The following is a 144,179-nucleotide window of genomic DNA, read 5'->3' as shown; positions in this document are numbered from 1 at the left end:
TTATTTTCTTGGGACACAGCAAACCATTTTAGACTTGCAATCATGAACAGCTTCGAGGGCCAAAAGGTAATTAGTTACCTCAAGATGAGAAGGCCTTTCTCACTAGCATTTGAAAAATTAGCAAATACAGCTAATTAACTTTCATCTTGCTGTCAGTCTGTCTTACTGTCAATCTTATTGAACCTAGGCACTAATTTAGGCTCTTAAACTAAATTGTTCTTGTTGATTACTTCTGACTTTCTTCTGACTATACATGTAAGAGAAGTAAATTTGTCATGGCAGTAATTACTCTTATAATACTCTAAGTGTTCTTACTCTTAAATAAGATTCATTAACAGAGTCATTCATTTATATTCGGTAGGTATTCTTGGTAGTTCTGGGGAAATTATGGTCTCCTGAAAGGTGGCACTGCTCAAAGTCAGCAAATATGATGGAATATGTGGCAGGATGATGTGCAGGTGTGAAATTCATGTGACTTTGTGTAAGTTCCTCAAGTGAGACCCATTTCTTTGTGTGAAACACCTATAACATACTGGCACAGAGGAGTAGTAGCAAGTACCTGTATGGAGAACATTTAAGAGCAAATCTAAAAATAAGTGAAAAAACAATAAAAAATTGGACTTTACAGAATGTCACCTTTTATTTTAAGGATGATTATGTCCTATCAATCATTATCCACCTGATTAAGTGGGTGAAATTAATGGAAGATAAATATATTTCACTGTGAGAAAATTGGTGCTAAAATTATCTAAATTGATAAATGAGACTGCTCAATGCTGATAATTTCTAGACTAATAAAATATTCATAATTACATTACTGAGATCAGTGAGGTTCTTCTTCACTTCTTTACCATGTGCCACACTTGCTGTAACATACACACTGTGTAAAATCCTAGTGTGAAGTAGGGACTGCCCTCCTGTATGAGATACTGTGTGGGGAATGAAGATATCTAGTTTTCTACTGAACTTTGTCTTTTATCTGTTAAACATCCCTGGGTAAAATCCTTTAGCCCTTCAAACTATTGTTTCTCTTCCGACACTTGTCTAACCTGTTTGGCTCCTTCTTAGGGGTTTAAGCAGTTAAAAGGGCAGTGGGATGTATGAGGCATGTAGATTCACCATGCCTTACACAGCCTAAGCACAACGTACGGAGCCTTGAAACAGCAGCAACAATATGTAGTGAGTGCTATTAAGTACATTTAGTAATATATATAACAAACTGGTCAATCCAGTCCCTCAAAGAGCTCTGTTCAGTCTTGTGGAAATAGGTACACGTGAGCTCACAGGATTATGGTTCAAGTCTGTAGGGCAAATAAATCCGATTGCAAAATACAAAACAAACATGCAGTCAGAATCCTCTATCCACATTGCCTATGCACTAAGTTACTTAAAATGTTTTCAACAATTATTTGTGTTAAAGATGTCTTTTAAAACACATTGTTCTCCTTTTAGTGTTTAAGTGCTTCAGATATCCCTTGGACAAGTGCAGATAATTAATTAAAGCAAAGATTTCCCAGAGTCTCATGAAAGCACACTTGTCAGGCAATCTTTACTATTATTTTAATATTCATTGTTTTACAGATTGTTTATGTTAATCTTCTCCTGCCCTTTTTACTGTTCCAGGCAATTTTGTGGCAGAATTGAAAGTGGAGGAGGCTGAGACAGACAGCATGAGGCATGACAGCCGCTCAAGCTCTCCTAGCTTGTGTATGGTTTTATGTGCTTCTAATTATCAATGTGTGGGAGTTTTGTCAAAAAAAGCTGGGCGTGTGGTTCCTTTTGTTCTTCTGTGTCTGTTGTGGTTTATATTTTAAATGGGACACAAATGTGATTTATAGTGCATGGCATGATGCAGTTAGGGAAAATTGGTCTTTTCCAGGCAATACAAACACGAGAAGGCGAAAGAGTGCACGTGAACAGTACGTTCCTCTCAGTGGAGAAGAAACACTCCGGTAAAGCTCACAGAGAGTGTAAACAACATGTGAGAAGCCCTCTTCAAATAAGGAGAAAAAAAGTCAATGGCTTACTTCCACTGCATCTAAAAATACACATCATTGAAAGATGGAGCTGTGAGAGATCAAAGACAATAGGCTTTCAGCAGAGTCACCCTGAAGTGTGAAAAGCACCAAGATGGCATGGAAAGTACTGTATACTGACCAGAAAAGCACGTGCCGTAACACCGGGGTTACCTTCTGGGGAGCCCAGTGCTGAGTAGTGCATCTCAAAGTGATCCTGCAAGAAGATTCACACGAGGTTCCTCCCAGCTTCCTGCAAAATGTGGAAAAATTGTTTCTAGGCCCTCAATCTCTTATCAGCCTGTAAGACAGGAGGACACAGGACACAAGGTGATAGGTCTCAAAATGTCATTATTAAATTGTGTGATTTGGGAAAGGTAAAACATAAGAGGAACATGCCTTTTCCTTGTAAAAAAATCACTGCATAAACAGAGTTTCTTGTGATTTACTTCTCCCAACAGTCTGCTAATGAAGAACACTTCATATTTAATTAAATGAAATTAAAGTATGCAGAAGTATATTGGAGGTCTTGATATTTATACAATTTCTAGTTCCTGATACATATTTTCAGAATAACTGAAAAGAAATTACAAGAAATCTGATGGAACCCACTGGTTTTTGCTTCTCTAATTAAATGGTGCAGTAAGGCACAACACCTGAAGTTCAAGTTTTAGTGCAGAGGTGATCATTCCAAGCCAGGTATTGGAAAGGGCCAGCCTTACTGTACTTCTAAAAGACTTTAAATTCCCTCAAAAAAGTCCCTCAAAAAGACATAGTTCAAGCTGCTTATTTTACTACTGGTAATTATGTAATCAACAACGTATGAACCTGAAATGAAACACAGAAATGATTTGTGAGAAGAATGAATACATGGATACATAACCCAAAGGACAAAATAGGAACCAAACACTTAATTAAAAGCAGTTCTTCTGAAGATAACACTTAACAGCATATCTCTGAACTGTGCAAAGGTCAGTCAGGGGGTAGCAGGTAGTCTACAGAGGCATTTTTGTCTCTGTTTAAGTATGAAGCATGATCTTGCAAAGGGGTTAAAAAAATTCTTCAGGGTGTTTGGATTCTCCCTGGACTCCTTGTTTGGGATCTGTGGATAACTCCCAGCCCTGGGAACACTACAGCCTCATTTCCAAATTCTTTAGCTCAGACCTAAGGACAAAAGAATGAAGAAAAATGTGGTTTCAAATGAAAATGGATTCTTGAGTGTGGCAGTAAACAATAAACAAGCAATGTTACAAGTATACATTGTCTGCAATCTGCATTATATTTGCATACAGGAAAAGGCAGGGAAATACTTTTCTGGTTAGAACAGAGAGAAAAGTGAAAACCTATGTGAGGAAAAGTAGAACTTTTTCAAAGTGCATGGGCTTTGACTCTAAAAAGAGACCTGTTCTTTTAGCAACAGCAATATCTACAAAGACTTTCTAGACTTTTGCTCAGCTCCTCATTTCAAGTGTCCCCTACCTCATTACAAACACACAACAAAATGCTGTGCTATGGCAAGAAAACTAGAACCACTTCCGCCTCAGGGTATGCATGCTTTACTTTAGTGGATTATATTGCTTCATTCCTGATGTTTCATCCACTTACTCAAATTGTTCACAAAACATTTGATTTGTGTACATTAATGCAAAACACACTCAACTAGAAGTTTCATGCATTCTTACTCTCCCCACTTCAGGTATTTACTGTTTACAGCTGTGGAAATTTTTTACTTTGGCACCTTTATATTCTGAAGTGTAATCATATTTAGATTTTAAACTGACTGATTTAAATGAACAGGTCTTTATACATATGCATTTCTAGGGTAGCTTGAAGTATGAAAACTTACAGTCTTCTTTGTTTAAGGTGGTAGCCAAGGTACATGAATGTACAGCTTCTAAGCTCAAAATTTTAGAACCACTAATAGCAGAAGAAATGTGGGACAAATTTGCCTTTTCTTTTAAAAATCCATTAACTCTATTAAAATTCTTTAATCTTAATGAAAGTAGGAAGATCCTTTGAAATATGCAATGGCTTGTGCCATCTGTGTCCTTTCTTGGTCTTCTATTTATTTAAAGAATTTGATTGTCCAATCAGCACAGATAACTTCAACAGTGTATCTACTTCAGAGTTTCTAAGAATGGTAGAGTCAATTATTTTCCGGGATAATGATTTACCCCAACTCTGCAGATACTCTGTTTACTTTCTTGAACATTTAAATTGGGAATGGACATGATTTGCCTTTGCAGATATGCCACTGAATCCAAGAAATTTATCTGTAGTTACACTGGGAGTGAGCTCAACCCATGTATCTTATGCTTTTTTTCTGAATGACATTGACAGAGTATTTTAGCGTGGATCTAAGGGTGATATTCCCAGCAATCTTGTTAATTGCAGTAGAGCTTTTGTGTTGTCCTCACAGGATGCCTCCTCTCTTCCCCAATGAATTCCCTGTCGAGTAAAACTCCGAGGTATCTCATGTCACATTTTCCTGAAAGCCAGCGAAATCAAATAGAATCCTTTAAACTCCAAAGCTGTGTTTTAAACTGAAAACATGAAATTAAAAAAAAACGTGGAACAGCAAGCTTTTAAAATCACAGCTGTGCAGGGAGAGTATAGTGCAGGTGGGACAGTGCTTTCCCACAGGTGCTGTGTCTGCCTGTGGGGCAAGGGGGAAGGATGGCTTGCTACAATCTGGTTCCCTGTCCAGACACCTGCAGCCTGCCCTCTTCCCCGGGAAAGGCCCTTCTCTGCTCAGGGCTGGCTTTACACCTGCTCCTGCTCCTCCCCAGACAACCCACAGTGTGCCCACGGGAGCTTGGCCAGGGTGCCCAGCTCTAACACGGCTACTCCCTCTGGAAAATTCCAGAGGCTGGGGTCTCTGCTGTCAGAGCAGGGCCATGAGGACATTTTCTGCTTCTCTTCTCAGCTGTGTGTTGGGCTGCAGACTGCCACTGAAATCTGACCTTGTCCTCCAGAACTCCTGCATCCTGTTTCTGGCTTGTTCTATCTGCCAGGCAGCACCCTCACCTTGCATTTTGCTACATTTTGCTATTTTCCTTTGATGCCAATCTTTTAAACCACTTTTCATTTTGCTTTTTTATTGTTGTTTTCTCTTCTTTTTTTTTTTTTGGCACATACCAGGAGATTTGTTTTCCCCTCCATCGGCCATCTGGTGTCTATCCATTATCACCTTTTGGAAAAGTGCCTGATTTTCATTGGGCCAGAGTCTGTTTAGTTTGAGCTCTCTGTAGACTGAATTCCTGGAACGCGAACCAGCTTGAGACTTTTGATTGCGGGGAACTGAGGAGTTATTTTGAGACCTGTACTGCAACATGGAAGGCAATGTAATTACATAGAAATAGGAGAGATCGTGAACTTAAATCCATCTTTTAGACATTTAATCTCTGCTGGAGTGAGTATATGGTGGTTTTTAATGGGTATGTAAAATACAGATGAAAATTAATACGCAAGGGAAAGAAAATCAGCAAAGCAACAAACGGAGGATGATTGCATAACAAATAATAAAGCTAACATGCCCCTTTTTGGAAAAACTCTTGCTTTGATCCACTATTATGTTTATCTTGAAAACATATTGTTTATCTAACAGAGTATGTGGTTGGCTTCTGAGGTCACTGTCATATGGTGAAAAGTCCAGTTTGCTGTGAGTAGGAACATTAGGAAAATCTTGTAGGTCAGCCAGGATAAAGTGGAGAGTCAAACTATTGCACACTTTCCCTGGAATAAATGACTAGTTACAGGTCAGCACGTGCATGAGGATTCCTGGCAGTTAGAGAAGGTCACCATCTGTTAAAAGAAAAAACAAGTCCAAAATTAAATTAATGAGATTAATCACCTTTTCTCAGAGGAGCCCAGTTTTCCCTCAGAACATTAAGGATTAGATTTAAGATTGCTGAACACTGCACAGTAGGGAGAATCTTATATTTGAATGAAGTAAGCAACTAGCATGAAACCCAGGCTTTAAAAGTCAACGTTTAAATGAAATTTAGCATAAAAACTTATAAATATCTAATAGGCTTTGAAGTACCAGTGGAATTTAGGAATGGATTAATGTCTAGTTTATTGGTATCTAGCTGATAAACACACCAAGGCTTTTTTCAGAGTTGGTGAAGTACCGTGGCTTTTCCCAGAAAAGATGATTTTTGAACATTTTCAGAAGGATAAGAATTGTGCTCAAGTAATTGAGCACAACTCAAGCTCATGAATCTGTTAATGCTCATCCCTATGAATACTTTATTATTTTTCATTGACTGGAAGAAGAATTCAAATGTTGTTTCTCTATGACTTAGAAGTCAATAATTGGGATAGGTAGATGCCTAATATACTTAATAGATGTGGTAAGAGCCTGGCAATGTACTTCTCTAAATATACATCTACAGATCCTAGAAAAAAACATTAGTTATTTTCAGTGAGTATTGTTCCTTGTAAGATTACAAAAGTTTTTTTTACAGAGCTGATTTTTCCTTTTCTAAACCCTTATTGATTACATCTGGATTTTAGTTGGAGCTGTGGGTTTCAGAAGAAGCCATCCCCTTGGGTTCCTTTCCCAAGAAATTAGAAACAGTATATGCTTTACAGAGACTTTTTTTATATGACCTGTATAATGGAATAACCATAATCATAACATCACTGCACATTGGCCTCTTTGCTATATCTGACAAGGCAAAAACAATGAGCATATTACTTCATCTGAATAGTTTAGTTACTCTTTTGAATAACAGTTTCTGCTTGGCTAAGAGTTTTTTCTGTACGTACATAAAATTCCATGGAAATTGATTGAATGGAAGTTCTTCAAAGCCTTTGAGGATATAAACAGTCTTGACTGTCACACAGTTTTTTGATTTTTTATGTTGCTCTTATAAATACAGACCAGTTAAGTAATATTTTTGGAAAAACAAGCAAAATTGAAATAAGGTACCTGGTGAGGGCTTCACAATACGTTGGCATAATAGAAGTTCCAGATTGTGACTTTACAGTTTCTCTTGGAGTAATAAACACCTATTTTCTATTTATTTCTATTTAGGATATAAACCACAGTATACACTTGATTAATAATTAATTTTATACACAGTATACAACTGATTAATCAATCTCCTCATAATTCCCATACTGATTTGTGAATTCTACTAAAAATTTCATATTCTTAGTTCAGTATCTTCTGGATCAAGCCATTTTTCCAGCTGCTAACGTTGCTGTGTTTTTTCATAAGTGATGGAGGACGGCTTAGCGTGTGACCAGCCTCCAGTGTATACCACTGAGTCTGTCTGAAGGATACTCTGTCCATCAGTATATTGCCCAAGGAAGGACAGAAGATAGCGAGAGGAGTAAGAACCATCACCAAAGCAGCATATGGCAGAGAAGAACATTACTGCCAGCAAAGCTGTCTATGAAAATCAGCAGTTCACTGACCAGTGTCAACAGGCCTCTCTGACTATGGGCAATATCTGCATCTCAGCAAATGAAAGAAATTTGGACTGAAGACAGACAGCGATTCTGTTCAGTTCGTTGCTCAATATTGGTAATGAGATGTTAATAACTTTATTCTAGAGAACAAATATTTTATATTTTTCCTAGATTTTGGGTTGAATCTCTCATTGAACATGTAATGTTCTTTATTACTCACTTTACTCATTTATAAATCTCTGGCTAGAGCTACTGTGTCAACTGTATTTTTTGAACAGTATTAGGCTTCTTTTTTTCAGTAGGAAAACTGAAAGAATTACTGAGGAGTAATTTATTAGTCTCCCCCTTTGAAAGGTTCACTATCACTTCTAGAAATATTAATAGGACCTTTAGTTGTATCCCTATCCACACAACATCCAGCTGTGAATTCTTTGGGCTAGCTCCTATGGGTGCTAGAGTGACATACTCCATTTTACTGCTAGGGTTTCATTCTGCTGTCTGAGAGTTTCTTGAGAACAGTTGCATTTTTCTCTTAGTAGTATTTTTGCATATTTCTTATACCAGTGCCTTCCAGCATTTATCTTTTCTTTGTAACTTACAATTCCAGAAAAATAGGAAGGACTTCTGTGGGATTGAGCATTTGTTCGGGTTCAACCTTTCATTCCACATTTCTCTTGTAGTGCAAGAAATGGAGCAAAGGTCATGTCCACTTTAATTTGCCTTGCTTACTGTATGATTTTCTCAGCTATCCTGCTGTACTACAAGCAGTAAGGGCCTTAGTTATGGATATGAAACTGCAATCATTTACAAACCTACAAAATCCCTCAGAGGCCAGTTGCACTCTATTATCTCAAATTAATTCTTTCCAACTAAGAGGCTCTGTGAAAAGAAACCCTGAAGCTGTAGAAGTTCCAACAGCTGCTTTGCCTGCCCTAGTTTTAATGATCGGTATTATTCATAACCCTGTGACTCACTGCCCAGTTGTCCACAAACTCTGGTCCATGCACTCCTAATTTCTCTGTCCTGACATCTATATCCTGGTGCCCATAACACTCTGCTCCCATGAAATGAACTTACGTCAACTCAAGCACTGTCACAGAGATTTCACAGTGTCAGAAGAAAGATTTTATCCAGTAAAAGTAATTTGAGTTTGTTGAAACTCACTTTTTCTTTTACTTATGAATATAAACAGAGACCTGTTTTGAGGCACTCTAACTGCTGCTACCACTAGGAACATAATCAATATTCAAATTAATCAAAGCAACTTGGGAATGTGGTTTCTTTGTGTTGTCGTTGGTGTTTGAATCACAACACCTGAATTCCTGCAAGAAAATAGAGACGTGTTTTTAGCTGCATGCAGAGGGAACCCTAAGAATTAATAGAAAATGACACATCCTCAAATATAGTACCAATATAAAACTCTTAGTTGTGACACATGTTGCAGGAACATTTTCTTTAGGGGTCAATTGCTACAATCCCAAGAATCTGAACTGTGGAAATAGCACCCCCTGCCCCTGAATACCTTGTTCATACAAATGAATTTCATTGTTTGGTTACTACAAGAACCATGCAATGGTTTTGAGGCACACCCTGTTCTTTAGGAACTGACAGCTCCTCTGCAAGCTTTGGCAAGATTTCAGGTAATTTTATGTCTCCCCATCATTTCTGTACCGCAAGATTGAAATGTGATTAAGTTTTTTTTTTTTTTTTTTTATTTTCAGTCTCCAGTTCTTTCTCATAGTATTGGAGACACTTTTATTAGAATAAAGTTAGGCTTCACTCCAGGAAATGATAGCTATTTTGCCCACAAGAAACTTTCAGATGACATGCTTATTTAAAACAGTTATGTTTATATTCCAGAATGCTTGATTCTCTTCAACAAATGAACTTAATAAGTGGAAACATAATTTTCTCCTCCTCTTTTTATGTCTGTTTATTCAAATTCTTGAAGGTTGCAGCAGATAGCTTCTTGTCATAGATACTAAGTGAGCAAACTAGGAAGGTTGCCCTCTTAGGCTTGCTATTTGTGAATAGAGAGGAACTCGTGGGGGCTGTGATGGCAGGTGGCTTGGCCACAGTGATTATGAAATGATTTGGTTTAATGTGTTTAGCGTAAAGAATAAAAAGAAGAGTAGGGTTGCCACCCTGGGCTTCAGGAGACCTAACTTTAAGATATTCAAGAAGCCATTTAGCAGACTATCCTGAGAATTTGCTTTTGAGGGCTTACAAGTGTGTGAGTGCAGGTTTGTCTTTAAGAACCACCTTTTAGAAGCACAGGAGCAGGCAATTGCATTGCAGTGTGAGTGAAGCAAGAGGGGCAAAAGACCCTCTTGGCTCAACAGGGAAATCCTCATGGAGCTCAAGAGAAAAAGAAAACTATATGACCTGTGGAAATATGGTCAAGCTTTGCAGGAAAGTTACAGAGCTGTGGTTCTTATCTGCAGGGAAACGACACAAAAGACTGAAGTTCAATCAGAGTTGAGACCGGCTAGTGATCTGTTAGACAGCAAGAAAGGCTTTTTAAAGTATGTTAATAAAAAGACTATGTCTAAAGAAACATAGGACCAATACTTGTTGAAGATAGTTAGCTGACTGCTAGGGATGAAGAAAAAGTGAAGGCGTTCAATGCGGCTTTTGCCTCAGTCTTTAATAATATGGATGGATCTGGGGCTTACCAATACCCCTGAGTGAGTGGTCCACAAGTGCAGGAACTGAATTTCCATTTGTGGACACTGAAGCTGTCCCCCCACTGAAGGGACTGTATCAGCTGAATGTTCTCAGGTCCACGGGGCTTTGTGGGATTTGTTACAGAATACTGAGGGAACTAGTGAATATTGTGGCAGGACTCCTCTTTATTGTCTATTAAAGTCTTGGAGGTTCCTCCTGACTGTAAGCGAGCCAGTGTTATTCCAATTTACAAAAAAGGTGTGAGGGAAGAGCCAGGGTGGTTCTCTCATGGTTCTCTCAACTTCAGTGCCCCCATTGAGGCTCTCTAAATCATGGTCTGCTCTCTCACTCCTCCACTTTCCCTCTCTGTTCCAGCTGGGTAGAGTGGAGAATTTGAAGGCACAAAAGGTAAAGCTTATGGGTTAAGGTGAGAACAATTTACTGAAAACAGCAATGAGATAAAAGAATCAGTAACAGCAACAAAATTAATAACAAAACTGTACAAAAGAGAGAATGAGTCATGTGCCAAAATGTACATTGTGGAGCCCACGACCCAACTGCAGCCATGTTGCCCCGAGAAGAAAAGAGCCATTTCTTCTGGAAAGTGACTCCTTTCCTCCTGCACCTGGCAATGACGTGTTATAGAATAACCTCTGGGTCCTAGGCATGCCCCCTCCCAACTAGTGAAAAAATTAACTCTGTCCTGGCCAGAACCAAGACAGAACTACAGACCTGCTTGCTAGTCTAATTTGAGTTCCTGGAAAAATTATGTGGAAGATTATTCTAGGTACTATTAAAAAGCATGTAATAAGCAATGCAATCATCTGATGCAGTCAGCACGGTTTCACAAAGGGAAAGTCCTGCTTAATTAGTTTGCTATCTTTCTATGATAAGGTCCATCTAGTGGAGGAAGGGAAGGCAGGGGATGTAGTTTTCCCAGATTTTAGTTGGGCTTTAGATACTGTTAAGGAAACTTTCCTGCCCTGCCTCCCAGGAGCCACTCTGGCAGTCACACGTGCACCACCTGAGCTGGGACCCAAGCCCCTTTCAGTGAGCAGCTCCAGAGCTGCTAAGTGCCCTGATAACTCTGTACACACACCATATTCATACCATCAGACAAGATTTCCTCACTGACTCGACACCATGTTTTCCAAAGTAGAATCTCAGACACCTTGGTCCTTAAAATAATTTAATCTTGGTGCAATAACTAAATAACAAAATCACAGCTCATGCTGGGTGCCTCCAAAGAGATCCCGACCACAGGAAACCCTGGACTTTTATACTATCGTGAGTATAAGCTCTCAAGTGTCTGGGGTGCTTAGCCCTTGCCATGTCTCTGAGTGTTGGTCCCGTGGCTGCAAGTCCCTATGCCCTTTGTTAAGCAAAGGTCAGCAATGCGGGGCCTCTTGCCTGGAGTTTCTGTCACCCAGAGCTCAACCTGCAGCTCCACTGCAGCTGCACCCAGAGCCACCTGCACTGAATCTATTCCTCAACAATACCATCCCTCACAGCATCCTTCTGTGTAAGTTGTCCAGCTGTGGGACGAGCAGGTTCGTGGTGTGGTGGGTGAAGAACTGGCTGAGGGACTGAGCCCAAGGGTTGTAGTGAATGGGGCTACATCTGGTTGGTCACACCAGTGGTGTTCCTCAGGGCTCCATTCCAGGCCCAGTTCTGTTCTGTGGATTTATCCACCATCTGGATGCAGCAGGTGAATACACAGTTACCAAGCATGCTGATGCCAAACTCGGAGTTGTTGTTGAATCTCTGGAGGGACAAAAGGCCTTGCAGATTGGATTGAACAATCACTAATGGGATGATATTTGACAAGTCCAAATGCTGAATTCTGCACCTGGGATGGAGTAACAGCAGGCACAGGGATAAAGTGGCAGAGGAGTGGCTGGACAGCTGCAGAGGGGGATGTGGGGCTGGCTGGTGCTGGGCTCAGTGTGGGTCAGCATTGCTCGGGCAGCCCTGAGGGCAAACCCCCTCCCAGAGCACTGAGCATGGCACAGCCAGCACAGAGAGGGGATGGTCCTGCTGGGCTCAGCCCTGGGGCAGCCTCAGCGTGGGCCCTGCTGGGCTCTGCAGGTGGAGAAGGATGGGAAGGTCCTTCAGCACATCCTGAGGAGGGAAACAAAGCCGGTGGGAAGGCCGGAAAACATGTCCTCGAGAGTGGTGGTGGGATCTGGGCTTGTCTAGTTTGGAGAAAAATAGTGAGGGGTGACCTTGCTGCTCTCTGCAGCTTCCTGAGGAGGGGAAGGGCACAGGGCAGTGCTGAGCACCTCTCCCAGGTATGCAGTTACAGGATGTGAGGGAATGATTCAAAGCTGTGCTGGAGGATGTTTAGACTGGACATTATGAAACATTTCTTTACTGAGAGGGTAGTCAAACTTTGGAACAGGCTTCCTAGTGAGGTGATCAGTGCCCTCACCCTGTCAGTGTTTAAGAGGCATTTGGACAATGCCCACAATAACATAGTTCAACGTCTGTGCTAAGGAGCAGTTCAGCTTTGTGAATCAGGAGTAATTCTACTGAAACCAATGACTTTATCTTGGTTCTATTCATTTCTAAAGAAAGAAAAATAGATCTAACATACATAATGACTAGAGAAAGCATTTTAAGAAACATGTAAGATATTCTATGACTATATGATTCGTACAAGCAGATTTAAGTTAGATACAGCACCTGGTGTAAGCAAGAAAAATACCATTTCAGAACCCAGGTGCAGTCTTATAAATACTGTTTCTGCAATACCAATAGTCTGATCCTGTTTTATATCCCTCTAGCAAGAAACAAAATTTCCAGAAGTCATGGGAAGTCACAGAAAAGATAACAGAGATTGGAGATGGATCCCGGGTACAGGTGGCATGCTATTATTCTTTCCCAACCTTAAAATTGTCTTATTTTCAGTAATTCTTATCATCATAAGAGAAATTGTCTGTTATTCAAACTGTATCAAGCCTTTTCTTACAGTGGAATCTGTGCTGCCTGAAAGTAGAGGCTGGTGTGTTACAGCCTAATGGATTCAGACACAGTCACAAATTTCGTGCAAAGTTCAGGAACCACTCATTCAGTTATAATACTGATTCTGACAAAATTTCTACTGAAATTTTGCACATTACTCAAGAAGGTTTAATTCTTAGAAAAGATACCAGAGCTGCAGATCAAGATGATTTTACTTCCTTGTCCACAGGGTCTGCCAATGTCATAAACTTAAGGCATGGGAAAAAATCTAGCAGATCCAGTCCCTGAATCTGATTCAGCTCATATTTGGAGACAGTTATATATGCATGTGGTGATGCAATGCTCTGCAAAAATATATAACTAGTTGATACTGGAAAATTAATATAAGCAATAAACTTACCTGCCAGTATTCCTGCCCTGCTATGTAAATGTTTCTAGGATTATACAGGCAGCAGTTTGTTGACGTAAATAAAAACCATCTATTTGATGCATCTCCAGGTGAATTAAACTGGGTTTTAAGACCTTTGATGAGGAATTCATCTTTCAGATTGAGACACCTAGATTTAGCTGGTTTATCGGTTTATATAGGTGTCTGCATGTACACTCTACTTACACTTGTATCACAGACACTGGGGTTCTAGTGCATACCCTAGAGTTGACCCTAACAATTCAAGCCACAGTATAGCTTTATATACCTTCAAATACCTTTTTAAGAGATTCTTCAGTCCCTTTGCAGCATCAGTTCACATTCCAGACATTTTCCTAAGGCTATTTGCAGGCCATAAACCTGAATACATTGTACATACTATGGAAATGAAGGAACATATACAGAGATTTTGATTTATTAATGATCAGTTGTCCTCTTTCAGGCTTCTTTTCTCATTTTGCGCTCTTTCAAACAGGTTTTTGACAGAGTAATATTTTAACTAATATAAATTTTAAACAACTAGATTAATAATGAAAACCATAAGCATTTTGGAGTACATCTTATTTTTCATGGATATTATCCATAGTATTTTATCAGAGGTTGCATTTGCTCTTATGTAATGGAAAAGCTTTTCAGTACCACTGAAAGTAATTAGGAGCAGCAGGTTACTAAACAGCTAGAGTTTTCACAGAAACTGCTATGGTATCCCTTCTTACTTGATTTAATATAAAGTGAAATGTGCTTGACTGGAACATATATGCTTTGACTATTGTGTTGGAACCACATTGCAAAGGCAGAATTGAAACCATACGTTAATGGAATGCGGATATTGATGACAGGAAGGATGTTCTCATAAACAGAGATTGGAATCCATATATCCCTCCTCCTTCTGCTTGTTTTCATCTGCTGGTTAAGTAGATGATCCCACAACTCAGTTTGTATCAGTTCTTGGAAATAAGCCCAATAGTACAGTGGACCACAAGAAAGGTAACTGCTTAAGGACAGCAGCAGAAGCAGCAGCAGGGGTTGTAAAATATTAGCACAAACGTGAATTTTTACAAAGTCGTGTGTGAGTGCAACCCTCTACTGTCAAGGTAAAAATTTTTTTAGTGCCAAGACACATTTTTCTGCTGTGATATTTAATTGCTGACAACAAGCACACAAGAAATCATTCGGTGTCAAGCAGTTAATTTGTCTTCATATAAGTGGATTAATAGCTGTATAATATATATATGATTGGTTCAAGACAAGTTTTATCTGGATTAAGAAAATGGCTTCTGTGACATGACCTCTGAGAACATAGTTCTCACCCTGACAAAGCAAATAGATGTTTTTGCAAAATGTACTTTTCTCATGATATTCATAATTGAAACTGGCATCTATTTTGCTGCAACTGCGTTAATACAAGCAATGGGATTATTTTGCATTTAACTTCTTATTAATTAAAAAATATTTAAGAGGCCTGATAGTAAATACATTAAACATTATATAAGAATTTTCACCATTTTTGAAAACTTGCAAGAATGACTTTTCATCTCTGTGGTGCATAACAGTCAACTGGCTCTCTAGTAAAATTAAAATTGCATTAGAGTCTTGTGGAAGACTATTTTCTGGAGCTTTAGCATAAAATAATAGCTTGAATTGTCACTTTTCCGCTAAATGACAGGCAATCCATAAAATTTCCCAATGATAGTTAAAGAAACCTTACCTTCAATTTGTTGGTGCTTGGGTCCTGGCCATGGAGATAGTGACGGGGCAGTGATAGGAGCCTGTGTGCATCTCTTTGCTTACAGTATCACTTTGCTTATAGAACCTGTTAATGGTAAATCTGTTATCAGTGAATGATAGGATTGGGGTGGGGGACTGTAGAGAGAAGGCTGTGAGTCTTAGATTCAGTTGTTCCATCTCAGTAGACAACATTTGGCCTTCACAGCTCATGTATTCTTTTTATTGATTTCTCGCAAATGGGATGTAATAAAAAATAAATGTAGGATACAAGCACATCTCCAAAAAGATGATGATTAGATATTAGTTAATTTAAAAGAATGATTTTAAATATGTAAAGTACATATTTATAAAATTGTTCTGAGTAGTGTATAAGCAGCGTACCTTTCAGAATAGACTAACAAAATTCACCTGTTGGACATATTTATTTCTTTCTGCTTTTGTTTTAATGCAAACCTATCCTGCTTTTCTCCAGCCAGTTCTGTGCTCTTTCCAGGCAATTCTTAATACAGCTATTTTTTTTTTTTAAATGTCAAATCCCAGATAGGTTCAGTTGCAAAGAATACTTGAGGGGGAAAAAAAGGAAAGATGAAGTCTTCTGTGTTTAATCTTCATAGAAAAGATTCACACACAAGTCAGATGTGGCAGGTTGAGGGTAGGTAACTCTTTAGAGGGAAGCGAAAGAGTTTTTTTGCCAAGAAATGCACTAAGTCAAGAGAAATATCATTCACAATGAGCTGGATTTGGCTAGAACTTTTCCAGATTCCTCCTTTGTATCATGCCCATTTTTTCTTTCTCTCATACCTTGCCTGTTCTGCATTCAGTAAAGTGAAGAAGTTCCTAAAGGTAGAATTTTTATTCTAAAACAAGCAAGAGTAAGCAGTTATGTTGACTCACAGTCTCAATGTTGTCCAATTAGCTGGAAATATTGTCCAGAAATAGCTGTTTAATAAAATTTTTAAAAAGTAATTATATACACATCTTTCTTTATGTGAACAAACATAACTTCTCAGTGCTACCACATTAAGTGAAAACTATTCAAGTATTTTCTTCACTGAAAATAGCTGAAATTCCCCCTTGGGTACTTAGGTAGAAGGGCCCAGATGATGTGTTGTCTGTGCCCTCCCCCCATGCCCCTTCCCCCTTCAAAAAACCCCAGACAAGCAAACAACTAACTAACTAACTGTTAAAATCCCAGATACTGTAAAACCAATGCAATTCAGGAGCAGCAAGACAGCTGGTGGACAGAAAGTTGGTAGAGATTGCTGGTATGGGAGAACTTAAATCTTCTTAGTTTGCAGAGTTGTAGATACTCTTCTAATGTCTTCAGTTCATCCTCAAAGCACAAACAAGATTTCAGCTGATTTGTAAACATGAATGCAGAAGATCCAGCTGTGGGAGGAAATGACTAATAAGGAATGCATGACAACTTGACTTACTGTTGACTTCTTGGTTGACCAGTTCAAATAGCCAGAGGATGTGTTAACCAAACCAACAACCAGATTCCAGTGGGTGGAGGTCATGACAACATTTGTCTTTCCAATCCCATGCCTGCTGACACAGACACAGGGTAGATTTCTGCTGGTTTTGTAGACTCTCTGACATATGGAGCAGTCTCGACGTTTGCATTGCTCATTTTAGCTTTTAATATAGAATAAGAGCAAGGGAGAGGAAGTGACTTAAACAACCAAATATGGAATAGCTCTAAACCCATGCAGATTTTACAATTTCATTTTGATTTAGAATAGGTTGTACATTTTGGCAATTGTCTAGCAAGTTAAAAAGACAAAACTTTATTCATACTTAGTAATGCAGTCAAGATATTCCAGACAAAATGATGCAAAGCATTAAAAAAAAGTATTATGATCCTTCTCTGAGCTTTTCAATAAGACCAGATCTTTCTTACTAGAGTACCTAAGTAAGATAACCTAATTTGCAGGTTCAGAGAGGATTCAAGATCTTAAGAGCATCTGCTGTGCTCAACAAGAACATACTGGTTATAGATTTTTTTTAATTTTTTTTTAGGTCAGAAGTCATAGGAATGACTTAGAGACACTTATTTTAGTCACTTCTGTTTTAGAAGAGCTATAAAGAAAAAATGATCTGTCATTGTGACATACAAGTGTACTATTGATATAATCACTGTTTCAATCTGCTGCAAAAAAATTAACTTTGCATCTTTCCACTGTAATGGCAAGTAAGGTACACAGCTGTCCATTTCATAAGAACAGAATGTTCCATGTGAACAAATTTTCTCCTCAAAAGTTTCTATTAAATTTGGAGGTGTTGCCTCACAACTTTTTGTGAAAACTGAGGCAGAGAGTGCTATGTGTAACCTCTGGTTACCTAAAAAGTCTGAATTAGAAATTCTGTTCAGATCACAAGTAGGAAGTGCCAGATTGCAAGGAAATCTATTTTCCTACTGTTTTTATTCTTTTCAGTTTTGTTCTTTACTGAAAGCTGCTTGAGCTGGATCCCTGTAAGTCTATAGGGCCTGATGGGATTAATTCAAGAATTCCTAGAGCTGGCTGATTTTGTGTCCAAGCTCTCTCAATGATTTTGAATGGTCTTGGGAATCTGGAGAGGTCCCAACTGACTGGAATCTGGTGAACATTGTCCCAGTTTTCAAGAAAGGCAGGAAGAATGACCTTGAAACTACAGGCCTGTCAGTCTTACTTTAGTACCTTGTAAAGTTATGGAGAAGATTATTCTGGGAGGTATTGAAAAACACCAGAAAGACAACAGAGTCATTGGTCACAACCAGCACATCCTGCTTATCAAATCTGATTTATTTTTATGACAAGGAGAGGGACACCCCAACGAATAATAGAGGGCTGGCTAACCACCAATGATAAGAGGTTCAACAAGGGCTAATGCTGGATTCTGCACATGGGATGCACCAATGGTGGATGTACAGACAGACTGGGGAATGAGAGGCTGGAGAGCAGTGCTGGAGAAAGGACCCTGGGGGTCTTTGCTGTGGTGCCGTTGCTGGCTAGCATGCTGTCCCAGGCACTGGGCAATCTTCTGCCTGCCCCGAATGGGAGGGCAGGGGCTGATCACAGTGCAGGAGGGCAGGCAAAGCTCCTTCCTGGGTTCGCTTTGCCCACTGATGGCAAATGTGCACGACAGAGGTAGGAAAGAAGCGGAGGAACTTCTCGTGGGGGAGAGGGTTTACTGAAGAACACAGGAAAACCACAGAGAAGCCGAAAAAATGGGGCTGACATGGGGTTTTATACCCTTACAGAGTGGGTGCAGAAAACACGCTGTAACCAATAATACACCAGCTAGGGGGCGCTACAAAGGCGGAGAGAAGGAATTACAGCTAATGGGAGAAGGAGTAGGTGGGTGGGGAGTAACAAGGGCCAATTAACTTCTGAGGAACATAGAACTCTCTGGAAAGACAACCAAATACGAGAAATAAGGGGAGAGGAGAAGTGGCTAATGGTAAGGCACAGATCTAGATATTTTTCACAGTCTTTTGGGTGCTGCCTGTGACTTCAAGGTTTTTGGGCTGTGGAGGCGTCAAACCAATGGACCTTTTGGTCCACTTGATCTGGCTGACCCTGGGGTTGGTCATGGTTCACCACAACAGGTCCTGGTCAGTGGCAAGTTGAACATGAGCCAGCAGTGCCCTGGCAGCCAGGAGGGCCAAGCGTGTCCTGGGGGGCATCAGGCACAGCATCGCCAGCCGGGCAAGGGAGGGGATTGTCCCCTCTGCTCTGCACTGGGGCGGCCTCACCTCCAGTGCTGGGGCAGCTTTGGGTGCCACAATATAAAAAAGATACTAAACTATTATAGAACACTCAAAGGAGGGCAACAAAAATGAAGGATCTGGAAGGGATGCCACATGAGGAGGAGCTGAGGTCACTTAACCTGTTCAGCCTGGAGGAGACTGAGGGGACACCTCGTTGCAGTTACAACTTCCTTGTGAGGGGAATAGGAGGGGCAGACCCTGCTCTCTTCTTTCTGGCCAGTGACAGAACTCGAGGAAATAGTGTGAAGCTGTGTCAGGGTTGGTTTAGGTCAGATGTCAGGGAAAGGTTTTTCACGCAGAGGGTGGTTGGGCGCTGGAACAGGCCAGTGCACTAAGCCTGCCAGAGTCCAAGAAGCATTTGAACAATGCTCTAAGACACATTGTGTGACACTTGGGGCTGTCAGAGCTGCCCCTGTTTGCAGACTTAGTTGGTGTTAATTGACTTGTGGGCTACTGACAGTATAAACTTTTTAGATCTAAAATCTAGACCATATACACATAATCATAATGTCTCTTTATTGCTTTTTTCTTACAGTAGAAATGTTTCTTGCCGTAGAAATTACTGTAGAGTTCATTGATGAAATATGTTGACCTGCTGGAGGATAGGAAAGCTCTGCAGAGGGATCTGGATAGGTTGGACCAATGGGCCAATGATATGAGGTTCATCAAAACAAAATGCTGAGTCCTGTGCTTGGGTCACAACAACCCCAGGCAGTGTCACAGGCTGGGAAGGACCTGGGGGTGCTGGTGACAGCAGCTCAACATGAGCCAGGGTGTGCCCAGGTGGCCAAGAAGGCCAAGGGCATCCTGGCCTGGATCAGCAATAGTGTGGCCAGCAGGACCAGGGCAGGGATTGTCCTCCTGTACTGGGCACTGGTGAGGCCACACCTCGAATGCTGTGTCCAGCTCTGGGCCCCTCACTGCAAGAAGGACATTGAGGTGCTGGAGTGAGTCCAGAGAAGGGCGGCGGAGCTGGGGAAGGGTCTGGAGGAAGAAGTCTTAAGAGGAGGCACTTAGTATTCTTTAGCCTGTAGGAAAGAAGACTCAGGGGAGAATACATTGCTGTCTCCAACTGCCTGAACGGAGGCTGTAGTGAGATGGGGGTTGGTCTCTTCTGCCAGGCAACCAGTGACAAGACAAGAGAAAATGGCCTCAAGTTGCTCTGGGAGAGGGTTATAATAGATACTAGGAAATTTTTTTCATGGAAATCGTGGTCAAACTTTGGAATAGGCTTCCCAGAGAAGTGGTAGAGTTACCATCCCTGGAAGCATTTTAAAAAAAAAGGTTATGGCACTTTTGGACATGGTTTTTTGGTGTCACGGTGGTGCTGCTAGGTTGAATATTGGATTTGTTCTTAGAGGCCTATTCCAATCTTAACAATTCTATTATTCTATGGTTTTATGTATTATATTTTACAAATATTTAGAGTCAAATTTGGCCAATATAAGTCAACAAAACTGATTTATCAATTAAAGGTTGACTTATCCCAGTTGAAGCCTAAGGTCATTAAAATGTATATCCCGTAATTTTTTTTCTGAACTGCTAATTTTTAAAGTATCAGAGAAGTAAGCTACAAGTTGAATATTAATAGATTTTGAGATGTTATATACAGAGAGACATCACACATATATATGGTGCATATATATACATGTACCTACTCTCTGAGAGTAAGTTACAGTCATGATTATGGCACTGGATTGGGAGTCAGAACATCTCAGACCTAGGCATGTCTAAAAGATGCTCACATTCAGCACTGCTAGTTTTGAGCAGACTGTTTTCTGGTATTTGTCAGTTTAGATTATGACAGAGGGAAGCAGGTGGCTTAGGCACAGCCTTACAGCAGCATGTAAATTCAGCTTCTTGATCATGTGCCAAAACAAAAAAATGGTTTTCAAATCAAGCTGCAAAATTACTTCAGTTGTATGGACCCACTGTTCAAATGTATAAAGCTGGCAAATGGAAGCAAGAGCAACACTTTTATTGTTTGTATCTTAGATTATTCAAGGTAGTAAATGCTGGAAATTTAGGCATTTTAGAAGGTGCATAAAAAACTTACTGTTAAAACTGTGTGGTGTTTTTGGCTAAAGTAAAAATAATCCTGGGCTTATTATAAGGTGTCAGTGACATCCCTATGACAGCATAAGCAGATTGTTGTTACCAGTTGTTTTTCTTCCACCTGTTGGTTTTCCATCTGAATTTCATTTGTTCCTTCTTTGCTCTGTGTCTTATTATATTTGTTTTGTTTTTCTGTGTGTCATTTTCTGTGCGTCATTTTAAATTCACTTTCATAGCAGGATTGTCTCCCTCTCTCATTCCCCTAGGAAGAAAACAAACATGACAACCACAATGTTTGGGTGGCCTCACATTTAAATAAGGAGTCCTTCCACCCTTTCACAAAACACAAAGTACTGGACTAACTGATCTTGGTTATGCTGTTTGAAACATTCAGACTTGCCAGAAGTACTGAACACTGCCTGTCTTCAGATACAGTAATGGTTACCAACCTAATATTTTTGCATCACAGCCTTTTCCGTTCCCATCCCAGGCTCCATTGTTTTGGTGTTTAAATCTTCTGCAAATAATTTTTTTTTTTCATACTTGGTCTGGTTTTTTATTATTACTTCCAAAGTGGGAGGTAGACATAGAGTGATAGAAAAAATTACTTAATTAGACATTAAAGCTAAAGTTGTTTTCAGTACAAGAAAAATATTAATGGAAATCATGAACTTATTCTTTCACATACTATAAAGTTGGTAATTTCTGATTAGCTATTACAATAAATATTGTGTATTGATTCTTAGGAAACTGAAATAAATCTATTCCTTTAATTTAAAACTTCTATGCAAGTAGAGACCCATTAAAGTCACTTCATGACATTTGGCTTTTAATTTAGCCAGACCTGAGGGATTAAATTATTCCATGTGATGTAACAGTGAGTCATCCAACAATTTAATTTAGGCAAAAATCTGCCATGCCATTCCATAAGCAATACTACCATCCTTTGCTTCTGTAGCTTTAGTCTCAGGTAGACATTTTGTAGACCATCTGCTGTGCAGTTTTTGGTGGACCAACTGCATACCAGCCTGTAAAGTTTTTCTCCTTGCACTTTAGTATATAGTCTCTGGAGATAAAGGGTAACTGAATTTGGCAAAGAAATTTTACAAGATAAGGAAATAAGACAAAAATATGTAAAAATTTTAATGTGATGAGTTACAGTCTGTATCTACATGCATTCTGTTAAATATGTTTTCACAGTTCACTATATTTTGAAAACTAAAAGATATGCTGACTTCATATTTTTATTCAAAATAATATGCTTTAAATTTAAATGATCCTATGTAGAGTACCTCAAGAATACTGTAAACTGCCATAGGACTTGATGGAAGCTTTGGTAAAAGCTGCTAAACTCAGTATAAAATAGAATAGTATTTAATATCACTGAGTTGTTCCCTATTATTCAGTGCTATGACTGGTTAGCTTTAGGTAATGGATCACAGTATATGTGTATATATTCCCAAGCCTGGGAATGCTACATTAGAAAGAACTGAGTAGTCATTGTTAATTAGTCTTAGAAGAGAATGCAGAAATAAAAGATTTTGTTTTCTAAAAATGTGAAGGATTATTGAAGTTAAGAAAATAAACTAATTTCTTAAATTGATGTGTTTGTGCAACAGTATGGGAAATTTAAGGTGAACTAGAAAAAGAAATCCTGCAGTTTATAAAGATGGATAAATTCTAGAGCTCATTCTGAGATCTCCATTACTGAACACCTTAAAAATTGGGTCCAAAAAGCATCATTCAAGAATGATAAAGGGAAAAACTGGCTTTGGCAGTGGCATAGACTTGAAGTCTCCATCAGGACTTTCAGACTGTACCTGAAGGCATCTAAACAAAGTTGAGAGTTGTGCCCCAGGGTTTGTATCTCAAATCATAAATACTTCATGTAAATATAATTTCATACACAGATGCAAACACTGCTTATGTTTTACCATTCTCCAAATATTTTTCTCTTTTAAGCTGCTCGGTTTCAGGAAATTAATTGGAATGTTCTGTAGTGCATATTGTAATCTGGTTTTGGGTTACATTTTTTATTATTTGAACAATGTTAAATGTCAGAATCATGTCTGCCTTTTAGTATTGACCTAATTTTTAAGACCACAGACAGATTTTGTAATTCTAATAGATCAGAATGAAATTAAGGTATTATCATGCTTTATTTAAAACAATGAGCCATGACCAATAGTTATTAATTCTACAAGTAAGAGACTTTTCTATTCCTAAATTTTTTTGTTTCTATTTTTAGGCACATTAAGTGCAGCTTTAAATAATTTCCTTAGAAATTTAATATTACAATGCTTGTTTATTGCACAAAAATCAACTATGATTTCTTTTTTCCATTCCTGTGTGGACAGGTCAAATCCTGCAGAACATCCGTTCAACATATACTGAATTGAGTGGTGCTCTTTTTAGGTTTTATGGACTGAGGGATAGCCAGAAATATATGGATTCCAGTCTTGATTCATGTATGTCTCTTGTGGATCAGCTGTCACCTCTATTGGTAGATGGTATGCAGACCATGTCTAGGTAGTAGGAGGAAAAGGATACTTCATTTTTAAAGCAAAGAATAGGCTGGTAATGGGTTGTCTCGTGGTGCATGCTTTCTTTTTTTTGTGGCAAACAGTTGCCACAGTGGTCTGGTGCAGTCTTGATCCACAGCAGTTCAGGAAAGTCCTTCTCAACTGATAAGATTGGAGCTTCACTGGGGTGGCTGTGAGGCACTTGTGTCTGATAGTGTAAACACTTCTGTGCAAATGACCCCATAAAGGGGAGTAGGTGAGGAGGCAGGCAGTCCAGATTTAATTTGGTTTCAATAAAGACTGAAAGTAAGGTAAAAAGGGAGGAAATGGGGTTTTTTTGCATATAAGTAAAGAAACGTTGAATAATAAGAATAACAGTTGGCTGTATGTAATTAAACTTCCTGAAGTGAAGCAGCACTTACTTATGGTAGAAGGAGAATAAGGATAGAAGTGAGACGTTTTGTAGGGGTTATTATTATCTATCAATTAGTTCTGCTTGATCCCTAATGGAAAGAGAGCCTTTCAATAGGAGTGGCCTAAATGAAAAATGGAAAAGAAAAGAAGAATATAAGAAACAAACAAACTGAACATTCCATTCTCAAAGTGCTGAGCAAATCTGCCTTAAAATATGAGAGGGGTATTAAAGAAAATTGCCCAAAAGCCAAAGACTCTTTTCCATTCAGATCACAAGAGTTCTACAAGCAATAATGACATTTTAATATGTTTGCCCTCTTGCACAGTCAAACAAAGTGCAGAAGCTGTAGGCATGAATGCAGCCATGCAAAGGAGAATAGAACTGCTTTAAAACCTGAGTTATTGCCTACTCAGTAATAAGACATTTGATATCTTTCAGGGAATTATAATGTGGTTGTAAAAATGTTTTCCCAGCCTGACACTTAGGTATTCAATCCAGCAGCACATTTGTTTTCATAATATTCGAAAAACCCATTTGGTTCTTTTTCAAATTACAGTAGTGCAAATGAATAAACAGAAATAAAACTAAAAGGAAAGAAAAAGGAAGTTACAGCTTTCAGATGTTCTTCCACACTTCTCTTAACTCAAACATTGCATTGTTTTTTTACATGTAATTTTGGAAGACCTTCCAATCCACCCTGTAGTTGTTGTGGACTGGTACTTTTGGCTACTCAGAGAAATAAACATTTTAAAATAACTAAATGCTTAATTTTGGAAAAACTGCTCCTGCACATGTTTAGCCACAACATACTCAACCAGGAATGTCAGGCAGTTTTAAAACTGGAACATGTGGAAGCTGCACTGAGACATATAATAATAAGCCACAACAGGGGTGCAGATTAGCAGATTGCCGGTATACTTCTTGGATGTGATGTTAATCTGGAGACCAAAGTCTGAGAGACTTCAGTGTCTTCAGAAGTGGATTAATAGCCTTCATGATTTAACTCCAGCTGGCAACTAAGCCCCACACTGCCACTCACTCTCCCCCACAGGGGAATAGGGGAGAGCACTGTAAGAGTGAAAGTGAGAAAAATTGTGGGCTGGGACAGAGACAGTTTAATAGGGAAAAAAAAATCTGCATGCACAAGCGAAACAAAACAAACAATTAATGCACCACTTCCCAAAGGCAGGCAGGTATTCAGCCATCCCCTGGAAAGCAGCATCCCTCATACATAACAGCAACTTGGGACGACAAATGTCATCACTTCAAATATCCACTCCTTTGTCCTTCTTCCACCAGCTTCACATATTGAGCATGACATCTTACGGGATGGAATATCCCCATGGTCAGCTACAATCAGCTGCCTTGGATGTGTCGCTCCCATCATCTCGTGCACCCCCAGCCTCCTCACTGGTGGGGTGGCGTGAGGAGCAAAAACGGCCTTGACCCTGTGTGACTAAAAGATCCCTTTATAGTCAGCACTGCTCTCAGCACAAATACAAAACGCAGCCCTGTACTGGCTACTCTGAAGAAAATTATTCTAGACAAAATCAGAACATTAGAACATTCCTGTACATCATGATTAATTTGTCTTACATGCAGCTTGCAAGTTAACATATTTCACTGTAGAGTTTCATGTATTGTGTCTTTTCACTTTGAACAATAAAGATAAATAAAAGAATAACTGAAAATATATATAGTATGTAAGTGTATATAGGATATAGAGTGGTTTAAGTAGTTTAAGATGCAACTGCTATTATAAAAAGAAAATTTTAAAAAGCAGCAACTAATATGGAATTTTGAAGAGACCTGCTTTAGCTTTTGCTTGTGTAAATTTAACTACCTGTTAATGCTCACTCCTCTTATGGGCTTGATGTTGCATGTCAGTAAATGATAGAGATTTAAAATGGCTTAACTCAAAAATCTTATACGGGGTTTCAAATGTTCCAGTAGATTTAACTCATTGAAAGTATGTGGTTTGTTCAAATGCTGTGTACCTTTCCATGGGCAGAATAGAACTCCTCTCAGGTCTCCAGTTCTTGATAACACTATGCAAGAAGAGTAGTAACAAGATTTTAGTTTTCAGAATAGATATTTGCTTAGAAGTGACTTCCACAGGGATATCCATGTGTAATCATACCAAAGGTATTTTGTAATCTCCCTCAGTCAAAAACCCATAAATTTCATATATTATTTCTTCAAAATACTTCCCAGAGAAACTGCAGAGTAGTACCACATATCACTTGATTTTAGTGTCTTTTGTTTTGTGTTTGGTTTCTGGTTTGTTTTTTTTTTTGTGGCTACGAAGTGTCATGTGTCCAAAGAATGCCTGTTGGTATATCTGAAAGTATGTATTTCATTCTGTTGCAAAACTAAGGGTGATATTTTCCTCACCTGTTCTCGTAGTCTGAGTGCGTACCTCTGATGGTGAATGGTAGGAAGTTGTTACCTTTGGCAATCGGCTTATATCATCCTAAAATGTTACTTTGTACTCTGAATATAGAAGGATCCCTGTTGCCATTTGGATGGCTGGAGAAAAATCAGATAAACATATATTTTACAAAGCTATCTATATCCTCTGAACCAGCACGTTTAAAAATGTACTTCAGGAAGGAGTTTCCTACTTAGCACACTTTTTGTATAAATAAAATATATGGAAAACAAAGATATACTATCTCTGAAAAGGCAGTGAAAACTGCAAACGTATCTGCTGAATGAGATAGAATGATGTTAAAGGATCAAAGTCAAGTATAATTATTTACATCTTTGTGGTTTGACAGACTGTCCATTGTAATGAAATTAAGGTAAACCCACAGCATTACAGTACCATTCCTACAAAGAATGATAGCATTCTTCCAGATGTCACGAGCAAATCCTAGTCAGTCTAAGATAATTGATATGGTAAGGATCCACATTTCCATCCTGCTTTTCCAGTGGTGTGAAATTACACTAAATTGTTGCATTGCAGTGATACTCCTAAGTGTCTTAAGAAATGTATGTATGTGTTCTCAAATTGTAATTCATTTTTACAAGAATATAAACAAAATAAATAAATCATTTTAATGTGTCATCATCTACTAAACTAATATATAGAAAACAAGGATTCATCTTCTGGGCTGCTAGGCTAACTGCAAATTCTTTGTAAAATACCTGGATCAACATGTACTATTTACTTTATGAGGACAGGGAATGCCCATTGGCATAATTATATTCTTTTTTTTCTTTTTCTTTTTATATGAAGGAGACTGGAGATAAAAAAACGTGAATTTTATTCAAGCCAGACCTCTGAGTACAGCTACACAGAGAGAGGTTTCAAGCAGGCTGATACAAGGCAGAATTCCTTTCTTTTCTCCCAATTTTTTAGTGCAAGCTTGTCATACAGGAATTCTCAGTGCTTTTTCTGGATGACAAATCTAAACATTATAAAAGTTGTTTGGTTTATGTGACTAAGTCTGTGCTGTCTTCATTTTCTGTGAATTACATTTTGAAATTTAAAAGCACCTTCAGGTTTTCAGAGACAACAGCCATTTTTCCTTGAGTAAAGCTCAGAGGGAAAACATACCAGTTTCTCACAGTGCAGTGTCTTTTTCGTTTAGCTCATTTTGCAGCTTTCACTGTGCAGGAGAACTCAACAGAGATTCAGGTAGTACCTTGGAGTTAACACGGACATGCTGACACAGATCCTAAACAGCTTTAAGGCAGCAGAGATGCCACAGAAGTGAGCGGAACACTATCTCATGTCAGAGAGGGGTCTAATCAAAGGTTTCTCTGTGGTTTCCTTTAGAACTGAAACCAAATGTAAATGTTCTAAACAAATCTGAACACAAAAATAAGCCCAGAATTTTTTATTCTGCTAGTCAGAATGGATTCAGAAGGAGTGGTTAAGAGAACTGTAGACCCTTGAACATGACCTTGTGTCATGCACACTCCATATCTCCACATGTGCTTACAAATTGCCAACAGCAATTTTGTGGCTATGTGCAGTCCTGGTAGTAATAAGAAAATTAAAAAAAGAATGGCAAGAATGGCTGTTTTTCTGAAGATTTTGCAATGAGAAAATTGTCAGTATTTTAAAATCAAGCTGTCAAAACTAGAATGTTCTCAATAAAGTCAAAATATGGGTCTGGTAAGAAAAAACGTGTGACTCAAAAGTTAACAATATCGAATCCAATAATAACTCAATAACACTTCTGCCAGAGTAGCAACAAAAGTGTTTTTTTATGGAACAGAGTTATGCTGTCTGTTGCACTCAGTGAAAGTAAAGGCAGCATTTCTTAAGATATATTCACAATATTGAAAGTACAGCATTTTCAGGTTCTGTGGAATTCTTGTGGAATTAACATATTACAGATTTATTTTCCTAGTAAAATGCAATCACAAAACTAAGTAAATGTTGGTCTACCACTGATGAAAAAGTAAGTAAATACCTGTGGAGAATTTTTGTAGGGGGCAGGCATTTTAAATAAATTAAAATAAGGTATTTCACAGTTATCTCTTTTTACCATTTTCACCTTAAACTGAAATTTTCTGATCAAATATTTTCAGAATTTCTTTTAATGCTTGCAGAGACCTTTGAATCAGATCCTGAACTAGTCTTTTTCAGACAGGAGGGATTGCACAGTGCACATAGTAGTTACAATTTTCAGATGGTGCTTATTGTTCAAAGTATTTTTCTTTATGTGAATATATAAAATTACTATTGCACAAGCTGCTAAATCAGACAATTCCTGTCAGGTGGTAAGTTTTGCTCTTGTTGCTGTAAGTTAGGGATATGACTGTGCTAAGCCAGTTTAATTTCTTGTTAAAACATTTTATCAAGACATAAAAAAAATGAGATATGGTTTCTGCGTACATATTTGGTCAATATTACCTAGATGGGAATAAATCATTGGGAACTGAGTGTACCATTAAGTAGAAAATGCAAAGGTTTGACCATCAGATAATTCCTTCTTTTTTTTTTTTTTTTTTTTTTTTTTACTGTAAACCTTCAACTCAGCATTTCCAGCAATTTCATGTTAGCATGTAGTCTTAGTAGGCTGCAAGGCAAAATGTCCAGCTGGTGATATACCTGTAGACTGCCTTTTGTTTTATAGGGTTCTTTCCATTACTGATACTATCTCCAGATCTAGGCATTGTGCAATGGAGCAGAAAATCCTCTGCCTTCCTCTACTTCACATCCGGAGCCAACATAGTAAAAATATTGGGAATAAATATGACTGGAATAATTTCTCCAATGTCTCAAATGAAAACACTTTTTATAGAATTATTAATTGAAAATTATTTAAGAGTAAGCAAAGAACACAAGCAAGAAAGTATAATTGTATTAGCAAAATTAGGACATATTGATGTTGTATTCTAATGTGTAAAGTCTGTACCTCTGAAAAACATTCATAAACCCAACTACAGTAAATAAGTGCTTTGTGCCTTTTGTTCTTTGTGATACGTTTTAAGAATCCAGGGGTAACATAATTAAGTGCCACTTGCCAATATTTTCCAGCACTGTGTAAAGTTAACTGCACATATAAAACATATTGTCTCCTGCTGCTGACTTTTTATTGTCCTGTGTCTGTATTAAATGCTGGACTGGTGTGCTTAAGGATATAATTCTGTGCAGGAAACCACAATAAGGTCTGGGAGTAATTGCAACACAAGATCAACACTAAAAGATAGATTTTTTTCAAAAATCATTTGACATTTTTATCTAAAGGGTTTCTCTAAATACAGTAATTCTGATGATCAGTTCATGGGTAACGATAAATGTGAGTGAGAGCAACTGACAGTTAATGTTGCCACATACCTAAACAGTTATATAAGGCTTGATCAAGCCATGACATCACCTTGTCATCTGGCTCAATGCTCAGTTTGAAAACCATTTTGTTATAACATTTTACAGTTCTTCTAGCCATGAACAGTTTGGCTTTAAAAGCAGGAGTTTGGCTCAGTTTTCCACTGATGGAAAAGTTCTTGGGAACAATTGCCAGCCCTGGAGATCTATGCAAGACATGGTTGAACATAGTCTGTCTTCCATTATAGTTTGTTCCAATGAAGATTTTCTTTCTGGTGTATGAGGTCAGGAGAAAAAAATTGTTAAATAAAAGAGGCCGCTTCCTCTATTTTTTATTCAGCAGGCCCCTTGTCCTTGATACAAACTGAAAGGTTACCCTAGACCCCTGACTCTTGCCATTTTGCGCAGAATTCCCTTTGAAATATGTTTTTATTTTAATTTGAGAGAGAGAAGAATTGATTTATGGTTCAAATGTTTCACAGACAATTCAAACTGAGTCCACAGCAACAGAACAAGCAACATTGTAATCCATACAGCATGTGCCATCTGTAGAGGATGTAATTGCAATAGTGTTATAAGCTGTTCTCTGTCCGCCAAACATGTGGAACATTCTCTAGATGTTATATTCGACTGAAAATGTTTAATGCCATGGTGTTTTGATTTGGGATGAACATCCAGGAACAATGTTCTGATCCTAAGCATTGAACAACAGCATCAAACAGAGCATTTAAAGACAGGCTTGTAAAACACAAGAACTTATAAACCCCCATACAGACTTCCTTGGGGTCAGAATGAATGAGCTGCATTTCAGGGCTTCAGTATGAGATTAGTGAAATATGCTTAACTGCCTTTAAACAGACCAATCTCATCTTGATCTGAGGACTTAATTCATGCCACTGAGTCCAGTTTGACTGAAGAAATAACAAACAAGCAACTACTTTCTTTCTGTAGAGGGCAAAGAGTAGAAAATGTCAATTATTGCTTTTTGATGTTAAAATTGATTGCTTAAAATAATGCCTAAGCTTAGAGAACTCATAACTTTTAATGACAACACCTTATTGTTATTTGTTGCCTCAAATACGTCTGCTGTCTTCCACAACACAGTGACTGGCAGAGTTGTTTTCCTTATCTATCACTCAGAAATGTGTTCTCAGAACTCTGGTAAGCATGACCTTTTCAGGGATTCATCCACCCTTGTGGGAGAAACTTCCACTCTCTGTCACATCACAATTGCCATATATATTTTGTTGATTTGTTTTTGCTGATGTAAGATTAGCTGTCCAAATCCTCAGCTCCTGTGAGTACATCACACAGAAGGAAAGCATGCTTAGGAGGCAGCTTGAAGCTTAGATAGTGGATCACTGTAAGAGGTACAACACATAGAGAGTTGGGAATCCTGACCAAAAAGAATAAAGTGCCTATGGGATTTAAGCAATAAACAAATAAAAGTTGTCAGATTGAAAGTGTAGAAGTGCATGGTGTGTGACCTTAAAGAAAAGAAAGCTGAGTAATATATTTCTTATAAAACCCACCTTCTAACTACAAGGTGTTTCTGAAAAGCAGGTAAATAAGATTACAAACTTTGGTACAGTCGTCATATCTGCCACATACACAGTTCTGAATCTTTTCTATAGGCATTTTTATTTATATTTGTCTCTACCTGTCTTTCCAAGGTCCTCTATAGCCACTGGCAGCAGAGATTTGAGGTCAGAATTCCAGTCCAGTGCCTTACTCACAAGATTATCTTTATGCTTACACATTAGAGACATATTTTGAAAAGTTTGGTTTATGTTCAAGATTGCAAACATATTTCCTTTCTTCTACAGTAAACACTTCAAAGGGGGATAGCTTTTGGTTTGAGGTGACATGAGGATTTAGCACTCAACAGTTGCCCTTCAGAAGTGGAGGGTAAGGCTGCAATAATGTGTTTAATATGGGCTTTCCCCATTCTCCGTAGCTTCAGTTTCACTCTGTCAAAGCCAAATAAGATAGCACTTTTATATTTTTTAACCTGCTTTCATCATTTGAGGTTCCTTAATATTTCAGTGCTCATACCACTCAAAACCAGTGATGAAATATGGCTTAAAAACAAGCCTTTCTGAGGCTCTAAGTTCAGAATTAAATAATTGAAAACCCAACAAGTAATTTTGTAATTAAAGAAACAGATTTAAATCATATCAGGGCACCAGTCTTTACATCTTAGTTTCAGCATCAAGCAGGTTTCAGTAAGACACTGTTTATATTCAGCAGCCTGTTCTCAGCATGCACCATAATATCAGAGCTTATCTAAAGATAAGCTAATCTTCATACTGCTCATTTATCACCTAAACACAACCCAATGTGTTTTAGAGATCTTTCTCTCTTCCATTCTCTTCTGACCTGTGTCATGAGTATTTTAACCTTTTGTTTCACTGGAACAATGGCATGGAGAACATCCCAGACTGCATGTAGCAGAAGTGATAGCAGGCATATTTACAATGTTTTCTAAAAGATTTGTTGCAAAATTGAAGGGTGTCTTCTTTTTAGCTATAAATTTTGCAGTGTTACAGACCTTGCAGCTGAAGATTTGCTGCTTTTTTTCAATAGGTTAATGGAATCAACAATTCCATAATTGGAATAGGTGAAAGAAGAAAATGAAGAAATTTTTTTTGGATACTGATGGTCTGATTTTTCATACGTGGAATTAACACTGCAGGGTGTAGGTGTAGAAGTGCATGGTATGTGATCTTAAAGAAGAGAAAGCCAAGTAAGACATTACTTATAAAACCTACCTGCTAAATGCATAGTGACAGTTAAATAAATGATAGGTAATTAAGGCAATTTCTTGGTATTTAGTCTAGCAAGTACAGTTAAAATCCTGAATGAAGAATATTAGTTCCCTCAAAATTAAGGGGAAGAATTGAAGTGGTATTCTTGATGGTCTGCACATCAATGTGATGAGGATGTAGTCAAGGACAGAGTCCTAGGCTCTGTTCCTTAGACTCAGGACACTCTCTACATTAAAAAGCAGCTGGATGTAGGCATTAGAATCACTCAATATCTCTCAAGTTGGACATATCATCACAAGGAGAATAACAGAATGAAATTCAAACTTCTTGTCAACCTTCACATCTCTTTTCAAAGCATATTGGTTCTAGAATTGTTCAGAGTAAGCCGCTGTCATATCATTTAACAATAGTGAGTTTTAGTGATGAATATTGTTTGAACAGTATTATTTATCACTTTTGAAATCTGGCTTTTTGTTCACTAAGTCCAATGAAAGTTAATTTGCCATTTGAAAAATAATGAGCAGAAAACTTTTGGGTGGCACACAATTATGAAAATTCTTTTTATTTTTCTCCTCTGTGGAGTTCAAGATAAGTATCCTAAAATGTGACATTAATTTTCCTTAAAATATTCCAGACTCATACCATCATTTAGCTTGGAGAACACCTTTTAGATCATTTAGTCCAACCATAAACCCAACACTGCCGTATCTACCACTTAACCATGTCCCTAAGTGCCACAGCTACACATCCTTCAAACTTGTGCAGGGTGGTGACTCAACCAGTTCCCTGCACATCCCGTTCCAATCTCAAGATTGGAAACCCTTTCAGTGAAGAAATTGTCCCTAGTATCCAATTGAATAGTGAGCATTTCAGGGATGTATTCCATCAGTCCTGTCCTAAGGCAGAGAAAAAAAACCTTAAAGGCTTTCTAAAGCTAACCTCAACTAACTATCTGCTCACAATGATAAAAAATATTCCTGGGGGGTTTTTATTATATAATATTAGGAGTAACGTTCAGAAAATGGCTTGTTTCAACAGACAGGCTAACTACTTATTTAGGGATATTTAAAACAATATCTGGGATTTGTAAGATAGCTCTACATTATTATAGATGCAGTTAGCTCTCTGTTAGCTTGGCTTGGCTTGGCAAGTGTTAGAGTAACATAAACATGTTACATGTGTTATATGTTAGAGTAAGCTAACTAAATTAAACACTTGTCTATATGAGGTTTAGATGAAAATTGAGGCAATTTAGCTTGACGTACTTTCTGGATCTCAGGAAGCAGATGTGTTAACTAAATTGTTAGAGCAGGAATAGGATAGGACATAGCTACAAGTCTGTAGTGAGTAATGTTGGAGGACAGAGAGAGGAAATTCTTAGTTCATAAAAATTTTGGCTCTGAGTCTGGATTAATATTTATCTGTACTGTATAGATGCTTTCCATGCAACCCTCTGTTCCATGGTCAATCAAGTTGAGGACTTAGGGTTGTCAATGAAACTGATATAAAGTGAGGTCACTGATGGTTGAAAGTTGTCTTACCTATTGTTCACTGACTACATGAATAGGAAATGTGCAATGACTGGCTTGGAAAATGCAGGAAAGAAGTTGGAGCTACATATGCAACTGAATGTCATTTATAAAAGAGGCAAGTGACATTTCAGAAAGTTATTAAAAGCATGTATCTCATTAGATTTAAGATGTGTTTATTTCATGCTACCTTATACTGATGAGCACTTTTAGAAGAGGGGACACTTTTGCTGAAAGACACAGAAATTGGAGATAACTTGTCATAAATAATACAAATGATAAGCAATTTAGAAAACATAACTTCCAAGGCAGGTATGAAAGAATTTCATTTGTTTAGTCTGGTAAAGAGAAAAATGAAGAAGGGCTATGATAACAAGCTTCAAATGCATAAAAGGTTATTGCAAAGAGGATGGTGATCAAGTGTTTTCATCTCTGTAATAGACAGAATGTGAATTAGTTAGATTAATTGGTAGCAGGGACCATTTATATTAGATACTAAGAAAAACTTTCACTCAAAGGGCCAGATTAACACACAAGCAAGCTACTTGAAAAAGCAGCAGAATTTCCATAAGTAGGTATGTTAAACTGTTGGATGAACTTCTGTCAGAGATGGTCTAGGTATGGATTATACCTTGGAAAAAAAGGTCTGGAATAGAGTCAGGGTTATATCTCCAGCTCACTGATGAAACAATATTAGTAGTAATAAGTACTAGGCAAATAGAAAATTAACTGTCAATTTCCAGAGAGATTCAGTAATTAATTGCTTGGTTCTTTTACTGGGTACTGCCAAATTTTGCGTGTGACTCATTAGTAAGTGATTCATAAGCAACAAAACCAGCATGAATTTTCTTACTTGCTATGTTCCTGCAGCAAACTTTTGTCAATGATTAGATGAATCATTCTTAGCCATTTGCAGATTCAATATAAATGAAGATGTGAACTTATATTCAGCAAATTACACATATTGATGCTAGGTTTGTTTTTCTTAATCCTTTGGATTCTTTCAGACTATATTCAAAATTACTGAATTAAATCATGTCCCTGGTACAAAGCAAATTACAAAATTGCAATTATCTTCTGAAAGGCATGTAGGACAACTCCATGGTATATAAACCATCCAGCATTATATAATTTCTGCAACAAGATTTGTGAACCAGAGAATGAAAGTATTGTAGTAGCTAATAGGACTCAGCGGAAATTTAGACCTTATGAAGTAAATGAGATTTTCTTTAATAAGAGAACAAGTTTGACAGATAAAAGTAATGTGTAGATATACTATATTTTATAAATTTTCCATTAGGCATGATATCTTATTGCAGTTAAAAAAGATCTAAATTATGAAGTAGCAGTAAAACACGTTAAATAATATACCCATTAGCAAAAGGTAGTAATCAGAAAAAAACAACTGAAAAGACAGGAGTTCCCTATTTTAATATATTAATATTAATATTAATATTTTAATCATTGCCCTGGACATAAACACCAATTTCTTACATATCTGTACAAACTAACTTCATGAAAAGCATTCTTTGGCAAAAAGTGAACTAATGTAATGCTCCAACTTATAAGTAGGGGTAAAAAACCAGGATTTTTGATTTGCATCTTCGTGGTAAAATACTGCAGATGCTGTCACCAAAAAAAAAAAGAGAAATAAACTCTATCAGAGGAGGAGGAATGTGCCTTATGCTGAGCAACTGGAAGAATTTTTACTATTCAGAAACAGAGGGAGTGACTTGATTTTGGCCCTTCAAAGAGAGTAAAACACTAGCTATCTCTGGCTTTTAGCTACAGTGAAAAAAAAGGAAAGCTGAAACTAAGATTTGCATTAAACCAGAAAAACACAATTTCAAATAATAAAACCGACAAAACTGGACTTGCTCTCTCTTCAAATACTCCTGTAGAGATAAGATCATTTTCAAGTGGATATACTTTAGTCAAGCACAAGTTAGGCAATAGTCACTTACAAACTGGTTGAGAAAATACAGCCATGACAGAGAAATTTGTGAAGATGAAATGATATTCCACTCTAGTTTCATGCTTTTTGGATATGTGAAGAAAGATAAGAAGATAATTGTCTTGTGCAATTACTGAAAAATTCTTTAACTGAATATGTATAAAAAGCTGTTGTTCAGATACACATGATCAAAGGCACAACAGTTGTGGGAGTCTGGAAGCAGTGGTTCATTCAGTGTGAAGTGTTTCCACGGAATGATTGTACAGATGGAGTTCTCATGATCACTGCAGACAGTAAGTTAAAGTAAAGATAATTGCACAAAACCAAGTCTGGTAGCCCACTGTGCAGCCAGCTTCTTGCATTTTCTATTTCAACTCTTCTCTTTTGTCTTGACTTCATTATTTGTTTCTGATTTTTACACTTCTCTTGCTCTTATTGGTCTTTCTAGGAAGCACTGTTTAGAGCAGAGTGTGGGGCTTACCTGAACATGTCATACAAAACACTGACTGTATCAGATCTATTTTCCCTGTTTGCACCTTGTTAACTATCGGTTAAAGTTGCCATTCTTCCAAAAAGTGAAGTCTGATGTTGTGTGGCAACAGCTGCCAAAGTGAAGAACCTCTTCCCTCAGAAAGTCCCTGGATTTTCTAAGTCTGTTCAATATTAGAGATATGGTTTATAATGCATGCTAAACTGTCTGAATGTTCCCTGTAGAAGCACCTGGATTGGCACAGGCTCTGTCATGTACCCAGGTAAGCACAGATTGCTGCACAGACCCACAGCCAATGCTGTGACTTCGTACAGTACTGGCTTATGCTTTTGCAGGGAAGTCTAAGAGTGAGAGTGTGCCTTGTTCAGTTCTACCTAGGTGGCAGGAAATCTGTTGTGGATTTCATGCTCAATAGAAAAAAGACAGGAAATGGCACAAGATTTCTATGTATTGCAATAGTACTGCCAGCAGTCCTCCGTTTAATTAGGGCCATCCTCATTACATGGTGCTTGTTTAAAATGTAATCTGGCTCAAGTTAAGAAAATTCTCCATATTTACACAAAAACCAGTAATGTTACCAGGAAAATGTTTACAACGTGGACAGTGTGTGAGGGCTTGAAACAAACAAAATCACATTTAATTTAATATTTAGAAGCCAACAGCAGCTTGCTTCTAGGATTGATTTTGAAGACAGTTTCAGCTTCTTCCTAGGGCCCAGACACTGCTCAAAACTTACATTGAAACTTTGCTGTGAGGTTCTGCAAACTTAATTTAACTCATTCTTCCAAATACTACTTATTATCACTGCTGTGTTCCTCCTCTAGTCACATTTAAATTTTTCTGTTGCTTTCACGGTACGATGCCTGTCCTGGCCTAGCTGTTTTTTGCAGTGATCTCCCATTCATAAAACTCCTTATATCATCTTACTGTGCTTAGGGCATACCTTCTAAGTAAAAGATTAAGGCTCTAATTTGGCTCTACAGTGTTGTTACAATCCCTATTATTCTCATGCATTATAGCTCTGAGCTAGCAATTTTCTTAAATAAGAAGTAACTTGTGGTAAAATATTTTCAGTGAAAGTTTTGTCTGTCTATAGATTCATCCACTCTCCCCTTTCTGCAGCTCTTTGTTGACATAGATGATCCTGCCACTTCTCAACAACACTGAGCATTTATGTTGGTCATTACAGTGCACTGGCAATGTTCATGTTACACTTCTCTGGAATACATGCAGTATTTTCTTCCAAAGCACAATAGACAATTACTATGTTTTTCTCTCTAACTTTGTTTGCTGAATTAAAATAATGGAGTCTTGCCTAGATACTATATTCCAAATGGGTAAATATTAATTTACTTCTAATTCCTTCCTTGAACTTTTGAGTAAGAAAGATGTGCTGTGTGGTGAAATACCAACATGGTGACATACTTCAAGGACTATACTCTATTGCTTTTTGGCTCAGATGCCAGCTGCACTGAGTCCCCTTATTATGAGTATTAAGGACGCAGCTGCTCAAATCTTTCTTCTGTCACAGGGCTTGGCACTCAATAATTGTCTTTCTGTCTTTGCCCACCCATAAAGAAGAGGATTTTCCCTGATAGGTCTTACGTGACTTATATGGTCTTGAGATATTAGCTGTGATTTATGCTTCTGAATTTTGGTATGTCTGCAGTGGTTTTGTTCGTGTTCTTTCCTTTGGACTAAGAAAACAAAATCTCCAAATGAAAACCTGTATAATTTTTACTTTATTTTCTAATAAATTACTCCTTGAATTCTATCTCTTCAGTAAAGAGCATCAGCCTAACCTCCTTAAAATGTATCTTAGAAGTATGCATTATAATACTTTGAAGATGACACTCATTTATTTATTGTTCTCTGTCATACGCCACTATATCAAACAAGAGATAAGTAATCATACTGAATCATTAATGTGTATTATCTTTTATTTTTTGGCATCTAAACCAGTGGAGTTTTGATAACAGGAGCAGCTGTAGCTAACAATTGTATTTCTATGATGAACAGCAAACTGATAGCTGTCAAATAGTGAAATGAGAACACCTGCCTTAATGATTTTGAGGTACAAGACTGTCAGATGGAGTTGTAAGGGCTGTGGACTTTAGAGATGGGCATTATCTCTGAAGGTTGCTGATTAAGCAAACTTCCTACCTAAGTTGTAAAAGCACCAGCAGTGAATAACATCAGTGTTCCTCCAGAGCTAAAGAAATGAAAACAATATAATGAGTTTGGCAGGAAACTACCAATGGTACAAGCCTCTGTGCTTGTGTGTGTTATTTATAACTGTTAGATATAAATATTATTACATGCTATTATTACATGTTATATATATAAACATAGAATTCAAGAATATGGCAATAGAACGTGCAGCATAATACAATATTTCATGATATATCCATATCTGTTAGTGCTACAATTAACTGGAAGAATAATTTTGCCCTCTTCTCACTGTACTTTAGTTATGCAGAATCCTTGCCATGCTTGCAGTAACAGAATAGTCATGACCATTGTGTATTTTCCCTCTTTCCTAGAATAGACCTTTTCACCCTGTATAGAAGATGGTGATACAGTGTGTCAGCAGAAGAAACTGTAAGGGGCTGAGCTCTTCCCAGTAAAAATAGAGGGCTCTATAGAATGCAGGGTCAGTCTGTTATTTGATCAACTACCACACCCTGTTTAAAATTAACAGAAGAAAACAACATGAAATGAACTTTACAAATTATTAAGCTGCCATCAAATCAAAACTTACATTAAATATGAAAAATTTGTGGAAGAAATCTTCATTGTGAGTGTGGTGAGGCACTGGAACAGGTTTTCCAGAGAAGGTGTGGATGACCCATGTCTGGAAGTGTTGAAGGCCAAGCTGGACAGGGCATTAAGCAATCTGGTCTAGTTGGAGGTGTCTCTTCTCATTTCTTATGACAGGGAGGGTGGGAATTAGATGATCTTTAAGTTCCCTTCCAACTTGAACCATTTTGTTGTTCTGTGATTCTATTTACAGGTTTATTTATAGTACTGTTAGTTAAAGCTGAAATAAGTCAATTTTCTTGAACAATATCCATAAGTCAACTCCTATTAGGACATGCATTTTGAGGGGGAGTGGGTTAATGAAGGGTTTTATTCATTGTGGCATTATTCCTGCAAGAACCACTGAAAAATACAGCAATTATCTATGAAAATTATCTTTTGCTTTCTGTGCAAGTTACTGTGTTGAAAGGTGGGCACTGACCTTTTTGTGTTGTAACTGCTTGTGCCAGTATTGTCTCCTGCAATGGAAGCTTGAGTCAGATGCAGATTGCATCTCTCTACAAAGGTTAGTAAGATGGGACCAAACACCAGCTTGCTAACATTTCCCGGAAGTGTGTGCCCTGTTGAAAAAACTTGTTCTTTGTCTGCTTTTAGTCACTCTGATTTCTTTTACTTAGAAAGACTTTAACTACTAATGTTTCTTTCCTGTTGCAACACGCTTGTGTGAAGTAATTGGGCAACTGTATGGCTCTGGATAATTTTAAGAGGATCTCTACATATTACTGGCTTGAGTTTGAAAATGTTGGTAGTGACTGGAATTTATGCCTGCTGCTAATTGTCTTGTGTTCTATATAGGTTCAGTAGATGGTTAATTGGATCATACAAAATATCACTGTAAGGAACTTTGCAAGTGATCTACTCCATGCTCCTCTCTGAAGCAGAATCAGGCAAGGTAAACCATTCCTGGCAGCTCTTACATGCCTAAAACTCTGTAAGTTGTACAACTACCCTAATCAGTTTACTTCAGAGCTCTTAGTGTTAACAAGGTTTTTCCAAATACTTTGACTTAAATTTCCCTTACTTCAGTTTGATAATTTTATTCTTAGATTACCTGTGGTTAAAATTTTACTTATCAACCTACCAAAATGGCCAGCTCAATGTGCATCAAAAATCAATGCCAGTTTTGACTGGTCTCAACATATTTGAAGAAGTAATTTAATCTAATGTTTCCTCAGTAGTTTTGAGGTCCTACCTCAAAATCAGATGATGCTACAGGTACATGATGATATGGAAATGATCTCATATGATGGTCATAAGCATTGTGGTTTTTGAGAAGATCTCATTCTGTAGGATTATAGATTTCTTTCTAATATCTTATTTAAACCTATTCTCCTTCAACTTAATTCAACTTTTCACAATTCCCCCTTGTGAAATGTCCCTCTCCAGCCTTCTAGTAAGCCCACTTCAGGTACTGGAAGGCAGCAATGAGGTCTCCCTGGAGAGTCCTCTTCTCCAGGCAGAACAACCCCAGATCTCTCATCCTGTCTTAACAGTAGAGGTGTTTCATTTTTGTGATCAGTTTAGTGGCTATCCTCTGGATTTGTTTCACCAGAACCACATATTTCTTGTGTTTTGGACCCCAGAGCTGGACAGAGTACTCCAGGTGGTGTCTCATGAGAGCGGTGTAAATGGGGAGAATCACCTTCCTTGACCTGTGGTCAGGATTCTTGATAAAACTCAGGATGTGGTTGGCTTTCTGGGTTGCAAGCAGGCATTACTGTCCTGTCATGTTAAGCTTTTTGATCACAAACATGCCCAAAACTTTTTCTCCTGGGCTGGTCTTGATCCATTCTCTGCCCAGTCTGTACTTGTGCTTGGAATTGCCCTGACCCAGGTGAAGGACCTTGCACTTGGCCTTGCTGAACTCCATGAGGTTTGCGTGGTCCCATCTCTCAGGCCTGTCCAGGTCTCTGTGGATGGCACTCCTTCCCTCCCCTCTGTCAACCACCCCACACAGCTCAGTGTCATCAGCAAACTTGCTGAGGGTGTCCTCAATCCCTCTGTCCATGTCACTGACAGAGGAGCCAAAACGTGGCAGTCCCAATATGGACAACTGCTCTCCACAGCCCTTTGAGTGCAACCATCCCACAATTTTTTTTTCTGCTGAGCAGACCATCTGTCAAATCCATGTCTTGTTAGTTCAGAGACAAAAAAATTTGCTTCTAAAATGTTTTGTCTCCAACAGTGAGCACAGAATTATAGCTGGAGGGATTAGCAGAAGAATGGAGAAATTTTATGGTATTTCCTTAATGTACATTTCCAAAGTCCAGCACTAAGAAGCTCAAGTACTTCTTGTGCCAAAACCTTGTGTCTAGTATTAAACATCCTCAGTGGACAAGCTCGTATGACTGTCTGAATCTTACTGACGTCCTTCATAACAAAATAGATTAAAAGTTTGAGGAAAATCTAATACAAGCAAGTCTTAACACCAAGCATAATGCCTGTCATGTGAGTGCTGAGGACTGGTCTGCTTTTACATTCAGTCCTGTGTGTCACAGGCAGTTTTCAGCAACAGCTTGTTTACAAGATTCTACCTGAGGGTTTTAATTTGCTGTTTTTCATGTCAGTTTTCATCCTTAGTTGGTACACATAGGATGTATTGTTAGAAACCTCATGCTGTAATGCATTTCATCTGCAATGAGGAAAACTGTGTGTCAGGCCTCTGAAAAAAGTCCAAGGAAAGTGTTAAATGTTACAGAATGAGGGGGAAAGAAACAAAAGATTGCTGCAGGTCACTTAAACTTGGCCACTGCCACTTTCTGACTGTCAGTAGAATTGCCTTCACATTCTACATCTGTACATGTGATCAGATTCAAGTTTGTTGTGACTTTGATGTGGAGAATGGTTAAGACACTAGAGTACAGGGCCAATCAGAGCTTCTGTATTCCTCAATCTCAACACCCAGGCATTCATCTGCAACTTGATGGTGGCTTTCAGTGTGAATATAGGCTGAACCTTGCCGCAGGAGTTTGTAAAGCACTTTAACAATTCTGACACTGTGCCTTCCCACTGCATCTCCCAATTACCACAGAAATGTAATAATTATGGGTATCAGCAAGACTTTTCTCTCACACTGTATGGTTCACTTCATAGCATTTAAGAAGCAATCAGTTAAATAAATAAATGGATTAAATCTTATCCATCTCCGTCAGGCAAGGGATACAGTACTCATTTAACATGATAAACAGAGCCATATCTCTTCTTCCAACGCTGAAATCATACAGCTCAAGTTATATTTAAGTGAGCACAAACTGCATGCTATATCAGTAGCACTCAGTAAGTTGAATTTGCTGACCATAAGGAAGAGAAAGAGATTGATCCTTCTTTTACAAGACTGCTGATATCTCTATCCTATTTCGTCACTGAAGCAAGATTCAGTCAAAGACCACAACAGGTCATGTATTGGCTACCAATTAGTAAGAACAACGAAGACTGTAGTAGTAGTAGTAGTAGTAATAATAATGACAACAACTATAATAATAGTAATGATGTCATATCTTTTCCTCAAGAGAGCCATGGAAAAGGAAGGAAGGTGGAAAATATATTTTCATTTGCAATGTATCTTGTGTATAGTGGTTGTTAAAATTACCAAGTTATCCTCAATGCATACTTTTGAGCCTAATTTGTATGTTTACTAGTATGTGAAGTTTCAGGGGAGAAAAGGGTTATCAAAACACCATGGTGTCACAGGCTCTCTATGTCATGTTCTACATAGAACCAAAAATGAGAGTCTTCTGTTCGTGATATTAATGACAATGTACTGCAGACATCAGCGGTGTAAGTTCCCTCAGTGAACTATTTAGGAGTCTTGCTGTTACATGTAAAAAAAGGAAGAAATCATAGGAAATGACCATAACTGGACAGGAAATAAACTGCACATAGCAGTGAAAGAGTGATGCACATTTTTGAAAACACGGGCAAGTCAAACTTCGAGTATTTCTAATAAAGGAAAGTATAAAAATTTTCTGGGCATCATGTAAACAATGGAGCAGATACTAACTTTTCATTCCATTCACTGAATGACCCAGCAATGTGCACTCACAGCCCACAAAGCCAATGGAATGCTGGGCTGCATCCAAAGGAATGAGGCCAGCAGGTCAAGGGAGGGGATTCTGCTCCTCTGCTCTGCTCTGCTGCTACCCCACCTGGAGCACTGTGTCCAGCCCTGGTGTCCCCAGCATAAGAGTGACATGAACTGCTGGAGCAAGTCCAGAGGAGGCCACAAAGCTGACAACGGGACTGGAGCAGCTCCCGTAAAAAGATGGGCTGAGCAAGTTGGGGCCGTTCAGCCTGGAGATGAGAAGGTTGTGTGGAGACCTCATAGCAACCTGCCAGTATCTGAAGGGGGACTACAGGGAAGCTGGAGAGGGACTCTTTGACATGAACTACAGTGATAGGGCAAGGAACAATGGGTACAAACTGAAAGAGGGGAAATTTAGGTTAGACGTATGGAAAAAATTCTTTACTATGAATGTGGTGGATGGAACACATTGCCCAGAGAGATTGTGGATTGCCCCAGTGGTGGAAGTGTTCAAGGCCAGGCTGGATAAAGCTTTGGGCAGCCTGGTCTAGTGTCCCTGCCCATAGCAGGGGTGGTTGGGACTAGATGATCTTTACAGTCCATTCCAACCCTTAACATTCTATGATTCTATTCTGCTTTAACAAAATAGCATACAGTGGCATCACTAAAAGTCCTGCTGAGGAATTTCAGGAGTGGAAATTCTCTTCATTTGTACTGCAGTAACTCAGAAATCACTACTCCCTTATCAGTTACTTGAGGTTTAGTCATGATTTGTTTATTTTGTCTTTTGCAGGAGCATATTTTTATAAACTGCTGTAGAGGACAAAGGAGATAGAACTTTTTTTTTCTGGGATTAATAAGTGAAAATACATCAATCAGGTATGAGATGCACTGTGCTTCACTAGAAAATCCTAAACTTATTCCAAGAAAGCTCCATATAGCTAAATATGAGATTCAAAAAGTTTTGGAGGTATAACTATAAATCATAATTTACAGGTTGAAAATTAATTAATTTTTCCTATTCTATATTTTGCTAACAATGCCATGGAAACAACTTTTCTTTGCATTGTTACTTGAGGTTGCACTGAAATTGTTTCAGTCCAGGATCTTTTTCTGAAAAATACTGTTGGTATTGACACATTGACTAGCTGGAGCAGAAAGTGTTTGTTACGTGTTATACTTTTCTTTCTCCAATTTAATGGGAAATCAGGAAGATTAATTCAGTCCCACAGTCTAACTTAATGGAGTAAATAATGATACTTGGTACTTCAAAAGAAGGGTTGTTTTCACACATTAGTTTCAAGACGACTCCTTGTTACTGTTTGCGTGAATAGACACAACCAGTTTCAGGAGGGGCATGAACTACGAAGTTGTGCTCCTACTTCTAAAGCTTGCCAACTGATAGTGAATGTCATAACCTGAAATGTCTTGAATGAACTCTTACACAAAATGTAACTATTTTTCCATATCTGAAGTTTACTTTAATAAAACATGCTCTTCTTCCTAAACCCCTTCAGTCTTTCATCAAACATGCTTCCTCTGAATTCATTGCTTTATTCCACTGTATAAAACTAGATGGATTCAGATACAGGAAGAATCTGAAGCATTTGGTTGTTATTAGTGTGGAGACAGTGGCCTCACACATACAAAATATTAAAAATACTTAGAAATGTTCAAATGATATTTGTTTGGGGAGTATACAGCATGAAATCACAGCCCATAGTACAACAGATCTTTTTCTTTTTTATTTTTATTGTGCAGTACAATTTCAGGTTAATAAAACAAAGACAATACTTTTATTCTCTAATCCCCACATTTTATTATTTTTATTTAAATATAACATACTATACATTGTTGCTCAGTGATTTTGGTATCCCTTTTATTTTCTAAACCCCTCCCCCTGTTTTCCTTTTACTCAGGAGACTCTTTTGCTCAGGGTGACAGAAAACAGAGCTTATGGTTGAGGATCTGGGATACTCTAATATCTGCAGTTTGCTCCCACTACAGTGGGTGTTACAGTATACCAAACACACAGGAATCATTGATTCCTTCAAGGGTTTTTTATTTTGGTGAGTTTTCAGAAACCACTACTCATGTCACAAATGGCTCCTGGCTCACTTTGGGAAAGTGATATTTCCTGATCTTGTCATTTGAGCAGCATGGTGTTTTGAGTACTATGATAATATTTATGCATAATTCTCCCCTGACCAAGTCATCTAGGTAATTCTGTAAGAAGAGAATTTCATTTGTACCCTAAATGTTCTTTAAGTGGTCATTCAATACTGCATTCATCCAAACTCATACTGAAGGTTCAGTATGGGTGGTCCATTATGTCTTGTCAGTTTTAATTACTGATTACAAATTTAAACAGAAACTCGCTTTTATCATGGTAGTTAAGTTTTGCTGTGAGCTGCAATTACATTTAGAATCTGAAATTCTTTTTACCCTTTCTAGAAAAATGTCATTTGTGAAGAAGAAAACTGGAGATAAAGTACCATGAAATACATCAGCTATCAACTAAAAATATCTTGTCTCTCAATGAATTCCTAGTTTTTAAACAGCTGACTTTATGTAAGGACAGGAAATATAATCTGACCATTCTGTATTTTATGGGAAAGCTTTTTTTTTTTGCTTTTTTTTTAAAAAACAGCTAATATTTAAATAACAGATTAAGATTGAAGTGCTGGTTAAACATTGACTTAAATAAGTTATAGAAGATTCCAACAACACCAGCCTTTATAGAGGTTAAACATTCTCAAAAAGACACATTAAGCAAGGCTCTCCTTTGTACCAAAATACAGTCTCCAAACAATAAAAATAAAACCAACTTTTTCACAACAAGAAATATTGAAGATAAACTGCAGCATCAATATAATCTTATAGTTATCAGTTAAAGTATTTAGAACAAAATAATATTACACTACTTTTGTTTCTTACTAAAGACACTGCAAAGGCTTATTTATTTAGTGGAATACAATGTGAAGACAGTGGTACAAATTGTTTGATGTATTGTTTCCTATTTATCTGCTCTAACAAAATGAATCTCAATATGGTTACACTGGTGAGCTATCCAGAGCTCTCTAAAATTACTGAGTAAAGCAAAATATAAAACAAACCTTATGTACCTTTAATTGAACAGACTTCATATTATGCTTAACTTTATTATACTGCAGTTGCTCAAGTTAAGCCATGGGACGAGTAACACTTCATAAAAATGTGCTGGATATTATGTATTTTGAGCCTTCAGTTACTGTGATGGTTATGAAAGGCATGCTAAAGCTGAAAACCAGCACAGCTTTTCAGTTGGCTCTCATATATAATATACACGTGAGTAATAATCTCTGAAAAACGCACGAGCCTGATTTTGGATCTCCTGTCTTGCAGCCCTTAGATATTGCTCCCATTATATGCCTGTGATTCTACAAGTTGGGTACCAATGGCAAATGGGTTGAATGAGAGTATTAATTGAATAAGGAGTGCAGGACTGTGTTGCCTTCTTGCTTACCTTTCAGAGGCCAAATGTTACACTTAGGAATTACACACTAGAGTTTTATTTTACCACTTCCAATCTCAGTGATTTTAACAGGGCTGTCCACATCAGGGCTCCAGCCCAACATGTGCTGCAGAATATCACACTGATAGCAGTCTGTTAGATCCTAGCTCCAAACTGAAATCAAAGTCAGATGAATATACACAGATGCATTGGCACCCAAGTACAGATGTGGCCCCTTCTCTCAATTTCAAAATAGCAGAAAGACCCTTTGAACAAAGTATTCTTGAAGTTTGTTCTTGAGTGCTGATAAGTACAAATATTTCTCCGATATAAAGATACCCAATACCATAAATCCAAGCACTGCTTGTTTGGTCTTTTGCTTAAGTGCAAGACAGTTCAGGAAAAAAAATGGATTATACACTCTAAATTCTGCCTTTAAAGCCTTGTCTAATACCTATTCTCTGAGTACTTCTGAGGTTTTGACATTTTAATCTATCAACCTCTGTGTGAAGTACTAAGAAAAAGGGAAAATAAGAAAGAAGCAAATGAGGAAACATTTCAAATAAAAAAGATATTTAACATCCTATTAAATAAATAACTTAGAGAGAAATAAAAAGAAATGAATTTAGGACATACAAGCAAACCATACTATTCATTTTGTTAGAACAGTTACACACTACTTTGCATATCCTATCCATTTGTCCACAAGGCTTCTCCAGAAATGTCATTATTTGTGCATATGACCCAAGTGCTTCCAGTAAATGCTTGTGTGTCTAACTGTTCATTGAATCATCAGGCTTGAATGAGCAATTAAGGACTTTGATATGAGTTAGTATTCCATAAATAGCATTCCCCATGAAGATCACGCAACAGATTGTCTTATGTCCATCAAGGTCTGCTGCAGTGACTTAAAAAAAAAAAAAAATTCACACTGGCAATAAATTCCATCCCCTTTGATCCAGCTTGCATTTTGATTATAAGATACAACAACGAACTAAATAAAGGTATTTCATGTGCCAGCAATAAGTACAAAACCTTCAAAGGCTTCCCCTGCTCTCATCTCAAACATGCAGATGTCTGTGCTACTTCTCTGAGTCTACCTTTTAAGAGAATTACCAAATATTCTTGACATAACAGCCTTTGGTTCAACTGCATCAAAAAAATAGTTCGTTCATCTATGACATGACTACCATAGGAAGAAAGTGAGCTGAAGTGTTTTTCCTTCTTGTTTTCTGTCCTCTCTTTGTGGTTCCCCTCCCATTCAGGGCCACAAACATTTGCCTTCCATTGTGCTTCCAATTTAAGGATGCGTATGTGTTATATCCATTTTCTTCTATTCTTTCCTTCAATTTGCAATCGCTATTAAACTCCTTCTGTTAAAAGAAGAAAAAAACCCCACAAATTGAGAACAAACATAATATTTCAGCATACTGAAGGCAAATACTTTTTAAAAATGTTTCAAAAGTTGTAGTGTTCTCTATATGACACTCTTAGGATTCTACAGTATATTTAAATGAAAGTTTCACCGTGTCCACAGCATATAAAGCAACATCAGTTAAACTGCAATAACAAAAGATATAATTAATTATTCAATGCATAGATATAGCAGTGTGGAATATGGCAACAATACTAAATCAAATTCTCGGTCATAAACCCAAAAGTATGAGGAAGCAATCTTGGAATCATTAATCACATTTCAGTTCTAACAAATATAACTCTTAAATATCTTGAATGAGATGAGATTATTGATACCATATGTTAAACAAATATGTGTGGAATAGGTCTATTTCTTATTTAAAGTAAGACTCTTTAGACCACATGGGACATGAAAAAGGGCATTTTTTGGATAGGTGCAAATCACTGTTATACTGCTATCACAATTGATGTTAGGCGTATTCACTCAGCTGACCTGAAGAGAGGCTTAGCCTAAAAAGGAATCATATATGACCTTGTATCTTACTGACTAAACAACGTTGGAAGTAATTTTGTGTACAGTACCAGGGATTAAGGTTTTCTATTTTTAAAGGAGAACCAGTCATCAGGCTGTTAGAAGGAATAAAAAATACAAGCCTGTGGAAGCATGTAGGGGAGACTACTTTTTTCTATACTGTTAAATGTACTTTTACACAGATACACTTTTCTATACTGAAGCGAAGAATACTTCTTTTCATAAACAAGTCATTCCTACATATAAACCCATCCCATTTTAACAAACTACTCATTCAATTTAGAAGGCTTTTAAAAGTGCAGTGTTTAAAACGTAACTAAATTAAAATGCTCTTTGATTTTATGATTGGTAGTTATTTGAACAATGGTCAGTAAGGAAAACATTATTAAGGCAAGACTCTTTACAAAACCACTATTGACATTGCCTCAAAAAGCTATATATAGATAATTTACCAGTTATTTTCTGTAATATGTCACCTCTGGCGTCAGGATATTAAAAAGGCAGGTGCTTATCAATCACAGTTTTACACACCACAGTAACTTCTCGTATCTGCCAATTTGTTAAAGTAGATTAAAGAAGTTTATTTTGTTAAAGAAACCTAATAGTGAGTCTTCTTTCCCTCATTTTAACTGAAATCAGTCAAATGGAAAGGTATTTGATTAACATAGAAGTGGCTTTACTTGTTTTCCCAGATGCGGAATTGTTCTCAAATCCAACTTTTACTTCTATTCTTAGGTAATAGAGAAAAGATGATGTTGTGATGTGCTTAAGAAGTCTTACTGGCAGGGGTCTGAATGCTACACAGGACTGCTTTGCTCATTTCAAACAAATTTCAGCATAATCCTGCACCAATGTCTATTGTGCACGTGCTCAAGGGTGTTTTTACAATTTATATTGGTTCTGGTATTCATATCCATCTGCAAGCTGCCACACTGTAGTAATATGAGGCTAACTGCAAATCCTGGGATTATGGGAAAAATAATAACAGAAGCATTCTTGAAATCGCTAAAGTATTATGGAATAGGTTTTGATAAATCATTATGTTGTGATTTTATGATGTGAATATTGAAAAATTATCTCAGCTGGAATTAAAAAAAAGGTTTCCCACATTCGTATCTTCCTGTCAACACTATTTCTAATACAGTATGAATTACTGAATCCTATGGCAGCAGTTTCCATGTATGGTACATGAAAGCTGCTTTGACATCTTTTGTACATGTATAGTTTTGGGATAGACTCTCACCACACCAGCCAAGGCAACAACTTGGGTAGGAAAGCCCGTCTTGGGCTTTGGGATGGACAATCACAAATGATGCACACTGTAAACTGAGATGTGTGAATTGAAGATGGTGATTTATGTTAAAACCTTCACCTATGAACAGAAGCACACCTATGACCAATGACTGTACTGAGTAACCGTACACAGTTTTATCTCTCAGTAAGCACTGATCATCCTGTAGTTCTGACCAGTGTAAATCTAAAAATTAAAATCTACATTTACAGGAGTTTAAGAAAAATTTCTTTGTTCTGGTGTTTCCTTAATGTGATTCTTTGACACTGTCACAGAGTTTAGAAAATCAGAATTATGTTGTTGAACCAGGAGTGACTAGTCATAGTGCAGATGGGGGAGGACAGTTTACATAGTTTGTATGAACTAAACATACCCTGTAGAAGTGTTTCCTTAAAAAAGAGGGCCAAATGACTGGAAGCCGTTGAGTCTCACTTGAGATTATCATAACTTCATTGTTTTCAGCAGAAATAGGAGGCCTAGCTACATTGCTTAACAATAAACCCAGTTCCTACCTGCAACCTTTTTGTATAAAACATATGGATGGTCTGAACATTAAGCAACCTGCAGATTGGTTCATAACCTTTCCAGGAACAGGCACAATATTGCAAAATTGCAAACCCAACCAGATGTAACACCAGAACAATCTGGTGGTTGTGTAATCATGGGAATGTGTGAGGATATATTTGAGTTTAGTTTAAGGATTTATACATCATATTGCTTTCCATTAAAAATATTTGGATAGTTACTGAGTTTTCTCAGGTTGCTTTGTTTTTGTTTGGTTGATTACTTTTGTGTTTTGGTGTTTGGATTGTTTTTCCCCCTGAAAATATCCATAACCTCAAACTTACACAAATACTAATAAAGTATATATGGACAACTTTCAAATGTTACCTGAATTCTGCTCAGACAAAGCTTATCCACTGATATTTAAGGTAATGTCTCTCTCTACTGTCCATAATCTTACTCATTTATCAATATAGTCAATTTAAAACCTTCTACTCTAGGAATCTTCTTCAAGGTTTTAATCTGATGACTTGGTGTGTTTACTCCATCAGCTCAAGTTTCTGTGATTTCAGGTACACTTTATCCCCCTTCCCCCCACCCTTGAATTACTGCTCAGTGTGACTGCACTGTAGAAAAAACAGGGAAAACAAGCCTTAAACATTACATTTTGTAGGACCCTCTCTACTGAACACTCCTTAATAAGCGGTGTGACTGAGGCAGTAAGCATGCTAAATCCCAGCAGCTGTGTTGGTTTGACATGAGCTTAGCAAACAACAGGAAGCTTGTGCAGTGGGGTGATCCTGGTTTATCAGAGGATGAAATTTTGATGAACAGCTCATTTCATCTCTTAATTAGTAGCAATACACAGACAAGCAGTGTTTTCAATAGGCAAGACAGGGAACTGTGCTGACTACTGAAATCCATTTGGAATGTAAAAAGGTACTTACAGAGCCGTAGACTTTTCCTTTTTTGTTCATGGCTAAATAGTAGTTGCTCTTAACAGACTTAACTGCCACAACACCAATTTCTACAGATGTTATCTCCAATATGCCTAAAAAATAAAAATTGAGCTATTTAATCACTTTGTTACAGGATTTTCTCACTGTGGAAAAGATAATAAACCTGTAAAAATTTAATTAATTAAACTTGTAATATTTAGCACCAACTGACAAAAAATTTCAGCAAAAGTATTCTTTAAAGCACTGCAAGAATATACACAAATATTTTTTCAATTAACATGTTTCTTTTGCTAACCCTGCATTTTAAACCCCATAGATACTGAAAAAACTCCATTCTTCTTAGCACAGATTTTACTAAAATTTATCAGAAAAGACATTGAAACCACAGCATCAAATTAAATACATAGCATATGTCAATAGAATATTAGATTTCCCCCAATCTTCAAAACCTTTGGTACACAATTTATTCCTTCTAGGACATTTAGAGAAACTAAATATCTTGGTTGCACTCAGCTGATAAATTCACTTTTGTCAAGTGTGTTGACAATGTGGGAAATAATAAGACCAACAGTAATGGCCACACTATCTTTGTCTTCCAGATATCAGAAACATTTTCCTCTGTTTGTAATAAATATGATTTTTTTCCCACCTTTAAAACAGATTCTTCCTGGGACACTGGATGGTTCAAGGGACCAGTAATGGGAAATACATCTTTTCATCTCTGTTTTCTGCCCAGGAGCATACTGATTTGGGAGCAGGAGACCGCATGCCTGGCTCCAACATTTCTCCTGTTCTCCTGACATTTATGTAATAACAGTTGGATCAATAGCCCAGCTAACTCAGTGTGGTACATGAAGGGTGTACCAAAACTGCCCTCGTTATTTAGGTTGTGATAGCTTACATATACCACGGTCATGCCATTGATAGAGGAATATCAGTGAGTCCATACCTGCGAAGGTCTGTTATCTTTATATTATTCTTAAAATGTTGCTCATTTTCACAGCAAAGAAAAGCCAAAGTTGCCTTCTTGATCTTCTGAGAGAGCACTGTTATAGAGAACTGAGCAGCTCTCCCAAGTGACATCTGCTAAAATAATTGTGCTCAAAATCAGAGTTAAGTGGACTAACTTGTGGATGGCAAACTATTAGAGGGCAAGTGCTACAACGCCATGAGTGACACATTTTTTTTGTATTTTCCGTGCCAAAAAGTGATGAGAAGAATTCAGTTAATTCTTTCTACAGAACTGTATTGCAGTAGCCTGAACTGTCTGGGTCCATTTCTAACAGCAGTAACAAGACAAAAAACCAAACCAAACCAAACCACAAACAAAGAAACAAAAATAATACTGGCATAACATGTGCTATTATAATTTTTATGTTGAAAGGCACTAAACTGATATAGATTTTGCCGTACAATCCTTGAAACTAACATATTAGACTATTTCAATTAACTATTTCACTAACAGCTGAAGGAAAACACTGCTTAAATAAGAAACTTTTACATAATTAACTCATTTTAAGTTTCTTGCACTTGAATGATGGACATCACTGCTTTTCAGTGAAATATTTAAATAAAAGTTACACAAGTATTCCTAAAATTAATGAAAATATAGTCTGGTTTTTCTAGTAAAGTTTGTTTGCAATCTCACAATCCATTATATTCCTGTTGGAGCAACTGTAAGGAGGTCATGAAGAGAAATGTTACTACATTTACATTGTATCTTCCACAACTAGCTTGATTATACCTAGTTAAGCTATTTAGTTGTAGCCAAATATAGCAGAATGCTTCCAAATCAGGTTGATATTATCATCACCAATGATCCTGGAGTTATTCTCACTGAGTGTGTTCTGTGTACTTGAAAGTTGAAAAATGCGTAATTTGCATTGAAAATTTTTCATATTCTGTCCTCCACAGTACTTCTTTTGGGGCAAGTGGAAATTTTAATGGATGTTTTTCTTTCAAATGAATTTAATAATGATTTGTTAACCCATGGGTAATAGGGACCTAATTTGATATTTTGTGACTTTCTGTACTCCCCCAAGACTTCACTGGAGTTACCTGCTAGTTACAAGCACAGTTATAATCTAGATTTCTGTCTAGATTGAAAATTATTCAGCGTTATTTATAGATTTTCCCAGGAGAAGCTCTAATTTGATAGAAGTCTTTTGAAGGCAATAGGAATCTTTCATTGGTTTCAGTGATGTAGACAAATTTCAAAGGTCAGCAGGAGAACATCTACTCATCTGATATGAATCTGCAATAAGACCTAGGAACTTTCTAGAACTTTGAAACAATTGCATTTGAATAAAAATAAGTAAAATGCTTTTGATGTAAGGGCAAAAATACACATTTGATTATTCTTGAAGCACTATTAAATTCAGCAGGAATATATTAAAAAAGGAAATTGAAACATACAATATGAAGCTTAAAACTACAGGGTTTTCCCCTTTTCCCTTCCCTTTTTTTTTTTGAATTTCTAATTCTATTCCCATCGTTGTTAACTTTTCTTTGGAGCTCTTTTTTTTTCTCTAAGACTGAAACAAAAAAGGCATTTCAACATGCTTCCTTGCATGCTTCTTGTATCTGATTTTATACCGTTGCTTGAGCTTAGGTATCTCCATGCCTTAAGACTTCACTCTAAGAAGATGTGTAAATAATTTCTATGATATAATGTAAGTATTCTTGATTAAAAGCAGCACAAAAAGATTATTGTTATTGGGGTAAAAGTCTTAGGAGTTATTCGTTCTGGTTTCATGCTTCTTAGGAACTTGGAAATGAAAACAAATTAATTACAAAAAACCAAAACTCTCTAGCCTCTATTATGGTTTTAAACCAGATAGCACATTATTATTTTACAGCCATAACTCTGTAAACTCCAACAATTACAACTAATCCCCATTGACCACATCCACTGTAAAAGTATAGCTTTCAATACCCAAACCATTTCCAAATCTTTATAATTAGAAAGATTTCAAGTATCAACTTGAGATGTGCCCTGTAGCTATGCATGTGCTCTCTTTACAGGTCCTGAAGGCTTTAAACATATTCCCAATAGAACCCAAACGTATTTAACTTAAATAAACTGTATTTTAATAGTTTATAAAAGTGATCATTATACATATTACGAGGCAACAGAAACCTGTTTGTCTTCTTGCTTTGCACAGAGGGCCTGTAAAAAATACAAGTGAAAATTGCACTTACATGATTAGGAATATTAATCAAAAATATCCTATATTTTATAAAAAGGCTGATAATATGAAGCCAAAAAATTAAAAAATATCCTAGAAACTGGGTGAAATTATGTCAAGCCATTCTTAGGAAAGACAATTTGACAGAATATCAGATCTATTGTCAAGGCAGTAGTGCAATGGATGCAAACATACTCTGCAACAAGAAACACTTGATTCTGGGACCAAGTTCAACTTCTTTGCAGCGTGAGGCAGTGATCATTTTTCTGTAGTTGTGTCATTTGTTTAAGGAGTTCTTATAAACACATTTAAAACATCTCCAACACTAGTTGCAGTCCTCTCAACATAGAAGGACGGGACCACCTTGCATCCTCCTACACATTTCAGAGATTATCTCATATATGTGACAATCCACAAATAGTCCCTCCTGCCTTTGTGTTTTCTTCTGTTTGCAAAAATATTGCAGATGAAGAGTGAGTTCAGCTGGATAGAAGGTGATAATGACTGACAGCTTCTGAAAGTTTTTGGTTTCCCAAATGGTGACAAGAAGCTGCTGGGCTCATGGAGGAAGCTGCAGCTCTTGGTAGGTAACTGGACAAGACAGGGCTTGGTGCCACTGCAGGTGAGACTAAAATGACTTTTCAAAACTTTGGCTTTTGTGCCCTACTGGGAGTTTCTCTGAAGGAGTACCTTTGACTGCCACTGGCTTGAGTCAAAACAAATTGGTGTTCAGGCGTAACATTGAAGACGTGGTAGTTCAAAAAGCTGTTCTTAGAAGGTGGCTTGAAAAATGGTGTTTTGAAGCAAATAGATTTGTTGGATGTAGTCATGGAAGAGTGAAGTGCTAAGGTGTTGAGGCCACTGCCTCTGTTTCCACTCTGTTTCAACAATTACACCTGTGCAAAGCAAGTTGAAAATATCCTGAAATGACAAGTTATACTGATATTCCTATATTTTATCTGTATTTAGTGATAACAGAAAAAGGAAGATGATGGATTAATAGACAAAACACACCTAGGAAACTGAAGATGGCAAGCAAGTCTTGCCTTTGAAAGCTTTTTCAGTGAACCAAAGTAGTTCCACTAAAAGGCAATCTTACAGACTCTGTGCTTGACTTTGAAAGGAAGCCTAAGATCCAAACCTCACAACCCACAATGCCACAATTATGGGCAGAAATCTCAAATAATAACCAATGTGAACCATAACCTAAGCTTTGACTTAAAAATAAAACTTTATTGGAATTAAAACTAGTTCTGTGGTTTTTACTAATGCTTAATATTTTCGAGACTGCCATAGTTCCTACTCTAAATCAGAAGTTAATGCACTGAAAGACCACAAAGCTATCTGCTAATATGTCATATTTAGATCAACTATAGCCAAAATATTCATGTCCCATGAACTTTCTTGTCCAGTTCCCACATAGAATGCATTTGGATAAGCCTGAGATATGTCTCCAAACTTCTGAAAGATTATGGTAACAAAACCTCTGAGCCTTCTTACATCAGCATAGTATCAGCATAAGATGTAAACATCTCCACAGTACATAAAAATCACATAAAACACTAATGGTTAGAGCCCATTCGCAGATCTGCAGAGTCTGTACCAATTCCCTTTTCATCTTCTACTGCTTTTATGGCTTTAATTTCAGAGCAGAGCACAGAAAACTCCACTGATGGTTCTATGTAGACCAAGCAAATGGAAGGGTGACAGCAGTCGGGCACCTGGGATGAGAGAGAACCTCTTTAGTGATCAATAGTGAGAGCCGCTGGTTAGCAAAGGGGGAGTTTAGGTTTAGCTACAAAACTGGCAGGAATCAATTTAGCTAGTATACATCCTGACATGTAACAGAAACAATTAATTCAAGATCACAGTCAGCCTACATTTTTCCCTCTTGTCAGTGAAGACAGGCAACTTCAAAGGACAGTTCTAAACACCGCCACTCCCTCTATTAAGTTTCCAAAGCTAGATGGGTTAAACTGAAGCAAAGGAAATGCTGGAAGTGACTTTGAGGACACGTCTATGTTGTCAGTTATGACGAGTTCAGATGTTCCCTCAAGGACACTTTCATCACTAACACACAAGCATGTAATCAGATTTAGCCGAAGTGCTAGGGAATATAAACATGTTTGCTTCCTTCAGATGAATTTCGTTCATGTTGAGATGGGTGGCTACACGTAGAGCCAACTGTACCTAGTTCTGTTAATCAGAGCTCAGATTTCTTGAACTGTGTGTTTCGAGCCAAGATGGGAAGACATAAAAACAGCTGCGTGAACGTTGATGGAAAATGCTGGTGTCTGAGCATCTCAGCCTGCTTGACCCCAACACTGCAACATTTGGTAACTTTTAGATTAGACACGGAGAGTGTAGGAATACATTATCTAATCTGTTTGTGGGACAGAGGAGCTGTAAGTGACAGGTCATACTAACCAAGGAAGAGTAGTGATGCCAAGAGAAAAAATGGAAAACAAACCACCACCACAGTATAGTACATATGATTAGATGCAGGGTTGTAGTTATCTGATTAGATCTCTTGACAAAGATGGCTTAAGGAGTTTCAGCCCTCCCTTCCCCCTGATACTTTTTCCTGCCTCTGTGCTGAAGTTCACCAACCCTTCAAATGTAACTGCTTGTGGAACAGCACTATAAACAAAATCATTGGAACGATCTGGCTTGGAAATAACTCAATAGAAAACAAATCAACCTAAAACCCTAAGGACTAAACAACCCAAGTTTTTTCAGTCAGTTTTAGTAGTATATATTTTCTAGACCTCCTATCGCTCTCCTTTTGGTCTCTTTCCATTTGGCTAATTTTTTTGAAGTGAGGTGCCCAAGACTGGACCAATGTTCTAACTAAGGCCTGATGGGTACTGACTTGAGCGGAATGATTACTTCATGTGTTTATAAGGAAACTTGGATCCTAATCCAAATCCTAATCGAAACTTGGCAGTCCATGTATGTTTCCATTTTGTAGACAGGACCAGGCACTCAGGATTTCTGCCAAATCTTAAATTTCCATGTCTCTACAGAAACATGCAGGAGGATGGAAAGCTTATGAGTAGTACAGCACAGTAAATTTTCCAAGGGCTGTGTGGACCTGCCTATTTCAACCTGCGTGAAATCCCAAGTTATCTTTCACATTAATGATTATTATATTCACCTCTTGCATTTCACCACTTGTATAAGATTCGAAGTGAATAACTTTAACTGGAAGCAACTGAATAGAGGTAAGGCTATTCCATTCAACATCCGTCCTAATAGATTAGGGAGGGATAACACATAGCTGCACTGCAGAAGAAGCAGTCCAAATGCATGGCAACTGACAGAAGTATCTGTATACTCCTGGGGAAGGGAGGAGCTTCTAGCTGGGTGGAATGTAATGGCAAAGGAACTAATGGGCAGAAATTAGGTAGCAGATCCAATACACATATTTGCAAATGGGGTGCAAATGACAATTAAATGGAGCCAATCGCTATTTAAACACTGACAAGTATAAGCAGATGGGAGTGAGCCTTGGTGCTAAAGTGGTCAGAGTATGCACAAACAGATGAAAAAAACTCCTATGAGGCATTATATAGATGTCATGGGACAGGAAACTCGTTGTGCTGCAGATGTCCTCTGCAATGTGTCTACCAATAATCTTTATCCAAATGACAAATTTGTTGTCTGCTACTGAGACTGTCTGACACATACTGTGGCTGTTGTTCTAGCTAAGGCTGCTAGAAAAAGAGCTAAGTGGGACAACAGTTCTCTTTCATCAGTTTTGCTTCATTTTGGACCTCATTTGTCCTTATGATGGATCCTGACTTCCCTTTGTGAAAGAAAATAGGACTGGAAAAATATAGTCTGTGATCTCCTCATCTCAAACTCTTATCTTCTTGTGAAAAGTAGGAGACAGAAGCATAACTACTTGCATAATGGTCACAAAGCTTGGTAGTGTGCATTGCACTACCTGTGGCAGGTAGGATCCTCTCCTGAATCTCTATGGACATCATGACCTAGTGATGGGGTAAAATAGAAAAAATCACAAAATTCTACAGGCTTCTCTTTAAAATACCATGACTAAGAACAGTTTCTAGTAGTATTCTTCTACTGCCATGTTTCTCTGGGAAAAAAAGCATGTTTTAGTGTTTCCCCTGCAAATCAGAATGTTGCCAAACACACTAATCCACAACATCAATTAGTTGTTGGTTCTAATGGTTTATGTCTGTCTTTGCCTCACAGAGGAAAAAGGAATCCATGGTATTTTAAAATATGGGATCCACATGTTTATAATGAAAGATTACCCCTGGACAGCTATAATGATCATTCTTTTTCACATAATTATATTTGGTGGTAGTTACTCATCAACACTTTCAGCAGTTTTCTTCTGCAATGCCACAAATATTCCTAATGTTACTTGGTTATAATAATCAGTTTTGCAAGAAAACTTTATAAGGACTCTGGGAACAGAATGAACATCTGAGAAGTGTAGATTAGGGCAGCTGTATGGTACAGGTAATCAGTATTAAGAAAATGAATGCAAACAGTATTTCATTATATCTAAAAATTCCTTAAAATTCCTGTCTTTTTTTGTCCCTTGTAGCTTTTTTCCTCAAGAAATTTTTTTCTTAACCAGCCTGGATATGATCAAATAAAAGGCAGGCCTCTGACCTTAATACTTATATAGCTTAGGACAATGTTGTATATGATTTGATGGGTGGTTTTGAGTAGCTCATAACCTTGTGGATACTTTGCAAACAAACTATTGTCTAAACTTTTTCAGAAAAAATATTTATTGAAAGAGACAATTGTTATAACACTTGTTATTCGACAGCCTTGGAGAAAAGAAAGAGAAATTAATTGCAAGTTGTTATTATGTGAGAAGATACTAAGGCCAGCAGTTTAGCAGCTGAAAAGAACTCAGTGACCTGTGATCACCAGTTCACTGCTTTATCCATTAATTGTTTTGCTTTCTCTGACATAAGTAATTTTGTGTACTTAATTAATCCTAAAAGACAACCAATCAAAAAGACACCATTCAATAACTCTATTATTCTTAAAATGCTATGTGACCCGCTTCTCTATTTTTTAATGCTAGATTTATACTTTGTCTTACCTATTCTGTGCATTTTTTTCTTCACCAAAGGTATGCAGTAAAAGCATGTAACAAGGTCTGTACTCTAGCACACATATGTAAACTATGGCCTGCTACACTGCAAGCACCTGATATATGTCTTTCACAGTGTTTTCATCTTTAATACTTGATCGTCTCTAACCTTGTTAGACCTGGTATCTTCAGACTGCTAGTACAAACAGTTCTTTTTAAACTTTGATGAGCACTGATAAGTGCTGTCTTCTTAAGCATTCATTCAACACCTCATAAAAAAGCAGGATGACAAAATCGTCAATCTTGCGTACAAACTTAAAAGGCTGATCTGAAGAGCACAATCACTTCACACCCTTCTGCTTTCATTATCTTCAAGTCTCCTTCTATATTGTTTCCATCTTCCCTGCTGACATCCTCAGATAGCAGCTAACAAGCACGTTTTGCACACAGGATTATGTGATCTATTTGCACGTGCTTGCAACTCAAGTCTTGTAGTTTTATAAGAACTATGGTTCCCTAGCCTGGACTGCTAAAACCTTTTTGGGGTTCCTTTTCCTTGAACTGTGTGTCTTGCACAAGTACTCACAAAACTATGCTTGAGACACTTAAAACACAATCCAGAAGGTTTGATACATTATTTCCAGCTTTTCTGCTCAACATTCTGTAATTTAACAGCACAAATCATGCTCAGCCAACCAACGCCAATCAACCACTCAGATGACAGTGAGTGTGATTTCTGCTGTCATGCAGAATCCATGTCCGGAAATGTGTAGAAGGCAGGCAAAGAATGTTCCATCTTCTCTACATACTTCTGTGTCAGGTTCAGAGATACCTTTGCTTATACCACTGTCTAACGCTACAAAGAGAACTTGTCCTGAGGCCACTTGGTGGAAACCGCCTGACAAGCATATTCACACCTTCTAGGGTTGGTCTGGTGTGCTCCTGAGAGGGCTTGGTTCAATCTTCCTCCTTCCTTCCTCTAGAGACTTTACCCAGAGGTCAGACACATCTGTGGATTTCCTGTTCTGAGTGTCTGACATATTGTGAAGATTGTGTGGTAGCCCATCAGTTTGCTGTTTGTGTAGTCTGATGGCAAGGTCATGTAGATGTTGCATCTGATGCCTGGCATCAAACTGTTAAAAACCAAAGGAACTAAGACTGGCTTGTCTGTATGGTCCCTGCAGTGAATTACCTTGAAAATTTTATGGAAGTTGATCCCAGAAGAAAATAGTTCATGTCAAATAAAGCTAAGTGTGAACTAACATGTGCAGTGTAAAACAGGAGTGCTAGATCCAATAGTCATCTAGGGAAATATGTTATTTGATAGTGTAGACCTGCAGACAGCGATGGAGATAAGCAGCTGAAGAACAGAGCTGCCATACAGAGGGATTTTGCATGTGGGTACAGAAACACCTGAGAATGTCAGGTCAATGGTGAGCACACTTCTTGTACAGCCTGTGCACAGGCATTAAATGTAAAACTATCTACAATGTCTCATTGCTTGTGCATGACCAGCACCACAATTGTATTCCAGGTAGCATCAATTTTCTATACACATGTTGTGTAGCTGGTGTATAGAAGACAATAAATAAATAAGCTATGGGTTAAAAATAGGGGAAAAAAAGTAATAATTTTTCTTGGGAAAGTAATCAACAAAGTCCTGGTATTTTCTGTGCTCAGCATATTCATTAATTATTCACAGTATTGCCATGACAAACCCTGCTGATTATAATAAATTATTCAGGGTACTAAATCTGAAGGAATTTGGAATAATTGCAAAAGACTCTTCAGAACCCAAGCTGATAAGGTAATAAAATGCCAGAAAAAATTCAGTGTAGGTGAATGTTGTAAAAAGTGATGCACAGAGGAAAAATAACATTAGGTTTATAAAGATTGAATGTGTTACAGAATGGCCCATGGCCCAGCTGCTAGTTCTTGGTCTTATAATAGATACTAAAAAAATAAGGAATTTACTGGAGAGGAGTAGGGAATGTTTAGGTAATGAAAAATACAGCCACAAAGTTTAAATCCATCCATGATTGCATTTTGAGCACAAATGCTACCCTTGTCTCTTGTCTCATGAAAGATAGAACAGAACTGGAAAAGCTACAGGAAAGAGTAACATGCATGATCAGAAATAAGGATTAACTATTATTTGAAGAATAACTAAACCACTGGGCTTTACCAGGGTGGAACAGAAAAGGTTTTGGTAGGGAAAATCAACAAAGCTGGACGTAACTTTGAGAAATTGGAGAAGGAGCTATTATGCACTGAACCTTAAATGAAATTATTGGCCAGAAAGCAACAATTCAATGTTTAAAACAAAAGAAGTGATTTTTTCACACTTGTTAGGTTACAGCAGTCATTGGTAGGATGTCAGTTTACCTGAACCGAGAATCAGTCCGAGAAATTAATTCCAAAAATATGCTTCTAAGAAAAATAAATCAATACCATCATTAGTCTCTGAGTTGCATTCTGATGCACACTAGTGAAATATAGAAGGCAGTTAGCACTGCTTGCTTGCTCTTCTCCTCTTTGGGCTTCTCCTACTGCTCCTGTCAGAGACAGGAAACCAGACTGACCTTTCGTCTGAAGCAGTGGAGTCACCCTTTAATTCTTACATATACATCACCCCATACAGAGAAATGAAAGAAAGCAGAGAAGCAGCCAGCAAAGACCTGTCAAGAGCAAATTCCATTAAATCTAATCTGATTTTATAACAGCGTAACAGGTCACGTCATGAAAAGGGTTATGTAGCTGGCTTTTGACACAATCACATTACATTATCATAAATACACTAGTTTAATATAAATTTATTTTAAGTAGGATGAAAAACAGGTTAGAAAACTGTATTTAGAGAATTGTTGCCAATGATTCACTGCAAAAATGGAATGAAGTGTAGAGGAACTGCAAATACAAGATGAACAAGGTAACTATTTTGCAGAAACTGGTGTACACTGTGGCCTTGAGGGAGCAACATGAAAAGTGAATAGCTTCCTAGAAGATCTAAATGTGTTGAAAATGCAAAAGAAAATCTTTCCATATAATCCAGAATTTGCAAGCATTCATCTGAGCTCTATGCTCATTTCAAGATATGTTTAAGGAGGGCAACCAGCATAGTGATAGGCATATAAAAAAATGATTTGTAACTGAAAGTTAAATAAAGTTATCCTATTTATCTTAGGCAGAGGAGAATTGGAAAGAAAAAGTGTAACAGTAACTTTCAAATACTTAAAAATTTCTGGGAAGAGGATGGAATATTCCATGCAAGAGATACCAGAAATAATGGGGTCAAGTACACAGAAGAGTAAGAGAGGATGTTAAGAATAGTAAGATTTTAATAAGGGTGATAAAAACTCTCCTTATTTATTAAAGATGTTTTGGAGTGTGTGTAGACTTTAAGAGCAGGTGATAAAAGTGTCCAGCTGAGTTGATGATCGATATGTTGTGGGACAAGGGGATGTACCACATGATCTCTTGAGAATGCTTCCAAGCCCATAAAACTGTGTTTTCACACACAGGAAATCAATCAATTATTTCTGAAAATGTTGGACTGACTACACTGCAGAGCAGTATTTTGTGCAGGATTTGCACTTCAATGTACTTACAGTGTGCATGGTGTGCTGCTGATTTTTGGCTACAAAGAAACCAATCAGGACTCCTGTATGGTATTTGTGACTAGTGCAGTGGAATTCCAGAAGTGCAAAGAAACATTAAAAGGACCAGGCAGCAGCAGAAGACAGTTCAGATATGTGGCAGTCCCAGGCAATAATAGGAGTGTGGTCATTTGTAGTATGCTCGCAAAAAAATTCAACACCATAATGGTTTCAGATTGCATTGCCTTTAGAGATTACATATACTTTGGATACTTCCCTCTAAATTGTGAGCTTTATGTCCCTCATCCCCATGTTCTTCATTTGCTTATTTTGTGCTTATTGATCTGATCAAATGCAACACTAACTGTATTTCCTTTTTGCTTTATTAGAAACCATTCAAACACTGCAGTCAGTGCTGTTTATACATGAGACATTGATTTCTGTAAATGAGTAATAATTGAGAACTGTACTAGCACTGTTAGACTGAAATGTGAAGGGACTTGTACTTAAAAACAAAATAAAAAACATGTGTTTGAATATTGGTAAATCCTACAGAACTTGTGATTCAGTACATGAAAACTAGACTCCTGATGCCTTGATGGGCTATCTAAAAAGAGAAGCTACACAAAATTAACAGAATAAAAGTGGTTATATTTCTTGAAGGGCCTTCAAGGTACATTAGGGCAGTCAAAGTCCCAGGGGCTACACCCAAAATGGACAATGGCATCACGGGTTTTCACACTTTTATAAGTTTGGTCTATTTGCATATTGGAGGTTAATCCTCCAACTACAGCTTTAGGTAATAAAGTCACTTACCCCAAGTCTGCTCCCCCTAACCCACTTCTGTTTACACTTCTCAGGGCCTGAGACAGTCAAGGACTAAGGTGTCCTTGAATTTCAGGCCTAGAGAGGAATCATTTTGTCTGACCAAAATGGGAGAACAGTAACTAACAGTCTATATGGAGTTTAGAATTATACACTAAAGAATTACAGGATATGAAAAATATAAAAGCTAAAATCCTAAGGCATCACTCCCAGCTGTAGTTCCTACAAAAACTACAAATTTGTGGGTCTCCTTTCACAAATCAGGCTCACAGACAGCAAGTATCCTACAAGGCAAAGCACAAAGATACCATGTATGAGAATTTGATTCTTAATATCCATGTTTTTCTGCCTGCCTCTACTGAATTTTTTTTTTATTCTTTACTTTCCAGTGCCTCTTTTTATCCTCAAGCCCACACTGTAATCTCCTCCCCTTTCCTTGTAGACACTAACAAAAGAACTTGATGGAAAAAAAGTAAGTTGAAACATATGACTAAGGATCACAGTGGCTTTAATCTCTCAGTCTATTTATTTACTTTACGTATTTTGCTGTTTGAAAAATTTTGTGCCAAGACCATGCTTTGGGAGCTCCTTGCTGGTTTTAAACTAACACAATAAACAACAGTTACAACACTCCTGAATCTATTGTCATGCATCTGCTCAATCGTAATTCACTTCCATGCAACTGCAGAGCAATTGAACTGCCTGACCCCACTCAGTCACACCAGTTACATTCTCAGCTGCCTATGAAAACACAAAAGCCTTCAGAGAGAGAAGAAGATAAAAATCTGGTGGGAAAGATGAAATAAATTGTCGTATCAGAGTAAAAAAACTGTATTCCAAGTATCTTCTTTGTTACAACAACAGCGTAACATCATTTGACACTATTTGTGGTAACTTTTAATTTCCAGGTCCCATGTGTTTCGCTAACATAGTGAGCAACAGCAAATGCTCTGTAAAATCTTTAATGATGAAATTCCAGTTGACAAACCACCTTTGCAGCTCTCTGGTACGAAAGTGGAACAGTTCTGGTGCAAGGGGATCTATCATGTTGCCTGAAGTATCTCAAAGCTTCCAGCGCCAGTGCTAAAATATCAGCTGACAAGATCCAGCATCCACTGACCTCAGAAATCCATTCTAACTGATCTTACATCTTTAAATATCAATCTCTGATGTCAAAAGCAACAATTCCAGTGCTAATGGGGCACCTAAAAGGGAGATGTGTGGCCACGTTCCCACAGAGACACAAGCTACCCACAGTCAAGAAGATGGTGAATTTCCAAAGGGTGGTAAAAACTTAAGCCAGATTTACCCTTCCTGTTCAAATCCCATTTCAACAGGACATATCAGATGAATTGTAAGTGACCAGTCAGTCACCATTCTCAGCTGTTTTGCCGTTGTTTGCTCAAAAATATTTTAAATCCCATGCTCAGAAATAGGAAGATTCTAATGGGCAGCATGCTCTGTTTTATACAGCCTTATCTCTTCTTAGACGTGTAACACGTAAAGCCAGCAATCAGTACTATCACAGATTATAATGCAATATAATTTGCAGCTGATACTTCAGCAATTCCTGATTTCTGTGCTACTTCTAACAAAACATACATAGTTTTGAAAACTATACAAAATACCTTCTTGCACATCTGTAGCCTGTGGTGGATTAAAATCTACCATTTTTCTTAGCACAGAACTAAAAATTTTTAACTTCTTGGATTTCTTGCCTAGTTTCTCACAGGAGCTACATCTTCATTTATACACAAACTGAGCTATTCATTAACAAAACTGAATAAAAATTTCCAGCATAAGCTAGTTTCTCACAGGAGCTACATCTTCATTTATACACAAACTGAGCTATTCATTAACAAAACTGAATAAAAATTTCCAGCATAAGTGACAGTTATTAGGAGAAGCCAACTAATACTTAAACTTCACTTCTTCAAGAAACATGGCTTATCTCTCAGTAACAAGCAGCAATGGAAAATCACTGATGGATTTGTTATGGGACCACTCTATGATGTCTTCCCACTTTACCCTCATAAAAAGGTTTTTATCATGTACATTAAAAACAAGCCATTACCTCTGTAAGTGTTAACAGACATGTCCCTGAATGCCATTTCCACTTATTTTTCACGTATTAGCATATATATTACCACACCCGGAAAGCACGCGACCCTCATTGCAGGATCGTTAGCAATCAAAGCCAGTAAGATAAGTTTGTGGGTCTCCTTTCACAACAGTTGATCCAGAGGGCTGATTGATTGCTTTGCTTCAGTGACCTAGCAGAATAATAGCAAAGCCTGAAAAAGGCACTCTGCTACCTGAGATCTATGTCAGCGTTTCATCTGGTGACCCTACAATAATTAATAAAACCAAATTTTCCTATTTATTTCAAATTATTTGAATATCAATCTCTGAATCCCAGCTTAACAATTCCAGTGTTCTTGGACATAGCAGAGATTTCTAGATGCCTTTTCAATTCAGACAATACTCCAGGTTGAAAAAGCCTTTGAAGGTCTTCTGGTCAAAACCCCAGGGGCCAAATTCAAAATTTTCATATGTTGTTCTATTTCTTGTTTTTATTATCTATGTTATATCTGATGTGGCTGTCTTGAAAAAGAGTTAAGTGACTCCCGTGACTGACAATCATTAGAATCTATCTCTGTCAACTGTATCTTTCCAAACTGGATCTCATATGTGAACTGAAACCTCAGTTGAAGGCAATGTGTTGAAACTGGCATCAGATTTAGAATCTGGTCCTGATTCCACTGTAAATGAATTAGAAACATTAAGCTCAGAGAAGATCACTGACATTTGACAAGAAGGTGGCTAATGGGGCACTGTAAAACATATGCAGAGGACAGTGACAGCTGATTCTGATTTCTCTTCCAACATGTGGATTATGTTACACTCACCCAAGAGCTAAGCTTTCATCTCAAACAGTTGTGAAGGTGAAGGCTTCTAGGGGTCTCATTCTCTAATTATGCCTGACTTAGAATTCACTTAACTTAGACTAACACAGATAGGAAGTCAAGTTCTGTTAGCTGTTCCACCTTTCACCTTACCACACATCTGGGAAATATTCAGATCAAGATCATAACCTTGCATTTTGGCATTAGCTACCTAAAAAAACATTAAGATATCACCAACAATTTGCCTTTGACTGGGAAAATTAGAAGCATATTTGAGATGTAAACACTGTTGTGGCACTAATATTGCTGGTAATGATTAAAGGCTGCTACTTTAACTATAATGGAATAAACCAAACCTGACAGTCTTACTCCATGCCCATTTTCAATTTAAACAAGATAAGGAAATCCCAGTGGTATATCATATTCTGAATGAGGAGGAAAGCTGGGAATATTTACAGATGAGTATTTTCAATGAGGTCTACAAATGGAAAGCAGTATGTGTGAAGTACTGTAACAAATTTGTGGTTACAAAGCAGAAGTGAAGATAGTACCCAGCTCTTTCTGCTGAAAGAGGCCTCTCTACCACTTGAACTTATAATTGTAAACAGGACCTATGCACATCCTTAGGATTGTTGCAGTAGAGGGCTGCATTCATTAGGCAATTTGTTTCATATTAATTAGTCAATTTATTAGAGTATCTTGACCATAATTATCACTTTATTTCAAGAAGAGATATCAGAAATCAGAAGCTAATAATATAGGAGTTCAAGGGGAAGCATACCTGGGGCATCCTTCCACATGAAGGAATGGGGAGTCTCAAACTCCCTTTCCTCTATAGTTTCCAATTCAAACTACAGAACTGATGTCTAAAGTTGGGCCTATGTTAGACAGGATTTGCTCTTACAATCATAGTGGCTAACTCTGCTCACTTCTAGAATTATTTCTGTGCTGAGGTTTCTGCTAATTAAAAAAAAAAAAAGTTGACTGCCTAATGTAAAATACTAGACACTCAGCAGAGACTGAATTGTAGAGGCTGAAGTCAGGGAAGCTCGTTAAGAAAGAAACCACTTAAGTGAAAAATTTGGATTGGGATTTGGTACCACCTAACAAACAAAAAATGAAGTTTTTCTAAATACTGACGTATAACCCAAGATTAATGCTTATCTGGCTATTTGATTAGCCATGTATTAACGATGCTAAATGTGTATGTTTCTATTCTCTTTTATAGTGTTAAGGCAATAGGCTGCAATATATGAACTGTCAGACAAGATCCTATTGATTTTTTCATACAATAAAGAACCTTAAGATTTGCCTTATACTAGCAATTTTTTATCTATTTATTGCGTTTTTTCTTTTCTTCCAATGTTGCATGTTTAAGCTATAATTCTTGTAAAAAATTCAGAATTTCATACTGAAACAAGTGTTTCTTACTCTATCAAATTTTCACATTAATAAGCAGGAAACAGTAATTGTGTGAAATCATGAAGCTGTATATGCTGCTAAAGATCGTGAAATGAGATACAGCAGACATTAACAAAAGCATCTGTCTTGCATGTTTAGTTTCTTAAGCCATTGATGTGTTTCAAACATCAGTAGAGCCTTCTCCTCATCTTCCCCATTGCAGTGCAAGTTCAAAGAAAACATAGAATAAAAAAGCTGAATTGTAACAGAAGCTTTCTAGCATCTTTGAGCTGCCACATACAGTTTAGCAATTATAAGAAATAGTATAATATCTGAGGTAAGTTTATTAAACTTTTTTTTGTTAATTGGTCTTCATTTATTTTCCACACTATGGTAGAAAGAAACTAGAGATACTCGGGGACATCAGGAATATATGGGCTGTACACTGGCTGTAGGATTCACTGTGAAAAATCCAGTTCTATAAATTAAACATAGTAAAAAGTCCAGTCAGAAGAAAGCAGAAAACACCAAGCATACAAAAATTTTGTTCAAGATAAAAATATCTGTTTTATCTATAACCAAATTTGAATATCATTGCTTCTCATGAAAGTGATGCCATAGCACATACATGAGGGAACTACTAAATACAGGCAGCACTCTGGAAAGGGTAGAAATATATACAAAAATTTGAGGCAGGAGTTTGCCTGCTAGAGAGAAATTAAAATATCACAGTGTCAACAGAATACAGATCTTCTGTAACCCTTGGAATTCATTAGTGTTTGTGACTAGAGAAACTTGGGCAACATCACTTACCAGAACAATTAAAACAGAACTACAAAGATTATGCAACAGCTGGGGCAGTAAAGAGAATATTTTAAAAGAAAACAGGCTTTGTCATCTCAGTATCTGAGAAAGCAAACCTACCTGTGTGACAAACCCCCATGCAGGCTAGGAGCCTACACTGCTTAATTTAAATAGTTCAACTTGAATTAATGCCTTTAGGGATTACACTGTATCTGAAAAACAACTCTTCCACCAAAAAAACAAATAATATGTTTGATCTTATACACTTTATAAATATGTACGTGCTTATTTGCATAGGTTAAATGTTTTTATTACATATATTTATGTCTATTTTGTGTAACATAACACATTTTTTTCAGAGGAACTGTTTTGTATTTTGTACTTGCACTGCATTTAGCATAAAGGGATTAGCACCATGGGGCATTGGAACTGGATGATCTTTAAGGTCCCTTCCAACCCTGACCATTCAATTATTTCTAAATGCTCATTATGCCACTGTGTTAGCTCTGCAGAGGGATTCAGCCCTGTGCCTTGATTGCTGGTAGTTCTCAGGCTAGCTTGTTTAATGCTAATTTAAAAAGCTTTTTAATACTGTAGTGAAGAAATACTTTGTCTCTTCTCTAGTCTAAGGCTTGCCCTTTCTGTCTGAGTAATTCTATTCTCTGTGTGTGTGGGCCATTGGTCCCGCTGAACAATGATGTTTCTACTTCTGTTCCTATCTTATCATGTCATAAATGATAGCATTTGTAGACTGGCATCTGGCTGTAAAGGCTAAGTTGACACAAATAGTTTTACGTTACTCTTTACTTAAAAGACACCAAAAAGCAAATTAAGTTTAGCAATAAAACTGAACTGATAGAGGTAATATCTTCACCTATGCACCTGCAAGTGTCTACACTTATTGTTCACAGCATTAAATCGCATCAAGGAAAAGGGTTTTTTTCACATGTGTATTTTTGCATATGTACTAAGCATAAACATACTAAATATTGTATATGAATGTACTTTATTGTGTTGCTGATATGAATGTTGGCTACTGATGTACTGTTTATGAAGACATATATACATATGCACATATATATACACACACATATTGAGCATTTCACATTTAATTTAAATATACTCCTTAGCTCTGAAGTACATTTACCTGGATGCAAAATCCCTGGTATATTTCCCATCAGAAACTAAACTGCTACATAGATGTCAAATTGTTCATACTCTCAAGGTGGTTTGAACTTGTGTAAAATGAACTAGCCAGTAATTAATATTTTTAATACAAAAAATGATGTAGAAAAAGAACCATTAAGGGATTCTACATGCAAGCAAAATGATAAGTGACATACTGTAAATATTTCATGCAATCCAAGGGTGCAGGGTGAATTTGTTTCCCTTAAAATTTGATATATTTCAGCACAGGCATGAGACACCATTTATCTTCCCTTCTCATATTTCTACCCACAAGACAGATGACAATGTTGTTTAATGGATAGATCTTGTCTAAGCTATTTCCCATCTGGAAGTAGGCCAAACAAAAGCAATAACAGCTAGAATGAGAGAACGATATCTTTCAGAAAGTATTCCATGCTTTTCACTAATTATGGGCATCTTTTCAGCTTAGTCGTATTTAGCTAACTTTTAGCAAGCATCTATGAGGACCATGATTTGGTTTTGGTGACATCAGATAACACATATGATTACATTGACATATCCCTGAGATTGATATCTACTATTAATAATCTATTTTATGAATATTAAGCGCATTAATGTAGGTGTTTGTATCTTTCTCCACACCACAGAAATTGTCTGTCAGATGTCCCAGTGCATGATTTTTCTGTATATTGTAAATAAGCAGAAACATCATTAAGTGACATAACAGAGAACACATAATGAAAACTGAAATTGCTGGACTATATTCCGGAGTGCACTGCGGCACAGGGCTGAAGTGTATTGACACAGGATACTCACAGACAAATTGCAAATACACCACCAATGCACCATCAAAAAACACGTCTGTAGAAGGGACACCTCATTAATAAAGAGATGACAATGAAACCTTGGGCTTGCTTTGCTTAAAGGGGATGCTGAAATGTAATAATTAAGGGCAGTATCTGACAACAGGTGCACAAAATGGTTCTATTTATTGATTTTCTTCCTGTGAACCATAAACACAGCTGACAAATATAGTGGTGACAGCAGTTTTAGTAGAGGTGTGTCAGCTATAGTTAAATCTCTTTGTCCTCTGACTTCCCCACATAAGATATTTTCACTTGCCTGGAAGTCTTGTAAACCCTGGAAAACATCTACTTAAAAAAAGCCTGAGGGCCCTGAAAATACCATGAATAATTAAAATAAAAGTTTAGTGAATATTGCAGAATTATTACATAATATAGTACACAAAAACCCTTACAGTTCATCCTACAGTTTCCAAGGGAACATTATTTTGCCTAATTTTTTGCAGTAATATTTTATTTTTGCCACTAGAGTGGACATATAAATGCACAACAACTTTTAAGGTTGATCTAAATCTAGAAAGTTCATTCTTTGCTAAATCTGCTTCTACTAAAATCAATGTGGTACTCCTTTCAACCCTGGATTGCTCTATCCCTTTAGAATACTATGCCTCCTGGGTATCTACTGATTGAGCATTTGGCTTCTAGGTCCATCAAGAGATACTACTTTGATCGTAGTAGGGTGTAATAAATGCAATGTTAGCCTTTTTTGTACTGTTTTTTGGCTGACACGGTGTTAAATTTCTTCATAGTAGCTTGTATGGTGCTGTGTTTTGAGTAAGAGGTGAGAACAGTGCTGATGACACAGGGATGTTTTAGCTGCTGCTGAGCAGGGCTTACAGAGCCAAGGCCTTTTCTGCCCCTCACACCATCCCCCCAGTGAGGAAATGGGAGAGCACAGGAAATTTGAAGGTGACACAGCTGGGACAGCAGACTCTAACTGATGACAGGGATATTCCACCACATGGTGTCATGCACAACAATAAAACTGGGTTGGGGAGGGTGTTTGGCCAGGGCTGCCATTGTTCAGGGACTGGCTGGGCATCAGTTAGTTGGTTTTACCCCTCTGATTCTCTCCCCCATCCCACTGGGGGAGGGAGTGATCAAGTAGCTGTGTGGAGCTTTTGAATCATCAAAGTTGCTTAACTAATTCTATGAAGTAATTAATGGAAGTTGTTTAAGTAGTCCTATGATTCTATTATTTAGTAAGAAAGTTTAGTTGTATGACAACATACTAAGACTGAAACTAAAATCATGATATTAAATGGAGCAATGCACCTGCTAATAAAGTTAGGTGTCAAACACTTAAGTAGTAAAGAAAGTGCATGAAATACCTTAGATCAGAATTTTAGCAGAGAAAATAACTTCATTATGGTTTATTCAACTTATTCATGACAGTAAGTCATCCATTCAAATTTAAGAAGTGATTGGGATTTTGAAAAATAGTGGAATTTGTAACAGAAAAGAAATCAGTGACTAAAAATAAGAAATAAGGTGTCAGAAGATGAGTTCTACTACTTAAGAAAAAAAAAAAAGGAATTGTAACTAGAATCAGCTAGTTTAGTAACTATCTGCTTGCTCTTCTTTTGCTTAATAAATTAGTTGAAGTTAAATGCAAAGCAATTTTTGACAAATTTTCCAATAGAACGTACTTTTTATGCATCCAACATAATGTCATTTAAAGCAATTTAACTAACAAAACAATGTTAAATTGTTGGGTTTGAATTTTTTAGTCACATGCTGATTTCTTCCCAAATGTGGCTTGACAAAAGCCATATGTAAATGATTATCTTGCAAATAACTAACTTATCATCCACCATTTTCTAACAAAACCAGAAATGAAAAATTATGAATCTGAGTAGCTGTTCATGAAGTCATATAACTATGCATATACAAATCTGCAGATACTTTGTGGTTAGCAAAAAGAGTGTTAAATAGTACCAAACACTAAGAACCAACAAAATTACTAAAACCAACAAAAGAAAAATGATTTTTTTTTAGATTACACGTTCCTGTTGGATGCTTTAAATCATAGTTGTAGAAGGAACTAGTGGTAGTAAACCTGAGTTAAGTTACTTGTGTGAAGCAGCCACATCATACAGTAATTTTATAAACTGATAAAAAGTAACTCCTGCGTACGTTTTTGTTGAAAGTGTATTTCAATCCCCTGTAGGTACGGTTAAAAAATAAAAATTCCAGCAAAAATTTTAAAGGGTCAGTTTTTATCCATTTTCTTCTGTATCATTGCTTTCTCTTAGTGTAAACAGTCATCTTGTCCCATTCAATATCTGTGGGGTTACTCCTTTTTATCTTCTTGCTTGGACACATTAACAGAGAAGTCTTAAATCTTCTTTCACCTTTCTTTTGCTTGGTTAAACAGGTAAATTCTTTTCAGACTTCCTGCTAAAACTGTGCCTCTCCATTACAGAGCTATTCACAGCTTCATGTCTGCCTCAGTTACCTTTTTTTTTTTTTTTTTTTTTTTTTTGGCTAAAATTATGCATTTCATTTCAGATGAGCTCTTAAGAGTGGCAGAATGGAACCACAACTGCTCTACCTCTGCAGGAACTCTGTAATGTAGAACACTACAAGTCTGTGTTTATATTTTTCATGGCTGCATTCTTATTCATTCTCTGATGTAGATGTATGCTGAAATCCTGTTTTCAGATTAACCAGTAGTTGTCTATAACAAATATTCTTGTTCCTAGCCCATAATGGTATGCAGAGTACATTTAAAGAGGACAGCTAAGAATTAAAATGTGGTTTAGCTTGCAAAAAAAAGCTGAAAAGACGAGATGGTCATATCCCTGCTTCTTAGAATACCCCAGAAGATTCCCATTCTGTGTTTCCAAGATTTAATGAACCATAAAAATTATTGTATGCTTGGGATAGATGACAAAGCATCAAATTTCTTGCTTTGCCTTAGAGACAAGCATACATCCTCCTGAAAAATGATCTTAGATAGCAATTTCGACATGACTTTGAACTCATCCTCATTTTAATCTGAACTTTGAGTTTTATCTCAAAGGGTCCTTCTGGACAAATGGCTGTCCTCAAAGATTTTGGTCTCAGACATCTGGAGGAATTGCAGAAATCCTTGTATATATTAAGTTCAGATGATACATAATTACAAGGTAAGAGGAATAATTTTGTCTCTTTATTTTTTCAGTTAGTATATTCATCCCCTACTTATGCATTTACATGCACATTTGGGTTGCATGAAGACAGCAAGGTTGTAATTTGACTTCCATCTGTTGATAAACAAGGACAGACTGTGACTCTTTACAGTGCCTGTGTGCTTGTGTAGGACAATTTTTGTAGGTAGCTGGCCACACCTGTCATTTACATATTCTGTACTGAGTGGAATAAAAATATAAATGGAATGCTTTACCACTGGATATTAGCAAGAAAAAAAGCCACCCAGCAGTGTTAGAATTTACTTCTGTAAGAAGACTACTCTTAGAAATGCTGACGTAACACAAAAATCATAGTATAAAGTTATTCTCCTCTTCTACATTCACTTAAAATGCATGGAAATAAATGGAAAATGGCATAAAAATTTAACATGCTTTTTCCAAAAGGGTATAATGTCAAAGTAATCTGACAACTTCCTTTGATGACTTTGATGATGGTTGGTTTTTTTTTGGAGAAGGAAAATAAATGGGATACAATCTATCTAGCTGGAGTTCAGGAGAGTTGATACATTTTCCATGCTTTCAGCAGTAACCTGAACAACAACAAATTAAATTTGGTTGTGAGACATTGAAAAATGGCATACGTAATGTCTCGGGGTGACTTTATGGTGGTGTATCCCCTATCATCTGCTCTATGTCAGACATAAATTCTGTGCCTTTCTGTGGTTTTAAGCTGTTTCTCAGGAGAGGGGGAGAGAAGCCAGGTGAATTTTTCAGAGCTCAAGGACACACACTCCCCTGCATTCCTGAGGCAGAGTGGAGGAAGCACCTCCCTGCTTTTAGCCAGCTTTCATCTCTGTTTCTCAGGAGAGAGGAGAGTTAAACTTCGTTTTTTTTTAGTTAGCCTGCTAGCTGAGGCAAGAAAGTCTTTTCCTTGTGACTTTGGCTTCTTCTCTTCTGGGCTGTTCAGCAACACCAGAACATCACCGGGAGGCCCCACACCGTGGTCCAGAGGGGCCCATGTCGAACCCCAGCTCCGGAGAGAGAGCAGAGCAATGCCTACAAAGGACTCTGAATTTACCAGGTTTTCTCCACAGCGAGAGGCTTTATTATTTAACATCATTCTTATTTCCGTGCCTGCGTGCACTTTGCTTGTTAAATAAATAGGGTTTTTTTCACCTTCCTCTGAGGAATTTCTTTACGAACCTTGTGGGGGAGGGGTTGCTGAAATCTGCCTTCTAACAGAAGGATGTTCATTTTGGACGTTTTTCCTCCAAATTTGTCTCAAACCAGGACAAATAAATTTGGTACCCAATGTGGGGGCAGAGGAAAGTGAAAAACTGTGATAATTACATTTTGGTTTTAATTACTTTGTGCTAGGGTAAAGTAGTCACCATGTTGGTTGAGTTCATAATGTCTCTCTGGTTTGATATACTAATGTCTTTTGGGTCCCTAGGCCTCTTTGAGGTACTACTGTCCTTCTAGTCCCTAGGCTTGTTTGCTTCAATTTTGTCCCTGGTACGTAACTTTTACTGAGTAGGGGCAGAATCCAGATTTCTATATTGCTGTGCTCTGTAGTAATGATTTATAGAAAGAGGTACTGGGGGTTGCTCAAAATCTGTATGATGTATTGTTTTCCCATCCTAGTCTCTGTCCTGGTTTCAGTAGCCTGTTTTGGGGGTTTATTAGTAATTGCACCCAGTTTGTTACAGGAGGAGGAGGGGATGGGGTTTCCCAGCCTTTCGTCTTCTTCCCCTTTAAATATGGTACGTCACCTTTTGAGAATGTTCAGTTTCCCCTGGATGTTAAAGAGACCACCTTCCCGGTATTTCATCTGGTAGGCTTCCTCTATGTGGCTTGCAGCTTGTCTAGAATCAGAGCTCAGATTTCCAGGGTGACTGATGAGACACCTGACCCAGGCGTGGAAAATCCTGAGTGGTGTGGGGAATGGGAGGATATGGGCCAAACCCTGAAGGAATTCTCTGACCCAATAGCCTGGAATTTCCCCCCTGAACAAATTCAGAACCCAGCTGAGGTGGGGAAATATTTGAAAGAGAAGTGCAATGACAACTCTAATGAGAAAAAAGCAGTTGTAGAATACAGGAAGCATTTTATGAGACTGGTGAGTGGAGAGGTGGGATATAATTTGATCATTTAAAGAGGATACACACTTATACATCTGGGGTACTCTATGAAAACTGTACTTAAAACAGGTATTCTGCCAAGACAGCCATGCTAGAAGTTGATTTATCTGGAGCTGCATTTAAATGTGATTTTAAAAGTCCCATTTAAAAGTTAAAGAAGCTCTTGAAGACAAAAGGCTCAAAGGTCAACCAAAATAGAAGTCAGCTCTACAAAATATTTTCCCATCTCCCCACGTCAGAAAGAAGTACCTGCTTGTTAATATCACATTATCAATGTAGGAATAAACCTGTCTCATATAAAATAATGTTTTACACAGGAGAATAATCGGAATTCAAGTGCTTAAGCTAAATGTTGGTATTCTCCAATTGTGAACCAAAAACTATAGGACAGTATTTCTGAGTAATCTAAGAAAATAAGGCAACTTTAATTAGAAATTCATTAGGTATCAGATTTAAAGTTCATTGGAGCCAGTGGAAAAGTTTCCATGAACTTCAGTCTGGATCCTTTACTGGCACATATCTCAGTGAAGTCCATTTCCTCGCAACTCAAACTCAACTCTTAATTAGATATATATTACTTTATCACAATCTGAAAATATACACACAACACAGAAAATGTCTGTAAGATAAAACATAGCAAAATTATGTATTAATGTACGTTGATGATCAACTATGTCTGTGCCAAATGCAGTCAACAGTTGTTTTTAATCAATCTACAGTGAAGGACATATTTTCTTCAAAGAAAAAAATTATAATCACTCTATCAACAGCTCTCAGCAAACATATACAAGAGGACACTTCCTATTTGACCTCTAAGAAGGAAATATTTGAATACCAAAAACAAAATAGCAAAATACTTCTCACTCACAAAGACAAGCAAAAACTTAAGTAACTTGGTAAAATAAAGGCATCAAAACCTCATCTACTTGATATCAAAGCTGCTCCCTTGGAATCAGTGGAGGATCCTCTTTTATGTCACTATAGGCTTTACACCATTTTTTAATGTTATGTGGGTAGTATAAAAAGTTTCTTGAATATGAGGTCGTTTGGACTTTGTGAGCATGATGATGTGTAAAGGCATTGTTGGATCATCACAGAATAATGAAGTATTTGATTTCTGGAATTTCTGTGATTTAGTGACTTTCAATTATGTATGCTCAGGGCTTCTGTCACTTGTTGAACATTGCTAGCAGTCCACAGAGAACTAATGTCCTGAAAATGTTTTTCTTCTTTATTTCTAGGACACCAAATTTAGAGGCTACTTAAAACACACATACACATACAAATGGTCTCAGCAACTTCAAAAGAGATAAGTAAGCCTGAAACCAAGGCATGTAAGAATCAGTCTCATATTTGTCAGTTTGCACATTGCTACACTATTGCAGTAGCTGCTTAAAATAAAATATCACTATAAGACAAAAAAATGAATGTTTTCCTTGCTGCTGCTGATGTAATCTCTATTGAGATCTGCTATGCTCAAAGACCACCCTTGGGAATGCCTCTGTCAGTGACCATCGAGAGCACCATTTCTTCAACTGGTTATTTTGTATGAGATAAAATCTGTGTGACACTCTTAACACTTGAAGATTGTGAAAGGTAGTTCAAATATTGCTTTAGAAGTGCCATTCTTCTCCAGAAATCAGTGGTTTACACTCTAGAGAAATGTAAACTGGCCTTAATCCCAATGAAGTCAATAGCAAAACTACAACCGGCTTGAAAGAGAACATTATCAGGTCCTGCAATTCCAGCTGCTACTTTCTTACTGTGGTGTAATACAGCAAACGATGCATAGAATTTGCTGATGACATGATAATGACTTTGTCTCTGTCAAAAAACTAACTTTTGCCAACTTAGGAAAGAAAATGAAAAGAGTTTATTTTGTTACTCTTATCACTGATAAGATATTGCATCACAGTGTCATGGAAAGACAACTTTAATTTACATTACAAAGAACATGTTTGTCTTGGATTTAAGAAGGTGTTCTAGAAGTGTTCTAGTGCTTTTCACCAAAGAAACAATCAGAATTATGCTTATTGCTTTCTCTTTTAAGGTTTATTCTGAATTTTTTTTTCTAAATGAAAGGCACTAACATGCATGAACTGCTGAACTTTCTGCTTCCCTTGCAGTCAGTTGTAATATTTAATATACCGCCACTAAGTTACTCAAGCAAACAGATGGTCAAGGGCTCTTTCTATTGCTTTTCAGTGCTCAGCTCCCTTCATTCGATCTAATTCTCTGAGTTCTCATCAAGAACTAGCCTCCTCTTATCCCTTTCAACAAACTTGGCAAATGTGCTTTGGGCTCAGCTTACTTCAGAGCATGTTGCAGTTGTTCTACTCAATCTTCTCTTACACTAAACTTAAAACTGGAGAAGGAAATGTTTTACTCCTAAAACAGGAGCAAATGCCTCATTTTGTAAGGTTAAGGTCCTACAATTATTACAACAAATCTTGAAATCACCAGTCTGAAAAGAGTTCATGACGTGTCTTCTTCCTGCTCTTGTCCTTGCTGTATCTAAAGACACAGGTGAAAGACTTGTACTGAAAATGTGGTTTTTTGTTAGTGCTTGTACAGCACTTCAAAAACAAGCCCTTGTGGTCCCAGAATCCAGCTCTTCATACAAAGAAAATTGCCCCAAATCACTATAAACAACTAGAAATTATGAAAGGACAGCCTGACCTCTTTTCAGTGACCTTTCAAAAATATTCACTACTTCTTTTAATGAGAAGATGGAATCAGTATAACGCCACTACAGAGGAGAACTATCTCATGTCTTTAAATTACAAAACATACATAATTCAGGGAAATCTTTCTTTTAATTGCACAAGCTGAAAATCAGATTCTTTTACAAGTTGTTCTCTTAGGAAGAAGGAAGTTGCATGCCTTAGGTGCTTGATTATATATTAAGTGTGAGTGTTGACCTGCTGGGGGGCAGGAAGGCTCTGAAGAGGGATCTGGACAGGCTGGATCCATGGGCTGAGGCCGGGGTTCAACAAGGTGAAGTGCTGAGTCCTGCACTCCTGTCACAACAACTCCAAACCGTGCTACAGGCCTGCAGAAGAGTGGCCGGAAATCACCCAGTGGAAAAACATTAGTGGTCAAGGTGGCCAAGAAGGACAATGGCATCCTGGCCTGGATCAGCAATAGTGTGGCCAGCAGACCAGGGCAGGGGTTGTCTCCTTTTGCTGGGCACAGGTAAGGCCACACCTTGAGTGTTGTGTCCAGTTTTGGGGCCTTCACTCCAGTGAAGGGTGTTGAAATGCTGCAGCATGTCCAGGGGGCAATAGAAGAGTCTAGAAAACATGTCCTATGAGGAGCAGATGAGGGAATTGAGATTGTTTAGTTTGGAGAAAAGGAGGCTCTGAGGGGACCTCATCTCTCTCTACAACTGCCTGAAAAGAGGTTGTGGCCAGGGGAGAGTTGGCCTCTTCTGCCATGTCTCAAGTGAAAGGACCTTCTGTAGAGTGCAAGAACTAACAACCCCACGGGCAAGAAACCAGGCAAAGAAGGCAAGGGACTGATATGGCTGAGTGGGAACTACTGGTCAGACTAGAGGAAGAAGCAAATGCATAAATAGCTGAAGCCAGGACTGACAGTGCAGGGAGGATACAGAGACGGAGTTCAATTACATAGGGATGGGGTGAGGAAAGCTGAGGACAAGCTGGAACTGAAGCTGGAAAGAGATGCAAGGAATAACAGGGCTTCTGCAGCTATGTGACCCAGAAAAGGAAGGTGAAAGAAGGTGTAACCCCCTCTGATAAACAATGCTGGAAAACTGGTAAGAACAGATGAGGAGAAGGCTAAGGTAGTCAACAAGTGTTTTGCCTTGCAGTAGCACTTGTGGAATAATACAGCACAGTGAGATGATGACAATGTTCATGTAATTTTAAGCACTTAGGGAAGAAGAATACTTGAAAGCAGTCTTAAAAGCAAAAACTCAGAATTGAGCCAGATGATGCACATTGGTGTACCACTGTGAGATTTCTGCATGGACACCAATAGCTGTAACAGCTTTTATATTTTATATTAAATCATACAATGTTGTCAAAAGCTACTGGTTTAAAAAACATTTTGGCCTGTGGGTAAGAAACCTCCCGTGAGCTCCATGAAATGAAGAAAAACTCCTAGCACAGCAATGCCTATGATTTACTTGGGCCCCATGAATATGATAACAGTGGGATAACAGTAGTCCATGCACCCTACAAGGGAAGAGGATGTCACCTGCTATCTCCAGCCATGGCATCTACCTTTGGACCAGGCCACAAGCAAAGTCACAGTGTGTGACACACACCAGGCCTCTTGCATCCTAGGTCTCAAATGAACCATGCCTTCCTTATTCTTTTGCTTTTCCACAACAATTTAATAGCAGTATTTCCTCAAAATAAGAGAATAAACAATATTTGCCAGAAAGTTATCTTCTAACTGAGCTAAGATCTGTTTGTACTGGACTGGAAGCAAAAAACTTCTCAGCCCCTTGAAGTATATTAATAGCAAAAGTCAGGTACACATCTAAAGTTCCTGGATTCAGCTCACAAGTTAACACCGCAAAATATGTCACACTCAGGCTGGCTCTGGCCAATCATAATAAAATGTAAGACATTTTCAAACTGGTATTTATCAGTTTCAGGATGACCCCATTGCTCTAATATTTCTGTGCCATGAATTTCTGAGGAGTGCTGACTTCAGAGCTGACAGAGAAGCCAAAAGCTGACTGCTCTCTGCCCCCCGCTATGTACACAGAGCAGTGCAGCGCTCTCATCTGCAGGAGTCAGCCAGAGGACTCTGTTTTTGTTGGTTCTTTTCTTTCTGCATGGCTAAGGTTTTCAACCCTCAGAGTCACCAATTTGCCTCCAGGCTGGAGCTTCTAATTAAAGTCTTGGTGCCAGGATTTTGTACATTCTATTCTGCCTCTAGTCAGGATGAGGAAACTTTCAAAATAATTATCCAATTTTAAAGACAAAAGTAACAAATGGGTATCCGAAGAGCTGTAAGTTTCAATATAGACTATTTCATCATACAGCTAATACAAACACCAGGCCTAAGTTTAGCAGTGATTAAGACTGAAAACTCTGCAGAGCAAAAGAGAAATAAAACTGTATTGAGGGAAACTGCTGTGGTGGGAAATCTGCCCTCTACACACATTACCACCCACAAAGCCATATGGGGATTCCATGGATAAATATGTGACTGCTAGTGAGAGCTGGGTGGGAAACCATCTCTCTAGCCCAGGAAACACTTCCAGATTTCCAAAATGTTCCCATTCTGCACCATGGAGGTTGACCAAGCTACTGCTACCACTGATAACAGATAGGTGTGCATTTGTGTCCAAAGTAACATATGGTATAGAGCAAAATACATAGTAACAAGATAGGTTTCAAAATCTAGAGAGTTGGGGAAAAAAATTAATTGAATGTAAGACTTTCTCTGCCCCTAGAATCAGAGAAGAAAACTTGGATAGGGAACATCTTATTGCAGTCCTGACAGACTGGCAAAAACAGCATACAGGTGAATGAATAAAGCCCAGAAGAACCACACCACACTTCCCCTTTCTCTTTTCAAATATAAGTTCTTTAGTGTGATAGGATCTGGTCATTGGATCGTTTGGGACTGAATATCACTGAACAGATCCAGAGCACCATAATCAAGCTGGTGGCCTATGCCCTGCTGCCTTCTTTCCTGATGGCTCTGTGACTGGACCCACAAAAAATCTAACTGTTCTGATGTGTGCTCTTGATCAAATCATAGATGCAATTCCATTCCTGGGTCAAAGGAATGGTGATGGGAGCTCCTTCAGTGCCTTTCTACTTTTCCATAACTCTAAACAAAAGTTTTCATCATAGATTTCCAACTACATTAGTAGACTGACAGTGGAGTATTCAATACCTCATTTTACAAAGGTCCTTGATAAACAAACTCCATTTCAGAATACTTATAAACAGGTGAGTTTTAAGCATTTTAAACAGCAGAGATGGCAAAAGCCTGAAATTTGGAAGACTGCATAGAGGTAAATGATGACTACACTTGCCACACTATTACTTCAGCTAATACTCAAGACTATTTCTCGTGCAGACATGAGAAACCTGATTATGTTATCCTGCTACATTATATTCAAAGCACTACAGGATTTTTATTGCTTCCTGTGCTTCCAGAACATTAATTAGCTTATGCTGCTATGGCTTTGAAAATTTGAAGTACAATTACTATATATTACTGTCTTCGACAGGTTGATGGGTATTAAATTTAATTTCACAGTTTTGATATTTCAAATAATAGACATGTAAAATTCAGGATAAAGAGGATTTTTTTTTTTGATTGGTGTAGTGTGCCTGTTTTGTATTTTTTTGGCACACCTTATGCCAGGAAGAAAACAATACTTTTTCCAAAGCCTCATGATTTATATAGAGAAAGAACAATCTTCTCTAAGGATAAAAGACATTTTGGAATGCTGTGTTTGAATCCAGTGCTGCAGCATCATCACAACTAAATGTTCCTCCTGTATATATAGGAAAGGAGCCATCAAAGCTCTTTGGTGAACTTGAGTGTCTGATGTATACAATGCAAATATTTTAGTAGCAGTGAAACATTGTCCAGCTGTCTCTTCTAAGTTTTCAATCCAGTTTAGCAGGAAGCCAAGTGGTCCGAGGCTGCTACATAAATTTGGTGACATCTGAAAGAAGTGGTGTGCTCAGTTGGACAGACAGGTTTTGCATGGGAATATGTTGCATTAGGAAAGTTATAAAGCAGCTGGAGATTTAATATGGAATCTGTGATGGATAAAATCCAGGGCTACTGGCTGTGCTACTGCCTGCCCTTAGTCACACCATCTCTATTCAACCAACACATGCAACATATTAACAATGCAATAATTAGTACACATTCCTGTCTGCTACTTAAAACTTCACTCCCAGATGCTGCTTTGGTCTGATCTCAGTTTTTTTACCTTTGATGATTCCCTGCACTTCGTAATACCAGGCTCCATTGCTATTCATTAGACTCAACAGTGGTTAGGCAGACACTAGTTGAAGCCAGGTTTCTAACAGAAATGACCCTGCTTTTATTTCATGTGGCTAACTCTGTAAATTACTGTAAATCCTTCCTCCAAATTCCCTGTAATATATGTTCATGCATGTGTGTATCTGGGAAAAACAACTGCAGCCAGTAGAACAAAACCAGGCAGCTAGATAACAACACCTAAATGAAAAAGAAAACCAAATCAAAACAAAACCAAACTGAAATGAAAAACAAACCGACCAAAAAATCCCCTGACACAACGCAGAAAAAGCCAAACCCCCTCTTATTTTGAAGTAAACCACCTTGTGTAAGATATCTTGCACCCCCACTCTACTCTTTTCAGTTCTCTTGGTTTCTCTACACCCGTAACACTACAAGGCACCTAATGCCCTCCTACAGCTGGGCAGTAAGACCTGGTCATCTTATATAAATATTTCTGCTAAGCAAATGTTCATGATCTGTATGTCAGTGGTGATATTTTTGTTTAAGGTATTAAGGTATGCACATTTGGACATGGCATTATCAGCAGATACCCAAAGGCTTAGTGTCTAGCATCAAAGGTTTCAAATTTCTTTTAATTTAAAATAAATATGAAGGGAAAGGTTTCATACAAATACAAACTGTAAAGGTTTGGCTTGGATAGATCAAAAAATGATACTTTAAAACTTCTTTACCTGCCTCTTTGCTTATTGCTAAAGCAAAATATGCTATGTTAAAAGGGAAAACCCCCATAATTACCTAGTTTGCAACAACTGGAAATATTCACAGTAAAGCCAGAAATTTTGAGGCTTAGCAGACGTTGACTTTAATGAACATCCTGGGACTGAGTTGCTGCAAGTGTTTATACAAGTCTTTCAAAAAGGAATGGAGCTGGCATTTTTGTCTGTATGGAAATATTTTTAACATTTTTATTCAGTAAAACCCAAACTAGAAAAAAAAAAAACTGTTTAGAAGAAAGACTAGTATATGTCTCAACTGACAGCACAAACCGTTTGGAAGTCCTAATGCTGATTTCCAGAGAACTTTATTTCAATCTATCTTAAGTAGATTACATTTTCAAATTTTGACTTTCTTTTTGCCTAGATAAGTATCTAATTTCACTTTCAGTTTTCTGTTATATTCATAACTACAACTGCAGTCTTTCCCTAGCATTTTCTGATATGTATTTTGCAAACGTCATCTCCCATTGCACAATGAACATGAATTTAAGAATGGTCCAATGGTCAAGCTTTTGTTACCTATGATGAGAAATTATTCAGCATGGACATTTCACATAATTTTGTTTCCAGATATGTTTTACACTTCTCTACTTACTGAAGGGATGGAATGGAGTAAACAAACAAAACCAACAAGCTACTCAAATTCTTTGGATCAGACAATGACTAATTAAGTGTTAGTGTCCATGAAGTGTGTCAAACCAAACAAGGGACGACTGGAGCTAGTTTGCCACACTCTTAAACCTACTTATGAAACATATAACTGGTCATCTTGATAATGGAAAAATAAACAACAAACAACTCATAAAAGTTGGGGGGTACAGATTTTGTTCAACTGAAAGTGCTTGGGCAACTCACAAAGAAATGCAAGCTGATCCTGCAAACTCCTTCATCCAAGTAATATTCAAACTCAAGAAAATTATCCAAGCGACTACAATAGGGTCTTGATATAAAGAATGTGATCCTTAAAATTGTACATGTCCTCTACTTAAAAAACCAGAAAAGACCGCACTCATTTTGAGAATCAAGACTTCATTTGATATATGATAATAAGGTGTGCTACATCCCACAGGCCAGCTTCTAGCACTGAATATTTAACTCTCCTTTTTGGCTTGCATTATAAGACCTTTTCCCCAGTATGTGGTTCCCCTGGGACGAGCAACATCTAACATGTCCAAAAGGGATGTTGGCTACACAGGCTCTTGCTTACAGGGAATAAAAGCTCCACTTAAGACTGTTCTATTTCAAAACACGCACTTTCCATGTTGCCCTCTGAGAAAAAACTAGTGTCACAATCTAGTTAATTGCTATTTGCAGGCAATATTATATCAACAGCTTAGTCAGTTTCAATTAATATGAAATAGATTCAACTGTCCTTCCACCCACTCTCCTAAAAGAACATTAAATATAAACTTAATTTAACAACACTGCCAAAATTTAATAATTTCATTAACTGGACTACCTAACACTCTTTTATTACACAACATACTAAATTTTATAAACATAATTTTTGGCGTATGTGTATTTTAATTCAAAACCAGAGTTGGACAGCACAATGCAACAATTGGCAAATCAAAATCTTATCTTGGCTTTTGTAGTAATAGTGTCCAAACAAAAGTAGACATTTACTGGCAACAGCAAACAGCAGAACTCATGTCTTTTTCTTTTCACAATTCACAGTATCATGTTGGCATTTGTTATACATTTCTAAGCACATTTTGACAGCTAAAAATGTCCCACATCATACCTCACGGTAATGGCTGTTTTACATTATATTTTTGTATCTAATCCACTTAAAAAAATGATGATCCAATCATTTTTTGGTACAAAAGAATTCCTTAGAAATTCTGGTAATTAAATCTAACAACCTGGAGAATTCCTTGAGTGTTCTATGATTTTTTTTTCTGTGACCTCATATAGGCAAATTCAAGACAGCTCCTATGCCAGCAGTGTCCAAGTTGCTTCAAGCATACAAGCCATATCAAACAGATTTAAAAGATTATTGTGCTGCTGCTCTGAAGAAGCAAGAATGAGGTGAGACAGAAGTGAATTGCCACACTTTGAGCTCACTGGCTGACCTTCCAACCCTTCCTCAACTTGTTCCTGCACACTCCAAAGCATAAAACTGCCTCCTCTCTTCAAAAACAGTAAAGAAAATGGTGTTGGAATGTAAGAAAACATTATAACAAGAGATAAAGGGAAGCGGCTACTTGCCCTTTCATTTCTTTGTTTCGCATAAGAGATAACTGATTTAACTGGAGTTTGGTCTGAACTAAAGTAATCTTAAATGATACATGATTCTCCTGAGGACTGTGTTTGTTTGAAAACATTATGCTTTCTGTTTTTAACATAACATCTACATGGATTCTATTAGAAAGAAAGCGATGGTTTATCAGGATGTTTGCACTACACTCTTGACAACACTTCTGTTTAAACAGTTTTAATATTTTCATAATGAAATTTAGCCTTCAGCTAAACAGAGAAAAAAAATTTCTTAAACTTGAAAAAAATGGGCCTACAGAACCTCAAAAGTTCTTGACAAGAACAGTATATGCAGGTGTTCTACCAAATTTACTAAAAGCTTTTATTTAAGAAAGAAAGATTAAGTACTTTAAATAAAAACGAACTTTTTAAAAAGGACTGCTTAGCTGTTAAATGTTTGTAGGACAGGTAGGAATCTTTTTGCTTATATAGATGAAGGAAATATCACACAGAGGCTATGCAGCTGACCTACAAATTTATTTCTATGCATAAATGAGTCATGCAAAATGTACAGGCATGTATGAAAGCTTCCAAATGCAAGTGCAGGGGCTGGGCAAGTGCAGCTCTCATGCTTTGCTAATGATAGCTTATCCCAGATTGTTTATGTAGTGTGCTGAGAGTGTCAACTGATGTGGAGAGCACTGGAAACTTTCAGGCGTAATTAACCTCTGCAGCCTCTTAATGTAGTTTCACCTATAATCCACAGGTCCATATCAGAGAAGAGTGAAGAGTTTGTTCAGGCCCAGTTGAAACATTTCACAGAGAACTGACTGATTAAAGCCAGACATACAGACAGTAAAAGAAAAGGAAAACAGAAAAAAAAAAAAAAAAGTCATGTGGTGCCCATTATCTCTATGTATCAGCTGCAACAGTCCACACTTCTTCTGTGACATCCTGATGCATCAGGGGAGGACTAAGAATAGCTTTGGCTGATATATCCATCTTAGAATGACAGGAACAGGTGAAATTATACCTAAAGACTTCAGGAAATAAAATTTTTTGTCACAATATGGAAAAACCCACAATAGTCAATGTATTCTTCTCTCCCCTCATCAACACACAAGCAAGAGACCTGCATTATGTCACATGCAAACACACAACTACACCAAGAACACTGTTTCCTAAAGTTCTTTAATAAATACAGATCTGTTTCTACCATAGAAAAGATACAAATTCATGAAAAATCATCCTGGTTGCTCAGCTTGCACTATATCCAGAATAAAAGGCAGTTGTCTTTGCTTCTCCTGAAAAAAAAGTCAGGAAAAACAATGCTTTGCTTGAGGAGGAGCAAGCAAGCGTATTTCTTAATGTTTATACTAAATCCATTGATTTAGTAGGAGAAATGAAGCTAAGGAAGTAAAGGAAGTAAAGGTAGAGCTCTGCCTGTTCCCTTCTACATGTGGGACAGAGGGAGAATGACCCACAGGAGGCTTCTGCAAGAAAATCAACAATTCTGTGTACCGTGTTAAGCCATTATGGGTATGTGCTGCAATTCTCTAGTATTTCTAATTCAATAACCTCTAGAGACAGAAGCTACCTAAGCACTGTCTGGAAATGTCTACTCCTTCAGTCATACAGGCATCTGTGCCTTGAACCTCAAGTACTGACTTAGGCATTTTATAAACCGTGAAACTTCTTGCCTAGACCAAGAACTTGGACACAGGCCTGTGCAAAACACAACAAAGTCATTCTCTGCCTTTAGCATTATGTCAGTGAAGAGCTTGATTATTTTGGCAAAGAATACTACAACTGTCTTCCGAGCATTTATTTTTTTCTTCAATTATTTTCCTTTTTTGAATTAATAAGCTGTACATGGAACTTTTATAACCAAACATTATTTCATTTGAAAATATCACTAAATTAATTTCATTTCCCCATAGAAGTAATGGGCTTCAAACAAATATGCAATTCAACTTTCTAAATATTATGATAAAATTAATTTTTTATACTTCTAAAACAAACAGAGAAACATCTTGTCAAACTTATGATAGAGAAAAAAAAATCAGTTTGGACAGTTTTCATTATATATTTCTAACTAATTCCCAGAAAATGTCATGCTTCATCTAAACTGACATTATTTTGGACTTTGATTTTGTAAGAAAATGTTTCTCAATATCTATTATTTACTCTATTTGGAAAATGCTTTGGCATTTCAATAGATTTAAGAAAGTGGGGAAAATAAGTTATTTCCCCAAAATATCCATTAACTAACATAGTCCTTTCAAATTTCAAGTGGTTTTATATGCAAATCAATGATATTTACATTTTTGACATTACACAATAAATGCCTTAAATTCACTTTTGTCTACATCACTCATTTGTCTACACCACTGTGTTCTGACCATGAATCTTGACAGAGTACTTCAACCTTTTCAACATTTTGCCCTGTCAAATATACTGTAAACCAGGTCTGGGCCATACTTAGTTTACTAATTGGGCAGAAAGTAGCCGTTATGAAGTGGCAGAAATGAGGTCTGTTTCAGAGGCTTACTAGTTTTGCCAATCTTGGTATTCTTCTTTTAGGTCTGGGACATGGTGCTCAGTTCTAGTTTAAGGCCAGGCACCTAGAAGCATCTCTTGAAAGACATGAAATGAAAGCATTACTTCACAAGAAAAGAGTAGGTCTAGACAGAGCCAGCCAGAAGATCAACAAGAAATACTTCAAATGAAATTGCTCCAGAAAAGCTGTTAAACCTGGGATTGGAAAACAAGATGTCTATGTTTTCAGGGTGCCACATAGTAATTAAAATGCTCAAACAAGACACAGAGCTTATTAGCCTATGTGAATGCTACCTTGCTTTGCATTCAGAACCAACAGGAAGATCACAGAATAACAGAATATTCTGAGTTCAAAGGGACCCACAAGGATCATCAAGTCCAACTGTTACGTGAATGGCCCATACAGGAATTGAACCCATAACCTGGGTATTTTTAACACTGTGCTCTGACCCACAGAGCTAAGCTCAGGGTCAGGACAGGGGGTTGTGTCTTAGCACACTCTTCTCTGTTTAGGAATGAGCTTAGAGTATTAAATTTAGCAAAGGAAAAGGAGAGAATGCAACTGCCTCCTACATGTACATTTCATAGTAAACTGCAAAGAATAAAGTCTTTGGGTCAATTAAAGACGCTACTTGGGCAAAAGAACTGAAAGGGCAGCTCTGATTATCAAAGAACTGTAGAATCATTAAGGCTGGAAAAGACCTCCGAGGTCATTGAGTCCAACATTTGACTGAACATCTTGTCAACTAAACTGTAGCACTAAGTGTGATGTTCTGTCCTTTCATGAACTCTTCCAGGGATGGTGAATTCAGCACCTCCTTGGGCAGCCCATTCCAATGTTTAACAAACATTTCAGAGAAGGAATTCTTCCTGATGTTCTACCCGAGGCCATTTCCTCTTGTCGTGCTGACAGTATTTTGGTTGAAAGTTAAAATTATTCGTAGCCCTTAGAGGACTGAGAGTGTGGAACAGCCTATATCCAAGGAACATGATGAGCAAAGCTACCCGGCGTTGACTGAATTTGTTAAACTTCTCAACAAATTTATAAAATGAACACTGGTCATAACAGGAGCTTTTCTTAAGGTTTCCAGGAGGTTTTATTTGGTCCTCCTTTTCTGTGATTTGACACATTTTTAGTTAACAGACACACAGTTATGAAGTATAACAAATCCCCATGTCAAGGCTGTTTCTGCAACAGAGCTCCCCAATCATCATAAATCACAGAGCAATGCTGTTTCCTTCCTGATCCTGGGACACAACGCCTGCCTGGCTACTTTGAAGTGATCCACCAAAAGCTGATGTTACAAGAAGTGAGGGAAAGATAAGCAAAGATTGTTTTTCATACGGTAAATTCACTGGTAACCTATTACATGGCTTTGCAGAACTTCCCTTTTCTAGACCAAGAGCCAGAAACCACTTCCCACCTACCCACAGCTCCCAAATAGCCACAGACAGATGTTTGTAGGTGGGAGAGGCCATCTGGGAGTGCCCATCTTGTGGATGACAGTGCATCCTGGAAATGTGGTAAAGAGGCAATTGGTACTGTGCATACTGTTCCACAGAAACTGCCTGCTGGAACTATCCGATAAGAATGGTTCCAATATGGTTTTGCCTTTGAAATTTATGCAGATAATGAGAAGACAGAGTTTCTACAGTAGCTGGAAGGAGCAAAAAATCGAGGAGTTTATTGTACGAATTCAGAGTATTCCTACCTCCTCATTGTATCTTGCAGCACAAAGAATTATTTTTTAATTTCCTTTTGCTTTTTATCCCACAAGTGACCTTTTCCTTTGGATATTTCAGCTTTCTGCAAAGCTGACATCTGCAACTTTTTCCAGGACTGGCACAACTCATGAAATCAACTGGATATTTGCTCCTGGACTAGGTTCTAAGGTGGTATTATAAGGTGTTGAAATGATACTCTTGATAGAAATTGTGGGAATAAATTGACTACTTTACACTGCCAACTTCAGAGAAACACTAGAAATGTGTAACTGAAATCCTGAGTTTCTGGACTGGGTCAAAACACCATCCTCTCTGTTCAGAGTGTAAATGATTTTGGGAATTTTATTTCAAATGTCACTTTACTTTTTTTTTTCCTTTTAGAACATCTCACATCCCCTTTATGAATCATGCCTAAAGGGGAAAAAAATCTATACCAGCCACTCTTTATGCTATTTCCCCAGATGGAGCTTAGCTGTTCTGCAAACACTCCAATGTATTCTTGCTTTAGGTAATATAATTCAGAATGGCTGAAATCTTGTATTTATGCCAGTAAAGCTAAGATGTGTGATTTTGCTTGTGGGAAGATTTGAAATGCTAACATGAGCTGGTGAGATTTAGTAACCTCCAGCTGAGGAGTCAGAACGAGTTGCTGGAGGGCTTCTCCTCTACCCACTTCTGGTAATGATTTCCTGATTGCAACAGTCTCTCTTCAGACCTGTTTCTCCTGTCTTTCTGTAGGCAATTCTTGATTCCTGGGTGAATATCTTTTCTTCTATTAAATCTCTCTTAAACATTACCCTACCTATACAAGCTTAACAGTGTGAAAAGAAAGCAATTAAAACTATGGATTTAGAATCCGTATGCAAAATCTGCTGGTTTTCGGACTGTCTAATTTCAAAAAGACAGACCCTCTACAGGAGGTATCTGTAGTGAGCGTTTCAACAGCACTATAAACATATATCTTCCCTGATAATTAACTCAGCTCCCAAAGTCTTCCAAAGGATACCATACGGGTTACACGCAGATCCTAACTTTGCTCATTAAGAACACCTAATTATCAGACATTGCCAACTTTATTTACTCTGCTCTCTGATGGGCATTTTTACCAAGAGACAACACTTTCCAAAACCACTGCATTTAGACAGAATTGTCTATTTTCTCTAATTACTTTTGTAGACTTTTCTTCTATATTCTATATCTTTAATTAGTGTTTAATTTTTCATCTAGTCTGTCATACATGTACATCTAGGTTGGAGAAATATTCTGCTATACAAAATGAATAGTATTTATCTTTTAATTCCTTTTTCTACTAAGAATGAGAACATCGTCCTTTGTATTGTGAACACAAAATAATAAACAGATTAGAATCATCAGTCTATGGATTTACGGTGGAATAAGTTTGAGTGAAGATAAAATAGAGAAAAATACTGATCTTTAAACTCTCTGCCTCGGTCCCTGTCTCCAAAGAAGAGGAAAATAACACAGCCATATTTCAAGTTTGGATTAAGGAATGACTGTAGAGATGAAAAAATCTAATATGGAATAGTGGACCTGGGATCTATAACATATTGTTAGATTTTCTGTAACACATTAGAATTTAAGTACTTGTTACAATTGTTTTTGCTGCAACTCAGCAAACTTTCAGCTACTACTACTTATCAAGAGTAACCACGGGGTTATTGTTCTGAATATCACTAAAGTAAAACAGACTGTTAGCCTAACACAGAACTCTTTAATACTGTCTCTTTCTAAAGAACTCTTACCCAGTTGAAAAGTTCACCTTACCATATCAGTTATTTTTGTTTAGAATATATTAACTTTTTGTTCCTAATGGAAGCCAGTTAGAAAAATGAGGGTGAGAGGTTAAACATACATCTGGTCTCCCTATTTAACATAGAGGTTTATCTTTTGCATGTTGCTGATGATAATTTAGAAGGGAGGGGGGCATAAAGGAAAAGCACATTTGTATATTTTTCTGTTATGAAAACGGCAGCCTCAATTTTTCATTTGACATATGAAACAGCTCTGCCACAAAAGTCTGTGCTTTTCAGCTTTGTGTTTAATTGTTGGAGCCAAGAAAGGGACATGAAGAAACAAGGCAGATTTTACTTGGGCTGGTAGGACCAAGTAGGCTATAGCAAGCATGGCTCTCATTATGCTTAAGTGAATTAGTCTGTTTCCTTTAAAAAAAGGAGGGGGGTAAAAAAGGAGAGATTAACAAGCCACCAAGGACCTGCTGTAAGACTTTGACACTTTTAGTGGCTTGTGACAAATGACTTGTGAGTATTAGCTCTCCTTCAGAATCAGAAAACAAATCTACCATTTGGATAAGGAATGCAAAAAAAAAAAAAAAAAAAAAAAAAAAAAAAGAAGAAGGAAAAAAAATAGCAACAGCAACAAACTGTGCTACAAGGTCATGCTGACTAGGACCCATTACCAGCAGAACAAGAGAACTGAAGAACAGACAAGTTCTTTAACTGACTAAACTCTGAAATTGTTATTAGATGTCTAGAAGTCTCTCACATTTGTCATTCTTTTCTAGGTAAAACATCTGTTACAGTCCTTCTCAAGGTTCTCATGTGTTCTAATACTGCAGCCATGGCAGATATTTCTACTTACTCTCAAGAGGTGTTTTGGGCCTGGGATCAACTTAGAGGCTCTCCTCTGGACTCATTCCAAGACCTAAATCTCTTTCTTGTGCTGGGGCAAAATATAAGTGTGTTCTTCAGTCAGGCCTCTACAGATTCTTTGGAAACTTCATCTCATGTGCTACATTAGTTGCATTGTCCTGCAATCTACCTTTGCATTGTCAGTAGATCTGTAAAATGAGGTATTTTGCACATAGAACTTCTATAGCTTAGCACACAAAACACATCTGTAAATGAAGAGTTTATATATACATATATATATATATATATTCAAAACTGGCTCTTTGGAAAGCAGAAACATTCTGAAACCTCCATGAAAAAATATTTAGTTGAAAACCCAACAGTAAAAGTACTAGAAAATGCCAGACTGCAATTGACTCAAACACAGAAACTAAGTTCCCTTCCCCATTATGGGTTTAATGAAAAGAGTCTGGTAACCTCATCTAGAACTTCTTGCATGAAGCACAAAGTAACAGAGAGAATTATTGTTTTTATCTACTGTTTTTTCTGCTAATCATTAGATACTTTTTGAGTCTGCACTGCTGTGTGAGCACATGTATGTACACCTCACATCTGTGACCCCATTTTAAAGATTTTGAACTGTGATTAAGGTTTGGAGGTCCCTGGATTAGAGACCTGACTCTGCTTACTCCAGTGACAATTTTTTATAGCATTATTGAACTTAATAGTTCGATGGCACTAAAGTTCTTCAGGAATATAAGCACTGTGTTTTGGGTTTTTTTAAATTTCATTTTGGGTGAAAGAGTTATTATGAGTCAGTCTGTACCGAAAAGCTGTATCAGTCTTTATGATGTCCTTACTACAATTGGAAACAAAAAGGCTATGTCTTGCTGAACTTTATGGTCTACTGTGTACATGTATAAAACTAATGCAACCAAAAAAAGGAAGAGTTCTGTAGAAAAATTAATATAGATATTTTACAATAGTGTTTGTCTCTAAATACTCATCTTTGCAAAATGTTTCCTGTTTCATAAGCAGAATCAGCTGTAAGCAGAGTCCACAAATGCATGTGTGGCAGAACTAAAGGAATAAAGCAAGCATGGTGAATTTTGAGCAAATCTGGGTAATGCTTTGAGGAATTATTTGGTGTGTGGTCTGAGGCAAGAAGCCACAGAGAGGCGGAAGTTAATCTTATGTACTCCCCAGCTGCAGATATGTCTTTTTGAGAGCTGACTGCAGCAGGAGAAACTGAAGAAATGACCAAGAGACCAGATTAATTCCACATGAGCCAAGTGTCAGCCTCATTATAAGTGTTTTCACTAAAGTTGAAAAGACTTTAACTTGGATGGCTGTCATTTCAAAGCAAAATTGTGACATGTAAAAGTAATTGTAATAAATTAAACTGAAAGAATAATGTCTGTGACACTAAAGGGGAAGTATCAATAATTTAAAAGATGGTAGAAAATAAATAAAACGCAAACAAATAATTCTAGTAGATTAACTCCAATACATTGACAGCATTTCGGGGAACTTAAGGAACTTCCAGAAATACTTAATACATTAATAAAATAAATATTAGGAGGATATCATGCTCAAATTTCTTTTACTGATAGGCCTGACCCTTGAGCTGAAACACCCTAATGTTCATACCTTCAAAGCAAAAGAAATTTTAACATTGCTTGTGATTATAATGTTCGTGCGGTGGAACCAGATCTAGAGCTCAGTTTGACAGGATAGATCCAGTATGTGCCTCCACTCATGCTATTTGGTTAGGAGCTATTTGGACATTAATTTTTGTTCTATGCTATGCAAAAAATCTGTTGGGTAATCTTGACAGAATGCTTGCAAGAAGGGTTATAGAGCAATTTTTTTTTTAAACTTCTTTCCTGTTGACAGACAAAAATACCTTAGTCTGACAGAATTAAGAAGTAGCCTATAGGAAGACAAAACTGCCCTTACTATTCCTTATATCCAAACCTTTCAGTGAAGAGGATGATTACCCTCTGGGTGGGCTTTTTTTTTCCTGGCACACATCACAGTGTTACTGGTGTGTTTCACAAATAATTGGCTTTCATAACACCCTTCCTCATACAGAAGTACTGCTAACCTCATTTTATAGGCAGCAAAGAGCCAAGGAGAAATTAGACTCAAATACTCTTAGAAATTTTTATGTACAGTGGACGACAAACATATAGGACCTATTATTTCCTAATACTTTACAGCATTTCTTACACTCAAAGACTGATTCATGTAGAATATCCTTGTGCCAAGTTGTCCAGTCTTGTATCCTCTCCCCTGAAGCAGATTCCTCCTCTGTGCTACCTGACAATCACCATGAGGACCGTGAGGAACTCCAACGATTCCCTCAGCTTCCTTTATTCCCTCAGTATCTTCACAGCACATGGTGAAGGACAATCATTCCCACAATCCTACATCACTACTCCAGCCCCTATCTGTTTCAGTCCTGTTTTGAGACAAAAATCCACCATGGTCATTAAGAATCTCTCTAATGTTCAAATACCCTGCAACCACTTCTATAAAGCAAGCTGGTTGATCTTTTCTTTCCCAACCAAACTCAACTGAGTAGCTGCTCTGTGAGGTATATCATTCAGATAAAAAACATTTTATCATCCAAAGCCCTACAGCAAGGTATTTTACACACTACATTTACTGACAATAATCTTTCTGCCTTCCATAGAGTGTTCTTAAAATGTTTTTAGTATGTCAGTGCATTCAGTCTTGTAGCTCCAATATATACAATAATCATCAGCTTTGAAGTAATCAGCAGTCACTATTTTTGACTGGTTTATGTCATGAGTAAAGGAAGTAGCAAGTAATAACTAATACAGAGTTGCTATGTAGTTTAAATGCCATGGGATGTACAGGCTGGGTTCCAGTTGCCACTCCTCAGGATATTCAGACACAGGAAGCTGTGAATGAAATGGTCTGTTCCTAGCACCTGGAACACAGATCGTTTTGTTTTTTTTGTTTTTTTTTTTTTTTAGCCCTGTCACCTTTTCCCTGTCCTGCAGTATTTCCCATCATGTGCTGGCAATTGGAAACATCATCATTTCCAGGGTGGATCAAATCACCAGTCTGTCTGCATGATTTCAGCATCTCCCTCCATCATTCTTGGCCTCAGACTAGGGCTGCTGAAAAAGGAAAATCCAAGAGAAGCGGCAAAACTGCTTACATTGATTCTACTTTTAAGCCTCAGAAAGGGCATAACTTTTACCTCCCAGTACTTACCTTACTGAATCTTCTATTAGTTGCTTAAGTGGTATAAACAACTCATTGGACTAAGAAGTGAGTCATTCCTTATGTGCGCTCATGAGTGTTTGGAAGCAGAGGTCATGCTGCTTTATGAATAAAAGCTATCAGACATGACATTAAATGTAACCATTCATAAGAACTGTACTTGCTCGTGCTTTCATCAGCGTCCTCACCTCTAAGAAGCTGCAACAGTCATAATTTCCTTCCATTTCTTACATGCTACTTGCTTTCTAAGGTATTTCTGCCAGAACTAGTGAAGCGAAAATTTAAAGAGCTTGCAATGGTTTGTATGTCAGAACAGCCAGTGAAACTAGGTTTGTGACAATTTTCTGCTCCAGTTTACACATGGTGGTGCCGTGACTCAGCCCTTCAGCCAAAGTATGAATTATTCACCCATCTACTTGTAAGGGTAACACCAAAACCACACATGTCTCTTGTATGGCAGGTTATCTTTTCAGCATCAGAAGAGACAGAGTATCCAGGCCTAGACACTGAAGCAGGTTAACAGACAGCAACCCCAGCTTGGATGATGAGGTAGGCTGTAGACTCTTCTTCTTTTCATGTTGCCATTAGTTTTGCAGTTACAGATCCTCAGTGAGCACAGAATTTCTGTGTTGCAGTTATTAGCACTAGTGTTTTGACAAGGGAAAGGTGTCCTGTCATCAGAATGTGAACCACATGCACCATCCTGCTTCCTCTGAGACAGGGCAGAGGGGCAGAGTCATGAGCCCAGGTTACAGTTCAGGGGAAGGTTTTCATTAGCTTGTCTCCAAGGGAAATGTGCCACAGGTACTAAGATAATTCATGTGGATAAGAGAAGTACTTCCAGATCAACTTCCAGATTGCCCTGTGCGGGATCAGAAGCTGGACACAATAGTTGTTGTGAGATCCTTCCAACTCAGGATATTATGCAGTTCTATGGCTTTATGACATGGTTTATAATTTTGGTGTTTACATTCAGGAAAAAACATAGAGAAAAAGTAAGTCTCTGGGAAATAAATGAGAAAAAACATTTGTTCCGTTAAAGTTGAAAGATTGCTTCAGAGAACATCAGAAGCTTTAGCATCCCCTAAAATGTAATAAAAAAATTGTGAAGACACTAAACCTGCAGTCCTGTAAAATGTTAATCATGTTAAATGCAGTCATCTCCTATTCCATTACAGAGCACACATTTTCCCTTGCTCATTGTAGCACCAAATTTGTAACTATGTAGCTGCTCCAATCTTAATGATGACCTTCCAAAATATGAAATATTTGATAACACTAAACATACCAGCAACCAAACAAAACATCCTATTCCACCCTATTCTATTCTCCAAAAATCAAACCACTTGGAATTCTAGGATACCTTGGTGTCCTTCAGGTATTTGTTTCTCTTAACAAATATAGTGCATAGTATTAGAACAGTGAAAAATTTAAGAAAACCAACCAAACAAAACCCCAACTCTTTTTTTTTCTTTAATACAGAACTTGCAGCTTTTTCAAATAGTTTATTGCTTTCAAGGGCCAATTCACCCACACTTTTGCTTGCAAGTTGTCCATACTGAATTTGATATTAAGAATAAAGCAGGTTATTAATCCTCTTGAAGAGGATAAAATGTAGAAGAAAACCCTAGAGCAGGTACCAAATAGTACCTAATATCTGCAGAATAGGATCAGAGAAGACACAATGAAATTGGGAGTGGAAAGTTCATACCCTAACACACTTTTATACAAATTCAAAAGGTACCTTATTGTCTTCATAGCTTCGGTCTGTGAGCAAACAGATGTTACAACAAGATCAGACAGCACAATTCAACATCACTGGCAGTTCACAGCTGCCAAAAGGAGTCAGCCATGCTCCCCCTCTCCCCACTTCTCTCCCACTCATGACATATGCTGCCCCTATTTCTTTCTTGTCATCCTTTCTAGTACTGATCTGGTACTTGTCACACGTCCCACCCACTTCCTCTAATGCGGGCACAATATCATTGATTTATACCCAGCCTCCACTTAGCACTGTGCCTTAATTCCAATTAAATAACATCCTGAACGATTCCAAAATGCTTCAGCATTCCCTCCCCAACTCCCACACATGCTGACTACAGCTGCACAGCTGTGTGTCAGGAACCTAAAAGAAAACTCACATTTCATTTATTTCTATGCAATGTTTGAACCTCTAGTATCAGTGGCAGAAGAAAGAAGAGCAATGAGACTCCTCACAATTCCCCCTCTGCAACCCCCTCATTTTCACTTCTGCTCCCCATGAAGGAAGACGAGCCAGGAACTGCAAAAACCAACTAAACTTATTGTCCTTCACATATGTTTTCCACCATGAAAGGAGCAGGCATCATATTGCTTTCCTAAATCTAGATTTATGAAAGATCTTTATTTTTATATAACATTCATAATAATTCATTTTTCTACTATCTGTAACCTTTTATTCTCTTGCACAACACCAAAAATTATGGAAGAGGGGAAAGAGAAAAGAAATAAAACTTTTTGTTGTAATTTTAACATTTCCTTTTTTCTTGAAAGTCAGCTTCAATGTGTGTGAAAATTCTTCTTTAACTGTAGAAGATATACACTACTGACAGATTATTTAGAGGTAAATGTGAAAGGGGACAGGCTAATAATTCTTTAGGCTAACTATAAAATAGGGGAATGCTTTACAGCTGACATTGTGAGTATATCAACCCAGTAATTGGATGCACGTGTTAGTAGCAGTAAAAAGGCACTGTCCAGTTGTCCACCTTACATGGGAATCTACTTTGAGTGTATTCTTTGATTTACTGTTGCAATTAGAACTGAATGTTCAAAGAAAGAACACAAGTGACCTAATTTAAAAACAGTGCCTTTAAAGCCACTATTTAGTATGAGACTTGGCTTACTCGTAACCATTTCTTTCCCCTGCAACTTCCATTTGTTGCACTGTACTCACAAAGCACCAAAATCAATTTTATCAATCGGCACAACTAATGAATTCAGTTTTTAAATCCATTCAGTGATTAAAGATTTAGCCACTTCCTCCTAACTCATACTCTTGAAGATTTTAATTCTCTTCATAAACACAGAGAGCTTTCCCAGGGTGACTTTTCAAAACTTCATGAAACGCTGTTTCCTGTCTCCTTTTTACTATGTTGTCACCAACAGAGATGTTTTACAACAAATTGGTACAAGAAACAGAAGCAATTAGGGGAGCTAGGAAAGGATCCTTCTAGTTAACAGAACCAACGTTGCAAGCACCATTGACTACTTTTCCATGTTAAAGAATCTGAGCAATGGAAGGATGCAAGACAGCAAAATATCACATCAGAATAAATTGTCAAAGCAAAAGAAAGGAAATTTGTTTGACAGGTACACACAGTTAGACTGGTGGCACTAATACACCTACCAACTGAGAAACAAATGTGCTAAGGTTAACTAAACCTGTCCTCCAGTTCTGATCTGGTAGTTTGGTATCCACAGCCCAAAGCAAGCAAGGGTTACTTTTCCATGCAGCCTCATCAAGCTGACACTGGTTGGCAATGCTGATACACAAACTATTGGTGTTGTTCCAAGTGATGAACAGGTGATTAGATGATAAACCCCAGAATATTAGAATAAGGTAGTTCAGTGATGCATGCAATTGCAAGCAGTAGAAGCAAGTGTTTAAAATGAGCAAACTGAAATTTCAACTTTGTGCTACTTCAGGGAATGAGAGACTGTAAGAGCTTGATTCAGAAAGCTCTCCACAAAACAGAAAACAATGTTTTGTTATGGCATATCAGTGTCAAGAAGGGAGCATATAAGAAATCCCAAGCTGACCACATAATTTCTATGCTTTGTTGACACTATTTCTATCAGCCCAAATACTAAGCCTAAAACCAGAAAACAACATTATTTACATATACATTTTTTTCCTATTTAGAATCTCCCTTGTGCAATTATATTACTTTTTCAGAGGAAAAGTCAGCAATCCACACCACATGAGTTGTTGCTCTATGTTCATACAGGTACCTGTAATTTTTAACTTAAGACACTGGTTAAAAAGATTTGCACATAGAAAGGTTTTTCTTTTTTTAAAATGAAAGGCTCTCTTCAATAAATGAATACTCCCCTACTGCAGGATCTGATCTGATTCTCATTTGAAGTGAAAAGGCCCCTATTCACACACAGTTCAAAGACATCTGAAAGTCATCTTAAAATGCCTTATTTCAAAACAGAGGATCTTATCCTATGAGTGAATGCATCCAAGATGTTTCAGAAGTGTAAGCACATTCTATAGTGCTCACTCAGCTAATGCCATCTTCAAGGGAAGTTTTGACCGAGCCACTACCTGTGAACCCTCCCATTAAAACAGAAGCATGGCATCTATAAACCTGTATGCCCCTTGTTTTCTTTCTTCTGGGATTTTAAGAACAAACTTCCAGTTGCTCCTAACTCTTTCAATTTTTTTTTCGAAGTGGCTATAAGTTAGATTTATGAAGACAAAAAGACTTCTTACAACTGTGTATTTTGAAAAGATTTATGACAGGGCTACAGTATCAGCATGGAGGGTCCACAAGGCAGGAATGCAGTAACGGTAACAGGAGAGTGTCATGTAGACATTAAATAGTACAATTCTTTCCACATTCATAAATCCTAAGTGCCTATGGTTTTATACTGCTGGTTATAAATTATATAACTGAGTCCTACAGACAATAAAAAAAAAAAAAGAAAGAAAAAACTGAAAGTGAGAAATCATGACCTTAACAACATATACATTTCACAGTAAGGAACCTATGTTTCAAACTACTTCACTCATTATAATTTGCTATTTTAAGTATTTTGATTGATAAAGCCATAAAACAGAACTCTTTGGAGAGTAAATCAGCAAAACATTAATCAGTCTTCAGAAAAGCAGTGAAAAGCTCTCACATTAATTTACAAACACGTATGATAAAGAGTCAATAATCCCAAACAGTTAGTTTAAAAAATATACAGTAGCAAAAGAACGTATTTTACCAATTATTCTAATCTGCTTGGAGCTTCATAACTGATGTTAAGGTACCTATGGCACTTTATTTTTTTCCTGCACCTGAGGTATGATGAAAAAAATGAGTATCAAACGAAGTTTACTCCAGCAAAACACATTTAATGCTATTTTTCTGCATGTAGCCCAATCTATAATACAAATCTCTATTTATATATCATGTATATATGCACACAATTAAAATCCTCATTAGTAATGTTCAGCATTTCTAGTAGTTAAGAGTGGTTGTTTACAATCTTTTGGGCTAAAGAATGAGGCTCAAAACTTTCTTGCTCTCACTCACTATGTTGTTAAGCTTATCCCACGCTAACTAAAGCAAAACCAAAGACTATCAGGGACTTCGAGAGTCCCTAGTGCTTTGTAAAAAAGATAATTGAATAGTCAGAAGAAAAGCCCGTAATAGGTTAGCTTGTGGGAAGTACCTAATTATTTCTTGCTAGCTCCTCTGACATACACTTTTATTCTGCAATGGAGTGCCTTTGCTTGAATTAGTCCCCTTATGTTGGTCAGGACGCAAATTAATAGAGTATCTGCTGGTGCAAGCCCTTTTGGCTTTGCTCGAACTAAATCCGCTTACACAGTTGAGGATGCAGACCCTTCCTGTCCACCTCGTTGGAGCAGAGGTGACACCAGGCAGTGGCTGTGCCGCCATCTACTGTAGGTTTTGAACAGCACTGCTGGGTCCAAAGCCCGCAGTAATCTCTCCAGCAATTCTTCCCACTCATCCTCAGGCTCAGTGACACAGACTGCACTCCCTAAACACGTACCTAAGCAAGGGCCTGATCCTGCAATCTTTGCTCAGGTAGAACTCCCTCCACAGACTGCAGGTTAACTGATACTAACGAAGTATTGTGTATTTTTTTATTATTCTTCAACTAATAAGGTCTGTCCTGCAAATTTGAAGTTTGTGTGCTTTATAGTACTGTGAACATTTGCCTTAGAAGTCAGCTGAAAACTGCGTAGCACTGAGACGAATGTTCAAGTTTTCTTGAACCAGTTTATCATATATCATGTAGCTTTAATGCATGCCATCCATTAATGCCAGAGTTTCTCTATCTTAATCAAAAGAACTGTCTGTGTGAGAGCAAAATCAGAATCTGCACACACGCAGTTCCCTCTCAATTTTAATATATGGCATAAACTTCTCTTGGTGATCCCATAGCTCAAGCAATAGTGAAAGCTTTTGTAATTGCTCTTTGGAGGATTTTTGGATTTGTTTTTCCCCCAGCTAGGATATAAGCCTCCAGAAAACACTACAGCTGTCTTTATTTGTGCTTGCAAATGACTCTGTCAAGAACATGAGCAAGGGACTTCACAGCTGTGATGCTGCAGGACAAGGTAGTAGTCGTATTTTGAGGACCAACTTCCAGATGTAAGGAACAACAAAATAAAGAGTCCTGCATCTATCTAGTGACAGACACCCTCCAGCTATGCCAAGTGCTGCAAGTTCCACCAGTGTTCTGATACAACAGTCAGGAGCCACCTGGTCTACAGGTAGAGAAAGGATGATGGAATAGTTCCAAGCAATCAAGCTGAAATACAGCTGCCAGAGTAAACTTTAATTTAGTGCACTCTACACAATATTTATAGAGCAAATCTATGAATGCTGCTTGAGCCATTTAATGGCTGGAGACTAAATTCTGTTTTCTGATGTTTATTCTGACTTTCTTCAACTGTTCTTTTTACTTGACAGTGCTTAATTGGCAGTGAGCCATGAAAGCTGTTGTCTAATCACACAACATATCACAATCTTACAGACCTACTGATAAGGCTTTACTGCAGCATAAATGGATTTTAAACATTAGCATATGGGAAAATTAGCCTCCAAATTAGAATATTTCAGTCTTGTGCACCAATAGTCACATATTTGTTTAGGAAAACATGGTTTCGGAAAGAGAAACTAATTTTAGAGATTAAATAGCCTGTAATTTAAACAGACTACGATTTAGTGGCCTGTCTGGCTAACTCTATGCATGGCAGAAATCTATTCACATGTAATTGCTTATCTCAGACCTTATGAAAGATACGATATCTTTGCATGGAATCAGTCCAGATAGGGAGAATAGCAGTATTACGACAGCACTGCTGCATGTGATGCTATGAAAAACATAGATTTAGTGAATTCACTTACAACATTTTGCTACACAAACAGCCTTGAATAAAGGCACAATAAATATATTTTTAAATGGTCTCAGACTGTTTCTTCAGAAAACAAAATTTCACACCACATATTACAATGACTATTAATCAACAACACAGAACTCTGACTTCTGTCAACTGGATGGTAATTGTTTTGTACTGGAGGATGTGCACTAGGTCTGCCTTTGTGATGTAAATGCAGTAGAGAAGCTACAGGTTTTAAGATGACAGCAGTCCTTTCTTCACTGCACATCATCTTCAGTGATAGGATACCATTATGTATAAAAAAGGCATTGTTTTGCTTTTATATGAAACAAATGACATTCTCCTCTCTTTCAGCAAACACTCTGCAGATGTGACAATAACCATGACATCACTGAGAAGGCCAACTCTTTTTCTGTTGCACTGACTGGAAAACCAGGACACAACATGCACAACCCCTCCCATAGTTGCAGGGGGTTGTTCTTGCATGTAGCCTGAAAAGGTACAAGGATGTCTGTGTGCATTTCAGTGTACTCTACCTCTTCTTGGCAGGATTTTGCAGAAGTTCAAGCATGTGAACAAGATTACCCACTGAGCAACTCTGCTGGCTAAGTGGGACTGCCCAGATGCATAGTTTCTTCCCTGAGTACAGTGCTGTCAGAGTGGGCACCTTACCCTTTTTGGCAGCAGTGTTCTACATAGAATGGTTTGGTGGTCTCAGAGATGCACACAAAGCTTTCAGAATCCCATCTTATGGGTGCCATTCTCCTCCAAATCCAAAGGTAATCTAAGAAACGTAGTTCTAGGACCTCATTCCACACAAATTCATCTAAGTTAAGCCTCCCTCACAGCTCTGTTTTTAAAGAATTTGCTGTTCTATGAAATACAGAAAGGGAGGTGGTAAGACTCAGCTGCTTTGACATCTAAAGCATTTACAAACATTAGAGTGCATGATAAACCATGAAGTTGCAAGGTGGAGCAAGTGAAGCAGCAACATATGATACTCCAGCCCCTTTCTCACTGTTTGTAAGGTTATATTATGAGTATTTACTAGAAATACAGCTGAATTAACAGCAATATCTATCATGGCAACCTGCTGAAATACTCCGTATTTTATACATTACCCAACAAGGGATCTGCTTAATTCACTTTCAGTTGTTTTAATTTAACAGCAGATTTATTCCAGGTTTATCTGAATTTATGTAAAACAACACAAGAACCAAAATGTGGTTCTTTACCATTAAGGAAAGTCTGAGATTTCCTCAAGCTGCATAACAGAGCTTACTTTCTCAACATGTTTCTATAGTGAGACATAGTCACTTAAGATTTTCAAGAGAAAGCAATATATTGTGATTTGGTACAGTTCAATTTGAGATTGCACAGGCAGAAAAACCAAGTAAAGGTTACATTTCTAGCACTAACAGCCAAAAATACATTACCAGAAGCATGCTATTACTAAGCGTCTAATTAGTTCTAGAGAAAAGTTTGAAACTTCAGCTGTGGAGACTGCCATATGACTTTTGCTCTGAAATAATTTATTTAAAAAAAAAAAAAAAAAGAAGAAGAAAGAAAGAGGGACAAGGACAATGAAACGCGTGTGAGGTCTGTGGGAAGGCAGCCCCAGATGTTTACAATGGAGCGAGTAGCGGTATAGCGTCGCTGCAGCCCGGCACCGGCGGGGCGCAGCACGGCACCGCCTCCGCCACACCGCGGGCGGCAGCGCGGCCGCGCACCGGCTCCCAGCGCCGCCGGGCAGCCCTGCTGCGGAGAGCGCACCCGGGCAAGACCTCGGCCCTCAGGAATAGACACCCCTGCTCCAGGAGCGGGGAGCAGGGAGCGCGGAGCGGGCTGCTCGGGGACAGAAGCGCGCACGGGCAATCGATTAATTGTTCCAATGCAGCGCTCTCGTCAAGGCACTCTAATGACAAGAGATAATGATTTTCAGATTCAGGAGACAATGTCCCCCACACACTCCGCGCCACTTCCTTGCAAATCTTTCTAATTTGCTCCTCTGCTAGGCGAAGAAACAAACGGTGCTCGGCAAGGCCATTTGCAAAACAAATGTAACCGGAGAGATTCGCAGATGCGGGCTGGCGGGCAGCGGCGTCCCCGAGGAGCCGAGCTGAGCCCACCCGACCCTGCCCTGCGCCCCCTCCCCTCCGCAGCGCCACCTCTCCCTTCCCTTCCCTCCCCGGCCGGGGGCTCGGGCGCTCGGGACCGGGGCAGCCGCGCCCGGGGGCGCTGCGGCCGCTGCTCGGCGGAGCGACGGCAGAGCCGTACTTACTGAAGGGGCAGTTCTCCTTCTTGGTGCCGCTGACCTTGCCGTTCTTCTCGATCTTGAGAAAGTACTTGTTGTAAGAGTAGAGCTTCCTCTTGCGCACGTCTCCTTGGAGGTGATTGTAGCTCCGCACGTGTCTCCCCGCACTGGAAGGAGAGGAGAAGGACGAGGGGAAGGAGGAGGATGATGAAGAAGAGGAGTTGGTGGCCTCCGGGGACAGCATGTCCTGGCCGAGGTCATGGCAGGTGACAGGCACAGAAGACACCAAGAAGACCAGCAGCAAGCAGCAACAAGGCAGGTGGGAAAAGGCTGAGGCACCATTTGTCAGTATCCATTTGCACATTGTACTGAAACTCTGGGCGCTGGAAAATGTCTTATCAAATGAAACATACTGGAAGGGTAAAACCTGGTAAAAGGCAAGTGGAGAGACGGTGGTTGCTGCTTCTGGTTAGATTCCTCTGAGCTCTGATCTGGCCTGAAGTAAGTGCACCAACATCCATAACTCAGGGGACAAATCGCCTCAGAAGTTGCTGCCTTTTAATCCTTCGAGTCCTCCCTCAGAAAAAAAGAGCTGCTGGTTGTTGGTTTGTTTTGGGTTTTTTTTAGGTGGGGGGGTTGCTGTGGTTAATCCTCTTTCCTTTTTCCCTTCCCCACCCCCCCACATGCACACACACTCCCCAACCTGGTTTGAGACTTTCCAGTAGTTATTTTGTTCTCTTCCTCACTCCTTTCTTCACCATCTTAGATGCAGAAAGGTCTGAAAAATAGATGACAGCAAAGTCAATGACAACAACAAAAATAACAACTAAGATAAATAATAACCAGCAGATAGGGGTGCTGGAGTGAATTTTTCACACATACACCTTTACACACACAGGCACTCACACTTTGTGGCTTTGCACCTTCTTCTGATCCCCACCCTCTTGCCTTTTTGCAAATCCCAAACCAGTTGCACAACTCGTCCTTTTCTCACTGACAACCCCAGAGGAGGAAGTTTCTTTGTTTTGCTTTGAATTCTCCAGAACAGTATTAAAAAAAAAATCCCGAGAGAAAGAGAGAGGGAGAAATCCCAACTTGTCCCCCCGCCCTTCCTTTCCGTTCCTTTCCCTCCCCCTTTGGTTGTAAACAGGTTGGAAGCTGTAGCCTAAATGTCAGCGATTACAAGTCAGAGGTGGGATGTGCCTCTGGTGGTCAGCCCTTATTTGCAGGGGGTCAGGCAGCGGTGGGACATCTGAAACCTTTTTGCAGCTGGAGCGAGCGGTGCCTGCTGCGGAGGCAGCCCCGGGAGCTGCCCTCGCTTCCTCCCGGGCTGCGGCGGCCGTGGCAGCCGCCGCCTTCGGCTCGCTGCTAATTGCTCCTAAGGCGTCCTTCTCGGAGCGCCGGCCACCAGCATGGCTTAGAGACTCATGCTTTACTAATTTCCCTGTCTTCCAAGTTGAACCAATCCCCTCCAGGGCGGCTTCCCTCCCCCTTCACTCTTTCCCCACTCTCCCTCCCTCCCCCCAAAAAAGCCCCCCAACCAACTAACCTTCTCCCCTAAACCTTCCCCCCGCAAACTAACAAAAACCAATCCCCCAAAACCCGAACTTATTTTCTAGCAGAGGGTTTTATTTTATTTTTTTTTTGGCAGAGAAGTGATTGAGAAAGCCACCTGGAGCTTGTTGCCTGCTAGATCTCCCCCTCCCCCCCCCCCGCTGGAGGAGGGGTTGGGTGGAGAGGTTGGAAAGGAGTATGTACTACAGGCAGACCCTGGAACAGCAGATTATATGCTGGTCAGGGAGAGTAAAAAGGGAAGAGACATAATTAGCTCCTTTTCCTTCTTCTCTGCCAGCTTCCATGGAGGTCTTTCTCCCTCCTTCAATGAATCACTGATTTCTCGCTTCCGTTGCTGAAATAAAAAGTTCACACTTTAGCCTGCTCTTCCTTTTAAGCCTCTCAAGATTTATTGTGTCTCTTTCCCCACCCTCACTCTCCTTGTCTCAAAAGAAATCAGGGCCCTAAATGACCATTTTCTAATTGCTAACATGAGTCGTTTACTGAATCACGCATCTGACTTCAGAGCAAAAGGGATTTTATTGGCATTGCAAAGGTTTCCCCATAAAATCTGCCTGAATATTTTGCTGTCTTTTTAATTTTTTTTTAAACTAATGCAGTTTCCCTTGCCAGAAAGGAACAATTTTTCCATTTTCGAGGCTATTTTAAGCAATTTTTCAAGCTATTATTTTCCTGGAGGGGCATATGTTGTTGCTTTTTCCTATGATTGCATCTCTTCTAGTGGATGTATCATTTCACATACTGAATGTTATGACAGATTCATATTTCTAGCCCATCACTGACCTGTCAACTTTCCCAGTAATTAACAAACATGTTCCATATGACGTATTATCTTTTAACACCAGAATAAAGCATCAGGAACTGACAGGATATGGCCAGCGTGCAAGATACTATATTTAAATCAGTGTTCAGCATTGTTAAATACCTGTTTTGGAACACAAGTGGATGGATCATTTGCTAAGAGAATGGAGAATCAGAGAAATAGGCACAGAAACACAGTGAGTAGCTCAATAAGAAAACCCAAAACTTCTTTGAAATAGAGGCCGTTAAATAATTCAGATCAGTGGAATTTCATGGAAAACCTCCTATGCTATTCCATTTGGCATTTGGAGTAAATTTTAGTTTAAACAACAAAAAATGCAGGAAAGAACAAACCGTTCTAAAATTAGACAGATTCATTAGATTAGGATGTTAAATATATTGTTAACTTCACAACAGAAATTTGAAATTATTTTGTCCAATTATGGTGTTTATTCTGGAGAGAGTTGGTTCCTAAATTTATGTGTTCAGCTGCTGGGGGTGACATTTAAACAGCCTTAGAAATGAAACCATTAACTGTTAGAATCAATGTGTTTTACAATGTTGTTTATGGTACTTCAGAGTATTTATTCTGCATGTATTTGCACTGAGTGCAAGGCATTTCAGAAATCTTTTTTTTTTGCAAATCTGATTTAGGCTTTCCTTTGCCAAAGGCTTTTCCTTTTGGTAATTAATTAAAAAAAAACAGAGAAACAAAACAAAATGTAAAGCAAACCCCTCCTTTCTGTGAATGCCTGACAGCTTACATGTGTGTCTAAAAAGCTTATGTCAATGTTTGAGTTCTGCCTGGATACAACATGTTATTTCTAAAATTGAAGTTACTTTGATTCCAACAGCTTAAATTATAAACAATTTCTATAATATCTTAAAATTTTAGGTTTGAAGACATCTTTTTTTTTGTTTTTCTTTTTTCCCTGTCACATGCTGGAAAATAAAGTGAATTGGCATTTTAGGATCTCTGGTGGGAGTTAAAAGTAGTTTGGGGGTTAAACAGGTATAATTAACCCTGAAAAAATAGGTACTGTCTTGAATTTACTCAAGAAGCGTTCTGCTTAAACTTATTTCTAGCTCGTGATTATGTATATATTGGTTGTAAGATTTTGTGCTTGAGAGCAGAAAGTTCAACATATGCAGAATTTCATATAAAATCTGCTTCTGCCAGCTGCAGTATTCAGGGCAGTACTTGAAACTACTGCAATGCATAGAGTCCTTTTTTATCCTGTGTGATGACAAGGGGGGCATTTACAAAACGGAGTCCAAATGAAAAGCTGACATAGCTTTTTAGATTATATCTCATTCTTTTTTCTACTTTCTGTATAGCCTTTCTTTTATAGCACAGTTGAATCCCTAAATACCCCACTACTTTGTATTGTCAGGTCACCTCTTAGGTTAGCCTGAGAAAGCCTGAGAAAAGTTCCACAGGAAAGATGCACTATTTAACGGAATTCAATCTGTCCCAATAGATTTGAATCACTAACATAAATGTATGAATGTAGATTATATCTCTGTAATGAGGCCTGAATCATTCTCAGTTACTTCAAAGGCCTGAAATTCAACCTTCCTTTTTAGCAGCAACAATCAGACCTTAATGGGTTTCTTTATTAATTGTTCCATTGCTAAGCTTGAAAAGCAGCTACCTTCAGTACAAGCCCTGGACTAGAAATGGTACCTGCTGCTTCAAAAACAGTGCTTCTGTTTTGCCTTTTACCACTGTAAAATTCTGTGAAATATTTCCTGCACTACAGTTTTATAAAAGATGAATTAAATTGACCCATCTAGAATGAAATAAAGAAAACACTTTCTAAAAAACTTTGTAAAAAGTAGAAAATATATTTTAAGAATATTCTTTTTGAGTTGTTTTCTTTCTAAAGAATGTTCAGGGAAATGAGTTGCACAGGTGAATATTAATGAAAAATAGGCAAAATTTAAAAAAAATACGGCAATAGTTTATGTCATGATTTTGTCTTTTGATCAGCCAGGAGGGATGTTTGGGGTTTTTTGGGTTAGATTTTGGGTTTTTTTTTTTCCTGCTCAGTAGGTGACTTGAATCAGACAAGGAATATTTTAATATAGTTAGAATAAATATGATTTCCTTTAGTCAAGGCCTTACCTTTTTTTGCAATGTAAATAAGTTCTGTGTATGTCTTTGAGTGTTAATATAATCAACTCACTCTCAGATGTCACCAGCCCCTCAGTTTAGATTGCTAGATTGCAATCATGAACATTTGCTGCTTACAGTATGATGAGAGATGCACATGCATTGGGTCATAGGACCCAATCCTGTTCTTATTCAAGGTGTTGGGAAATATGCCAGTGATTTCATTGAGAGGGATTTTGGCCAGGATTGTCACTGCCAGAGAGGCAGCTGTGCCAGAAACAAGATGTAGAATGCCAAATGCCATCGATGGCTCAGATGCCTCCCTCTGTACGTCAATTCCAAATTGCGGAAGTCAATGTTACTGTAAAACACACAATCACAGAATCGCAGATTCAGTTAAGTTGGAAAAGATCCCTGAGATCATCAAGTCCAACCCATGACTGAACACCACTTTGTCAACCAGACCATGGCACTGAGCTTCACGTCCAGCCTTTCCTTAAACACCTCCAGGTGACTCCACCACCTCCCTGGGCAGCCCATTCCTATGTTTAATCACATTTTCTGTGAAGAAATTCTTCCTAAAGCCCAACCTAGACCTCCCCTGGCACAGCTTAAGGCCATGTCCTCTCTTTTTGTCACTGGTTACTTGGGAGAAGAGATAACCCCCACCTGGCTACAGCCTCCTGCCAGGCAGTTGTGGAGAGTGATAAGGTCTCCCCTGAGCCTCCTTTTCTCCAGGCTAAACACCCCCAGCTCCCTCAGCTGCTCCTCACAGGAACTTGTGCTCCAGACCCTTCCCCAGCTCTGTTGCCCTTCTCTGTCCTTCTTGCAGTGAGGGGCCCAGAACTGGACACAGCACTCGAGGCGTGGCCTCACCAGTGCCCAGTACAGGGGGGCAATCCCTGCCCTGGTCCTACTGGCCACACTATTGCTGATCCAGGCCAGGATGCCCTTGGCCTTCTTGGCCACCTGGGTACAACTGGCTCATCTGTCAACCAGCACCCCCAGGGCTTTTTCTTCTGGGCCACTTTCCAGCCACTCTGCCGCGTGGCTGTAGCACTCAGTCTCTGAATTATGAAGAAAATTGATGGCACCAGCCATCAATAAGACAAGTTGTTTGGTTTGACATACAGTGCTACTTGCTGAAATATTTACACTGCAGTTCATGCCCCCTAACAACAGGGACTGAAGGCCACTGCATTTTACCTGATAAAATATGTCTTAAAGCTTGAGAGAAAAAATTATAATTCCATATTTTTTCTTCTGAAAAATCTTCAAAATGACAATTTAATCTCTATGTGTTACCATTTTATGTACCTCTGTGACATTAAAAAAGTGTCAAAATACTGGTATTATTCCAACATTATGTACAGAATGAGGGATCAGATAAACTCTTAAGTTGTCAAAGATAAAGACTGGAGGTGTTGTAACTCATCTGTGTGTTTGTAGCTGAAGTAAGACATATAAAACCAAAATACTATTTTAGCTGCCTGTAGTGGGACTTGGTAGTGAGAGCATACTCCCTGGCTCCTCTGTGTACACTCCTTTTCAACCAGATATCCAAAACTGGAGAAGAACTCAAGCAGACTTTAGCAAAAGTTAATAAAATGAATGTTTTACCATTTCATTTTTATTTCAAAACCACTTGCGTTTCTTGCGTCAGATGTAACAGAGATATGGAAAATGTGTCTGAGATAAAATGTAGTTCAGCCAGAGCTGGTTCCAGCCTAGAGTCAGTGGTGAGAATGGCCGAGTGCCCTGCCCAGGGCTGCGTCCTCTATCATATGAGTGAGACACTACTCACTCTCTGAGATCCGGTGGAAGAACAAAGAGTTGGCTAGGCTGTCACTTCCACAGGTGATAGGTAATGATTAACTGGAATATACCCTGTTCCATGTTTTTCTTTTGAGAAACACAAACACAAGGTAGCAGCCCTTAGGACTACACAGGTCATCATCTTGTGAATAAACATATAAATTGTGGGACCAGGAGGGCTTTGCCACGTTACTTGGATTAATAGTATGTGTGTCTTTCTCATGGATGCATTGGCAAAACTGTCTGAATGCTGTGCTTCAAGCAAAAAATTAAGAAAGGGGTTTAGTCTCTCTAAAATGCTTATTATAGTTATTCCCTCAAAATACATTTATAGTTACATAGTGTCTGCCAAAATTACAAAGAGATGTATGACATTTGAAAATAACTGTATGATTTTTGTTTGGTAAATACAGCTATTAAGAGAAGACTAAGTAAAAAATGCATTCTATGGAGGTCAGCAAGAGGAGTTTACAGACCCCCAGACACTGAGCTGCAGCACCATAAATAGCTATGTGTGTGGGTTGGACAATGTCTGTGTTTAGTAATGGTCCACTGGCAGCCAGTTTTGCCTCTCTGTGGCACAAATATAATCAAAAAGGCAGTATTTTCAAGGAGGTACTTTAATCTTAGAGGACTTGTTTTTCTGTTTTCATACTACTATGAATGGGGACCACTTAGATTCTCATATAAATGTGAGCAGTTGATAACAAAACAGCCAGAAACAGCCAAGAAGAGACAAATGTCCATTAGACCTTGGCAAATTATTTTCTCCTTCCACTCAGTGTCATCTAAGCCTACATTTTCAATGGAGAATCCTACCAAAGCTTTGAGGAAATAATTCCTGCATTCTGACATACATTCCACATAAATCTATGCACCTGTGAGTATTCTATGTAATGTAATGTAATGTAATGTAATGTAAAATGTTAGTGGTAATGATTCCCCTCCCCTCCCCGTTACTGGTTTATCTAATTATTTATACAACTTTTTCTCAAGATACACCGTAAACATTTTCACTAGTCCGGGATCAAGGAACTTCATTCAGCTGAAACAAGGTGTCAGCTCATTGGTGACACTGAAGCTTCCATTCCCTGGAAAAAACTTTCCAGAAACAGAGATAATTTGGTACTCAAATACCATCTTTGGATCTTAGAGTGGTGTCTGTTTACTGGAAAAAAGGTGATTTTTTTTGTGGAGGATGTGACAGATAAAACCAAAGAAGTTACACATACTTTTTCACACACAGGGGGATGTACCCTGAAAGGTGCTAACTGTCCAGTACTCTACCTGGATCCAACCACAACCCCTTTCAGAAAGGCAACAAAGCCATACTAAAACTCCACAGCTCCATCCTTCTTGAGTGCTCCTGAAAGGGAGTGAATAAGTCACTTCCAGGCTTTGCTCGTGGAACTATTTGAAACAGAGCTGACAGCTAGGAACATCAGCCCAACAGCTGAACACGCTTGCCTCACCACAGGCGACCAGGGTAGCCAGCTGGGCTCCCTCTGAGCTGGTTAATAGCTCACACATTGCAGGGGGAGCTCACACATTGCCTCTTCTTTGTCAGTTAATTTGTAGCAGTCACTGGGATAACTTCTGTGAGTAAGCACCTCTCAGCGTGAGGAAGGGAGATGGAAGCAAGCCCTTGGCTAGCAGAGAAGACTGGGGCATGGCCGGGAAGGAAGGGACAGCTCCCTGTGGCTCCCGCGGAGCTGCTGCTCAGCCAGGCTGGGCGGGTGTCAGCTTTCCCGAGCATGGCATCACCCAGGAGGTGTGTAGCACAGGGTCTCTCACATGGTACATTCCACCTGCATTTTTACAAAATTCCTGTGCAGGGTTGGACGCCACCTCTCTGAAAACCATACCTTTTCACATATATGTGACAAATGTGTCTCACCAAAGGTAACATGAAGACAAGAACCAAGAGTGGAGTCAGCTTGAACATATGGAATTTTTTCCTGAAAGCTTTGCAGCTTAGGACATACCAGTACCCCTAATACTGTTTGTAAGAACATGATGACTCAGATATAATTGCCCAGCTAGATACACTCTTATTATTTAGTCCTGGATTTCAAAAAGGATAGCCAGACTCTGCTGCTTTCTAGGCTCTGTATCAAAGAATGAGTCCCCCAAAGTCAGTTTATTGCTGAATTGTGATCTTTTAAAAGATGATTTTTGTCTGTTATGGGGTACTCTCCAACTGCTGATTATAGTTTTGAAAATGCAGCTTAATTAGTTCTGTATTTATTAGCAGAATGTTTTACTTTTTATTAAGATCAAACATAGAGACAGAGGATGACAATATGGTATCTTCTTTCTAGCATTATTTAAAATGTTTGCAGCATGTTAAAGATTTAAGCAACTCTCTGAAGAGCAGTCATCCATTCTTCAAGGCTTAAGGAGATTATTTTTCTTTATGGCATATGGGTAACAACTGGCCACACAGATCCAAATCATTGCAGATCTTACCATGTTGCCAGTTACTGATGATAATGATTTGCTCCTAAATCCCAGGTTCAGTAAAATTGACATCATATATCATGTATCCTACTTGTAGTTCAAAGCAAGGAACTTTGAAAATGACACACTTTTTTTTTTTTGCATGCCAATAATTGGTAAAATACCTTCCCTGGATATTTCTAAATACAAATAATACTGCTGCAGTTTTTCTCTTTTGGTGTTTTTTTGTTTGCTTGGTTGGTTTTTTGGTCTTTTGTTGTTTGGTTGGTTGGGTTGGTTTTGGTGGTTTGGTTTGGGTTTTGGGGTTTTTTTTCATTTTCGGTACATCTCAGAGATATGTATCCCCTAAAGCAGACTGGGATTTGTAATACCAAGAGACATTAATGATCATAACAAGCAATAGAAACCTGTATATAGAGTATAAACTCATTCTGAGTAGCTTTCAAAAGTGTACGAGAACTTCATGCACCCAGAGAACAGAGAACGTCAAAGAAGGAGGGTTTACATTCATTCTTTCTCTTCTCTGCTTGTGATGCTGCCTTGCCTCTCATATTCCTTCCAGCTCTGAATCATCAAGTTCTCCTACTCATGTGATTGCTATGAAAAGAATGTAATCTTGGAGCCATTTCTATCTATGTAAATGATATAAACAGAAAAGGGCAAGTTATTTAGTTGTGGCAAATGTTCACTGTTGATTACAAAAAGCACTACTTACATTCAAAATCCTTTCTAAGCAGAGAGCATATGGAAGGACTGAATAGGTAGGCTAACTTACAACATCCACAGATTAAATATGTGTAAAAAGATTTGCTTAGCTTCTGAGGCATCTAAGACCAGTGCTTTTAATGTCTTCTGAACTTCTGTGAGTCTGTTGTACAAACAGTTTAACAAAACAGTGGTGACCCTTGCTTCAGACTGCCTCAGCTTGGCTTTGCTTGTTGATGTTTGTGTCAGATATACATCAAAAGGCAGAAAACACTTCAGCTAATTAACAATTCTATTAGTTACTTACTTAGTTAGTTAGCTAGTAAAGTGACAGATTAATTTCCTACTAAAAACTCTAGGCATGAGAGAGAACTAGCTAGGTTCAAGGTTATTAAATGGCAATTTAAAAAATTAAAAGCATTTATAAATAATGTATTGATTCAAACCCTAAAATTTGATTACCAAAAAATCTTTCTAATCATGGCCTCCTATGGACATGCATTTGACTTTGTCAAGAAATCATGTCATCAGATAAACCACCAGAAGTCATCTTTCTGAGGAAAAGGACAAGAGGGAACTAAAGCTCTTTGTTTCTCTGTGGTTTGCAGTAAATTGCTCTCCTCCAGAAGTCTAAGACAGGTAGCTTGTGCATAACTGTAGTGTTCCCTGGTGGCCTTCAGAAGAAATGTCTTGCAATTGTTTAATATAATCAGATGGGAGCTAGGGAGTAGCCATGCATCCTCCAAAATTGTCTTTGAAGACATGTTTAGAAACTCACAGTATTGTGGACCCTGAAAACAGCCTATCCTATTCCTGTCATGAAATGTTGGCAGAGAAATGGAGGCTGGGATGCTGTCTCCCAATATTTTGATTGATGAATGACACATGTAGATGCCATTTCAGAACACTGAACAGGGCCAGGAGCACGGAGTGGCCTGCCACCTAGAATGACTACATCCAGACTAGACTTCTCACAAAAGCAAATCAGGCAACATCAGCTAATGTGTAAAACGTATTGTCCTCTACAACAAGAGCAAGTGTTATATACAAGCCATATCTATGATGAGGTCACTATTGGGACTGATGTCAGAAAAGTAAATACAAGTCAACTCACGAAATCATGACATAGAAGATATAAATAAGGTCCTCTAATCTGTTAGAAATCTTTAGCCAAAACTGGGCTTGGCCCTGCAAAACTTTGAGATCTTTGCTAGCCTTCTAGAAAATTTCTTAGATGATACAAAACTGGGAGGAGTGGCTGGTACCCTGGAGAGCTGTGCAGCCCTTCAGAAGGACCTCAGCAGGTTGGAGACAGGGGCAGAGAACTGTCTGAATAGAGGCAAATGCAGGGTCCTGCACATGGGCAAGGAATAACCCCATGCACCAGTACAGGCTGGGGGCTGACCTGCTGGAAAGGTCTTCAGAGAAGGACTTGGGGGTCCTGGTGGACAACAAGCTGTCCCTGAGCCAGCAGTGTGTCCTTGCGGCCAAGAAGGCCAGTGGGATCCTGGGGTGCATTAGGAAGAACATTGACAGCAGCTCAAAGAAGGTGATCCTGCTCCTCTGTTCCGCCCTTATGAGGCCATGTCTGGAGTGCTGTGTCCAGCTCTAGGCTCCTCAGAATGAGAGAGACTTGAAACTCCTGGAGTGAGTCTGGGAGAGAGCTGCAAAGATGATCAAGGGCCTGGAGCATCTCTCTTATGAGAAAAGGGTGCAGGAGCTGGGCCTGTTCAGCCTCGAGAAGAGGTGACAGAGAAGGGACCTCATCAATGTCTGTCAGTGTCTGCAGGGAGGGGCCAGAGCAGGGACCAGGCTCTGCTCAGCAGTGTCTGAGGGCACAAGATACAATGGCAGAAACTGATGCACAGGAAGTTCCGCCTGAATATGAGGAAGAACTTCTTTACTGTGCAGGTGACCACACACTGGAACAGGTTGCCTGTAGAGTTTCTGGAGTCTCCCTCATTGGAGATACTCAAGAACCCTCTGGACAAAACCCTGAGTAACATGTTGTAAGTATAGCAGGGAGGTTGGACCAGGTGACCCACCATGGTCCCTTGCAACCTTACTCATTCTGAGATTCTTTGTGGTTCTTATGCCTGTCCTTAAGCAGCTGCATATTCCAGTAAATTTCAACATGACAGCACCCATTTTCAAAGCTACATGTGCAGTTAAGTACTCTTAGGGCAGATTCATTCATAATTTCCTACTCATACTTTCAGCTAGCCTGTAAAAAGTTTCTCAGATACTGACTTCTTTTTCCAGAAGTCTGGGTATCAGGAGTGAGATGATAAAGACTTTTAAGACAGCAAAAATTACCCAAAATGAAAGACTCAGAAAATTTTTTTTTGAGAAGCACTTTTTCAAGTCTGAAAGACACTAACATTTTCATAACTGGAAAGAATGGTATCAAATTAGCCATTATATGTATCCTCTCAGGAGAAATTCATTATTACGTGCTCAGTGTTCAATTATTTTGGAGAGCATTGGAAAGAACTAGTAGGTTGTATGATCATTTGCATAGGAAGTTTCAAAAGGAAGTTAGAAAGGAATTTGTTGGGTTGTTCTAGGTTGACCTGATATGGTGTAAGGATCTGTTTAAATGATTGCTGGATTCTTTATCTATAGTTTTTCTGATTTTGAAGAAAACAAATAGATTTCAGTTAAAAGCTTAACAAAATGCTTGCATTACTAAGTGACAGCTCCTGCAAAACTACAGCCCAAGGAAGAACCGAACAAGCTCTCTCATGCTTTCACAATAATTTATTTTCCATTTCTTCTCATTAGGATCCTCTCTCTAAAACTCTTAATTCTGCTAAACTTGGAGAATAAACATGACTCAAATTTCAGTTGATGCTGGGCAGATGACTTCAACAGATTCTGTGTGGTTTTCCTGCACTGACCAAACTGCAGAAGATACATCAGTGTGTGGCAATTCTAGAAATTCCCTGGAAATTCCCAGTACTGACTAAGGAAGACAGTAACTATTGCTCATTCAATGTATGCTGATTCTTTTTTTCACTGGAATTGTATTTTTTCCAGTGTCGTATAATTGTGTCATGTGTGCACATCCACTAAGAATTTGATTTAGCATTTTGTTTTACACAATACACTGAATACTTGTGAGACAGTATGAGTGTTTGATCACATCTTAGTGAAAAAGATCAATACTGTAACAGGAAAAGGCTTCTATTTTTTATTTCTAATCCTTGGGGTTTTTTCTAGCTAAGTAAGGGTTTGCTCTCTGGTAAAAAAAAAAAAAAAAAGGAAAGAATGCTAACAACCCATTAAATTCTAGGACATGAATTTCCCCTAGATTAAAAATGACATTTGCTTTAAGTACTGTTTTTTTTCCATAATACTTTCTGTGTGATTTTGATTTAGAAAGACAAGTGAACAACATTTAAAGTCCTCAAGACTAACTATTGCATTACTGTATCATATGAATAACTTTGCTTGTTAAGTGAACATTTGTAACCAATTAGTCTGAAGAATGCATCCTTAGAGCTGAGAAAAAGAGAACCTCATCAACTACTCTTGTTCTGCCGTCTTGGGCATGGGTCTGCTGTGACAGCATAAGTTGAGCTGTGTGTGGTGCACCAAGGTATTTAGCTGGGGGTGGTGATAGCAGATAATAGTAGGTAGCCTAAGTTCCTTTAACTCCCCTAGTACTGAGCTAGAGGAGGAATCTTTTGCTGGTGATATTATTAGCCTTCATAGAAAGGGGATAGTTAGTCACTATCTCCAGGATATCAACATGCTATCATACTCGGAGTGGCTTCTCATGTCATGATGCTGTTTATTTGCCACTCTTACTCAAGGCACATTACCAATCCAGGTCCTGTAAGTCATCCAAGACCAGTTCTGAAGCCTCTTTACTCATAGAACCTCTGCCGGTTTGAACTGTGTCAAAAATTTGACTGTGCTAATGGTATTGAGCCAGATTTTGTGCTATTTTCTATGAAGATAATGGATATGAGAAACAGAGAATTACACCAAGGATTGCATAATCAGATATCCAGCATTTAAACAAATCATTCAATAATAAAAGCTCAGGAAGCTGTAATTTATACTGAATCAAACTCTTCAGGAGTGTTTGTGCATACGTACACCCTCACTCCCCACCCCTCCTAGCAGTAGCTTTTTGCAACTTTCTAGGAATTAGCTGTAATAAGTGTGACAGCAGGTTAAGGTACTAAGGACCTGAACTAGACACATACAATGTTTGACTCAGATTAGTTGTGGATTATAACTTGACTGTCAGAATGTCATTTCTTACTGGTAAGTGTAAGATACATAAAACATTCATTTTATGAGAAAATGTATGAACTACAAAGTTGGAATCTGAGCTGAAACACTGCAAGAACTGCCGAAAATTACATGGTATCTGGAGGCACCTTCATGTCAAGAGTGAGCTCTGTTTCTGTGCAATGCAGCTACTGTGAGCATCTGTTCATAGTAAAGGATTTCAGCACTTGTCATGTTCGTCATCACAGTCCCTAAATATCAGATGCTTGGTTCCCCTAGAAGAAGCTACAGCTTGATGCATCTCATTTGTTGTCTGTATAGATAAGAGAAAGCATTCTGTTGCAGTTACCACTCTGTAGGAGGCCAAGGTGCTGTTTCTGTACAGGAAGATCCCTTCTTCTCATTTGAATTTATAGGCACTTCAGGTTAATCTTTGTTCAAATTAAGTAGGAAGCAATAACTTAAAACAGATCTGAAAACAGAAGTGGTGATCACTTTTCGCCCACAGTTCTTACTAATGTGATAGGACTTTTTGTTTCAAATCCTTCTTCCTAAAGCATCTACAGTACAAAAAATGGGCTTAAATCATGTTAGGTGAAATCTCTCTTCTGAATCAATTCTAATGTAATTTTTCTACTTTATCTGCATATGTACAGAAAAGCACCAGCTGTGGCCTAAGGCTAAACCTTTCCTCTAGAAGATCTGGGTTCCAGTTATTGCTCCATGGTATGGTTAGGCATTTTATGACTACCTAATGAAAAATGAATCAGCAGCAGTTCAAGCAGGCATTGATATTCAAAGTGTCTTAATTTTCAATCAATTTGTTTGGTTGTTAACCTCAATGGATTGAATATCTCATGGAAATAAGGAGATTTAGTGTTAGAACTCCAGCAGGACATGTGCTGACACCATGATATATATGTATGTATGATATGTATGTACTAGTGTGCATAGTTCCTTGGTCCTGTCCAGTTTTAAGTGCTCAGGTGCATTTTAACACACTAGAAGTTGATCTGTAGGTGCCAATGCACCTTTTTTGAAGCCTGATGCTCCTAGAAGCATTAAACAATTTTTGAGCAAAGGCTTTCAAAAGTTCAACTGATTAGATTACTAAGTCTGCCTTAAATCCCATTTTGAATTCTGCAAATAACCCTGGCTTAACATTATTTGCCCAAGGGGAGTATGGCGGGGATAAATTGTCTCCCACATGCCCAAACTATATTTTGTCTTTACAAAGGGTAAGATCACAGTAAAAGATATAAACAATACAATTGAACTATGACAGCATTACCAAGACATCACTAAAATACTTCTCAGAGGAAATCTATGCTACATGCTATGAAATTGAGCTACAAGCTATGCTTGCTGAGGCAACTCAGAAGGCCAGTAACAGAAGTAAGAGCAAAATCTCCAGAATCTAAGTCTGCTACTTTATCTATGCTGCACATTCTTTCTTCCCATATAGTGTCCACATACTTGGAATTGTAAAATATCCGACAAAATAAAATTTTGCTCATCTGTGTATTTGTTCATTGCTCTTTTGCTTATCTGATGTAGTCTAAAATTTTAAGAAATAAACCATTGAATTTGCTTTTCTATTTCTCAACTACATATTTCTTTTTAAATTACTACCAGCCTTGTAAGTCTGTAGCTTTGTACATGGTAGGCCTTCTTTAAAATATGGTAACAAATTTACATCCATTATTGATAAAGCTTCCATTTTTTTCATAAATACTAGAGCCAAGAGTAACTATCATGGCTATCAGTTCAATCTTGTGTTTTAACATATGCTGGAGAAAGTTCCTCTTTCTTGTATCTATCTTCCACACAATTCCTACATCTAATAACTTGTGGTTCAAAGGAACTTTGCAAAAGCCTCCAATAGTGGAGTCAAGTCAACATTGTAAGAAGGAACATGCTTTGAATATGACATCCACTGTCCTCTGGACTAGAAATTTATGAATCTGTACAATAGCCTTACCCCACAAAAATGAACATTTATACAAAGAAAATATGTTCCAGTTACTTAAATTGAAAATTGGTAATTGTTTAAAAGTAAAATTGGTAAGTAAACTTTTTACTTGAAAGTAAAATTGGTATCTAAGTTCAGAACATTTATTTTTGGATAAAATGTAGAAACTTTCGTATTTTATTTTCTGCTCTTGCTGTATTTTTGACAATTTAATCTTCTCCATCACTTAAAAAGAACAAAAAACTTAGCTGAATTTGTGTTCATAACCAGCAGATGCATTCAGAAATAGATTTTATCTCTATTTGCTCTTTGTGTCCTGGAAAATTAGTTTTAAACTCTGATGAAAGAAAGATTAGTTTTAATCCTACAAAATGCTGTAGATTTTCTTCAGTGAAGCTAAAGATAAAAAAACTGATTCAATTGTAAGTTTTGTCTTAGAGTATCAAACCTATGGAAAATATTAATGTCAGATAAAGTGAGCCCTCACATCTCTACCTCACTGGTCTTTGTGTTAGTCAAAATGTTGCACTAGATCAGATCTTACAATGCTAATGTTTTTTATATGCCATTTTCTTTGGAAAAACTTACTTGCTCCAATTTTGTGGGAAAAGGAAAAAAACCAGAAAGAGAGGAAACAGACATTTACAGGCTTATTGGTTGTTCTGGATGCCTGAGATGTTAGACTTGGGTTTTATTTTCTCCCTATGAAAATGCTAGAGTGGAAGTTTCTTTATAGCAAAGACAAGACCAAACAGCCAGTTTGTCTTAATTTTAAGTTTCTTGTTGTTAAGTTTAAATGTCAGTAACCCTTAGAAATAAACCAAATATCGCAAGAAAAAAATGCACCGAGTATTAATTAATTTCTAATGCTTTTGGATGCCATATACCAACCTTCCCAGGAAAGTGCTGCTGTCATAAACTTTTTGATTTAAATTCACACACTGAAAGAAATGGTAGTCAGACAAAAGGCTGTTTACAATTTCTGAACCTACAGCCTGTTACATCAGCTGGAAAAATGTCTCCATTCTTATGTGTGTATTCTGAATCAGTGTGTAACTTGAGGTTCTTTGCAAGAGTAGTGACCCAGCCTTGGGAGATTGTGGTATCCCAGCCGGTTATTTGTTGCAGTAAAGTAACTCTGATGGTGAGTTTTGACATCTTTCTGTGCCAATTTCAAGATTTCTGAGAGTTTCCAGTGTATGGCTGGCCTGCCATCCGGTTGGCCAAAGTTCCCTGTAGCTGCAAGAACAGCAGCCACAGAAAAGGCATTGACAGGCAATCTGAAAGATTTGAAAAGGAATTTGTTGTGAAGAATGTCTATTTTTACCCGCCTACTCTCTTGTGGGTGGTTGATGACAGATCAGTAGAGGGGAAGAATCTCTTTCATGCTAGAAGATTGTCCAATGCGTTACATTATGCTAAAGTTTGTATATCTCTATAATAAATGACAGTCTTGCTGAGGGACTGTGATTTCCTGGGAGGTTGACAGAAGAAATTATCTTTGAAGTACTCTATTACACCTCCATTTATAAAAAACAAATGGGTAACACAAGCTGTTACAGTCAGATTTATCCCTGAACCAGTATCATGGCCAAGGGGTCTACTGTTGATGTCTTCGATGCAGGACTGTTTTAAAGAAACCTGATACCCTGCTAATAGGCAGTCGTTTTAGGAGAGCACCTCTAAATCTTCAGTAAGATTCAACATCCCAGAGGTTGGGTACGCTGCAGTATTTCCTATTTCTCTCACTATTTGTTCTGTGCTGACAGCCTGAGAAATATATTTTTATTGTTTTTTTGAAACACTGTCCAACTTTGTCCTGCTGGCACAGTTTGGGTCAGAAGAGCCATGCAAGCTTGACTCTTTCCTTATGAGAAAGCTGCAGAGGTAATTGTGCAACTTGGTGTCATTGTTGCCCAGAAGAGTCCCTTAAAGTACCTGTTGTAATTGATGCCTATGTGCTTTCTTTTATCAAAGACTCTCATAGAATCTCATAGAATATGTTGAGCTGCAAGGGACCCCACAGAATCCTACCATGTGCCTGAGAGCGCTGCCCAAAAAATTCTTGAACTCTTTCAAGCTGGTGCTGTGATCACTTCCCTGGGGAGCTTGTTCCAGTGCCCAACCACCCTCTGGGTGATAATCAACCTAAACCTCACCTGACACACAATTCACACCATTCCCGCATACTGATAACCAGAGAGAAGAGATCAGTGCCTGCCCCTCCACTTCCCCTCCTGAGGAAGCTGTTCTTTTCCTTTAAAATCCAGCTTTAACATGAATGGGGCAATTTGTCTTGTTGTAGCTCAGGTGGGATTTTCTACTTAAAGAGACTGTTTTTTCTTTCCAAACAAACAAATAACTAAATAGTACCAACACAAAAGGCTGTTGAAAAACATCACATGCGTGGAGCTTACTGAATGACTGTAAGACCTTTTTGATCTTTCAGCATGGACCTCTGAACCCAACAAAATAAACAACCCAGATTATGTCCTAATTGTTCTTTGTGAGCAGAGCTGCAACACCTGGGTGTGTGGTTTCCCTTTATAAATTTAAAGGTCAAGCTTGCCCCTCCTCCCTTTAGGAAAACATCCTGTGCCTACGCTCTCAGTGGCCTTAGGCAGCTAATCAGTTTTGCACCAGTGGGTTAGTTGTGTGTGAGAGACTAGCTTGAATGTAGCATGCCTCTTCCCCCCATTTTAATCTCTACTTGTTGTTTCCTTTGTAAACGTTCTTACTTTTAATAATTAAAGGGATGATGCTTGACAAGTGGGAGCACACTCATATCAAGCCCTGAGTGCTGCAGGCATATGATGTGAATAAACTGATGAAAGCTGCATAAATTGCTCCTCTAGTGTATACAAGGGACCTTGTCTTGCTCCCTAAGTCTGGAAACAGACTCACACAGTGGGTATGAATTTACAATCACACCAGTATGCTCTAACAGTAATAAAATAAGAAGGGAAAATAAAAGTTTCTTAGAAAATGGCAAAAATGGTCCAGGGTTAGGGTGATTATACTGAAAACCACATAGCATGCTGCCACCATTTTATTTTTTTCTTTACAGAGGTAAAAACATCTTATCAGACTGTTGTGTTGACAGTCTGTTGCTTCACTTCTCTGTATATGGCATGCTGGTCTTTTTGAAAATACATTACATTTTAAAAATAACTCTCCTTACAGAGAAGATTTCCCTTTGGGAAAAAATGTATTTTGGAAAATAAACAAATAGTCCAAGTGTTAACACAAAAAATGAGAACATCACATATATATATATTTAGTGTTTGAGTCTTTACTCCGCTGAATGCTCAGCCATAGCTGAAGCTCACAAAACCTTACATAATACCAGCTGTAATATGTAGATAATAGTGAAGTGTGGCTGGAAAAATACTTGTTCCTTGAAAGAAAAGAAACTTAATGTGTATTTATATAGCCACTGAATTTTTCTACTAGGCCTTCTAAAAGAGTTTTTGAGATAGTTGGAGAGGATATTACAGTGGTCACCATGTTACATTTACATAATTTTATTTCTGAGATGTGAACCAGAATGTATATTAAGCTCTCTTGATTGGTTTGTTTTGTATGTTTTTCTTCAGAGACAAAGTTTGCTGGTGATGTCTCACAGACTGATCACACTGGTTGTCTGAACTCGGTTACTGAGCATCTATAATTGATGGGGCTATTTTTGTTCCAAAGATATTTGTTTAAATCTTTGCATTGTATTTTTTATTTCTATCCCAACAAAACTCTGCTGGGGTGCAGAGAGAATTTTCCTTCATGAGCAGAATAACCTATGGTATTTCAAGCCATGGTATTTCAAGTATCTTAAATTTAGAGTTTTGTATCAACAAAACCTTTCTCAGGGAACATCCACACAAAAATGAACAGGAACAGGGGAAAATAGTGGTAGGTGAAATCTGTTTAAAAGTCACCAAGACATTATTTTTCAGAATGTAATGATTCTTCAGAGGCTTTAACTGAAAGATCCATAATCTCATTATAATTTCTATAATGTAATTAATTAATCTGATTTATGCAATATAGAAATCATCCTTAGCTATAGGGCTAAGATGTGTGGTTATATCTCTGTCTATATAGTGTAGTGCCAATGAGCTACTGTGGTTGAACTTGCAACCTATCTCACTTCTCTTTCTCTGAGCTTCATATGCTACAGTGTTCCCATCCTTGTTTGCACTCAAGTTCTTTCTAAAGGCTTGCTACTAACAATGACAATAATTAATGAATGTGTTTCAAGGCTTCCCAGTATATCCTGTCATTTCAGAGCCTGTCTTCTACACTGTAGGGTCTGAGAGGCAGTATTTGTTTTCATGTTTTGTCTTATGCAATGCCAAGCAATTCATTCTGTTCAACAAACAATGAAAGTGGGTGAAATTTTGCTCACTGTTACACTTTTGCAAATCTGAAGTCTTTTAACTCCATATAGAAAGGAGCAAATGAATATATTTCACATGTATCGTTACATGTCGATATGTACCTGTGAAAAGCAGAAGTCTATCAGATGTCAGAATGAGGAGTTAATTTATTAAACCATGAAAAGCAGATGTTTCTCTTTACTGGCACAAGAAAATATTTTTTGGGTCATCTGAAACATTCTATATATTTTATATTGCTTAAGAAATTGTAGAATCATAGAGTCATAAAATTATTTAGATTAGAAAAGAACTTTAATATCATCTAGTCTAACTGTAAACCTAACATTGATGAGCCCACCACTAAACTGTGTCCCTATGTGCCACATCTATGAGTCTTTCAAAGACCTCCAGCATTAAGGAGCCTCCTTTTCTCCAGGCTAAACCCAGCTCCCTCATCTGCTCCCCTTCAGACTTGTGTTCCAGACCCTTCCCCAGCTCCACTGCCCTTCCCTGGACTCCCTCCAGCACCTCAATGTCTTCCTTCCAAAACTGAATACAGGATTCACTTCCCTAGGCCTGCTGGCCACACTATTGCTGATCCAGGCCAGGATGCCCTTGGCCTTCTTGGCCACCTGGGCACACCCTGGCTCATGTTGAGCTGCTGTCACCAGCATCCCCAGGTCCTTTCCAGCCCCTCTGTCCCAGCCTGTGGTGCTGCCTGGGGTTGTTGTGACCCAAGGGCAGGGCCCAGCACTTGGCCTTGTTGAACCTCACACCACTGGCCTCAGCCCATGGATCCAGCCTGTCCAGATCCCTCTGCAGAGCCTGAGGCTGATCCCTGCGGCAGATCAGCACTCCCACCCACTCCCACCCAACTTGGATGTTGTTGATGAACTTACTAAGGGTGCACTTGATCTCCTTGTTCAAATCATTGATGAAGTTATATATCCCAGTCTAAACCATCCGACTGGGTTAAACCATGACAGGAGCTTCTCTTCCACATGCTCCAAGAACCTTCTAGACTGTTACCTTTGTTCATTTTATATTTTTAGCAGAACCTGCTAAGCTGAAGTCCCCCATGAGAACAGGGGCTAGTTATTGTGATACTTCTTCCAGCTGTTTATAGAATATTTTTTCTTTATCTCCATCCTGGCTGGGTGCTCCATAATAGATTCCTACCAGGATATCTGCCTTGTTGGCCTTCCCCCAGTCCTTACCCATAAACACTCAACCCTACTGTCACCATCATTAAGCTCTAGATAATCAAAACACTCCCTAACATGTAGGGCTACCCCACTGTCTCTTCTTCCTTCCCTATTCCCTCTGAAGAGTTTAGATCCCTATTAGAGCACCCCAGCTGTGCAAGCTTTCCCACCACTTTTTCATGACGGCAACTGTGTGATAGTTTTCCTGCTTCTCAATGGCTCCTGCATTTTGTCCATGCTATGTGCGCTGGTGTAGCTGCACTTCTGTTGGGCTATTGATCCCAACATCTTTTTGGAGTTAGAAGCCCTAATTCCTTTGTCACCATTTTCAGGTAGTTGCATGGTTTCTAACAGATCAATAACCCTTGCATCTTTGCTGTTGCATGGATCACCACCCCCTCTCTCTCCACTGAAACAGCAAGACTGAAGGACTTTGCTAGCATGCTGTCCTCTAACATTGGCATGCCACTCTCAGAGTTACTCTAGGGAGCCTGATTTTATCCCTTTCACTGTTCAAATCTACTTTAAAGCTCTTTCAGCGAGCCCTACTAACTCCTGCACAAAGATCCTTTTCCCCTTTGAGACAGGTGTGGCCCTCCTGTTGCGAGGCTTAGTGCCACATTGACTGACCTGGGATAAAAACCCCCAAAATTCTGCTGGCTACACCAGGCTCAGAGACAGGTATTGATCTGCTGTGTCTCCCTGATTCTTCTCTCATCAATCCCTGCAAATGCAAGAATAAAGGTACTTTTAAACAGAAAAATGGACAATAATTAGAGAATGGTCCCGGAGTAGGAAGATTTCTTTCACATCTTTAACCTGAGCCCCAGACAATCCATAATCTTCCCTAAGAAATGAGTCCAGTTTGCATATTTGGCCTCTGTTCCCAAAAGAAAACTTTACTGTTCTGTTCCTTCTTCCCATTTTTGCACAGTTTCACACTATCCATGTATTATAATCCAACACTGAAGGAATAAATGCAGTCCCCTTCTTCCCAGTCTCAGTTGAGCTCTTTCAAAGGCTAAAGAATTTTGTCTGACACTTTTATTGTCCAGATGGTTTGTGACGTGTACAGATGTTATATTTGGTAATACACTGATTATCAAAACATGTCTTGTTGCTCAGTTGAGGGTTATGACTTGATGCATAGATCTATTACAAAGATTGATAGTCTTAATAAATGCTAATCAACCAATTCTGTAAGTGCACAGAGATCTTGTTGTTGTTTTTTAAAAGATGCTAGATGGCACTGCTGGTCCAGGCTTTATTTTGAACAGCTGGGTTTCATAAAGCTAATTGTGCAGTTACAAAAAGGGTATGTAAAGTATTACTTAAATTTGACAACTAGTCCATTCTGAGAAATGTACACCAACATGCAAACAATAATGTTTCCACTGTAAGAGTATTCAGGTTGAGGTCTATAAACTCTAGTTAACTGCATTTAAACTTGTTTTACAAATATCCTTGTATTTGCATTTTGTCTGCTGCATTTCTTCTTCACGTGCCACTTCATTTTATAGTTATTGAGTTATGGTAGCATGGAATTTGTTTCATGTTTTATTTTTTGATTCAGAATATTGGTTGAGGTACTTTGAAATCTTTTTTAAGTTTAAGAATTAGAAATCTGGCAGTGAAAAAATATACTTTTTTTTTACTGGAATAATTCCTTTCATAAATATTATGCTAGCCATGTTGAAAGTAATAAAGTAATTATTTTGCAGTTCTGCAGAATATTTAGGATCTATCTTAAACACTATCATAGTGTTCTTCATTTTATTCATTTACTGCAACTTGTTTAGTCTGTGGTTTTTCTTTCTTTTTATGTTAGGGGTTTGATGCCATTATCTGCCAACAGGTGAGGGTCCTGTTTTAGAAAAATATATTTAACAACTAAAACATGAGTGTAGAGAACAAAAAGAAGCAATCTTTGCAGTAACATGCAAAGTCACTCCTGCTGCAAAAAGATTTGTGACTTGAAAAAGTTTATACAATGTTATTGACTATTCATTCTCTGTTTAGTTAGTATCAAATTCCCTTCTTTTGTTAATTGTGCAGTAAGCTTACAAAGAAACTGCAAATTCTCAGCCTTTTGGGCAGACAGTTGGATACCGTGTCTGAGCGTTCGGAGCAACCAAACGGAACCTGCACCGTTCTGACCATGGGCTGGGTCACTGGCTGGGGCTTAAAGACTCACCTGAGTAACTCGAGAAATCCCTTCAATCTCCCCTTTTGATTTGCCTTTCACACGCCAGTACTTTTTATTTCTTCTCATCTGTCTGCTATCATGTTAACAAGCAAAGGAGAATCTCGGCAGTTCATTGACAGCATAATAAAATGGGATTTAGATTTCAGTATTTGAAGAATGGCTTGCTTTTAGGGTTTTATGCTTTTGTCTCGTACTTGTATTGCCCCAGTGATCAAAAAAGCCTCAGACCCCACAATGTACGTCATTGGCCCTATGAATTGTTCACCTGAGCTGTCCAGTCATAACTGGCAGAACATGTAGTATATAATGACCCTCATGCCAAATTTTGCTTATTTCTCTGTAAAACTGCATTATTAAACAATAAATATACTGTGAGGCTTTTCTCAGGCAATTATTTTCATCTAGATAAAGCTGAAGATGCAAATATGACTCAACACAGTTGAAGGATAGCCCTCTCATAGAGCACCCCAGCTGTGCAAGTCTTACCACCACTTTTTCATGATTGCAACTATGTAATATTTTTCCTGCTGCACAATGACTCCTGCTTCTTATCCATGCTATGTGAGCTGGTGTAGCTGCATTTCTGTTAGGCTAATGATCCCGTCACCGTCAGTATTTTCAGGTGGTTGCAAATAGCCCAAATTAATTTCTGTTGTAAATTAAGTGAACTGATGAGGTGAATTTGCCCTTGTGTATCTGCATAGGAAAACTCATACTTCCTCTTGGAAACCCAATGCAAATGTAACCTAAGATTATTGCTTTGAAAATCTGTACTAGGTGATGCTCTCAGGTGAATATTGTGCTAACTATTTCATGACTGTTGAGAGATGTTGCTTGATAATGATGTGTTTCATTCCTAGATGAAAATAGGCGCTGCTTTGTAAAAGCAAGGCAGGAATGAACATTGGTAGAAGGTTTTTTATTGTTGATGGGACAACTACAGTGCAACGTATTACTGATATGTTTTCAAAATACTGCAACAATTTTTATTTCTATAAGGCTGCATTATTTCAAGTGTTTCTTTTTGCATTTTTTTTCTGAAAAAAAATAAGGAGAAAGGGCTGAAAGCCAAATTTTCTGACATTTATGGGTAAACTCAATTTATATATACTTTATACTCCATTTATATACTCCATTTATATAAACTTCATGTTTTACCCAAAATTGCAGTTAACCAAGTATGCTGGCTACAGCTACAGTGATGTCTATTAGGATAAACAGTTACGTGTATTAGTTTGTCAGCTGTTCCTAATTCTGCATAATTTAGATGATGTGAACAGGAGAGGTGTGCGTTATTTATCAATAATGTATGTGTGGATTAGTTTCATGTGAGAGAAGGCTGAGTAATGAAAACCACTGTCATGTGCTCTATTATTAATCAGTGCAACAGAATAACACTTAAAATATCCTAGTATGCAATAAGCATCAGTAACAATTTTAGACTTGTGACCTATTACGAACTGTTTGTGATCCTTGTTTAAATAATTGTGATGCTATGTCTAATAATCCTGTAATGTAGGACTTGATGCCAATTTTTTAAAATAAATATTTATTCAGTTTGCCTGTTCTTATTTTAGTCTGTGTCAGCACGGGAAAATTTAAAATTATGGCCTCCATTCTTCAGAAGCTCCTATAACATACTAAAGCACTTGCTGAGAATTTCATTGGCTTCCTGTATAGATACAGGGTATAAACATCAGACTTTCATTGCAAGGTCAGGCCTAAAATTGGCAGAGGCTGAGCACATATTAAGGAAGCTGCATTCTTCTTATCAAACAGGTGCCTGAAAGATAATCCGGAATTAATATTGGTTCCATATGGCAAAAAAACTCAAGATGGAATCCAAACCAGCTTATTAGAGTCACCTAAGCTAGTCTAGGTGAAATGTGCTGAATAAAGTGTTGTTGACTGTAGTATCTTTGTTCTGGTCTTGGATGCTTTAGGTATTTATGTTAGTATTTCAGAAAGGGATCTCAATTTGAAAAGCTTGTGGGGTGCCAAGTGGGTGCGACACTCAGGCATGGCCATCTCATGAGAGGTGAGGATGTGGGTTGTGCTGAGAGGCAAAATCTTCTGCAGAAAAGAAAGGGTGCATTCGCTTGCTCCTGGAGTCTGCTCAGGAGACTGGGGATTTGCACACCATGTTGCTTCTTGCTGTATTCATCCAAATCAATAAATTTCTAGTTTTGATTTGTTTGTTCATTGGAGCAGCTTAATTAAGAGGGTCTTCATTAAGAAACTATCAGTTCTTTATCTGGCATCATCATCAGACTAGCCAATACCTGGAGGAATTTGGCATGGATAGAAAATTATTTTTTCATAATCTGCATCTGTGCTCTGATCTCTGAGAGTAAAAGGGAAGGCAGCTATACCAGACATCTTTTAAATGAAAAGGCTTGCTACTGCATTTTACGAAGGTGCTGCTTCCACTGGTGTTCAGTAGACATGCTCAGAGAATGAATGCTTGATAACAGAAATAGGAAGAGTGACCCCGAATCTATAGAGTTCTTTTACCTATCTCTAAGCATCAATGTCTGAAGTGTCTTGTTGACAAAAGAGTGAGTAGAATTTATACCATAGTTCTGAGCAAACCTTGGGAGAAGGTAAGTTTTGCCTGAACTCTTTTACCTATAGTGACACGATCTCCCTTGACCATAGAAATATTCCTGATGGCAATGTCAGAATGGGGCACCTGTGTTGTAAACCCCCACAGCTCAGTGGAAGGGTTTTGGCTCCAGTCTCTATCTGGCCATGGAAAAGTGGTAAGTTAAGTAGGCATCAATACATAACACTTAAGAAAGAAGCTCTTTAGTCTATTCCAAAGTGTAGATAGATATTCACAATAATAGAGGTTCTGCAAAATTAAAGATGGTGTTGAAGAAAGATTTTCAGGGCTATTATTTTGGAATTAAATGCCTAAATTGTTCTCAAACTAGCATCAGGCACCTAAAGCCTATTTTTAACACTATATAGCAATCCTATTTATTTCAACATTTAAGTCTAATGCTAAAGGCCTGATCTGCCTGCCCCAGAGAAGGACTTTTGCCATTACCTTCAACAGAAGCAAAATTGCCTTTCATTTCTGCGCACACATAGTAAATCTGAGGTATCAACAAGCCCTTCCTGACACTACAGTACTTTTTAAAAAACTGTTTCATTTTTAACCAATTTAATTAGTTTCCAAGTGAGTAGGATGCTTTTATACCCTCTTAATATTCTCTTTGCAGTGTGTTGGTTGCCTGGGGTTGAAGTGTTTTTAATTAACTATATGCGATAATGAAAACCATGAGAACGACCTTATGCAGAAGTTCTCTCTTTCTGATGTTACATATAAAACAGCGGAAGTCTTAACAATATTTAACACGCAGCTTTTTCTTTCCTCCTGCTCCTTCCTCAACACCCTCCAAGCCGCAGCTCAAGCTAATTATGGAAGTGTTAGAAAAGGTTGTATACCAAGATTTTAGTGTTTTGTAAAGTACATCTAAGCAGATATTTTGACCATTTTCACTGGTCAGAAGAGACAGCACAGTCTGATAAGTGATGAAGCAACTGCAGTGAGAGCTGCTTTGCTTACTGCAATGTCCTAGGGTGTGATCATGCATGACAGTCAAGAATGTGTATGCTTAAGGCTTTTAATGAAACAAGTGGGATGCCCTACTCCACTTGCACATTTGTTATTTTTTCAGCCAGCTCTTGTTGACCGTTGGATCTCTCCTGAATCCTGATGCCTGTGAGATGGATTATAACTAGCCCGTTGCGACTAAATAAGATGTCCAAATGCTAGGGGTTGAGCAAGCAGTACTGACTCTGCTCTGGATTTTGTGATAGAGGCCTCATTTTTTGTGTTAATTCCATTGCAAACATACATTTGGATATCAATGATTCTTATGTTAAAACATCACAGGGTGTAGTCCCTCGTCAAGATATGAGAGGATCTGATTCTCCTTCTAGGGAAATGGACAGTGGTTTTGCAATTTCCTTTAATTAGGGAAGGACTGAAATCCTTGGGAAAATACACAGCCTTAATAGGAAGGCATATTTTGCTCTCTGACATGAATTTAAATATCTATTAAATACATGAATTATAGCCTTTGCAAGTATTTTAAGGCTATTAAGTTTGTACAAAATTGAAAATCTCAGCCTCTTTCTGTGTGTCACTAGTGGGCAGAATTCTGTACTCTTGGGGCTGATGGCAATCTCCCAGCCTGCTCTGTTGTGAGTTCTGAACTCTTGACAGAAATTATTCAAGCTTACTTTGGCGGTGCAGGGGATGGCCAAAATTCCCTACAATAACACAGAAAGGCTTAAAGAATTAGATGTCTAAAAATAATTGTGGCTCTGCTGTTGAAATATATTCAAGGGTATTAAGCTTGCTGGATACTGTTATACATTGTGTCAAGAGGACGTGACACAATGTGGTTTTCTACCCATGGGATTTATGCTGCAGACTATCACTGGAGCAGGAACTAGAACCCATGTTTTACTATTTGGCATGTGCTACAGAATAAGATTTGGGCATATGTTGTAAATCCTTGTTGTCTAGGTTTTTTTTTTTTTCAGGAGCAGAGCTATGCTCAAAATGGAAAAGAGGAATCAATTAAAACTGAAAAATCATTGATTCTCTATTATGATGAAAAACAATCTTCAGACTGAAGGAAGTTTAGATCAAAACAAAACCTGCTGTAGATCATAGATTTGAGCATTGCAAACTAAAGCTGAATGTACTCTAAGCATAAACTACTTTGAAGTAAAAAATAATTCTGCAGCAATTGAAACTGGCATGTGTAATCCTTCCAGGACCATGGTATTAGGCTAAGAACTTCTATTAGTTTGTTGGCTTGTTAGAGTTAGGGAAACACTTTAGTTAATATATATTCATTAATTAATTTCCCATCATACAGCAAATGTGTAAACATTTAAGTGCAGGACTATGTGTAATCACCCTTCCTGCAGACAAAAATCAAGAAGGTATCAAATAAAGCTGAAACAGCCATTGTCAACACCAACAGAAGGATAGTGGATAGTACAGTGGTTAGATACAACTAGTTCCATCCTCTAAAACCCAAAAAGGCCTCTCCCTGTCTCATTAAAAACCTTCATCTGAAACCACAGTTATCTGTTCCTTTACAAATGCTCCACTACAAAAGTGCTAAATTACAGGGATCAAAACCTCTCCATACATTCAGATTAGTGTTTCTCTGAAGTAAACACCACCAAAATGTTCAAAGTAAGAGCAGTGGCTTTGAAAAGGTGTTTGGGATAACTCTAATATTAGTTTTTACCACAGCAGTATCCTGATGGCAAACAGACACATCACAGCATGTCACCTTTTGGCAGATAGCTTCTGGGCCATGATTTGCATGTCTACTGACTCCGTTTGGGATTCCAGAGTATAAATCTTTTTAGAATTTCTCCAATTCTGTCCAAAGAACATTGCTATGAGAATTACTGAGACATTCAGTAATAATTTTTACCATTGGGAAGAAAAGTGGGAGATCATGCCAAATATGACTCAAAGCCAATTTTCAATTTGTATTTAAATATTAGTAGTCTGATACAGCTTAAAACCTCTTATTGCTTTAAAAGTCAAAAGTAACACTTTGTCAGATGTGAGAAGTGTGAGTCAGCTTTCTACTGACTAATTGTAAATGGCAAAACCCATATTTTAAGAACATTTGTGACTAATTTAATGTTACTTATTTGCTTAATTAGATGACCTTTAAATCCAAGCCCAAATTATTTTATAAATATTTAGCTTTCCAATAAAGCTATATCCAGATATCTGTCATTTGATAGGAACCATCTGCAACATTTGAACTTTCTGCATGTTAAAATGCTTTTTTTATTCTTTTGATTTTTCTGGAGGCAATTTGTTTTTTTACCAATGCTGACAATGCAGCACCTAAATTAGATACCTCCTCTACGGCATGATACATGCATACAACCAAGACTAAAGTCAAGGCCAAGCATGGATAGCAACTCTGAACCAGACAACTGCTGAAACTTCCTGTAGGTCATGCACATTTTGGAAATGTGAGAACTGTAGAAGAGAGACAAAAAATCGCAGATGATGTACTTGTTTAGAGATAATTGTTCCTCCTGAACTCAAGTTTTATACAGTTAAATCTCTGTAGTGCATACAAATCTCTGTATTATTTTGGAGCTTGATAACTAATTCTTTTTATAAGGATAGTAAAACAACTCATGACTAAGAAGGTACTAGTGATAATAGTTTTTTATCTGCCAATAAGCAAAGAAACATTTTGCTGGAAGCTACTGGTCTAATGCAGTAACAAATATGTCTTTCAGTCTCTTATGACTTCTGTTCATTTTATCTTTTGTGCCTTCTACTGATACTCCCTTTAATTATAGCAATGCCATCTGAATTTAAAAGATAAGTTATTAACTGAACTATTTCTTACTGCTTCACCTGTCCAAGTTAAATTTAGTAAACGAAAATATCCCATTACATGAGATGAAAGGTATGTATTTCCTGACAATAATAAATACAGTTCAAAAGGGCTTTTGTGTTTTCCTTGATGCAGTTTGTGTGTGTTGCTGTTAAGTTTTAAGATAAACATCTGCAGAGTTTTCTTGATGGTGTGATGTCAGGTGCACAGAGTAGGACTTGATCCTGCCAACCTCTGCTCAAAGAAATACTATCAGTGAAGGGTTCTTACCCACAAGCCATGATTTTCAGAATAGGATCACCTCTGTTTTTTGGAATAGTGAATGTAAATTATTTTGCTTGTGGCATGCAGTCACTTCCTTTATAACTCATGTGTTACTGATATTTTACACTAAGCAAACTACTGCCCTTAATGTAATTGCTCACATTAGAAATGGAAGCATTTTATGTAAAGACAAAGGCAGAAAAGCTAAAGAGGCGATTGCTTTTTTACCATCAGATACTTCTGTTCTATTTTTCAGTTGTGGTGCTGGTATTTTGTACAAATACCAAGGCATTTTATTAAAAATTGTGTTAATATCTGTGTTAGTTCATTAAATTCTCATTCTTATTTTAATACAAAAAAAATACACCTTCACGAAGCATGTTTGGAGCTTGATTGATCCTCAGGGTTTTTATGCTGTGTTTTGTATTTCGTCTGTCTTGACTTTTTCAAACAAACATTTCCTGTGTCAGCCTCCTTATGCATATGTTTATCTTCTCCAGGTTTTGCTACTTGTAAATAGCTTCTAATTCTCTCTAATTCATAATGAGCATATTTGTTCGAAAGTTGTTGAATCTGGAGTACCTTTACAGAAGTCTCTAAGCTTTATCTGGTTGGCAGAGACTTAAAAATTCTTACTAATGCAAAAACAGGGCACTAATTTCTCCTGTTTTCCCCTTACCCTGGGCACTTGAGTGGGCAGGGGGAACATTATAAGAGGATGAAAAGCTTTAGCATACTCATCCTGCAGGGCAGAGTTAGTATGGAAGATCACAGCTGTCTCTACCTCTTGGATCTGGATCTTGTTAGTGTCATCAAGCAGTGAATCCTCTGTAACTATAGGCTGGACTTTTCCTGTTGTTAACAGGCCTCAGAATGAACTGAAGTTTGCCAAACTTTCTGCAGCTAAGTAAACCCAGCATTACTCAAAAGTTTTCTACAGAGCCTAAGACAACAACAAATGGGATAGTTGTTAGTACAACAACCCCATGGAGCTATTTGATGTCTGCGAATTGACTGGAGTGTGAATGTGAATCTCTTGGGGGCTGCCCCTCCTCCTGCCCATAACCTGCCCATATAAAACGGAGGCAAAGTTGCTCAGGCTGCAGTCCTGTGGAGGGGAGGCATGGGTAATTCTTGTGCTGTCTAAGCCAGAGCAAGCTCTGCCTTTGCTACCTGTCCCATTCATGTTATCTCTCATGTGAGATGGACAAATTGGAGACCAGGGAAGTGGAATGCAAAATACCTTTATGCAGGACAAAATATACAAGTAAACAGCCAATCTATAAAGCAGCAGTATGGGGAGTGTGGAAAAAAGACAAAACAAAATCACTCTGACCTCACCCCTTCCCCCACTTTCCTGATTTTGTTTCTTTGTTTCATTTGGTACTTAATAACAAGGGAGCTCATTTTTATGAAATGTGTTCATGATGAATCTGATACCTTTCTTTTGTAGTGTATTATACTTCCTATAAAAACAGTGTAAACCTGTGAATGCAGCTTAAACAGATATCCTATTGTAATAAGCTGAACTTGAAATGCTTGCAAAAATACAGCTTTAATATCTACAGATTTCCACAGCCTTCTTGTCATGAAAACTGGCTATTATTAGAGGATTTTTTCAATAACATGCAGTAGTTAAGAACATCATTGTTAATAAGACTAATCACATTGCATGCCTAATGACAACTTTTTGGAATGTCATCAAATTGCTGGTAAAATGAATGGCAAGAAATAAATCTAAAATAGACTCTCTTTTATTAGAGGTCGTGAGTGCTGCTATGTTTAAAAATCTTGGACTACAGCTACAGTTAACAAGTAAAGCTAAATACAAGAAATTAGTAACCCCAACATATTCTGGGCTGACATGGTAATTACAAGTGACTACAGATGGAAGTATCATTTGAAAGTTACATTACATTAAGCAAGAGCAACACCAAGAGACTAAAAGAAATTTCTCATGAAAAGGGGTGGAATCTTTGTCCCTCTCATTGCTGCTTTACATTTTTTTGGAAAGCAGATCTTCTTGCCTATATAAACTCTGTTTATCTATGAAACAGATTATAAGAGACAGTTGGATGCACAGTTTAGTTATGCCAAGACATATAATTTCTTTCAGATGAAACTGAGGTACACAGATAAAAAATGTAAAAGTGTGTGACTATAGTCCAAGTTTCTGGCTTTCAGTCCCATAAATAAATAGGTATCCTGCCTCAGTGATTTCTTGTTCTTAGATCCTTGTACATCAGTGATGCCTGCAAATAAAGGGGAAGAAGGTAGGTGTAAAGGGTGCCCTGCAAAGAAAGAATCAGCCATATATTTTTGAAGGAATCAGTATATTAGGGAGTAGGGCAGCATGAGTCTGAATTACCTATGGCACAGAGCAAAGACTTTAAATTTTGTATCATTAAACAATTGTTCATACCCATCTGGAACCTTTCTTCTAAGGGACCCATGGGGCTTTTCTAAATGAATTCTCTGTTGAACGTTTTCAAAGGTTTCACTAACTTTAATGTGATCCTACTTTGAAAGCAAAAGCATCTTCAAAATATACATGAATACCTATATCCTCTCTAACAGCAGAAGTACAAGAAGCTTGATTTATGAACTGAACCAAAACAGAGTGGTTGAAACTACTTTGGGACTAAGATAGCTCGTGCTCTGGAGTTGCTAAACAGTGGGTTAATGGCACAATTTTGTCAAACAGTACAGTGGTATTTGGTAATGAAGAGTTATTTTATTAGGAAAAGAATCTGTTCACAGAATAATGCCACCTAGCACCATATTAGGACATCAATTTCTATGGCTGAAAGAAAGAATGTGACCTATCCAACAGCCCCACTTGCCGCAGAATCCTGGGTTGGAAGTCTTCCACCCAAATTTGGCTAGATTTAGCTCTCATGTCCTTGTAAAATGTCAAAGTCAATCTAAGATGGGGGTAGTTTGTGTCTTTAAAAAAAAAAAAAAGAAAAAAAAAGAAAAGCTCTCTATTTGAAGTCTGATTTAGCAAAAAGTTGGTCAAGGGGAAAAAAAAAGTCTGGCACTTGTAATGAAAAAGCCTGTTCAAGGTTTCAGTGGTGGGTTTTGTGGGATGTAGTATTTTGGTATAGACTGGCTTTTTGAGACAGAAATTCTCTATGCAAATTAAGCAGGGTTTGGAAGTCTGAGTTAAGTTCTGATTTGATATCCCTGAAATCAACTTCAGATATTTCAGTACTTTAGTTTTACTTAGTTAATTTATGATGTTGTTGACTTATAAGTGCTCTTGGCCTGTTCTGGATCATGAACTTGGAAGTCTTTTAGCCACTAAGTAAAAATTTTCTCCTGGAACTGAAAGCTGCTTTCCTAGGGGGCTTACTGGAATTGAAATCCAGTTTACTACAGTTTTCCAGACATCACATCTGAAAAAGAAAAGTGAGTTAGGGAGAAAATAAAAGGTTGTAAAGAACTATGTTGCACCTTTTTTTATTTGAAAAGTCTTGGTTTTGGTTTGTAGGAGACAATTTTATTTTTTTAAAATTTCCTTCTATCTGTTGGAGGGAAAGGATAAGAAAAAGTATATTTGCCACCTACCAGAAGATAAATTTAAAATTTTTTCTCAGCAGCAGTTTATAATTTTTTTCTGAAGAATTTAATTCTGATGTCACTATTACCAGATGAAGTAAGTTTATGTAGATATAACAACATTAGATGCTATCGATTGAGTAAAATAATTGAAAGATGTATAAAAGAATTTTGAGATTTGAACCTTTGTCATCTAGAATATAATGGAAAACACTGAACTGCATCTACTCCTAGTTAGATTTAAAAATCCCAAATCAAAAGCCTGAATAGCAGTAAGTCAAGATTGTCAAAACCAGGTTAATGAATTTAGGCTTTTAATTTGCTTTTAAAAGAGTTCCTGATAAATTCTTAGTCTCCATTTGGGTTTGCCATAATTGCTGCTTTACAGTCTAGCTACACCTGAGTGTTTCTTCTGCTCAGTTCACACTGGCATGGTCTGCTTTGGGCTTGCCCAGTTTGCTGGCTGGCTTTGGTCTGCAGAGTTGGGTGGTATGGGATCCACACAGCTGCAAAACAAACACTGCTATGGTCTCTCGTTTGAACAGATCAGAGAATGCTGCAAGGAAGAATTAAACTGGTGATAAAAACTGCTATGAGAGTGAAGGTGAAGGCTGTCAGAAACAAATTATCTTTCTCATTTTCTATGTGAGTAAAGTACTACTGCAGATTATTTCTTTGGCTATTCTCTGGTCCTGGGGTATTATCCTTCTGATTTCTTTCAGGAAACTGTCTTTGGTCACAGTACAGTTCAAAAGATTACAGATGAGATGAACAAAGAGCAGAACAAAAGTTGTTCTTGTGAAATACCAGCAAAATTAGAAGACTTGCTTTTTCTTCTATTATATATTCAACTTGTTGGACAACGGTTTCTTACATGTACACACATTCAAAATGAGGAATTTTTCACCAGACTAAGTTTTTGTGCCTTTTCCTCCTTTTTCTATGGCAAGACCTCAAGACTGAAAAGGTAAATAAGAAAATAAGCAGTAAGGGGATGTTGATGCCAAATGGACTCAATATCCTCAAAAAGTGGTGGGATGAGTTGCTGAATCTCATGATTCAGGCAGCCTTTTTGTGTACTATTTTTTGTTTTGTTTTGTTTTGTTTTTTTGTTGTGTGCTTATTTGTGGTAAATATAGAGGAATATAGTTCTAGAGGAAACTGATAAACTTCGCTTATTCTTGCTAATTCTGGAAGCCAAAGTCTAAATATGAAAATATGAACTAGCTCATACATGTATTATAAATGCTACTCCTATTTATCACTGCCTTCTGTAAATTTTCCTTTGAAAAGACCCTTCACATATTTAAAGTAAAACATTACACAGGCCAGGTGTTAATAACCACACTAAGACAAATTCAGTTTGTGGTTTTATCAGCATAAATACAAAGCTATGGAGTTGCCTTTCAGTATGCCCTGGGGAGGAACAATGCCCATCCTCTGAGACTTCAGAATCATTCAAATTGATGTTGTTCTTGAAACACTAAAGTGAATGGTGAAAATGAGGAAGCGAGTGCTGGCCAGAGGTTAGCAAGAGGCAGTCAGTGTGCAGCCATGTCCATGCAGCTATGCTGCTTTGCCTCCTTTGCTCATGACCTGCAACGCCCTAAACACTCTAGTCCTGGATCTTTGTGGAAAAGCAGCTACAAGCTGTGCCAAACTGTGTGATGCTTTTGTGCTCTGAATACATGTCCTCCAGGGTCTAGGATGAAACCACCGCATTCATTTGCACTTGAGTAAAAACTACATTGTTTTTGCAGTCATTTGGCATCATGTTCAAAAAATATAAGGTCAAATTCAGCTCTAGTGTTGCAACTCAAATGATTTAAATGGCATTTTGCCCACCTACATCAGAGCTGGATTTGACCCATCATCTGGATCTACTTAGTGAATACTGTGCTAAATTTTCAATGCCTTGCACGGGGTTTTAGTTATGTGCTTACCATTGAATTAAATGGGAATTGTATTCTTAGGATCTTATCCAAATTACGAGACTGTAGGACTGTGAAGGGAACTTATTTTTGTTAAAGTCTGTGCAGCACCAAGCACACTAGAACTTAAATTACTTTTTAAAATTAATGTATGTTAAAATTTTGCCTAGATTTATTAGTTAGTGGATATCTGCAGTTTTGATGATCAAGGCAGCAGCACAGTAAGTCAGAAGTCTTTGGAAATAGATTCATTACTTGTTGCCATGCTTTGGGACAAAAGTGATCAAGTAGTTTTCGTCATATTTGTTTTTCATACAAAATTAAGTTTTCAAATCAACTTAATTTTTCAAGAAAAAACTTCCTAAAAATCCCTTAGGACCTTGTAAATGTTTTCATTTTTGATGGTCAAAATGTCTTCCTTTGGCAGAGCACACTCTTACTGGTTCTAACTCACCTAAACCAAGTGTTTGACGTGTGTTCGACGTGTGTTCCTCCAAGATCTTTATAAAAACAGTACACTGATGAAGTTTTGGAATGAGAATTTTTTTCCACATTTCTAAGAATCTGGTTAGTCTAAGCATGAAAGCTTTCTAGAAGAGAAATTAGCAGAAATTTTCATTTTAGTGAAAGGAATATAAATTTTGTATTGTCCTTCAACTCTTGGCTGATATTGTTTCAGATCTCATTAAGTCAAATAACAGCAATGATGTGAAATTGCTTAGCTAAGTCACTTAGCTTTAGATTTATCTAGTGGTTGCTTTCATGTAGATGTAATTTGTCTGTCCTACCTAGTTCTAAATTCATCAGTTCTGTCCAAATATCTTATAATTTGAGATGCTGTTTTGTGATGTTGAAGCCTTTTAAAAGCTGTAAGTATATGTGAAATATTTGTGCTGACCTTTTTTTTGCCCTTTCTGGAAGCTCAGTTGCTTACAGGGTGTGCAAGGAATAAAGGAAAACATGGCATGAGGTAGGAAGGACACGGTGAACATGTGAGGGCTGAATTCTGCGACATTTACACATAGAGTATTCTGATTAATTATGGCAAAATGATCCTGTAAAGTCAGTGGGACAACACATGGAAAAGGTCATCACTAGATAAGATTTCTAAGAGCAAATTAAATGAAACAAAAATGCAAGTGCATAGGACTAGTGTTGAATTGAGGCAGTGAATGCACTGGCATGAAAGTAAAATCTTTGCTCCATACAGGAGAGCTCTACTCCTGAGGAATGCATGGTTGACAATACTGAGGCTGACCAAGATGCAGCCAGTCAGAAAACAGACAAAGGATCCTGGGTTCGTTGCAGCTTATTCTGTAAAGGTAATCACCAAACAAGAGCTGTGAAGCTCATGTGAGTCAAAGATCTAGAGGATGTTTTGCAAGCCAAAAAAGCAGGAAGCATCAATCATAACTAATTGAAAACTTGAGAGATTTGATGTGGTGCAGTATTAGGACAAGCCATAGCATGTTATTGACAGAAAGTCAGCCTGTAGGATTTTATGGTGTATCGCCTAAAGATAAAAGAAACTAAACAATGAGCTGATTTGACATCCTTTACAGTAATAATTTTTTAAAAGTATGACCAAAAGTGGAGGACATGTGTTAATTCTGATCCCACTGGTAGGTCAAGAGAGTTCATAGCTTTCCCCTGTAGCAGACAATGTAAAACACTGGGAACAAAATATATAAAATATATTGTTTGGACTGTAATTAAAGTGAGGAAAAGGTCACTGTGGAATGCTCTGGATTATCAGAGAGCAGTAAGTGATATATCCCAAATCTTGGGGAATAGAAGATTTCTCAAGTACTTAAACTGTTCCAACTCTTTATATGGAATAGAGTATATTTGGTAGGAACTGGAAACATTCTAAAGGTATCCAAATGAGTGTTTTCAATTTAGAGTTCACTCTTTAACACACAGGAAGATGAAGCAAGTTTAAAGTAATGTCATTTGTGCTACTGCACCTCAAATTCCAGAACCAACTGTTAGAAAGGACTCAGAAACTTCTTCAGGAGGGGAGGAAATTCATGGTTTTCAGAGAAGACACTTGTATACAGTCTGGATGCCCAGGCAATGCCATTGTAGTACAAATAATTGAGTGACTTTTGACAGAGGAACAGCAAAAAGGATTTGAATTGGTGAAGAAAGGATTTTTATGAACTAGATTGTATTTAAATTTCCAAGTTGATCCTAGTCACTTGCGGCTTCTGTATGGGAAATTACTTTTATGCAATGCTGAAAGTTGCTGTGGGATTTGCACTTGAATAAATTGAGCTTGATTGGTGTGGAGTTTGGAGGCTGCAAATTAAATGCTTAAAGTCTTGGTGAAGACTATAAATGCTAGAACATAAAAATAACAATTTTTTACTTTTCTAGTGTTCTATTATCCACTGCTTTTACAGAGCCCATTTTTGTACTTTTGCTTTTTTTGCTAATGTAAAAAGCGCT

At 38.0% G+C, this 144,179-nt stretch overlaps 1 protein-coding gene across 1 annotated transcript; it reads right to left on the bottom strand.

The window, feature by feature from the left end:
• Positions 1-45,237: 45,237 nt before the first annotated feature.
• On the bottom strand, positions 45,238-107,068 carry FGF10 (fibroblast growth factor 10). Its single transcript, XM_082301433.1, has 4 exons — positions 106,996-107,068; positions 106,117-106,867; positions 51,519-51,622; positions 45,238-48,201 (listed from the first exon to the last, which is right to left on the bottom strand). The coding sequence occupies exons 2-4, from the start codon at positions 106,451-106,453 to the stop codon at positions 48,004-48,006; spliced, it is 639 nt and encodes a 212-aa protein (XP_082157559.1). The 5' UTR covers positions 106,454-106,867; positions 106,996-107,068; the 3' UTR covers positions 45,238-48,003.
• Positions 107,069-144,179: the final 37,111 nt, after the last annotated feature.

This window comes from Coloeus monedula (assembly GCF_965178545.1).
Source record: "Coloeus monedula genome assembly, chromosome: Z".
Taxonomy (NCBI): domain Eukaryota; kingdom Metazoa; phylum Chordata; class Aves; order Passeriformes; family Corvidae; genus Coloeus; species Coloeus monedula.
Note: the sequence above shows the minus strand (reverse complement) of the source record. Positions and strands in the feature narration are given on the sequence as shown.

What these genes read in the sequence shown, in the direction of transcription:
- FGF10 (XM_082301433.1), bottom strand. Translation starts at nt 106,453, where the DNA reads ATGTGCAAATGGATACTGACAAATGGTGCCTCAGCCTTTTCCCACCTG. An exon ending in GAAGGAGAACTGCCCCTTCA is followed by an intron (nt 51,623 to 106,116) that starts GTAAGTACGGCT and finishes TTTATTTTTTAG; the next exon opens with GCATATTGGAGATAACATCT. An exon ending in AAGGAAAAGTCTACGGCTCT is followed by an intron (nt 48,202 to 51,518) that starts GTAAGTACCTTT and finishes TTCTTTTAACAG; the next exon opens with AAGGAGTTTAATAGCGATTG.